The sequence below is a fragment of the Myxocyprinus asiaticus genome, chromosome 38 (assembly GCF_019703515.2).
Source record: "Myxocyprinus asiaticus isolate MX2 ecotype Aquarium Trade chromosome 38, UBuf_Myxa_2, whole genome shotgun sequence".
Taxonomy (NCBI): Eukaryota; Metazoa; Chordata; class Actinopteri; order Cypriniformes; family Catostomidae; genus Myxocyprinus; species Myxocyprinus asiaticus.
In genome coordinates, this window is record NC_059381.1 from 41,336,065 (window position 1) to 41,457,960 (window position 121,896).

General features: G+C 40.4%; 4 protein-coding genes across 9 annotated transcripts; 2 read left to right on the forward strand and 2 right to left on the reverse strand.

The window, feature by feature from the left end:
* The first annotated feature begins 1,159 nt into the window (after positions 1 to 1,159).
* On the forward strand, positions 1,160 to 9,718 carry LOC127429166 (ubiquitin-conjugating enzyme E2 B). Its single transcript, XM_051678039.1, has 6 exons — positions 1,160 to 1,297; positions 3,580 to 3,660; positions 6,542 to 6,567; positions 6,835 to 6,924; positions 7,017 to 7,105; positions 9,512 to 9,718. Exons 1-6 carry the CDS (start codon positions 1,254 to 1,256, stop codon positions 9,638 to 9,640), a joined length of 459 nt encoding a protein of 152 aa, XP_051533999.1. The 5' UTR covers positions 1,160 to 1,253; the 3' UTR covers positions 9,641 to 9,718.
* A 146-nt stretch (positions 9,719 to 9,864) lies between these two features.
* On the reverse strand, positions 9,865 to 15,776 carry LOC127429171 (CDKN2AIP N-terminal-like protein). The gene is made up of 3 exons (XM_051678044.1): positions 15,518 to 15,776; positions 13,196 to 13,304; positions 9,865 to 10,498 (listed from the first exon to the last, which is right to left on the reverse strand). The coding sequence occupies exons 1-3, from the start codon at positions 15,727 to 15,729 to the stop codon at positions 10,493 to 10,495; spliced, it is 327 nt and encodes a 108-aa protein (XP_051534004.1). The 5' UTR covers positions 15,730 to 15,776; the 3' UTR covers positions 9,865 to 10,492.
* Positions 15,777 to 19,503: 3,727 nt separating this feature from the next.
* Positions 19,504 to 115,509, forward strand: LOC127429127 (E3 ubiquitin-protein ligase Jade-2-like). 6 transcript variants are annotated; one of them, XM_051677959.1, is made up of 12 exons: positions 19,504 to 20,260; positions 38,400 to 38,463; positions 39,696 to 39,818; positions 41,660 to 41,817; positions 54,606 to 54,778; positions 56,963 to 57,174; positions 57,275 to 57,442; positions 63,966 to 64,082; positions 69,769 to 70,254; positions 79,141 to 79,258; positions 100,962 to 101,090; positions 108,609 to 115,509. In XM_051677959.1, exons 2-12 carry the CDS (start codon positions 38,443 to 38,445, stop codon positions 109,337 to 109,339), a joined length of 2,436 nt encoding a protein of 811 aa, XP_051533919.1. In that variant the 5' UTR covers positions 19,504 to 20,260; positions 38,400 to 38,442; the 3' UTR covers positions 109,340 to 115,509. The 6 variants fall into 6 exon arrangements, with proteins under 6 accessions (XP_051533919.1, XP_051533920.1, XP_051533917.1 ...); XM_051677960.1 differs by having other exon boundaries at positions 39,723 to 39,818; XM_051677957.1 differs by having other exon boundaries at positions 39,733 to 39,818.
* A 1,931-nt stretch (positions 115,510 to 117,440) lies between these two features.
* LOC127429157 (uncharacterized) lies at positions 117,441 to 121,001 on the reverse strand. The gene is made up of 3 exons (XM_051678027.1): positions 118,527 to 121,001; positions 118,128 to 118,243; positions 117,441 to 117,528 (listed from the first exon to the last, which is right to left on the reverse strand). Exons 1-2 carry the CDS (start codon positions 119,206 to 119,208, stop codon positions 118,128 to 118,130), a joined length of 798 nt encoding a protein of 265 aa, XP_051533987.1. The 5' UTR covers positions 119,209 to 121,001; the 3' UTR covers positions 117,441 to 117,528.
* Between the last annotated feature and the right edge of the window lie 895 nt (positions 121,002 to 121,896).

Below are 121,896 nucleotides of genomic sequence, written 5' to 3' on the forward strand. Positions count from 1 at the left end.
CCTGCCACCGGACCCCTAAGCGAAATCTTACTTGGAGGATTAAATATTTAAAAGATTCAAAAGCTAATATTTCTGAAAGTGAACTCCGCATTGGATACCTATTTTTCATAGTCTTATCTAGTCTTTATTATTATAAATAGTCTTTATAACAGGGCATGGTAATAAGTCTTGTTAAAGAAGTGAGTAGAGCATACAGCCACAATTATAATAGGAGGTAACTTAATCAAGAACCTCTGTAAAACAAGGCAACAACACCCCATCATTTTAAATCTTTAGAGAACAAATAAACTTGATTCAGACACATGGATAATTACTGGCAGGTGCTTAGAACACAGTAAAATGTATAGAAAGAACATACCGCCAATAAAAGTGATTTGATTTGATTTGATATTGGAAAAAATAGTTATAAAATAAACACAGCCACACTTCTGCATGTATAAATATCACTGTTAGACCGAATGCTGCTATATCAATAAATATAAGCAATCTTACAAGCTAAGCTATGTAAATTAAATCCTCGTCCACCATGTTTTTTCCTCCAGCTTAGAAACTCCAGTCTGCTATGATTGGTCGAGAGGATCAGTAGTGGTGACTGTTGGGTAATAGTCCGCTGTGGAGCCAGCCAAGGGGCGCATTGAGGCTGCAAAAGGGGCGTTCCCGAGCACCACTTCGAGTGCTAAAATGTTAAATGAGACAACCTACGGTCTCGTGGCCCTCATTTGCGTGTTCCCGCAAAGTCCACGAGACCGTAGGGTGTCTCATTTAACATTTTTAGGACTTTGCGGGAACGCGCAAATGAGGGCCACGAGACTGCAACTCTACATCAAGTGTGCCATTTAGGACAGGGCCTTACTCTCCCTACAACCTCAAACTACATACTGTATATTTGTATATATCGGAATATTTTGCAGTAAATTTCAACTATATTGTTTCTATACTTATAATCAATGACTTAAAATTAATAGTTTGGTTTTTTTTAGATTACACTATTCAAAATGCTTCATGGGATTGTAGTTCATGCCCTCGTGAAAGAAGGTCCTATATATTTGTATTATTATATTTTGTTATAATTATTTTGATTATTTAATGAATTAATTGCGATTAATATATGCAAATAGTCTATGACGTCACTGGGGCTGTTGCCAGCCAGGTTGATGGTGTCACATGCAATACGTCACTAGCGCATCGCACCTCACGTCCTGAATCTCACGGGTGCTTGCTCGTTTTGTGACACAATAAGACGCCATTAAAGCATGTCTACTCCAGCAAGACGGCGACTCATGAGAGATTTTAAGAGGTTTGTGTCATTTAAACTTCACATGTATATTATATGTTCATTAAATATGTGCTTATACGCACGACTAGCCGTTAGCCGCGTTAGCCAGGCCTTCAGCAGCTCGCGCATGAAAACACTTAAACACTTCATTTCTGTCCATGCACATTCAGTTTGACGTCATTCACTCTGTACGTGTTATGAAGAAAGACATGAATAAGATTAGATGTTTAGTAAATCGAGTGTGCTGATGTCAAACGAGACAAGAAGAATTGTATACAGCAAACTGCCATTCTGGCTGTGTTTCAAATATCCACAGAGCTGCCTACATACATTAACAACACAAGTACACGGGCAGTATCGTGTCTTTTATTTTGAATAGTACCGTGACTAGGGGTGGGCGGTATGACCAAAATCCATTATCACGATATGAGTCATTTTATATCACGTTAACGATATATATCACGATATAGTGACATTTTTCTGAAAAACCAATACAGTTGTATTATATATATTAAGCCATGTCGCAGTGTAATTTTGAGTAATCCAGTCAGTGAATTAAATACTTTATAAATGAAAACTTCATCTGATATAATCTTGACAAACATAGTCAAAGAAAAAAAAAATGCCACATTTCAGTCTTCTTTTTCTTTATTATTATTATTATTGGTGTTATGATTATTGTTATAACTTTTCAAGAAACTTAACATCTCAAAGCAATGCAACAAGTAAAATAACATAAATAAAACCCGTAATTAGGCTCTTAGTGTTTTTAGTAAACTATATAAAGAAAATGTAAAATATCTGAAGGAAAATATGGCTGTTGTGTTTCCTGATATCAAACATCATTGGAACAGAATTTTAGAAAGGGTTTTGATGTGTATTTTAAAAATCCACTTGACATGGAGAGAAACCAGAATGAGTAGCGGGTGTGATCTGCAATTTTTCTGTCACAGGAGCACAAATGAAGGGTCTAGAATGACTCCAAGACTTGCACGCACTTGCGCGTTTCAGACTGTGTGCGCGCAACACTCGCATAAATCACAGCTGCACGTGTTTGGATGGGAGGCATGTTTGCAGCGCGGGATGAATGTCATTGAATTTGCTTTGACGGGAGCGCAAGTGAAATGTCATGCCACAAAAGTGGATTGTGTAAATTTTTTTTCTCGCGTTTTAGACAAGCTTTTCATCTAAAGACACATGCAGCTGTCAGTGAAAAACTGCATTTCAATAATTGTATCAGTCTCACGTGAAGCCCTGACCACTGATATATTCGCGCACATGGATATATCGACATACACAATGTACAAACCTTGCTAATGACTGTTTTCTTCTATGTATCGCGTTTCTAAAGCCAAACCAATTCCACACCACGATGACACTTTTTCCTTCATAATCTCCTCTCATCTTCTCATTCAAATGAGTTTGAGGAACGAGCAGTCCCTCCGCCTTCCTCCATTTATACGACAGTGTGTGTACTGCGTGCGTGTTATGTGCTGTACACATTTCTTGTTTTGCAATTTTGCGTTACCGCGATAGAGACGATAATCCAAATGTATACCGGTTTATCATGTCTACCGGTATATCGCCCACCCCTAACCGTTACAACACCATGTTGTTTTTATTGTTGTTGGTGTTTTTTGTTGTTGTTGTTGTTGTTTTTTTTGTTTTTTTTTTGCATGTTCCATTATATTACCGTGTTTTTGGATATGTACCATGGTAATACAACCGTATTCCTTTTAAGTACCTTGGAGGACATGAATATAGAAATCATGCTGTGCTGACACCATCACTGTCTTATGATACAACTGCAGCATTGTTTGTAAGGGCATAAAGAATGTTTGGACTTACAGTGCCCCAAAATGTTGTCTGTCTTGGTAGGTTTGAGATGCAGCCATTCCTAAACCAACAAAAATGAATATTTCATCCTTATAATACATATGAAAGTCTTCATTATTAATGTCTTTTGATACATTTTTCACTATTATTTATTTTTGTACATATTGTTCAGTCAATGTGCAGATTCACCTTAAGATAACATTATGGTGATGTTCTACATTTAGAGTTGCTATTAATTAACATAATGCAGATTAAATTGGATCTTTGTGATTAAAGTGTTGTTTGCTAGTTATCTTCTGTGTATTCATACTATGAGCTATTCTTTATCTGTTGTGTTATCAGACTAAGATAAATTAGATCGTTCAATGTATAAATGTTATTCTTGAAGCTTTATAATAAATCATGGGTATAATGTGGAGTTGTTTGAGAGTATGACAGATTTAACTCAAGTCTCTTTATCTTGTCAGACTTCAAGAAGACCCTCCAACCGGCGTGAGCGGTGCACCTTCAGAAAATAACATCATGCTGTGGAACGCTGTGATTTTTGGGTCAGTTAATTACAGTGGTGATTGCTTTAAGACTACACAGAAAGACTTCACGGCTTTTCCTAAGATTTAAAAGAAATTCAGCAATGACGAGTTCAAACTAAATTAAATATCACTCTTTGTGCATTTCAATAATTTATATTGATTGGTCAAGCTCTCAAATGCGAGGAACTTAGCAACAAATAGGCAATAACTCAAACAGTGATAAATGTGATTGACAGTGTGTGAAATGTAAAAGCACCTGTCGAGCCCAGAGTGTTCCGTGGCTCAGAGATACATGCACAGTTATTTGCAATCTGATGTAACATTTATTTCAGCTTTCATAATTAGATATTTTGACTATAGCCACTTTTAATTGTAAGTTTTGTGCTTAGTTCATTATTTTCATAAAGAAATTTGACTGTTTGAGCAGCTTTTGGGAGCAACATTGCAAATAACAAAAATGATTATCAGTGTTTCCCCAATTTTGAAAAGCACCGGCCACCAGTAGGGCTGTCAACAGGGCAGAGAAACTAAATTTGAATTTTTCACTTAAATATTACAAAAATCGAATTATATTTGAATTTTAAATACATTATTTCAGTTAGGGGAAGATCGCTACAATACATCAGTGATCACCAGACTTATAAGTTGATGTTGTCTTCTAAGTGCACTAGAGGGCGCAGCGAATACATTTACAACCAAACAGCACGTGTTATATTGCTTGTAATTACAAAAAACACACCTGGCTGTTAACAAAAGTGGATACAATAAAAAAAGAAATCAAAAGATTTTGCCTGTTCATTTTCTCAAGCCTTAAGGGGAAAAAAAAGAAAAAATGTTCTATGTTAGTGTTGCATAGTATGCTGGTTCCATGGTGCCACCCCAGACTCAAGCTGTATGTACGGTAGTAATATTCCCAGATAGTAATGGTATTCCGTTGAACTCTGTTTTGAAGCTGCATTTGCGGCTGTACCTCATCGTGGTAACACGTGTATCTGAGCCCAGTGCTGCAACAGGAGCTGTTCAAACAGGATGCTAGACGGAGTGCAACAGAATGCCAGGATCGAGATGCGCTTTTTAAAAATTAAACTCCTTTCAACTTGACAGTGTTTTAAAAGGCATTGTTTATGCTGCGAGACGCTGATAAGAGAGCAAGACACCATGACCAAAGACCGCCACCTAAGGGGCAGTGGTGTAGCTAGAAACAAGGCTCTGGGTGTGCCAAGGGAAAACAGGGTGTGCGAGAACTGTTCCACAATAACTGACATGTAGCCTGCCGTTACGACCATTGCATTAATTTGTTGTTAGCTCTGTGTTACCTTATAATGACTTCACTAAACAAATGAATGACACATTTATCAGTGGAGTAGGTGGGACTGTTAATTTATCCAAATATTAGACTTAAATTATATCAGAAATGTTATTAGGATTTGATTATTTTAGAACAATTTATAATTATTTTCCAAAATATGTGAAAGACAAATGTAAATGGAGGGACAGTTTACACTATAAAGGAATATTGACACAAACAGCATACCAGGTTTTACATTCTCTGGCTCAAAAACGTAATTTTGGATAAGAAATAAATATGTGATGAATCGTGTAACAGAAAAATCTTTTGCATTTAGGAAGTACAGGGAGGTTGTAATGTGACAATAAATGTAAACAAAATGAATACTAATGTTAAATTATTGAGCCAATATTTGCCTAATGAAGGATAACATCGTGTCTGGCTTCATGCAAACTAACACAAACAGATGGTAAGACAGTTGTTATATTTTCATATCATCTAATGGGAACATATACTCAACCAATATTTGAAATGAAATCTGTCATGTATACAGGCAGATACGTCTCATCTTAAAACCAAGCAGGGTCACGGAATTAACAATGTGGTACAGTACCTTTCCAAGTCCAAATATTCCATAATATGCATAGGCTAATAGGCCTATATAACGGGGGAGGAAAAGAAAACAACAAACATATTTATGAATAATGATGCAGAAAAGCCGAACTCGGTAGTATGAACTTTCTTAAAGTGCGCGCTTGTGTCCTTAGAATCTGTTGCAAGACTGCACATGTAATCTGAGACGACCTCTGTAAAATGTAAGTATATTATAGTCTTTATAATCGACTACATTTTGTTACAGATGTATTGAATTTCCATAACCGCATTATTTGACCTCATAATGCATTTTTACAGACCTCTTATTAAGTGGAAAAAAAGCGTAATTATTAAGCTTAAAAAAAGGACACCCTGGCACACCCGTGGCTATGCCACTGTTAAGGGGCTGTTCACATAGAATGCATTTTTCCATCCATCCACACTGTTTATCAACTGATTTTCATTGTAAACATGTGCTAGAAGCAGTGCCGGTCCTAGCTTTTTTGGGGGGCCTTAAGCAGAACTTTATGTGGGGACCCCCCCATCAGTGTGTTCGTAATCCCCAAAATGGTCCCCCCACATCTTATGCCTTTCTCACAGAGCAGTTTTGCTGTAAACAAACAACATACAGTGAGTTAATTTATTACTTTTTATACTGACAATAGGCTAGCAGTATATAAGGTGGCAAATTTCATTACTGGGGTCTGCACTCATGTCTGCTTTAGCTAGCTGTATATGGAAATGAAATAATTGTAATGAGTAGTCCCCCCGACCCTACAATTGATATTACATCTATATTTGCATGTTATATATTTTTATACCATTATGGCTGTTTGCATGATAATACAGTTGCCAAAATGACAGGAATTGAAAATAATTAAACTGCAATATAATAAAACTCTTAAAGATGTGAGTGTTGCAGTCTTTGCTGTACATATCATGAGCCGTGTATCATGCATCACTTCCATATTGAGTCAGTAGTTTTTCTCATGACCGATCCTGTGTGTTACATTACAGGCCTGTAGGAACTCCATTTGAAGATGGTGAGTCAGCCATTCTTTCATTTCATATATAAATAACCAGAAAGACGTTAATTCAAGCTATGTATATCCTTTAGTGTGGCTCAGATATAACACTGATGATAACGCACCTAATTTCTCTTCATTTCAGTTTGTTAAAAGCAATTTTGACTGCAGCAGCAGCATCAGTGATGTTGACTCATCAGTCTGTTAACAATGTGCTGTTGGTTGCTTCATGTTCAGTTTTGTCTGAAGATGTTATTTTTATGTCAATTGTGTCTCTTCCTGCAGGAACTTTTAAGCTAGTTATTGAATTTTCAGAAGAATATCCCAACAAACCTCCTACAGTTCGCTTCATCTCCAAAATGTTTCACCCAAACGGTGGGCTGCTAACAGTTCAATATTAAATGATCATGAATTTTGCAGTGTTCCTTGATCACATTGAATATTAATGATTTTGTGTCATATATTAGTGTATGCAGATGGCAGTATTTGTTTAGACATTCTGCAGAATCGCTGGAGTCCCACATATGACGTTTCCTCCATACTGACGTCCATACAGGTCTGTAACGGATTCATATGCTTCTGTTTACACCTGCATTTGCAGTTACCGCATTCACCTCTTATTATTCATTTAGTTCATTGTATTAACTACAGGTTAAAATGTCACTTTGTTTTCTGGGATGGGTTGTTTGGTTTACATATTTAATCTATTTTTAATATATTATTTGTCCAATATATTTCTGATACGTTCTTGCCATAATTTAGAATTAAGTGCACAAATCATGTTCATTGGAAAGTGTGTGATTCAGGAAAATTGACTGATTAAAGAAAAAAAGCAGCATAAATTCACATTACTAGTGCCCGACCGATATAATCGGTCAGCTGATATTAGCCTTTCACCGATATATTAGCATCGGCATATATTTTACCGATATGCGCAGATATGAAAACTTTTTTTTCAGAACATATAATGCAGAAAACAATACTTTAGAATTGGTGTCATAGCATAGTTTGTCCAGCAGAGGGTGCTCTGACATTGTTTACAGAGCTGACTCTGAGCCGACGGTGGCTCTGCAGACAGGGCGGAGTTCAACGGTGTGGATTTGAGCGATCTCTTCTCATTAAATTGCTAACTAGTTTGTGAAATACATACTGGAAAGTTAATAAACAATGACCCCATCATTTTCCCTTTTCAATATAACTAATATAATGTTAACCTTGTCCCTGACAACCATGTCACTCATGTCTGTTTGCTGTTAGCCAGCTATAGTTTGTCAGTGCAGTCAGTAATGTAGCAGATTGAAAGGTAAACATCAGAGCATCTTTTTGCAGCTCAGTAGACAACGGTGCGGTGGTGGATTGTGTCTGTTGAGTGTTGATTTCACGCTACATTGTTACCTATTTGGTGAGACGCAATGCTAGAAAGGTAATAAACAACATCCATCTTTTACTTTCCGTGACAATGAGCTTATAGCTAACCACGCAGCTACTTTCATTGCTTGTCTGCTGAATGGAAGCTAATGTGTAAACATGTAACTGTTTTGTTCAGGATTCACAGTTTGGTACCCCCTTCAATCGAACAATTCCAGTCATTGCATTTATAAAATGTAATATTTAAAAGTCTGGTTTTCCAGACATTAAAATAGGATATGTAATAAAAGTAGATTTAATAAATAGTATATTTGCCCTGTGTAAATAATAATATATTATTTCTGTATCTAAAATAAATGAGGGGTGATACATACTAATAGAACAGGCTGGAAAAATAGACATTCATTTTAATATCTTATATTTATATATTTTGTATGTGTTGAAACTTGACACTGGGCGACGCACCCTAAAAATGGCACCGTTAGAACGGTTTCATGCTGAAGAGCTGCTTAAGTTTTTTTTTCTCTCTCTCTCGTAAATGTAAATGAGTGTAAATGTCAACGCCATCATATGTCGAAAGGACTGATGCCTGTCAACCAAAACATGAGCTCATTGATGTCATTAAATATCAGTCTGATTTTTTTATTCCATCAGTTACTCCTGGTCGGAGGCTGCCGTATATATTAAGTTTATATGTAAGGTTACGTCCTACATAAATTTAATGGTGCAACGCTCAAATATTTAGTAAAGCGTAAATTGTGACTTAGTGCCCATTTAAGCCACAACTAGGCTAAGTTGTAACTTACATATAGCTGATGCAGCCGGCCCCTGATGTTTATTTAGCTATTTATTTTATTTTAATTTATTATTTATTAAAATGGTCAGCATTTGACTGATACTAAACATACAGTACTGATGTTTATTTAGCTATTTATTGTATTTGTATTTATTTTCTCAGTGTCCATTTCTAGAATTGGTTGACAATGAATAATAATAATGTCAAATATTCTTTGATAAAAATATTTAAGAAAGCAGCTTTCTGAGTACCTTTGCATAGTTATATCAGTGCAAAATCTGTGAAAAATCCACATAGAAAAAGGTCTGTTTTCATTCCATTCATCAGTGAATTTTCCCTCTCTAAAATCTGTATCAGTCTCAAATCCTGTATCGGTCGGGCTCTACACATTACTGTAAATTCAGTTCCCCCCAAATTCACATTACTGTAATGTCTAGAAATTTTCACTTTTGAGGTTTGTGATTTCCATTATTCTCAATAATGATTCGCAATACCGTAATACAATGATTTTTTAAATTTATATCAGAATAAATTAAGCGTTCAGCATACAATACTACCATAATGTATAAATATTTTACAATTGAAAGACCCTGTGAAATCAAAAGGTTTGCTGCTTTTAGTCCATATCTATTAGCTTTAAAGTTGCATTGAATGAAAAAAAAAAAAAAACAGCTGAGATATTATTCAAAATATCTTTAATTTAAAGAAAGTTTGAAATGGCATAAGGGTGAATAAATGATATGTATAATTTTGGGGTGAACTGTTCCATTAATCAGTAATTGTTGTGATTATTTTTAGTCTCTTTTGGACGAGCCAAACCCGAACAGCCCAGCAAACAGTCAGGCCGCACAGCTCTATCAGGAGAACAAACGCGAGTACGAGAAGAGAGTGTCTGCTATCGTAGAGCAGAGCTGGGTCGACTCGTAATGTCACATCAGCAAACATATCTAAGTGCCACCCGTTAAGACAACACTCAATTCATATGAATAAAACCAACAATATTTGTGTGCTTATTTATTGTTTTTAACTGCATGATAAGTTATTGCTAACAGAATTTGACTATAGTTGATGTACTATAGTTGGATTGATGCAGTTGATGTTTTAAAGGAATGCTGAATGTTGGCAAAAATGTTGTCAATAAGCATCCTCTGAATATTTCCAGTTTCATGTTCTTCTATAAACCACCTGAAGATGCTTCAACTTATCAAGGGTTGACACTGAAAGATTATACACCCGTTTGGCTCTTTACATGTGTTTGTGCTTCAGATATAATAAGAGGGCATGTACATTTAACACTGAAGTTGGACACAAAGTAGTTACGGTAATTTTTCAAAGAATGTGTGGATATCTGGATGACAATGTTAAGGATTGCAAAGTTAGTGTTTTGAAAGTTAGTTTTTGTGAATTTGTCTTATAAGAACATTTATACTTCTAATATGCTGTATAGAAAAAATAAAACATTTTTCATTAAAGAATGATATCATTTTAATATAGAAAAGTACATGCACAGCCTGGCCACTACAACTGATAAACCAGACTAAAAACAATTATGCTAAAAGGCTACAAAAATAGAAACATTTGAAAAGTATTTAAAAAATGGGTAATCTTGCATACACCAAGGAAAAAAAACGGCACAAGTCGAGGCTTGCCATTCCAAGGTTGTCGATTAAAAGTGTGTGCATGGAAATTGTGATGTGCAGCAGTTCTCTAATTTTCTTCCCATGTTCCTCATTCATGTGGTTTAATGATGCTGCCTAAAAATGTCGAGACCTCCAGGCATCACCTCTGCAGGAAAATAAATACATAGAAATGTATATATATTATATATATCTCCATTGCAATCATACTTTTTTGTTATGCTCCGTTTCATTTATAGTTCTAATGTTAGAACACAGTGTCTACTTTAAATAAATCAGGGCAAATACTTTTTCCCACACCTGATGATTGCATAATCCAACACCAATGAAATGAAAGATGCACCAAACTTTACCACCAGAATCTGACCATATACAATGTTCACAAAATCACAATTCACACAAGAGGCAAAGACTTTAACACAGCACTAATACAATACCTAATGCAACTGTCATTTAATGTCTAATGATCTAAAACGAATTCAAGTTAACTTTAGAAAAAGCAAATATTTAGGAACTACAATGCTTTTTCCTTAGTAACGAAAAGACATAAATTAATGCTTTCAAACACTCTGTGTTAAAGGGGTCATGAAATGGTCTTATTTTTATAGTTTTATTTTTTTCCCTTTAGGTCCACTAATAATGTTAAAGTTTTTTGCATTAAAAGTAAATTTAGTAATATATTATAATTTTGCACCGTCTCTGGCCTTCTGTCTGAAAACGCTTGTTTTGGCCTAAGCGCCTCCTTAAAACTTCAACATAAACGTACAGTGTTATGATTGGCTAACACAGTGCAGCCCCTCGAATAGAGCCATTTTTGAAACTCTATTGGAAGAGAATGAACAAGCCCCTCAACATTATAAAACAACATTTCAGGGTTTACACAACGCACATCCAACACATTGCATCCAAATATATTAAACTGTTCATCTCAAGCACAACTGATAAAGAGCCCATATTATGCTCATTAACAGGTTCATAATTGTATTTTGTGGGTCTACTAGAATAGGTTTACATAATTTAATGTGCAAAAAACACATTATTTTTCTCATACTGTACATTGCGGCAGCACCTCTTTTCACCCTCTGTCTGAAACGCTCTGTTGTAGCTCCTGTCTCTTTAAAGCCCCCCTTTCCGAAAAGCCCAGTCTGCTCTGATTGGTCAGCTGGCCCAGTCTGTTGTGATTGGTCAACCGCTTAAGAGCATGTGTCGGAAATGTAACGCCCCTTACCATAACCAAGTTTCAGCTCCCGAAGCTTCCTGAGCAGCGCATTCCTGAGGCGGGCATTATGCAAATGTGTTACATAATGACCTAGCTATGTCACGGAAGTAATGGCTAGACTGCAAGCCAGGCATTTCAGGCAGTTCAGGAGCAGTGTTTTCTGTGGGAGAGAGTAACTCCCTTTGGCATGGGCTTTGTAACTTTGCACACCTTTTACATGCACAAATAGCTATATTACACACTAAAGGAGAGGTAAAATCCCTATATAGCATAATAGGCACTCTTTAACACTCACACCCCGTCTACACCGGATGCGAGAGAAAAGCAATAGAACCCATTATAATCGATGATGTCTAATGGGGGCCTGGGTAGCTCAGCGAGTAAAGACGCTGGAGTCACGAGTTTGAATCCAGGGCGTGCTGAGTGACTCCAGCCAGGTCTCCTAAGCAACCGAATTGGCCCGTTTGCTAGGGAGGGTAGAGTCACATGGGGTAACCTCCTCGTGGTCACTATAATGTGATTCTTGCTCTCGGTGGGGCACGTGGCGAGCTGTGCGTGGATGCCGCGGAGAATAGCGTGAAGCCTCCACACGTGCTATGTCTCCGCAGTAACACGCTCAACAAGCCACGTGATAAGATGCGCGGATTGATGGTCTCAGACGCGGAGGCAACTGAGATTCGTCCTCCACCACCCGGATTGAGGCGAGTCACTACGCCACCACGAGGACTTAGAGCGCATTGGGAATTGGGCATTCCAAATTGGGGAGAGAGGAGAGAGAAAAAAAAAAGAAAAAAAGAGATGTGTTTTAATTCTGTGAATTAAATTGTTTACTCACGGTTTTTGTGATCGCGTCCAAGTGTTCTAACTGCCCCATCCTTCACTAACAGTTCCTTTTCAAAGCCTGAATCATATTATGACTGGTATGATATGAGCTGAACATACAAAAATCCACTCTAAAATATGCTTAAGACACATCCAGTTTCCAGTATCATTTTATCATACACCAACAACTAAAAATAACGCAGATGGGCGAAAGAATGTGAGGCAGCAGCTGAATAACAGAGAGCTTCTCTTCAGAGTTGTAACTTGACACTGCATCTTTTAAAAGGGGCCCGAGATATGTATCAAGTGGTCAAAGATGTCTGTGCATGTTTATGTAGAAAAACATTTAAATCCAGACAGGCACATAAAGGTGTCCTGTGTAAGTCCATTTAGGATGAATTTCCTATGACAGGCCCATCTCTCTCCTCTTCACCTGTGTGACTGACTGAGCACCCATGGCCATGGGTGCAATGACGGAAAAAAGGCTTGCCATATGCAGATGTATTTCGTCCTTGTGACGTCACAAGTTCCACAAATTCCAAACAAGTTGTTTTTGCAGCTTGGTTTAAATAAATGCTCTTTTTCTATTAAGGAGGAAGTTTTCAGTTCTGAAACTTACAGTCTGTTTTTAATAGTACAATGACCTCTTATATGTTAAAAGATCAAGGAACATTTTATTCCTCATGTCATGACCCCTTTAAGCTGAGAGCTGTTTGCAAGAACATTACCACTACCACTGATTACAACCACAGCCAAACATTAAAAGCAAACTTGCCACTCATTACACACGCTAACCAAGTTTACCTTCTGCTGCTGTTTAATGATTTCATCTCTGGTTTTAAAAACAGGAGCATCTTCAACAATAATCCCCCCGGCCATCTCCTTCACTTTCTCCAGCAGCACTGGATTATACCTGCACATTCACAAATCAACAGTTTGAGGACCAAAGTCTTTTTAAAAGTACACTATGGGGGTGTCCTCGTTGAAAATGAACCAGTAAATAAAAAATGTTATTTGTTCAAAACCATGTTCCTGCTTTCCCCTGAGTCACTACAAGTGTAGCTAGTCAGATCCACACTGATATGGTGATCAACCACCTATACCATCAGATACATCTGTGCTAAAGAGCAGTGCCGAAAAAAAAATTCCTCTGCTAGTAACTTGCAATTTTATGTTTACCAAACATGTTGAAACATATCTCAGAATGCGATTGTGTGCCTTTAATATTTTAACAGTCCCTGTAACTCTATAGCCATTTTACCATATAATTTTGTACCTGAACAAGAACCTCCTCCTGAGACCTCAAACAAGGTAAACAGGGTTGCCATTTTCAATTAACAGGATGAATCTCATGAAGAGTCATATTTCACCCCAAATTCAAAAGTAAATTCAATTTCAAGCAAATCAGGCTTTTTTGAGGACCATTAAAATATTTTTGCAATTTGCATTGTGACAGTCATTTTTATTCATTAATCATGCTTATTTAATACTATAAAATAAGTGTATCATCATATGACATTTGTTATGTCATAACAGCCCAGGGTGTCTTTAAGATACATCAGGACATGAAAGTGTGACATGTATTATAAGTAGGGTGACCAGAAGTCCCGTTTTTCCCATGTCCCGACTTATTCTGAAAAAATCTTGTTTTGTTCTGTATTTCCCTATCGCCTATGCGGCTTTCTCAGTCACATGAGTATTCTAATCAAAGGTAGCCAAGGATACAGCTTGTAAAACCAATAAAATCACACCGTGTTATTTAAAGTACATGATTGGATTAAACTATCCAATCACAATCCCCCATCAGTAGACGTCCTGTTAGTGAACTGATTGAAGAGTCAGTTTGAAAGAGCACACAGATGAAATTGCGGCTGGAAAATGTCAAGGAAGCATGCATGCACATTTAATGAGGATCTTCAAAAAGAGTTTACATTTCTAAAAAAAGGAGTCACAGTCAGAGCCTTGTAAAGTGAGGTGTGAGATTTGTGGAGCTCACTTTTCCATCGCCCATGGAGGCCACACCGACATCGCGAAGCATGTTCATACAAAAAAAGCATGCAGATGCTGTTAAAAGTGTGCCACACCAAGTGTTAGCAATTTTATTGTGAAGCAAAGTTCCGAATCTGACAATGTGCATGTAAGTGAAGGACTTTTTGCTTATTATTCTGTTTTCGGTCGGCTGACTGCACTGCGAAATTGATCAAGAAATTGTATGATCCGAAATTTTCTTCTGCCTGCACCAAATATGAAGCTGTCATATGCAACGAACTCGCTTTTGTGCAGCTGGACTATCAGAAATTACTGCAGCATGGCAACACACATTTCCTCTCTCTTGGTCCAGCTCTTGAAAGAATACTACACATTTTCAAAGATCTGCGTGCAGACTTTTTCAGTTTGATTGATGAAACCATGCTCTTTGATGAGTGGTCTTGCGTGAAAAACACTGTCACTGGTCGCATCACTGAGTGGAACATGAACAAGATGGCTGTGTCTGAGAGATGGACAGACGTTTTTCGTGAGCTGGAGAGCAAGACCATCAATTTTGGAGTCTTAGCCAAGGTCTTGGAGTTTGTTTTATGCCTGCCTGGGACATCTGCATCTGTGGAGCGTGTGTTTTCATTAATGAACGCAGCATGGACACCGGATAAATCTTGACTCAGTTTAACAGTCATTAAGACAATGTTTTTCACATTTTGGACTGGACTGCTCTGCATTTTATGATAAACTCTTAAGCGTACACTGAGAAAAACTGCTGTCAGCGAAAAGTACCAGGTGACAACAGTTCCAGATGCAGATGCACCCTCTACTTCGCATTGATCTGCACCTAGGTAAGGATAGTCAATTTCATTTTTGCTGGGAGGGGGCTGTCCCATTTTCCACAAGCAGAAATCTGGTCACCCTAATTATAAGGCATTAACACACACAAAACATTTACGCCACAGATGGAAAAAAATGAATTGTGGACTCTAATGAGGCTTAAAGAGCCCCATGTCTAAAAACAAACTGTATAGATCTACCGCTAGATATTAATATGATATCGTACACACAAGTAAATGTTTCAAGAGTAACGGCAGTAAAACGTTGTACTTATCGAAATGAGATAACCAGAGGTGTGTTGTTATTGACCTGCAGCCCAGGAACACGTGATTCGCCCACACCATGGAGAGCGCGAGCAGATGATCTAGATGAGAACCTTCATAGTCATTGAAGTTTCTGAAGATAAACTCTCTCCTGCTCTTCCAGTGTTTGTGGCTCTCAGAGATGCTGCGAAACGTCTCGACGAGGTCCGACAGCTGCCGGTTCTGCCCAATGAAGTCTTCAACGTCTGCACTCGCCATGTGTGCACTGGACGCGACATATGACGTCACCCGCTAGCTTCCGCTAATGACGCATTTACAGACACGCGACACACTGCCACCTATCGTCAGGAGATTTGTGAACACATTTATCGTGGATATGTTGATGTTTATATATATATATATATATATATATATATATATATATATATATATATATATATATATATATATATATATATATATATATAAACAGCAAGCTTGTATTGCTCTTCTTTATTTGGAAGTATATCTTGTTACAGCGCATGGAAAATACAGAAAAAATTTTGTATCATTAACAAAGTTAAAAAGTAACACAAAATATCGCATAGGATTTATCCACCCAAACGTGTCTTGGAAAGATTTAAACTGAGCATTTCATATGCTTGTGGATTCTGTGGATTGAAGAAAGAAACAATTCTTAATTTCTAGAATTATTGCAAGATTGTTTTGGAAAGATTTGGAAACTTATATTGAGAGAAAATTGGGATGTATGATATGATTTGGTGTATTTGATGTAATATTTTATTTTAAAGATAATATTTAGAAACGTAAAGAAGTATTTATTGTACAGCTACACAAGAAAAAAAAGGGCTCTTTGTTTACAACTGTTTTTTAAATGACATCGAATCATGTAGACCTTTTAGGGGGGGAAAAGCACTGAAAACATGTAAGGTCATAAATGAACTGCAATTTGCGTATTGTCATATTTTTACAAAAATAGTTTGAGCTCAAACAATAAATGGCAGACCCACTGTTGAAGACCCTTGCTATAAAACAATAACTGTGATCAAAGATATTTCTTCTGGGCTTGTTTATTTAATGAGTATAATGGCCTATAATGCGGCAGAGAAAAGACAGTGATGTCCTTGTTATGGATAAGAATATATTTGACATCAGACAAGTGTTTATGACAGAAAGTAAATAACCCCCCTAAAAGGGAAATCTGATTGGAATTCCATTCTTATTCGTCCTGGATGCTGCCCTACAAATTTTTGCATTTATAGATTTTATACAACATCTACCCCACACATATTTTGCCTTCTTAGTTTACAGATGCTGGAAAAGAAGGTTATTTTTGTAAAAAATAAATAAATAAATAAATAATATATATATATATATATATATATATTATCGTGTCATTTGTTTTATAAATTGTCAATTGTCACATTTTTTTAAAAGAATGCATCTTTTTGGTCTGATAAAAATAATTTAAGTATAAAGTTAACTGTTAAAGACATTATAATGTGTATAAGATTTGTTAACACATTAAACTTCATAATTTGACAAATTCTATATTCGCAAAGGTAGAATATTTTAATCTGTTCCATTTTAAAGGCTTTTTATAATGAACTTAACTTCAAATGAATGAAGAATGGGAAAAGTATGTCTAATTAAAATATTTCTTTTTTCTTTTTCTAATGATTGTTCTCTTATATCTTTGGAGATGCTACCATTGCCTGTTATTGTATTGTTATTATGGTTAATCTGTAAATTAATCTGGGGTGAATTTACTGGGGTAAATTCACCGCCTGTCTATTTATCATGTTCAGAATTGAACCAGGACTCCTGGCAAAAATGCCACCGAAAGTGATAACAAAAACACACTGTAGTGACCTGTGGCCAGATATCTGTACTCACTGTCTCTTGAGGTGAATGTTGATAAATGTGCAGCTAATATGAAGTGGTTTTTAACACACACACACACAAAACACTGAATGTGAAGAAAACACTTTCAATAATCTAACACATTGCTCATCAAGATAAAATTCCTGAGGTTTATAAGCACCCTGCTTCTTTCTCTTAATCCCTTTGAGACATTGAAACTGATGACTGTGGTGAAATAATTGCAGGTTTTATGTGGTTTACAGGGGAAAACATCTGATGAGTCGTCTGCTTAGTGAGAAGAACACTATAATTCGGGAAGTAAATGTGCTTCTGTTGCTAAATTTATTGTGGTCCTGGGTCAAAAGAAAACGTTTATTTACAATATGCCTCATAAATGAACATCATACTATATTCAATTAAACGTTATGGTCAGAATGGAGTGCTCCCTTTCTTCAGCTCTCAAAGAACTTTCAGACTTTCAAACTGTCCAATTATTGGTAAAAACGAAGCATTTCAGCAACTATATACATATACACACAGGTTTGGGGAGTAACGGAATACATGTAACGGGAATACGTATTTAAAATACAAAATATTCGTAAGTGTATTCCATTACTACAATTTAAATCATTGGTAATCAGAATACAGTTCCATTCAAAAAGAATTTTGATTACTGAAGAGATTACTTTGCATTTTATTCTCATTTGTTTCATTAAATGTTTTGTCTGCTTTTTTGGAATATAAATTATGCGATCCGAGGAGTGTTTGAACAGCCATGAAACACTTTGTGATGCGTTACATTGAAATGAGGAGAAAAAGGGCGCTTTCACACTGTTATGAGTGAAAAGGTGGATATGATGTTATACAATCAGAAGATGATGTCATTGTGTTTACTCTGTGGGGTTTTGAAGAAAGTTAATGCAGAAATTGTTAACCTTGGATAAATTTATATTTGAACACAGCTTTATGCTAAGCTAAAATGCTTCTTTTATAGTCAAAACACGTGAAAAAATCTGCCAAAGTGCTGAAGAAGTAATCCAAAGTATTTCGATTGCATTATTGACTTTGAGTAATCTAAAGGAATATGTTACAAATGACATTTTACAGCATGTATTCTGTAATCTGTAGTGGAATACATCTTAAAAGTAACCCTGTATATACAGTATATACAGTATATATATATATATATATTAATTCCATAACAAGCAGTGAAATGTAGTTCATGCTGATATGTACTGAATAGAGACTATAGACATTTCAGCATCAGTCATCAGTCTTATTGACTTGAAGATATCAAGACTTTGGCTACAGTCTCTAAAGACTTCCTGGATCTTATAAACACTGATAGAGTTTACAAAAATAGCAAAGTTTAATATGAATCATGATATTTTATATAAGATGAGGAAGCTGTCCTAACCTGTGCTGTTTAAATGATTGATCAATTGACTGTTACGTTAAATTTTTTAAAGGTATTTACTGTGAAATTTTATACTGCTATTATTAGTTATCACTATTAATTTAGATTCATATTCAATTATCACAAAAGTCTGCACATAACAATAATATACTGTATATGTTATCATTTTTGTGCCAACAGAGGTGGGAATGAATGGGAATGAAACAGGGGAAATGCCTCTTCAGATGATAATTCTAGCAAGCATAAGCGTCCAGTGAGTTAACTGGTTATTAAGTAATCTTTTGTAAACCTAGAAAACTGTCTGTTAACTAGCCCATTTCTTTTCATTGATCTATCTGTCACACCATTGTGGCCTTTTTATTGTAATTCGCCATTTAGGTGAATTAACTCAATAAAAAATTGAAAATATTGGTTGAAAAACTGTAGGAAAAAATGGTTACACCACTAAAAATCTTGATGTTGCAGAAAGTTAATGGACATGTTATTTGTCAACTCCCCATTTATATTAGTTATAACAACTCATATTCCTATACCTTTGACTGTGAAATACAGGAGGACACTTCAGACAGTGATGTAGGCTTCAGTATTGTGATTATCTGGTCAAAGAGTTGATGTGCAGTATTCCCGAACAGAGTGTGTTTGTATTAGGAATCATTCACTGTGAAAGTGAAGTTGCCATATATTTGCTGTATCAATTTCAAACAGTATTTCCTCTTTCGTGTTTGTTCTTGGCTCCCCCCATCGGACTCACTGTAAAACGGTCGATTATTTTTGTGAACCGCCCCGTTCCCTCATTTGAGGAAAGAAGCCGCTCACATTTTGCTCCTCGCTCGCTTCTTGATGGACATTTGAAAACTTGACAGGTATTGTGAAAGGATTTGCTGCTTGTTTTTTCCGCCGTGTGTGATGCTCGAGAGCAGAAATAAGCTTTTCACCCTTCGCTGGGAACGGAAAATTTTTGGTACGTCATTAATATGGCGCCAAAAGAGTTATAAGTGTTGCTTATGTAGAGACAATCTAGCCAGTTAGATCGAGATCTCCTTCACCTCTCCCTGTCCGGTGTACGCAGGGGGAAAAATCACCTTTGGACAAACACAACATGTAAAACGCCTCACTTGACGGATATTCAACTGGATTTAGACGCTCGTCACATTTCAGAATGGTTTTGGAAATTCAAACCGTTGTGTCGTCACGACAGTCGATCATTTAGAGCGCTTCACTTTGCAAGATCGTGAGGAAAATACTCAACAATTTTTCGGATGACGAACCGATAACCGTTGTCACAAGTGTGGAAACAACAATTTAAGGAAGACTGCGTAGGAGGCCATCGGCCGTCAGGAAGTTTTATTCGGGCTGCGGAGGGGAAATCATCCACCGTGCCGTGCTGCTGTCACATGCATCCAGTGAGCTGAAGTGAGGTACATGTGCTTGGCCTCAAATGATCTCCTGATTTCGGTCCATCTGTGTGCACCGAGGACATCACGCCCTCTTGAGCAAACCGCAAACAAGGTAAAGCGAAAATGTGCCATCTTTCTTGCACACTGTTTGAGATTGGCTGCTTGCGTTTCATGTAGGTCAGATGCGTGTTTTACACTCATGGAGCGTGTGGTGTGCATGTTGTCAAGTGCAGATTCATTTCGACGATTCAGCGGGATTACATCTTCACAAAATATGCTAGTAACTCGTATATTCATTTTAGCAATTAATTTTACATTTGTATATTTCACAGTCTGATCTAGATGCATCCGTCATGTTATTATTGTTAAACTCTTGTGTGCAACTGTGGTTTCCGTCGTGGCTACAGCTCTTTGCTCAAACTATACATAAAACTGGTCATGATAAAGTTGCATGAAAGTGTAATGGATTGAAGTCCACTACATTCAGTGCATTTCGCAACTTTAATTCACATGATTTGTTTAGGTTTAAGTCGATGTGGATTTTCGAAGTGCATTTTAGTGACGTGTGAAGTTATGAACATTGAATCATTGGTTTAGCGTGCATCACTGGACGGATTTATAAACCAGCACGAGCCCTGCGGGTCGTCACTCGTCAGCCACGCCTCCTACAGCCACTGCACACAGCGGCGTGACGTTACACAGGAGGGGGCGTGGCTGTTGTTTACTTTCATATACTGCCTGTGACAGAGCAGAGGAGCATCATGTACATTCACTAAATAAACGTCATTCAGTTACACTTCACTTTATACATATGTATATATATGTTAATCACATTGTTAAACATACTGTATGTATCTGTTGTTGGGAAAAAAATGTTCATACAATTTGTCAGCTTCCCATGCTCAGTCGTCGTGATCAAAAACATGGGAAATATTTCAGATTCTAGAGAAGTTGTAACTTTCTACATGGAAACTACCCTGCAAACACAATTACCTTAATGCTTTTCACGTTGTTAAAAGGTCGTATCCGACGTACTTAATGTAACAGATGTCAGTTTTTTTTTTTTTTTTTCACGTTATGGGTATTTTACAATTTTGCAGAAACGTAGTTACGTCCGTACATCTCCTTGTGACGTTTAAGGAATCTTCTTACTACGTTCAACCTGGTACTTCACGTGCTGTTGTTGTCAAACATGTTTATTTTACCACGTTATCTTCCAAAGTAAAGAGTTTGCAAACAACATAAACAGTAAGGGAGAGAAAAAGATCAAATATGGGACTTTTTAAATTCCTTCATAATAATTTATAGAATTCAGTTGGTCATAGGCTACATTAGCATACGCAATTACGTTAAACACTAGAGGTCGTCCGATAGTGGATTTTACCAGTACCGATAACTAAGTTGGGCAGTACCTGCTGATAACCGATTAATCAACCATTAGTTTTTAAAATTGATACTGAATGAAAAAATAACACTAATAAAGTTCATGTATTGAACTTTTTAAAATGAAACAAATGTGTAAATATTGATATATACATATATATATATATATATATATATATATATATATATATATATATATATAATATGAACTAATATTCGAATTTTAAAGTCAGCTGATTTTTAAATTGATGTTTCGTTAGTCCACAAGAGGGCGCAATAAATACATAAACCATTCAGCACCATTATATTATTGCATAAAACATTCCTATCCTGGCTGTTAAAAAAAGAGCATTTCATTTTCAACTAATGTGCATAAAATAAATACATTTTTAAAATATTCTCAAATGTTAAGTCAAAAGTAAAATGAGGGGGGAAAACGCTTCAATAGACAGTTCACATGGTGTTACACTTGCACTGATTCCTACTACTCCAGACTCGAGCTTTATAATAACAGTGAAATACCACATTGTTTTTTATGCAGTACAGTTGTATGCAGATATTCAATAATCAATAATAGATGTGCAATATTCACAGATAGCAGTGGTATTCGGCTGAACTCGGTGGTGAAGCGGCTCAGATTATGAGCACTGTTGGAACACAACAGACTGGAACCGAACGCGAGGATCTCGAGACACACATTTCCAAGTTGAACATCTTTCCTGACAATTGACTCTTTTTGAACCGGGTCTTTTTCATGATTCACCCAAAAAGAACTGAGGGTTTGAACTGAGGAGCTCAGGTCAGCAGTTTGAATCAGATTCACTTTCTCAGCGAATCAGCCGTTAGTGAGCTCACAACTGGGAGCGGAGACATTTCAAAATAAGAGTCCCATGTGTATTTCGGGCTTCTTTATAATTAAAAGTCCCGTATTGTGTACCACTTTTTTTCATTCTGGAAATTATTGATTGGGATTGGAGTAGCACAATAAACTGCATCTGGGATTTCATTCAGTTTGCACTCTTGTTGTCTCTGTGTCTGGAGCCATCCGGTAAGACTAAGGCAAAGTTTAAAACAATTTAAATACACACACACACACACATATATATATATATATATATATTACACACTGATCAGCAACAACATTAAAAGCACCTGCCTAATATTGTGTAGGTCCCCATCGTGCCGGCAAAACAGCGGCAACCCACATCTCAGAATAGCATTCTAAAATGATGTTCTTCTCACCACAATTGTACAGAGCGGTTATCTGAGTTACCGTAGACTTTGTAAGTTCGAACCAGGCTGGCCATTCTCTGTTGACCTCTCTCATCAACAAGGAATTTCCATCTGCAGAACTGTCCCTCACTGGATGTTTTTTGTTTTTGGCACCATTCGGAGTAAATTCTAGAGACTGATCATGCCACGGTCCAAATCATTGAGATCACATTTTCCCCCCAATCTGATGGTTGATATGAACATTAACTGAAGCTCCTGACCCGTACCTGCATGATTATGCACTGCACTGCTGTCACATGATTGGCTGATTAGATAATTGCATGGATGATTGTTGGTGCCAGATGGGCTGGTTTGAGTATTTCTGTAACTGCTGATCTCCTGGGATTTTCACACACAACAGACTAGAATCTAGCAAACTTTTTTATATGATAGTTTTTGTGAAAATAATATTTGCTGTGGTCTCCCATTCACCACTGTCGAAGTTTACTCTGCAAATGTTTCTTCTGCGTTCAAAAACCATGTGTGAAAACGGTCTATTCAGGGACTTGCACACAACTATTACACAAGGTGCAAACATTCATTGATGCTCAAGAAAACAACACACAACTACACGCATACTGTGCTTTATGTAAATATCTGTAATGTAGATTCTGAAGAGCAGTGCTAAAAAAGTACTTAAGGGGTGTGAACATTAATGAGATAAATGGGGAATGCAAACTTACGTATTTTCTCAACTAAACTCTGCAAAAAAAGAAATGTCCCTTTTTCAGGACACTGTATTTTAAAGATCTTTATTGTAAAGGGTTTAAACAATGTTTTCCATGCTTGTTCAATGAACCATAAACAATTAATGAACATGCACCTGTGGAACGGTCATTAAGACACTAACAGCTTACAGACGGTAGGCAATTAGGGTCACAGTTATAAAAACTTAGGACACTAAAGAGACCTTTCTACTGACTCTGAAAAACACCAAAAGAAAGATGCCCAGGGTCCCTGCTCATCTGCATGAACGTGCCTTAAGCATGCTGCATGGAGGCATGAGGACTGCAGATGTGGCCAGGGCAATAAATTGCAATGTCCGTACTGTGAGACGCCTAAGAGAGGCTACAGGGAGAAAGGAAGGGCAGCTGATCATCCTCGCAGTGGCAGACCATGTGTAACAACACCTGCACAGGATCGGTACATCCGAATATCACACCTGCGGGACAGGTACAGGATGGCAGTAACAACTGCATGAGTTACACCAGGAATGCTCAATCCCTCCATCAGTGCTCAGACTGTCCGCAGTAGGCTGAGAGAGGCTGGACTGAGGGCTTGTAGGCCTGTTGTAAGGCAGGTCCTTACTAGACATCACTGGCAACAACGTCGCCTATGGGCACAAACCCACCTTCGCTAGACCAGACACGACTGACAAAAAGTGCTCTTCACTGATGAGTCATGGTTTTGTCTCACCAGGGGTGATGGTCAGACTTCCGTTTATCGTCGAAGGAATGAGTGTCACACCGAGACCTGTGCTCTGGAGCGGGATCGATTTGGAGGTGGAGGGTCCGTCATGATCTGGGGTGGTGTGTCACAGCATCATCGGACTGAGCTTGTCGTCGTCATTGCAGGCAATCTCAACGCTGTGCGTTACAGGGAAGACATCCTCCTCCCTCATGTGGTACCCTTCCTGCAGGCTCATCCTGACATGACCCTCCAGCATGACAATGCCACCAGCCATACTGCTCGTTCTGTGCATGATTTCCTGCAAGACAGGAATGTCAGTGTTCTGCCATGGCCAGCGAAGAGCCCGGATCTCAATCCCATTGAGCACGTCTGGGACCTGTTGGATCGGAGGGTGAGGGCTAGGGCCATTCCTCCCAGAAATGTCCTAGGAACTTGTAAGTGCCTTGGTGGAAGAGTGGGGTAACATCTCACAGCAAGAACTGGCAAATCTGGTGCAGTCCATGAGGAGGAGATGCACTGCAGTACTTAATGCAGCTGGTGGCCACACCAGATACTGACTGTTACTTTTGATTTTGACCCCCCCTTTGTTCAGGGACACGTTATTCCATTTCTGTTAGTCACATGTCTGTGAAACATGTTCAGTTTATGTCTTAGTTGTTGAATCTTTTTATGTTCATACAAATATTTACACGTTAAGTTTGCTGAAAATAAAAGCAGTTGAAAGTGAGAGGACGTTTGTTTTTTTTGTTGTTTATATATACTGTCAGTGTTGGGGAAGCTACTTTGAAACTGTAGTTTGACAAGCTACAAGCTACTCAATTTTAAGTAGTTAAGCTACAGTCAAGCTACTCTTTTGAAAAAGTAGTTAGCTACGCTACAAGTTACTATCAAAAAGTAGCTAGCAACATTGAAGCTACTTAATGAGGCAATATTTTTTTTATGTTATCAAACCAATAATATTAATAACAAAATTTACACTAATGACATTTATTAATGTATCAATTAAATACATTTAATGTGTTTAAATATATTAAATGTATTTAATACATTTAATGAATAGTAACATTAATACAGTTAATAATGGCCACAAAATAAAATACAACAGTATAAAATAAAAACAAAAAAGTTCAGACGCCATTTAAAAAATCATTTTTATACTATACTTCACACTTTTCAGTCCTGCTATGGCCAGGTGTAGCCTACTTCCCTAAAGATCACATTTTTATGACAAACTCTCCTTGTGCTGGCATTTTTTTGTTCTTGTCACATAATATTTAGTGTGGATAATATGTGAATAAGGACTCGGGGCTTGTTTCTCCCCTCACCTGGGTTCATGCTCATTGTATTTTCTGACTTTTTTTTGCCATTAACATGCAAGTGCCAGCTTTACAGGTCACATACAGAGGTTGCTCTACAAATATTTTTTCGCTTTGTTCAGGTCCAAAAAAAGTGGACGGATGGTCATCAGGGGTCGGGAACCTATGGGTCGCGAGCCACAAGTGGCTCTTTGTTAAAAATCAAGTGGCTCGCCGGGTGTCTCACCATTCACCAACACATGATCATTTAAACTTTCCAGCAGAAAGTGTGGGTGCGATTGCAAAGCTCAGTGACACTGTTCTGATTTCCTTTCTCCCGAATTTGTCGTAAAGCCTACTGCTGGTGGTGAACAAGTTTTGAAATGAACACCCGCCAAATGTGGATTTTTCATGGAGTATCTTGCTGATGTACCAGGCACTGTGGCAACCTGTAAGAATTCTCGGACTAATATATTACAAGAAATTAGACACAAAGACGTGCAACAGACGAAAGAAAAGCCGCCGATGTGCGTCTGATTTGATATGTGAGCAGTGAGCTCCTCTGTTCATGAGTGCAATGAAAGCGCTTCTCCAAAACACGCACATGCATAGAGTTCTGGGCCTCGTTTCCCGATAACTGTTGATCTTAGTTGTTGAGCATTTTCTACAAGCGATTTTATGAACGTTTGTTATTTTTATGTGCACCCGGGGTGTGATATAGCACCCGCAAAATGCGATAAGACTCAATCCAGTTCGCGAACTCCTTGTCCAAATGTATTTCATGCGCGAGTAATTTTGCTCATCTACCCGCAACAGGTGGGTGACCTGTAAGACATCTCAGAGTGACACATGACAAGAAATGCTGTTAGTCAAAAAGACGCGCTTGAAGAAACGCACTATATTTTTAAGAACAGACAAGAGAAAAGCAGTCAATGCTCCTGTCTGATTCGCTGTTTGTTCAGTGGCATGCAACGGGACCCTGTCTCATGGAACAAGCGCATGTAAAGAGTTATCACTCCTTTTTCTCTGTTTCATTTGACTGAAAACTGTTTGGAAGAATAATGTAATCCATGAGAATGCTGCAAATGATCTCCGATCATCTCGTTAGTTTTGCTTTATTTCCACGGAGCAGTTCGCTCTTACACATTGTGAATGCAACTATGCAGGTTCAGTAATATATACAGGTATCTTTGTATCAAAGAAACAAAGACGAAAGAGATAAAATCATAAAGAAATACAAGACACGTTCACTTTGAACCTAAAATATTATTTTCTTTAGGCAGCATTAACTGTATTACCAAAACGCAATACAAACACATTCGATAAGAACACACATTTGGCAGCATTTTTTGGGAACACAAGGGAATTTTTTAGGCTTATTTATTATGATGATTATTATAATTATCTTTACATTTATAATTGTCTTAATCCTTAATTTGCACCTGTTGCTGCATACTGATAATTGCTTGATGGCAAATGGAGCCGTTGGAGACGGTAAATGTTTGGATTTGGGGAGGTGGTTATGTATAAGATTTTTTAATCACTTTTAAGAAATTTTTCGTGTTTCAATAAATTAATGTAATTTTTAAAGCAAAAATATTCTCCGACCTTGGGGGTTGACCATATAATCGGATATCGCGATATTTTAAATGCGATTATTATTAAAATATTTTTTACATATCACTCAGCCCAAAAGCGAAGTTACATTTTTCATTAACAATTGTAAAATGAAGTAATTTTATGGAGACCCTCTCAAACGCATGTACTCAATTCCATATTGCAACGTTACCTATTAATTTTTGCATATTTGTTTGTTTTTGTGTAGTCTATGTGCAATATAAACATTTTATTTTATTGAAAAACTTTTTTGAAAATAGTAAATTATTCATTTGTGCTATGGCTCTTTCGAAAAAATGCATCAACCAAAAATTAAAAAATTGGCTCCTTAGTGAAAAAAGTTGAAAAATTGTTGCATAATAATTCATAACATAAATGATTTCTTTTACCAATCATTTTATTTATTTTACATGAAAATAATAGTTAATTAAATGCTAAGAAATTAAGAAATCAAAAAGTTCTGCATGTTAGTAACTGTACGGGATTATAAGCAAGCAGGAAACCGCGCACCCTGAGGCCATGTTCATTGTGACCGGGGACTTTGACAAAGCCAACTTCAAGTCAGTCGCACCGAAATACTTCCAACACATCAGTTTCAACACACGAGGGGACCAGGTTTTGGACCATTGCTACTCTCCCTTCTGGGATGGCTACAAATCCCTCCCCCACCCACCATTTGGCAAATCGGACCACTCTTACATTCTGCTTCTGCCCTCTTATAGGCAGAAACTGAAACAGTAAGCACCCACCCTCAGAACGATCCAGTGCTGGTCGGACCAATCAGACTCTACGCTACAGGACTGTTTTGATCACACGGACTGGGAGATGTTCCGATCCGCCTCTGATGACGACATCGAGCTTTACACTGATAGCATAATGTGTTTCATCAGAAAGTGCGTAGAGGACGTCGTTCCGACCAAAATGGATCTATCCGAACCAGAAGCCATGGATTAATAGCGATGTTTGCGCGGCACTTAATGTGCGGACCACCGCTTTTAATTCCGGGAACGCGGAGGAAATTCAGAACAGCAAAACGCCAGTACAGGGACAAGATTGAAGGACAGTTTAACACCACCAATTCTAGAAGCATGTGGCAGGGAATTAACATCATCACGGACTTTAAAGGGAATAAAAACTCTGCCGTGAACACCGCTGCATCTCTCCCGGATGAGCTAAATAATTGTTATTCTCGTTTTGAGGGAAATAACACCGCCCTCGCGGAGAGAGCTCTAGCGGCCGAAGCTACAGAGGTTAGTTCGCTCTCCGTCTCTGTAGCGGATGTAACCCGATCCTTCTGATGGGTGAATATCTGCAAAGCCGCAGGTCCAGACGACATTCCGGGCCGTGTCATCGGAGCGTGCGCGAACCAACTGGCTGGTGTTTTTATGGACATTTTCAACCTTTCCCTTTCCTTGTCTGTAGTCCACCATTGTGCCTGTTCCAAAGCAATCCAAAATCACCTGCTTAAATGACTGGCGTCCTGTTGCTCTGACCCCCATCATCAGCAAATGCTTTGAGAGACTAATCAGAGATTACATCTGCTCTGTGCTGCCTCTCTCTCTAGACCCATTGCAGTTTGCTCACCGCAACAACCGCTCCACTGATGATGCCATTGCATCTAAAATACACACTGCTCTCTCCCACCTGGAAAAAAAGAACACTTATTTGAGAATGTTGTTTGTAGACTACAGCTTAGCATTCAACACCATAGTGCCCTCCAAGCTTGATGAGAAACTCTGGGCTCTGGGCTTAAACAGCTCACTGTGCAGCTGGATCCTGGACTTCCTGTCAAGCAGACGCCAGGTGGTTAGAATGGGCAGTAACATCTCCTCATCACTGACCCTCAACACTGGAGCCCCACAGGACTGTGTTCTCAGCCCACTCTTGTATTCTCTGTACACACATGACTGTGTGGCAACACATAGCTCCAATGCCATCATTAAGTTTGCTGATGACATGACGGTGGTAGGTCTGATCACTGACAATGATGAAACAGCCTACAGAGAGGAGGTACACACTCTGACACACTGGTGTCAGGAGCACAGCCTCTCCCTCAACGTCAATAAGACAAAGGAGCTTGTGGTGGACTTCAGAAGAAAAGACAGAGAACACAGTCCCATCACCATCAATGGAGCACCAGTGGAGAGAGTCAGCAGCTTCAAGTTCCTGGGTGTCCACATCACTGAAGGACTCGCATGGTCCAAGTCATTGTGAAGAAGGCTCATCAGTACCTCTTCTTCCTGAGGCGGCTGAAGAAGTTTGGAATGAACCGCCACATCCTCACATGGTTCTACACCTGCACTGTAGAGAGCATCCTGACTGGCTGCATCTCCGCCTGGTACGGCAATAGCACAGCCCACAACCGCAAAGCACAGCAAAGGGTGGTGCGAACTGCCAGACACATCATCGGAGGTGAGCTTCCCTCCCTCCAGGACATATATACCAGGCGGTGTGTGAAAAAAGCTCGGAGGATCATCGGAGACTCCAGCCACCCGAGCCATGGGCTGTTCTCACTGCTGACTCCATCACTCTGGATTTTGTGTCACTGTACAGAATAGGTATAGCAGTGTCTGTGAAAAAACTTAGGGAAGGGATTCTGTATCTTGGCTCCAGGGTATGGAGGAGGATGCGAAAGCCGGTGTTTTCCACGACCGAGTAAGGGCGGAGATCCTTTGCAATAAATGTGGCAGTGGACTGTGTGATCTTCTGTGCCCTTTCAGAGTTCTGATGTAAATTTGATACCATCGCTTGTTGTATTGTTGGCTGATTAGCTGCGTGTAAGGGGGTTCAGTGGAAAGGAGGAGGCAAGAACCGGCTTGACAACTTAAATAATAGTTTAATAATAAACTTAACCAAAAACACACAACCAAAAACCACACATTACAGCTGCCTGTAATTCTCTCTCTCAAACTGTCGTCCCCGTCCACCTTTATCCCTCGCGCACCCCATCAGGCTGATTGGGGTCCGGGCGTGCGTCATTCCAGCCCGGCCCCACCCTCCTCGGCTCTACACTCCTCCCGGCGTTGCCTCAGGCCGGGAAGCCCCTGGCATGACGTACATCCCCCCCCCCCCCCTCCGGGAGGCGTGCCTTGCACCCCGACTGCCGGTGGGTCATCCCCGCCTTCCTCGACCTGGGAGGAGACAGGAGGGGAAAAACAACAAAACAAAATAGGCGAGGGAATAGCCAACGTGGAGCGAGAGAGAGAGGAGAGAGAGAAAAAGAAACTCACCGGTTCTCTGATGCGCCGTCACGTGGTCCTCGATCACTCCTCCACCTTCTCAGGCGGACGGCAGCCTCTCCTCCCTGGGCGGACCGGAGTCAGACCTCTGACCCCCAGCAGCCAGAACGCCCCTCCGCGTTCCTGGCGTCCCGTGGAGACACTCCTCCGCCCCTGGCAGCGGCCCTACCACTCCAGGCGGTTGGGGAGTTGCTTCCCTCCTCCTCCCCCCCCCCCCCCACGAACGGCGGTCTTCTCTCGACCCCTCCGCGTTCCCGGGGGAAGGCAGGGCACTCCTCCGCCCCCGGCAGCGGCTCCCTCGCTCCAGGTGGTCGGGGAGTCCCGTCCCCACTCGCCTCGTGGGTTGCTGCTAACTTTAGCTCTGGGTGAAAAAGGGAGATGTGATTCCTCATATTTGTTGTGTTGCTGAAGTATTTAATCTTGGCTTGACATGTCTTGCACACAGCATATTTTTATCAAGCTCATTTTTCTACTTATCCTAGTAAAAACCGAAATGTGCCCAAATATTTGCTTTCAAGAAGTTAGATGCATTTTTAAGCACCGGCTGCTGCTCTCCCTCCACCATGTCTCCTATCTACGAACATAAGACGCAAGTGCTTTGCTTCCGGAGGACATATTCAACTTTTTTTATTAATATTTAATAAGACTGCTTACTTTATTTAAAAACAGTACAACATATACTGTATATGATATTTAATTACATTTTTAAAAAATCGATTCTTTTGTTTTTATGCATCGATGCAGAATCGTTCACGTCAGCATCACGATGCATCATAAAAATGATTATATTTTGATAAGTATCAAGTTTTTTTCCTTGTATTTCAGTGAATGTCATTTTGAGGTATTTCTAAAATATGTTTTTGTCCTCTTTATTGGTAGTAAGCATGTTTAATACTACCTTTTGTGTCAAGGCACAAGCTGAATAGTCGGCTAAGAGCTAATGATGAATCGTTGCAATAATCGACCAAATAGTCGATTAATCATTCTAATAATCGTTAGTTGCAGCCCTACTTTAAAGTCCCTGACGTGGACATAATGTGTAACATGGGAAGGACATTAGTGAAGCTCAGTTAACACAGGCACTCCACTAAAATAACAGGCAATTCTGCTCTAAATGTGATCTTTGTGCTTATAATAAGTGTATGCATAATTGGCTGAAATGATGCACTGCTTTATTGTGTTTTCTATTTATTATGCAGTTTGCACATAATTATCATGCATTAACACACTGAAGTAATGATTGATGTATGCAGTCATGAAATCAAAATCCAAACACAAAAGAGATGTATTACCAGGTGTAAATTGTGTTGCCTGTTAATACGCTTCTTAACGCATATTAATACCAGGGAATAAACGGCACATGCACAGCGGGAATGTGAGAGACAGAGAGTGAAGTAAAAACTGATGCACTAGGTTAAAATGTTTTTCTTGTTGATTTTTTTATCTGTCAAATGATGGACAGAATTTGGAATTATCTGTCAATGTTTCAAAGATTGGTCAAATAATTGATTGTTAAGAGATTGTTTGTGTCCCACACTAAATAAGGACCCCGAGACGCCACTGCACAGTATGTCAGGATATTGAACATATAAATGTCTCACTGCTTCTAACATAGTCACACTCCATCGGGCCTCTAAATTCAACTTCACTAACACTCACTCTTTATGGTCAAACATGGTTTAAAATATAACACTGCCACACTACGTTGAGTTGATTCAGTTACTTTAGAATCTTTCACGTAATTAAAACAACTCAACAGCAAGTTTCAGTTCAATAACATGATGAAAAAGTAGAGCTCATTCCGTAGAACTATGAGTATCCCTGCTGTAAATTATGGCGATAGAGGCTTTCCTTTATTTGACTACCATACGTGACATAAAATAATTACCATATGACAATAGCCCCCTACCCTACCCAGTGCAGTTTACATTTCTGTTGCAGAGAATTGAGTTAATTGCATAGGTACACTATTAGGTTGGCCATCGGTCGTAATTTTAGAAAAATAAACAACGTAAACTTTGACATGTGAATAACCAATTTACTTGTCTGGAGGACAAGTACATGACAATGCTATATGTCGAGCCCTGGCTCAAATGCATGCTCTAGTCGATTTTGTGTTTTGACCATTTGTGAACTGTTAAACTCCATCTCGTTTACCATGCTTTGTGGGTGTGACTTTTTTGTAGGGTTGTCCCCGACCAAAGATTTTCCTAGTTGACTAATAGTCATTAGTTTAAGCCATTAGTCGACTAGTTGCACGTTTATGATATTAATTCAATTACTTAAATATATATATTTTGGGGGGCATCAGAAAATGGTTTGAGTTCCAGGGCTGAGAAAGAATGTTATAAGTAACGTTGCTAACACTGTTCTACATTACAGAGAAATACTAAACCGTAAAATGTACAGGTGCATCTCAATAAATTAGAATGTCGTGGAAAAGTTCATTTATTTCAGTAATTCAACTCAAATTGTGAAACTCTTGTATTAAATAAATTCAATGAACACAGACTGAAGTAGTTTAAGTCTTTGGTTCTTTTAATTGTGATGATTTTGGCTCACATTTAACAAAAACCCACCAATTCACTATCTCAAAAAATTAGAATACATCATAAGACCAATAAAAAAAAAACATTTTTAGTGAATTGTTGTCCTTCTGGAAAGTATGTTCATTTACTGTATATGTACTCAATACTTGGTAGGGGCTCCTTTTGCTTTAATTACTGCCTCAATTCGGCGTGGCATGGAGGTGATCAGTTTGTGGCACTGCTGAGGTGGTATGGAAGCCCAGGTTTCTTTGACAGTGGCCTTCAGCTCATCTGCATTTTTTGCTCTCTTGTTTCTCATTTTCCTCTTGACAATACCCCATAGATTCTCTATGGGGTTCAGGTCTGGTGAGTTTGCTGGCCAGTCAAGCACACCAACACCATGGTCATTTAACCAACTTTTGGTGCTTTTGGCAGTGTGGGCAGGTGCCAAATCCTGCTGGAAAATGAAATCAGCATCTTTAAAAAGCTGGTCAGCAGAAGGAAGCATGAAGTGCTCCAAAATTTCTTGGTAAACGGGTGCAGTGACTTTGGTTTTCAAAAAACACAATGGACCAACACTAGCAGATGACATTGCACCCCAAATCATCACAGACTGTGGAAACTTAACACTGGACTTCAAGCAACTTGGGCTATGAGCTTCTCCACCCTTCCTCCAGACTCTAGGACCTTGGTTTCCAAATGAAATACAAAATTTGCTCTCATCTGAAAAGAGGACTTTGGACAAACAGTCCAGTTCTTCTTCTCCTTAGCCCAGGTAAGACGCCTCTGACGTTGTCTGTGGTTCAGGAGTGGCTTAACAAGAGGAATACAACAACTGTAGCCAAATTCCTTGACATGTCTGTGTGTGGTGGCTCTTGATGCCTTGACCCCAGCCTCAGTCCATTCCTTGTGAAGTTCACCCAAATTCTTGAATCGATTTTGCTTGACAATCCTCATAAGGCTGCGGTTCTCTCGGTTGGTTGTGCATCTTTTTCTTCAACACTTTTTCCTTCCACTCAACTTTCTGTTAACATGCTTGGATACAGCACTCTGTGAACAGCCAGCTTCTTTGGCAATGAATGTTTGTGGCTTACCCTCCTTGTGAAGGGTGTCAATGATTGTCTTCTGGACAACTGTCAGATCAGCAGTCTTCCCCATGATTGTGTAGCCTAGTGAACCAAACTGAGAGACCATTTTGAAGGCTCAGGAAACCTTTGCAGGTGTTTTGAGTTGATTAGCTGATTGGCATGTCACCATATTCTAATTTTTTGAGATAGTGAATTGGTGGGTTTTTGTTAAATGTGAGCCAAAATCATCACAATTAAAAGAACCAAAGACTTAAACTACTTCAGTCTGTGTGCACTGAATTTATTTAATACACGAGTTTCACAATTTGAGTTGAATTACTGAAATAAATGAACTTTTCCACGACATTCTAATTTATTGAGATGCACCTGTATATTTTAAAGGCTCATTATTACAAGCGCACACATGAAGCGAGCCGCAGCGACACCGGCAAAAGCGGTAATGATTCTGAATGTGTTGGAAAATCCAGCAAGGAGACTGTCTGAACATTTTGTTAATTTTTAGAGAGAAATGCACATTGGGGTTGTGCTGACAGACGATGATCGGGGATCGATGATGGTCAGAGTGATCAATAGCTGATGCCTTTGACAATGTCAAGATGATATTTGGCTCGATATTATTATTATTATTATTATTATTATTATCAAATTAATATTACAAATAATTTGCCTGTAGAGAGACAGACACACGCTTGAAGAAACACACTCTATTATATTTATAAGAACAGATGACAGAAAAGCCGTCTAAATCATGTATGACACGCTGTTTGTACGGAGGCGTGCAGTCTTGTGGAACATGCGCATGTAAAGGGTTCTCTTTCTTTGTTTCTGTCTTTTGAAGGGTTTTTTTTTTTTTTTGCAAGAACAGTATCGTCTATGAGTGCTGCAAATAACCTCAGACATCTCAGCTCAGGAGGTGCTTTGAGTTCAGCTCACTTTATTTCCACAGATCATTTCATTGTGAACGCAACTCTCCAGCCTATACATCTGTGATTAAAAAATAAAATAATACAAAAACACGTTCACCTCGAACCATGATTTATATTTCAGTGATTATTATCATTATAATTATTATTTTTACATTTATAATTGTTTTTGTCTTCATTTATGTAAGTAATTTTCCGCCTGCATGTTTAAATGGATACTTGCCTGACGGTAAATGGAAAGGTGGGTACTTATATATTATTTTTATGATCACTTCGTAATTTTAATTGCTTTTTTCATTTCATTTGGAGTGCAATTTGAATTTAGAAATGTATTTGATTTAAGTTTTTCGTTTTTAAAATAAATTAATTTAATTTTCAAAGCAAAATCACTAAAGCAATAATATTCACTGATCCCTCAGAATGTGGGGGATTGCTGATGTAATTGGATATTGCGGTGTGTGTGTGTGTGTGTGTGTGTGTGTGTGTGTAATAATAATATATATATATATCATGAAGGAGGGAATGAAACAAATTTAGTTTTGACCAGTAGAGAATGCACAGATGAAGTAGGTTCTTTGCCAGAGAGATGTTACAACAGAACTGTTGTAAAGCCATCTTTCAAAAAGTTGAACAACACACATTTTTTTTCCAGTTTCATTTGAATTTTTTGTTAAAATAAATTAAAAATAAAGTTCAAAGTTTGAAATCAGGGTGTCTTGCTTAACCCTAACCCTGCTTAATGAAAATTACCCCAGAGTACCACCTAGCATCCAACCAGAAGTAATACTTGTGTTCGTCGGTTTCCTATGGAGTTTTTTTTTTTTTTTTTTTTTTTTTTTCTGTGACCAACCAACCAATCAAAACTTGGTCGACCAAGACTCTTCTCATCAACTAACTTTTGGTCGACTATTAGGTAGGGATCCACCGATCCGATACCTGGATCGTTATTGGCTCCAATACTGACATTTTTAAACAGATCGGGTATCGGTCCAACAAGCCCGATCCAAATCCGATACTGTGTGTTAGTCATGTTCGGTACTGTCAAGCTCCAAAAATGACATAAAAGAACCATAAAACACCATTAAAGCAGTTCAAGACTCGTACATTTTATTCAAAGCCACTTGAAGACGTGCAATAGCTTTGTGAATCACAAAAGGCTGTGTTTAATAAGTAAATATACAGTATGTGCAGTGCCAGCGCGGTAGTGAATGCTGCTGCTCTGTTGACACAAACTCACACATGGGCTGGTGATGCACTCGCAGCTATTTTTAGCCTTCACGCAGTGCGCAATATTTGAGCACTACTCAAGAACAGCATCTCAGATGTAGATGCTCAATAGTTCGGTTCACTTATAATATGCATTTAGAACAGCACTGGAGGTGCTTTTTTACCAGAATTTGAATAAGTGAATTAAACTACTGTGAACTTGCCTGCAAACAGACACACGCAGGACTTCCTGGAGAGTTTAGAATGTCAAAATAAAAGCGTGAGGGTTTAAAAAGTGCACGATTTAAATATATTACTGTTGTATTTCAAATTAAAAGTCAATAATAATATCGATAACAATTTATTATTATTATTATTATTATTGTCATCATTAGTATTTGTTTACAATTTATAACAATATTTAAGTTGAATGGGTTCCAAAAAATAACTGTGTGAATGAAAAGTGGACTGTTGTCTTACAACTAAATTGAACAAAAAAGAGATCTGAATCCTTTAAAGTCCAGATACAAGTTGAAACATTTTTGAGAAAAAAAAATAAAAATAATAAAACACTGGTTTCTTTTCTACTGATGACTTGAAGACTGGAATTACTGTTAATTTTGCTGCTACATTATCCAGTGTACTTGTTAATAATAAAGTGTTTCTTAATAAGCTATACATTTATATTGAAATAATGTGTAGTTAGAGGTTTGTGTTTCTTTACATATTAAAGAGCACAACCAATTAGTTCCACACAATAATGTAAAGATATTCTAAACTGATTATGCAAAAAAACAACACTGGTATCGGATTGGGATCAGTATCGGCCGATACTGAGATTTCTGATATCGGAATCAGATCAGAAGAGAAAAAGCGCTATCGGTGCATCCCTACTATTAGGGGGCAGCCCTACAGGCCTAGACTACACAATGATCTCTGAACTGTTTTATGCGACCTGTCTCAGACTGACTTATACACGCATTATTTTTCATCCTCTGAAATAAGACATAGGCTATTTTAGGGCCACTTAGTTATTCAGTTGCTAACAATTTCATGCCACAAAAGCGGATTGTGTAATTTTTTTTTCTCGCGTTCTAGACAAGCTTTTCATCTAAAGACACGTGCAGCTGTCAGTGAAAAACTGCATTTCAATAATTGTATCAGTCTCACGTGAAGCCCTGACCACTGATATATTCGCGCACATGGATATATCGACATACACAATGTACAAACCTTGCTAATGACCGTTTTCTTCTATGTATCGCGTTTCTAAAGCCAAACCAATTCCACACCACGATGACACTTTTTCCTTCATAATCTCCTCTCATCTTCTCATTCAAATGAGTTTGAGGAACGAGCAGTCCCTCCGCCTTCCTCCATTTATACGACAGTGTGTGTACTGCGTGCGTGTTATGTGCTGTACACATTTCTTGTTTTGCAATTTTGCGTTACCGCGATAGAGACGATAATCCAAATGTATACCGGTTTATCATGTCTACAGGTATATCGCCCACCCCTACCGGTGGGTATGAATTTCCTCTCCCTTTTAGATTCGTAACCTGCACAGTTCAATTCAGTGGTTCTCTTTCATGATTTTGCCGTTTTACCAAGCGCTTGGCCTGGCTGCGGAGGCTTAAGAAACATTGCTGCCTATTACTAGATCGCTAGCTAATTCGAAAATGTTAAATATGTGGCTCACTGCCGCTGCCTGAGGTAATGTCGAATTGAATTCTGATTGGTCAAGCAAGGCATTGTTGTTTCTAAGCGACTGCTAGTTCTAACCTGCATGTTCAAAAGACACCTCTGGCTTCTGCTCTATGCTGCAGCCTACATGCTCTTGCTTATTTTCAACAGCAGTATAAGAATATTAACTTTGTAATAAGTGACACAGGCCTAGGTTATTTCACAGATGTTATTTGAGTTATTTTTTCGTTATTAACATTTTAATCAGGCTACTTGTCTGCTCGGGTAAGTAAAATTCTCCTTCAATTGCCCCTTCAAATATCCACTTGTCTTGGACAAGCAGACACACGTTAATGTCGAGCCCTGAATAATATATATATATATATATATATATATATATATATATATATATATATATATATATATATATATATATATATATAAACATCTTGGCTTAACATATTGCATGTTTAATGGCCACAGGGAGTTTGAGATTTTTGTGCATGTGTGGTTTGAGTTGGTTCTACATTTTTTTTCTTTAACTTAAGCTGCATTTTCACACGAGTTGTTCAGTGTGTGATACGCTTCATGTCTTCTGTTCTGACAGATGGAGACTGAGCTGAAGAGGAGAAAATACTCCACCAGCAGCAATGACTCTGACACCACTGATGGTGAGTAATGCACACACACACACACTTAAAGGAGAAGCTCTTCAAAAATTACAATTCTGTCATCATTTACTCACCCTCATGTTGTTCCAAACCCATGTGACTTTCTCTCTTCTGTTCTCAAAATCATTCTTTTGAGTTGCATCTTTTCAGTGGATTGGTTGATCTGGGTTATCAATGATTCATTCAAGCTTCTGAGTGATCCAACTCACTAAATCAATGATCTGGTCGCAACTTAAATTTTAGTCGCTTCCGCACACATAGCTATCGATTGACTTTGGATTATACACTCACTGGCCACTATATTTGGTACACCTGTACATCTACTTATTTATGCAATTATCTAATTAGCCAATCGTGTGGCAGCAGTGCAGTGTATAAAATCATGCAGATATGGGTCAGGAGCTTCAGTTATTGTTCACATCAACCATCAGAATGGAAAAAAAATTTGATCTCAGTAATTTTGACCATGGCATGATTGTTGGTGCCAGACTGGCTGGTTTGAGTATTTCTGTAACTACTGATATCCTGGGATTTTCATGTACAACTGTCTCTAGAATTTACTCAGAATGGTGCCAAAAACAAAAAAACTTCCAGTGAGCAGCAGTTCTGCGGATGGAAACGCCTTGTTGATGAGGGAGGTCAACAGAGAATGGCCAGACTGGTTCAAAATGACAAATTCTATGGTCTACGGTAGATATATAAAAAAACACGGATTAGAAATTCTTGCGGTTAAATTAACTATGCCAATTTTAATTGCTGTTAATAGTTAAACCATATAATTGCCACATCCCAACTTTAAACAACAGTACAACACATAGTAGAGACTGGAAGTCTATCCCTCTCAGCCTTATTGTCATTCCAAAAATTAAAGATGGCGCTGATGTGAATAAGTTCCATTATAATTAAAAACAGTAGATAGGTTTGCATCTGAGGAACAGTTACAATGTAAAACCATCTTATTTGTTACAATTATATTTACTCCTAATTCTTCACCTGTTGCTATGAGAAGTGCAACAAATCCGAGAAGCGCTATAACAATCCAGGATTGGGTCAAATCATGTGAATCCTCCTCTGATGTAATGCATGATTCTAATTTAAAGCCAATATAGCAATATATCAAATGAAATGTTGCCCATCACAGTTATGCAGTGCAGTTATATTAAATTATTAAAATTTCATTTTTTAGGAACTAGTGCCATAAAATAAAACCTAAATTGTATTGTGTTTAACAGGATGGAATTTCAGATATGACACTTCAGTTTCTTGCAGGTCATGTGACAACCTGGTCACGGTCATCAAAGAACATGGGGACCAACAGCACATGGATTCGCAATGAGCAGAATAAACCGTCAGAGGTGAGAAATACTGTTTCATTCATAAAGTTCACTCAGACAAAAAGAAACAGCATCACTTTTTTTAATGATTAACTAGGCAAAACACAAGCTTTACAAGAGGATTTTAATGGCTCCACCACCAGAGTCTTGTCCTCTCCACTAACATCTTATGTAGTTTTTTCCTTCACATTCACCTTTAGCATGCTAACTGGGGGTGTAAAGACATTAAGGCATGATTTTCTATAAAACTGTTCACTTTGGGCTTTTAGACATTTAAAGGAATAGTTCACCCAAAAACTATAATTCTCTCATCACTTACTAACCCTTATGTTGTGACTTTCTTTCTTCCACGGAACACAAATGAAGATGGACATGAATTTTTAGGAAAACTATTTGCTCTAGAAAAAAAAAAAATAATATATATATATTATTATATATATATTTTTTTGCTTGTTTATTAGGTGCTACTTGTTACAAATCAAAAAGGGAAATGGAAAATGCACACAGCTGTCACACTCGGGTCTTAGGAGGTTATACTGAAGCCTTGAGTGAAACTACTTACCCGTAAATGAAGACTCTGTCATCATTTACTCTTTCTTCCGTGGAACACAAAGGGATGTTTAGCAGTTTTTCCAAGCAAGTATGGTAGACAGTGACGCCGTTTACATGCACTTAAAGCGGGTTATTCCAGGGTTTTGGCGATTTTCCTTATGCCGTTTAAGGGATTAAGAGAAAGCGGTTTAATACATTCAGGTTTCTCCCGGAGAAAGCTGCTTATGTAGCCATGTAAACACACAAGTGGCGTTCTAACGGGTTTTTGAAGAGTGCGCATATGCGTGGAACAGACCAAGTAACAAACATCATTTGATGGAGCCCAACAAGTCAACAAAATATTTCTGGGAGTACAGTGGGAAAAGCACATATACACTATAAACTATACCCATTAATAAACACCACTGTAAAATATCGACAGTCCCTTACGTTCACTTATATGCGCTTGTACATTGAGGGAATCCCAGAGTTTTACATAAAGGGAAACCCCACTATTGAAGCACAATTCTGCTGCAGGTCGCGATAGAAAGGTAAGGAAACAAACACAGCAACAACTCTGGAATATCTGGAAATAAAGCAGAGCAACAGAATAAAATAGTCAAGTCTTCCTCATATACAATGTTTATTATTTACACGAGCATCGCAGGAAAATGACGTTGCTGTGGAGAAAGCTGCTTACTGACCAAGCCGCATGTATATGGGAGTAAAGAGCACACCACTTATACAGTGCATGTAAACCAGAACACTACTTTCTCACAATAACTCTTTCTGATGTCCATGTAAACATAGTAAGTGACATAAAAGTTGTCCATACAATGTCTGAAATGAACTTACAATATGAACTTGAATCTCAAAATAAATATTTCTTACTGGTCATGAAACTGTATTTTGCATTATTTTGTCCCAATGATAATGGTATTATTTAGCTATTTTTTTCCTTGAATATGAGTGTCAAACAATGCGATTGTGTCACTTGCAAAATCATACGTATATTAGATAAGTCAGTCTCCGTCTCTGTGACACATTGGGATTTTGCTACCAATAATTTTGTTTTGCTGGATTAATGTGAGGATTATTCCACATGTGTTGCCACATGGAGTCCTGGAGAAAAAAGTAAAAGTCATTAGATGACGCATGAGTCTTGTCAGTTCTCTTTAGCACTATGTTTGTATTCTTTTTGTACACTTACGTCAGCGAGGGCCAGACGATCATTCTTACTATTCAATTTAAGCAATTTAAATGCATTATGTTGAACATCTTAAGTTACAGGCCCACTGGTGTACAAATAAATATGTCTTATGTTCTTTCAGGTGTTTCGGACGGACTTTATAACAGCCATGAAGTTGCCTGATTCAGCACAGTTGAGTCCAGAAGAGTTTTATTTCCTGTCAGACCCGTGGAGGCAGGAGTGGGAGAAGGGTGTTCAAGTCCCAGCCAATGTGGAAGCCATTCCTGAGCCTGTGGTCAGGTGAGATTCAGCTCTACCAAACGAACAACATCACAGTAGTTCTGCTTACTCCACTGCAGTGTTCAGTAGTGTCACAGTAGTTTAGCTGTTTTCACAACAGTGTAGCTTGTACCATAATATAACATTCCGACAAAATATAACATTGCTGTTTTTTATAAAATGGCGACGATTAAACATTCTTGTAATAATGTCTACTCTCGTTCTTATATGAAGCATTGTGAATTCTGATTCATTTGAATGTTTTTGGACAGTTTATATAAATAAACTATTGATAGCTCAACAATATGCTGATTCATATTAGTCCCTGCATTTGTTTTAGCAATACATAATATAAAAAAAAAAAATGCACAGTAATGTTACAAAAGAATATAATATTAAGCTACATGTTGCTGTTCATCAGTGTTTTAGGTCAGTTGTATCCACCTTAGTTTGCAATGCGGAAGTAAGCAGCAGCTGCATTTCCAGTGAATGTGACAAAGTTCCGCTGTTATTTACCACAGTGTAAATAACTAGAAGGTTATAATAGCTGAATTTAGTGATATGGGCTTTTAAACTATCACACAACCGCAGGATGTACAGCCAGGGCTGGAAATGGGTGGGAACGTGGGGGAACGGAGTTCCCGGAGTGAATTTCTTGGGGGAACGGTGTTCCCGTTCAAATTGGCTACATTTGATAGGGGAATAAGAGAATTTCTATCTTTTCTCCACTAAATAGCCTACGAAAGCTTTGTGAGTTCCGCACATCTTCTGTGTCTGTGGTTGCGCAATGTTGACTATCGTGAGTGGCCAGAACACTTTCATGCAACAGATCGACAGATGCACATGGTAATCTATGGGCAGCAGATCCACACTTGCACGCGACAGTTCCACACATGCTCAATTTACAAATCCACGCACCAGAAAAATGTACAAATATATGGTTTTCTTTGCTTAGAATACCATCCACCCTTACATAAATGTGTGTGTAATTTAATTCACAAATAAATGCTGAGCCATATGTATTGGTATTCTTCTTCGAGAATGACTGTTCTGCAGTCTTGACACACACACACACACACACACACAAACAATGCTGGGGGCGTGGTTAAGCATGGCTGACAGCAAATGCCCATTCATTAAAATGAAGGGAAATATCCAGTAGATTTGGCTTTTATTTTTTTTAAGAAAAAAAAAAGATGTTCAGAATGTTCAGTTTCGACCAAGAATTTTAATTTTAAGTGTAATGTGGTTATAGATTACAGAGATATAATCTCTATAATCTGAAATAAGTTTTATGTTTTTATTTATAATAAAATTCCATTTTTAATCTATGATGGCAAAGCACAATTTTGAGCTGCCATTACTCCAGTCTACTAAGAAAATAATGTCACACAATCCTTAAGAAATCATTTAATATTTTAACTTGGTACTAAATGTACATTTCTTTTTGTTAGAACGGTTAAAATGGTTGTGCTTTTTTTTTTCTTTTTTTTTTTTTTTTAAATCCCAGATGTCATTTATTGTTCTACCAAAATCCTAATAATAATCAGAAAAAATGAAGATTTGGTGCAAAACGTGGGACTTTTAACTTGAAACAAGCCTGAAACATACCACAGACTCTTGTTTTGAAATGACGTAGACTTGGCTTTACAGTGCTCTTTTTTTTTTTTTATTTTTTTTTTATTTGGAATGCCCAATTCCCAATGTGCTTTCAAGTCCTCGTGGTCGCGTAGTGATTCGCCTCAGTCCGGGTGGCGGAGGACGAATTCCAGTTGCTTCAGCGTCTGAGATCGTCAGCCCGCGCATCTTATCACGTGGCTTGTTGAGCGCATTGCCACGGAGACATAGCGTGCGTGGAGGCTTCGCGCCATCCACCGCGGCAACCACGCTCAACTCACCACGCGCCCCACCGAGAACGAACCACATTATAGAGTTTACCCCCATGTGACTCTACCCTCCCTAGCAACCGGGTAAATTTGGTTGCTTTTTTTTTCAAACGCTTTTGGGCATTGGTTCAGCAATTTCACACCGTAAACCGGACTTCAAATTCCTCAATGCCGACCCGCTGTTTACAAACACGCAAACGGAGCCCTTTGTCTGGGCAGTCCGGACGCGGAAACGCAGGAGGAAAAGGGGAAACAGAGCCGGCGTTCTCATCAGAGTAAGACGCCGCGCAAATCGACCCCCGCTACCCACTATTCTACTGGCAAATGTTCAGTCTCTGGATAACAAGCTCTGCGAGCTGAAAGCGTGGATCTCTTTCCAACGAGAGACGAGGGACTGCTGCATTATCTGCCTTACGGAAACTTGGATGTCTGCGGAGATTCCAGACTCAGCCATTGAACCCGCGGGGTTCTCCGTGCACCGAGTGGACAGAGCAAAAGACCTCTCAGGTAAAAGCAGAAGTGGTGGTGTATGTTTTATGATCAACAAATCCTGGTGTGATCAGAGGAACGTACATTCTATCAAGTCTTTCTGCTCTCCTGATCTGGAATTTCTCATGCTTCTGTGTCGACCATCCTGGCTACCAAGGGAATTCACAGCGGTCATTATCACTGCTGTGTACATCCCGCCACAAGCCGACACAGACCGGGCAATCAAGGAACTGTATGGGAGTATAAGTGAGCAGGAAACCATGCACCCTGAGGCCACGTTCATTGTGACCGGGGACTTTAATAAAGCCAGTTTAAAATCAGTCGCACCAAAATACCACCAGCACATTAGTTTCAACACACGAGGGGACCGGGTTTTGGACCATTGCTTCTCTCCCTTCTGGGATGGCTACAAATCCCTCCCCTGCCCACCATTTGGCAAATCGGACCACTCTTACATTCTGCTTCTGCCCTCTTACAGGCAGAAACTGAAACAGGAAGCACCCACCCTCAGAACGATCCAGTGCTGGTCGAACCAGTCAGATTCTACGCTACAGGACTGTTTTGATCACACGAACTGGGAGATGTTCCGGTCCGCCTCTGATGACGACATCGAGCTTTACGCTGATAGCATAATGTGTTTCATCAAAAAGTGCGTGGAGGACGTTGTTCCGACCAGAACAACACAGATCTATCCGAACCAGAAGCCATGGATAAATAGCGATGTTCGCGCTGCACTTAATGTGCGGACCTCCGCTTTCAATTCCGGGAATGCGGAGGAGCATAAACAAGAACAGCAAAACGCCAGTACAGGAACAAGATTGAAGGACAGTTTAACACCACCAACTCTAGAAGCATGTGGCAGGGAATTAACATCATCACGGACTTTAAAGGGAATAAAAACTCCGCCATGAACACCACTGCCTCTCTCCCGGATGAGCTAAATACTTTTTATGCTCGTTTTGAGGGAAATAACACCGCCCTCGCGGAAAGAGCTCTCGCAGCCGAAGCTACAGAGGTTAGTTCACTCTCCGTCTCTGTAGCGGTTGTAACCCGATCCTTCTGACGGGTGAATATCCGCAAAGCCGCGGGCCCAGACGGCATTCCGGGCCGCGTCATCAGAGCGTGCACAAACCAGCTGGCTGGTGTTTTTACAGACATTTTCAACCTTTCCCTCCCTTTGTCTGTGGTCCCCACATGCTTTAAAACGTCCACCATTGTGCCTGTTCCAAAGCAATCAAAAATAACTTGCTTAAATGACTGGCGTCCTGTTGCTCTGACCTCCATCATCAGCAAATGTTTTGAGAGACTAATCAGAGATTACATCTGCTCTGTGCTGCCTCTCTCTCTAGACCCATTGCAGTTTGCTTACCGCAACAACTGCTCCACTGATGATGCCATTGCATCTACACTACACACTGCTCTCTCCCACCTGGAAAAAAAGAACACTTATGTGAGAATGCTGTTTGTAGACTACAGCTCAGCATTCAACACCATAGTGCCCTCCAAGCTTGATGAGAAACTCCAGGCTCTGGGCTTAAACAGCTCGCTGTGCAGCTGGATCCTGGTCTTCCTGTCAAGCAGACGCCAGGTGGTTAGAATGGGCAGTAACATCTCATCACTGACCCTCAACACTGGAGCCCCACAGGGTTGTGTTCTCAGCCCACTCTTGTATTCCTTGTACACATATGACTGTGTGGCAACACATAGCTCCAATGCCATCATTAAGTTTGCTGATGACACGACGGTGGTAAGTCTGATCACTGACAATGATGAAACAGCCTACAGAGAGGAGTTGCACACTCTGACACACTGGTGTCAGGAGCACAACCTCTCCCTTAACGTCAGTAAGACAAAGGAGCTTGTGATGGACTTCAGAAGAAAAGACAGAGAACACAGTCCCATCACCATCAATGGAGCACCAGTGGAGAGAGTCAGCAGCTTCTGGGTGTCCACATCACTGAGGAACTCACATGGTCCATCCTGTAGAGAGGATCCTGACTGGCTGCATCTCCGCCTGGTACGGCAATAGCACAGCCCACAACCGCAAAGCACTGCAAAGGGTGGTGCGAACTTCCAGACACATCATCGGAGGTGAGCTTCCCTCCCTCCAGTAAATATATACAAGGCGGTGTGTGAAAAAAGCTCGGAGGATCATCAGAGACTCCAGCCACCTGAGTCATGGGCTGTTCTCACTGCTACCATCAGGTAGGCGGTATCGCAGCATCAGGACCCGCACCAGCCGACTCCATGATAGCTTCTTCCCAAGCAATCAGACTCTTGATCTCCCACGATCAAAATACATCAGCACTGCACTTTATTACTCCTACTCTTATATCTCACACCGGACTGTCATAAATTATATTATTATTATATATATTCTCTCTTAACAACTTACTCTCAACCGACAGCCTGAATGTCAATACAGTACAATACAACCTACTGTACATACTATATATACTTTTTTATTTTTTATCTTTATTGAATAATGTGTATCTATATTGTGTGTATTGTATACTGTACAGTGTATGTTATTATTTGTATATTGTGTTGTGTGTAATTATGTGTATATTAGACTTTAAATTGCGTTGTGTTAATTTGATGTTATTGTAAATTGGTATATGTCTCATCACTGTCACGACTGCTATGTTGATCGGAACTGCACCCAAGAATTTCACACACCATTGCACTTGTGTATATGTCTGTGTGACAATAAATGTGATTTGATTAGGAGACCTGGCTGGAGTCACTCAGCATGCCCTGGGATTCGAACTAGCGAACTCCAGGGGTGGTAGCCAGCGTCTTTACCACTGAGCTACCAAGGTCCCCTACAGTGCTCTTCATTTAATTATTTTCTGATTAACACTTTTTATTGATTCAACAATTGACAAAGAAAAGCAAAACATATTCACAGAATCAACATTTAACCCCAATTATTCCCTTTCCCCCTCCCAATCCCCAACCCCACCCAGACCCTCAACAAATATCCCTGTGGTCACTCTTGAGTATACACACAAAAGAAAAAAAGAAAACAAAAAAGATATATATGTACAGTTGTGCTCAAAAGTTTGCATACCCTGGCAGAAATTGTGAAATTTTGGCATTGATTTTGAAAATATGTGGTTGTTTCAAGGAGCACAATTCTTGTTGACCCCTCTCCAAACATAGCGCTTATGGTTGTGACCATAAAGCTCTATTTTGGTCTCGTCACTCCAAATTACAGTGAGTCGTGTCAAGGTGTTGTCGGGCATTTTGTAACCAGGCTTTTTTGTGGCATTGGCTTGTTTCTGGCAACTCGACCATGCAGCTCATTTTGTTCAAGTATCATCGTATTGTGCTCCTTCAAACAACCACACCGTCTTTTTCCAGAGCAGCCTGTATTTCTACTGAGGTTAACTGTGGGTTTTTCTTTGTATCCTGAACAATTCTTCTGGCAGTTGTGGCTGAAAGACTTTGGCTTGGTATCAAGAGATCCCTGAATTTTCCACTTCTTAATAAGTGATTGAACAGTACTGACTGGCATTTTCAAGGCTTTGGATATATTTTTATATCCTTTTCCATCTTTATAAAGTTCCATTACCTTGTTTCACAGGTCTTTTGACAGTTGTTTTCCACTCCCCATGGCTCAGTATCTAGCCTGCTCAGTGCATCCACGTGAGAGCTAACAAACTCATTGCCTATTTGTACACAGACACTAATTGCAATTTAGAAAGCCAAAGGTGTGGGAAATTAACCTTTAATTGCCATTTAAACCTGTGTGTGTCACCTTGTGTGTCTGTAACAAGGCCAAACATTCAAGGGTATGTAAACTTTTGATCAGGGCCATTTGGGTGATTTCTGTTACCATTATGATTTAATAAGGAGCCAAACAACTTTGTGATAATAAATGGCTTCATATGATCACTATCCTTAAATAAAAGACAGTTTTTTTGCATGATCAGTCCTATTTTCAAAATCAATGCCAAAATTTCACAATTTCTGCCAGGGTATGCAAATGCATACCCTTGGAGAATTGGTAATATATGTACCATTTTTAAAGAAAACATGAGTGAGCAGGCAAAACACATTTATTTCTTATGGGATTCATATTCAACTGTAGGTTATAACAGAATGGCACAATCATAAAACAAAAAATGGCAACAATGAAAAAATTGAAATGACCCCTGTTCAAAAGTCTGCATACCCTTAGTTCTTAATACTGTGTATTGTCCCCTTTAGCATCAATGACAGTGTGCAGTCTTTTGTAATAGTTGTCTATGAGGCCCCAAATTCTTGCAGGTGGTATAGCTGCCCATTCGTCTTGGCAAAATGCCTCCAGGTCATGCAGAGTTTTTGGTTGTCTTGCATAAACCGCACATTTGAGATCTCCCCAGAGTGGCTCGGTGATATTAAGGTCAGGAGACTGTGATGGCCACTCCAGAACCTTCACCTTTTTCTGCTGTAACCACTGGAGGGTCAACTTGGCCTTGTGCTTGGGGTCATTGTCGTGCTGGAAAGTCCAAGAGCGTCCCATGCGCAGCTTTCGTGCAGAAGAATGCAAATTGTCTGCCAGTATTTTCTGATAACATGCTGCATTCATCTTGCCATCAATTTTCACAAGATTCTCCATGCCTTTAGAGCTCACACCCCCCCAAAACATCAATGAGCCACCACCATGCGTCACAGTGGGGATGGTATTCTTTTCACTATAGGCCTTGTTGACCCCTCTCCAAACATAGCGCTTATGGTTGTGACCATAAAGCTCTATTTTGCTCTCGTCACTCCAAATTACAGTGTGCCAGAAGCTGTGAGGCGTGTCAAGGTGTTGTCGGGCATATTGTAACCGGGCTTTTTTGTGGCATTGGTGCAGTAATGGCTTCTTTCTGGCAATTCGACCATGCAGCTCATTTTTGTTTAAGTATTATAGTATTGTGCTCCTTGAAACAACCACACCATCTTTTTCCAGAGCAGCCTGTATTTCTCCTGAGGTTACTTGTGGGTTTTTATTTGTATCCCGAACAATTCTTCTGGCGGTTGTGGCTGAAAACTTTCTTGGTCTACCTGACCTTGGCATGGTATCAAGAGATCCCCAAATTTTCCACTTCTTAATAAGTGATTGAACAGTACTGACTGGCATTTTCAAGGCTTTGGATATCTTTTTATATCCTTTTCCATCTTTATAAAGTTCCGTTACCTTGTTACGCAGATCTTTTGACAGTTCTTTTCTGCTCCCCATAGCTCAGTATCTAGCCTGCTCAGTGCATCCACGTGAGAGCTAACAAACTCATTGCCTATTTATACACAGGCACTAATTGCAATTTAAAAAGCCACAGGTGTGGGAAATTATCCTTTAATTGTCATTTAAACCTGTGTGCGTCACCATGTGTGTCTGTAACAAGGCCAAACATTTAAGGGTATGTAAACTTTTGATCAGGGCCATTTGGGTGATTTCTGTTATCATTAAGATTTAAAAAGGAGCCAAACAATTAGGTGATGATAAATGGCTTCATATGATTACTATGATTACTATGATATTATCAAAATCAATGCCAAAATTTCTGAATTTCTGCAAGGGTATGCAAACTTTTGAGCACAACTGTGTGTGTGTGTGTGTGTGTGTGTGTGTGTGTGTGTGTGTGTATATGTGTGTGTGCGTGTATATATATATATATATATCACACACATTTAAAACTACACCTCTCTCCAGTGCTCCTCCCCGAGAGCCCTCCAAGAAGGCCAAATAACTGCCCCATTTTTTATTAAATGAATCTAAGTTGCCTTGCCTTCTACATGACATTTCCTCGAATGCCGCCACCCTCCCCATCTCTGTGCACCACTCTTGAAATGAGGGCACTCCAACCGACTTCCATCCCCTAAGAACAATCTGTCTGCCGATCATAACACTGCCTAGGACCCAATTTTTTATGTATTTATCCCCTTTATTAATGACCGCCCCATCGCCTAAAATACAGAGTCTGGGGCAAAATGAAATTTGAGTGCCCAATATGTCACACATAAAACTCTGAACCCTCAATCAAAATTCTTGGATCTTAACACACCACCAAAAAACATGGGTTGTGTCCCCATCTTCTGATTGGCATCGCCAGCAGGTGGGTGTGTCTTTAAGACCAAGCTTATACAATCTAGAGGGGGTCCAATAAAATCGATTTAAAATCTTAAATTGCATAAGTCGCACCCTTGCATCTCTAGATGAAGACTTGATGTTTTTTAGAATCCTAGCCCACACTCCCTCCTCCAATACCAAGTTTAGATCTTTCTCCCATAATCTCTTGAGAGAAGCCGAAGCTCCGTCCCCCAGACTCTGAATTAGCAGGGAGTAATACACTGATGCCTCATGACCTTTTCCAAAAGCAGTAATCACCACTCCCATGGTATCTGCCGCTTTAGGGGGATGTATGCTACTCCAAAAAATAGTACAGAGCAGGTGGCGCAGCTATAAATACCTAAAGAACTGCGATCTGGGAATCCCAAAATGTTGAACCATATTTTCAAAGGATCTCAACACTCCACTCTCATATAGGTCACCAAGCGTATTAATACGAGATAACAGGGTGTGACTTAACTTCTCCGGTTAGTTTGATAGAAAGGCTTTGCAATGGCGAAATAGGGGCAAGAACTTCCTGTTCAATACAAAACCAGGGAGGGGCTCTCTCAGGTGGAAGCGACTAATGAGCCAAATGTCTGAGACCGAATGCATAATAATAAAACAAAATCTTGGGTAGGCCTGGCCCACCTTTGTCAATTGGCCTATGCAACTTACTGAAATGTAATTTGGGACGTTTACCATTCCAAATGAAGGACTTCGCTATGCTACAAATTGCTTGAAATAAGAGAAGGGGACATCTATAGGGAGAGATTGTAGCAGGTAGTTGAATTTTGGAATACAATTCATTTTAATAACATTAACCTTCCCACTCATAGATAAATGTAATGAAGCCCACCTGTCCACATCGCTCGAAAACCTTTTTTATTAAAGGGTCAAAATGAACTCTAACTAAATCACACAAATTTGCTGGGAATAAAATACTCAAATACTTAATACCCTGTTTGGGCCATTGGAAGGCGCCCGGCTGAAAAGCCATTACTGGACAGTATGCTGTCAGAGCCAAAACTTCGTATTTAGACCAATTAACTCTGTTTCCTGAGAAATTAGAAAAGGAATGAATAATTCTGTGGAGGCAAGGCATAGATCAAGTGGGGCCGGAGACGAATAATAAAATATCATCTGCCTAAAGCAAAAGCGTATGCTAAAACAGTAATGACTCTTCTTAATTTATCATTAATCTGTTTGAGACATTTGAATTGTAGATGTTTACTTATCAGCGTAATGACTCCCCTGCTCTTAATCGAGCCAGCACTATAAAAAAAAATGCCCACCCCATATCTTTCCAAATTTTTCAGCTTCCTGTGGTGAAAGATGCGTTTCTTGAAGAAACACTATCATGTTTCTTACGTTTAAGAAAATAAATAACCTTCCTTCTTTTTACGGGGTGCCCCAACCCATTCACATTCCACGTGGAGAGAGACAATCCACTCATATTAATATTTGACATTTTGACATAAAACAAAAAATAGATTGTGTCAAAAACAAGATTATAAAGACTACATTCCAACATGAATGCCACAATCAAAACCCGAACTTCCCCCAGAACAAAACAAACAGAAAAAAGAAAAACGTGCGCATTTAACCCCATGCACGAAAGCGCCAACTGGCGTCCATCCCTCCAAACTCAAACAGTCCATATACACCTACGAGAGCCCCCGCGACAACCTTAATGTCGGATTACTCAAATCCGGTGTTTCTATACAAATTTTGAGAGACAGAATTACACAGGAAAAGACAATCTATAAAACAAAACAAACTCCAGAAAGTAGGTGGAATAAACACAAAGAGCATGTAGCATCATCCATAAAACTGTTCTGAAGTTGTGACATTCTACAAAATAAACTCCAGCAGCTAGGTGGAACCATCACAAAAAGAACGCGCAGATTCTTCGAACAGTCAAGCGAATGTGTTGCCGACATGTTCAGCATCTCTTGCTGCATTTCCCGCACTTCTCCGACTAAATCGACTCCCAGGCTCGCGGTCTGCTCAGGGGCATCAGCTTGAGCATGTAAGTTGACTTTTAATGTCTCCAGAGCCAGAGGATTTTGAATTTTTTGACATTGTCAAGTCAAGTAATTTTTATTTGTATAGCGCCTTTCACAACACACATCGTTTCAAAGCAGCTTTACAGAAGATCATGCATTAACAGAAGATAAAACTGTAATATCAATAATGCTTTAGAGTCATCATTGTGTAGTTTGATAAAATATGATTGTGAATTGTGTTTAAAAATAAGTAATTCAATAATAATTGTATTTATAACCCCAGTGAGCAAGCCGAAGGCGACTATTGGATATTGTCCTCCTAGAACAATTATGGAACAGGGTGTATCGAATCGAAAAGTGTTAAAACTAGCAAAGTGCGCAGAGCTCGCCGTTCACACGTCCGATCCTCGCATGGTGTCACTTGACTCCAAATTGTTGTGATACTTAATGAAGTGTGGAAATCGCAATATAGTGTCTTTTTCCAGCTGAGGTATTGCTTTTTTAGTTACTTTACAGTAAATTTACTTTACACTTGCAAGTCAAATTTTAGTTTTAAAAATAACCAAAAAGAGACACATTTCTCCTCCAATTCATCAATCTATTGTTCATTTGAGAGATGAAGGCTATTCCATGCCCTTCTGTTTTGAAAGAATAAAACAAACTTGATCTAACCGGGACAGAGAGAGAAGTGGACAACCCAGATGCACAACAACAGGAATACAAGTACATCAGAGTCTCTAATTTGACAAAAAGACCCCTCACAGGTACTAAACTAGCAGCTTTAACAGTATATGCCGAATACTTGCATTCTTGGATGAACAAAGTTTGAAGAACACATTTATTTCAAAAGAAATATTCAATTGTAACATTATAAATGCCTTTACTGTAATTTTTCAATTAATTTCAATCAATTTAATGCATCCTCTCTGAACAAGCCCCCCTTCCCATTTCAGGATTTATAGTAAAAGAGTAAGTAAATGATTCTTGTTGCTGTGTGTTCTTGTATTGAAGAGATAGTAATAAAACCTTTCTTCACCGAGATCGTGACGATGCAGTCTTTCTTGCCTCCATGTAAACTTCCGTTCATATGTACCTGCATAACCTCTGATGATGCCTTTATTTATTTATTTATTTATTTATTTATTTATTTCCAAAGGCGATGTTTCATAAGCCATGCTGAATGCGCGATCTGTTTGTCTGTTTACTATACACCGCTAAGAAAGAGAGAATGCTCTCTGACAAGAACAGAGAGTAAAATGCTTTTATTATTTTGTCAAGATGAAACAAGATGCAGTTTTGGTGCAAAGAAAGTTGAAGCTGCATTTTCCTGGCAGCATTCTTCTCTCTGCTAGTTGTGTAAAGTTTGTGGAGGCATGTCAGGTGGACTGTCCGTGTCAGCGCCTGTTTTCATTCATTCTGCCTGTGCAACAGTGTTTGATAAAATGATGGCAATATGTGATAAATGGTAAAATTATATGCACTGAAAAACCAATGAGTTTATGAAAATCGTAATGAATTATAATAATATGTCCACATATACAGTACTGTGCAGACGTTTTAGGCACTTGGGAAAAATGTTGCATAGTGAGGATGTCTTCAAAAATAATGCCAAAAATAGTTTTCATTTATCAGTTAATGTCATACAAAGTCCAGTAAAACATAAAAAAAGCTAAATCAATATTTGGTGTGACCACCTTTACCTTCAAAACAGCCCCAATTTTCCTAGGTACACCTGGATACAGTTTTCTTGGTTGTTGGCAGATTGGATGTTCCAAGCTTCTTGGAGAATTTGCCACAGTTCTTCTATCTATTTCAGTTGTCTCAATTGCTTCCGTCTCTTTTTGTAATCCCAGACTGACTCCATATTCAGCAGGGGAATCTGTGGGGAACATACCATCTGTTGCAGGGCTCCCTGTTCTTCTATTCTTTTCTATTTGCAAAAGTAATGTTTGTGAGTCTAAAATGTATATATCCTATTGACACACTAAAGCTGAAAATATAAATATCCATATTAAGACAAATGTTTTTGTGAAGCATCTTATGTGCCTAAGACTTTTGCACTGTACTGTATTGCCAGCCTGTAATATAAAGCAGCATAATGTAGTATTTTTGTATAGCTAAAATAGCTGGAAGTGGCTTATACCGGAAGTGATCCACATTCAAGGCTGATGTTGGCGGTGCCCTAGTTTTGCTAAAAAATAAGGTAGATAACAACTAAGATCAGTTGTTATTGGAAAACGAGGCCCTGGCATAATAGTTGGCAAAATAAAAGTGGCTTGTATTTGAAGAAACAGCCAGTATTGAGTGTGGTAGTCATTTGAGGATAAATATGGGATTGTTTTTCAGAATGCTTCCAGAGGCAAGTGGGATCCCATTCTTCTCACCCACTTATAACAGAGGACAGGCAGTATTTGGGTTTGGAGAGTCACGTGGGCTCACTGAACAAATTAGTCGATATGATCTGGATGATTTGGACGTGTCCTGGCTTGAACTGGTTAATGCTGAATTCAGACAACTAGGTAAGATTGACTTATGAGGTAATGTTTCTTTCATAATGTAAGGAAGTTGTTTTGTATTGACATGAATTTAGTGATAGGATATTTTCCTTTGGTGTAAGACCCTCCCTTGATCTGTCAGAGCCTGCCGGAAGAAAATGACCTCAAAAGGAAATTAGAATCTAATTGAGTTAACTAAGAACAATACAATAACTCTGAAGAATAATGACCAGGTCTTCAGAAGGCGAAAAAGAAATATAAATTGAATCCTGTGATATGATTAATAGGGCTGGGCGACTGGACGATGTAATCATATATCGACTATGTCTTACAAATACACAAATGGTGATTGCGTCACTCATTGACAGATAATGATCGACAAAATGGCAAAACCATGGATCTGGGAAGTCACCAGGTGTGTGAAATTAGCACCTGCCACCCGCCAAATGCGACGAGGCTGAATCCAGCTCCTTATTTGCAAAATCCTTGTCCAAATATGGGTATTTCATGCACGGGTAATCTACCCACAACAATGGTGGGTGACCTGTAAGACGTCTCTGAGTAACACATGACAAGAAATGCTTGAAGTGCTTGAAGAAACACACTTTATTATACTTTATTATATTTTTAAGAAAAGACCAAAAAAAAGCCGCTGTTTGTTCAAAGGCTTGCAGCGCGAGCCTTTCTCATGGAACACACGCATGTAAAGAGTTCTTTTTCTCTGTTTAACTCGTCTGAAAATTGTTTGCGAGAATAATGTCATCTATGAGAATGCTGCAAATGATCTCCGACCATCTCAGGAGGTGCGGTGAGTTTAGTTTGCTTTATTTCCATGAAGCAGTATGTGCTTACGCATTGTGAATGCAACTCTGCAGGTTCACAAATATATATCTTTGTATTAAAGAAACAGAGATGAAAGTGATTGAATCATAAAATAAGGGTTAGACCAAGTTCACCTTGAATGGAAAATTGTGTTCTATTTTATTATCTTTAGGCAGCATTAAAGGAATATTCCAGGTTCAATACAAGTTAAGCTCAATCGACAGCATATGTGGCATAAAGTTGATTACCATGAAAAAATTATTTATGCATTTGAGTACTTGCAGAAGAGTGAGCATTGTAAGTGCAATATCCTTGCAGAATGATTAACAATCCTTTTGCAATGCATATTAGCTCTTTCAAAAGGGTGAGCATTGTTTGTACGCTTGCAAAGGGCAAAGTGTGCATGGTCTGGAAATATTATAAATACACAAATATACAGATAAAGAAAATAAAATTCCATACCTATCTATATTAGTAGATTACCATTCAGAGAATTTTGCAAGATTGACTTCTAAAAACTGAAACTAATTAACATATAAGTGTGGGGAATGTATAGAAATAAGACACCCGTATTCATTTTTATATATATATATATATATATTTGTGCAGCATTTCTGAGACATTTGTAATTCATTAGTTTTGGTATACAAAACTAAAAATCGCCATCTGTTATCTACCTCTAGGTGTCTTTAGGAAAACAGCTTAAAATGTGATACTTCCCCTTTAAGAAACGGAGAAATGTGATTTTTACCCAAACAAAGCAGATGAATGTAAGCTTTATGATTCTAATTCTAAATGAACTTATTGGAGAAATGACTATCAGAACCACATGCCCTGTAATAATTATTTTGCATAATAATCAATGGGCATGATGAATAACTTTCGAGAATTTAAAAGTATGAATATATTTTAGCATGAAAGAACAGTTACAGATGGAACTATAACTTTTATTTGGCTAGCCCATGCTAACATGCTCTGCTGTTACAGCACTTTTGTGAGTCTGGCGGAACATGCAACCTTTTCTCACATCTCGTATGATGAATTGGTATGAGTGGACTACTCCTGCAAATGAGAAAGAATTGCTGCTTGCAAAGAAAGAATAAACGTTTACAGGATGCAGTATAGCGAGTATAACAGACAGTTACATTATAAACAGTAATAGAAGAAAAGCCTAAATACCCTAAACCGCCATGAGATGCCACTGACAAAATTCCCCCAGAACTGAGCTTGTTTTGCTGCGCTGAGGAGTGGAACAGAACATGGGACAAATGAAATAGGTGAAAACAAATGTGGCACAACGACGCAATGCAAGACAGCTGTACGAAAAGTATAAAGCGGACGGTGCCTTTTGATTGGATGAGAACGTGTACCTTTGTGTGTTGTCAGCACTGCCGGAGCTGGATGAGTTGAGTATGGAGCAGGCGCTGCTGGAGCTGGAAAGCAGGTGTGAGCAGAACATGCAGCAAGCCATTGAGACGGAAAAGGGGCTCGGCATAGAGTACGACGAGGATGTGGTGTGTGACGTGTGCCGCTCACCCGACGGCGAGGATGGCAATGAGATGGTGTTCTGTGACAAGTGTAACATATGTGTGCACCAGGTGTGTGAACCATGAAATTATGAGCAAACCTTTGCTAGTACACATAGTCTGAAACGATTGGCTTTTGTGTTGACACGGGTATTGTTTTTGCATCTTGAAGGCGTGCTATGGCATCTTGAAGGTGCCGCTGGGTAACTGGCTGTGCCGCACGTGTGCCCTCGGAGTGCAGCCTAAATGTTTGCTGTGTCCCAAGAGAGGAGGAGCTCTGAAGTCCACTCGCAGTGGAACAAAGTGGGTCCACGTCAGCTGTGCCTTATGGATTCCAGAGGTACAAACTGATGACTCATTTCAACCTCAGTGAAGATTGAAAATAGTGTTTCATATAAATGAACAATAAAAAGGTATGCAAACTCCTCACTTTTCAGCTAGTCACCTTTTCTGAAGCGAATTTGCCCAAATTGTTTCGTAAAATTTTCCACATTTTCCTTATTAAAATCACTTGAAAGGGTTCCTGTAAGCTTAGAAACTTAAAAAAGCTTTAAATACAATAAAAATGCATATTAATACAACAAACGAATCAACTGAAAATGGGACACCTGCTATGACTTTCTCACCTTTTTCACCCTTCTCGAATTTGCAGCCATGAATAAACATTACCAATTGAATCTCATGATGTTACGGTTATATTTCACCCCACAATCAAAAGAAATACAAAATGATATTTTGCATGAAGAAAATGAAGCACATTTTTAGAACCTTTAGATATTTTGCACGGTAACATTATTTTCATGACTTTTCTCTACCCAAATGTTAAAAAATCTCATTACCATAACTGTTATGCAAACAAAATAAACTAAATATATATATATATATATATATATATATATATATATATATATATATATATATATATATATAATTTGAAAGTAATAAGTATGTGAAAATACTTTAAATGATAAACTATTCATACATCATGGCAATACTTGTTATACTTTATTTTGCTGATTTAAATAAAAATCATTGTATTACAGGATTCTTTTCAATTTTTGTATAACCATAATGAAAATCTAATGAGAAGCACTATTGAAAATAATGTTATTTTATAAACAAATTCAAAAGCGTAATGTCCAGACTCTTTATTAAAGTGCTCAGACAAAAAAATAAATAATAATTATAATAATCTAAAAGGCCCTAAACATGGGCTTTATTTTCTTTTTGCAAATTATAATTTTTAAACAGATATGTTTTCAAAGCATAAGTTTGGAATAATGTACAGATTTTGCTCTTATGGAAAGAAATTGGTACTTTTATTCACCAAAGATTCAACTGATCACAATGTATAGTCAGGACATTAATAACATGAAAAATTACTATTACAATTTGAAAACAAATATTAAACAACTACAAAGAATTCTCATCAAAAAATCCTCCATGTGCAGCAATGACAGCTTTGCAGATCCTTGGCATTCTAGCTGTCAGTTTGTCCAGATACTCAGGTGACATTTCACCCCACGCTTCCTGTAGCACTTGCCATAGATGTGACTGTCTTGTCGGGCACTTCTCACGCACCTTACAGTCTAGCTGATCTCACAAAAGCTCAATAAGGGTGAAGATCCATAACACTCTTTTCCAATTATCTGTTGTTCAATTTCTGTGTTTCCTTGCCCACTCTAACATTTTCTTTTTGTTTATCTGTTTCAAAAGTGGCTTTTTCTTTGCAATTCTTCCCATAAGGCCTGCACCCCTGAGTCTTCTCTTTACTGTTGTACATGAAACTGGTGTTGAGCGGGTAGAATTCAATGAAGCTGTCAGCTGATGACATGTGAGGCGTCTATTTCTCAAACTAGAGACTCTGATGCACTTATCCTCTTGTTAAGTTGTACATCTGACCTTCCACATCTCTTTCTGTCCTTGTTAGAGTCAGTTGTCCTTTGTCTTTGAAGACTGTAGTGTTCACCTTTGTATGAAATCTTCAGTTTTTTGGCAATTTCAAGCATTGTATAGCCTTCATTTCTCAAAACAATGACTGACTGACGAGTTTCGAGAGAAAGCCGTTTCTTTTTTTGCCATTTTTGACCTAATATTGTCCTTAAGACATGCCAGACTATTGCATACTGTGGCAACTCAAAAACAAACACAAAGACAATGTTAAGCTTCATTTAATGAACCAAATAGCTTTCAACTGTGTTTGATATAATGGCAAGTGATTTTCTAGTGCCAAATTAACAATTTAGCATGATTACTCAAGGATAAGGTGTTGGAGTGATTGGGGCCTGTCTAGATTTGATCCAAAATGACTTTTTTCAAATAGTGATGATGCTGTTTTTTACATCAGTAATGTCCTGACTATACTTTGTGATCAGCTGAATGCCACTTTGGTGAATTAAAGTACCAATTTCCTTCCGAAACAGCAAAATCTATACATTATTCCAAACTTTTGGCTGCCAGTGTAGATATGTAACAAACCTTTCACACACATGGTAAATACCACCATTGATACATAATTTCAGGGTTCTCACGCATCCTGGAAAACCTGGAATTTTGCAATGCAGTTTTCCAGTCATGGAAAAGTCATGAAAAATTAGAAGAAATACCTAAATGTCTTGGAAAATTATTATTTGTCCTGGAAAATATTTAAGTATAATAAAACTGTTTGACTGTGTGGCTAGCATGGGTTTTGTTACATGTACAAAAACATGGTAACGATCAAGACTCGGGATAGGTGTCAAATACACATTTGGATTGATTTGTCACTGCTGATGAAAACACATTTTGAAACAACGTGAATGGTTGACTGTCATAAACAAAGCCCTGTCATGTACATTCTCTGCTCATCTGCTGCCATTTCCAAAGTAGTGTATTTATACAGTGAAAAATATGATTTTTTCGTTCTAACATTGCTGTTGTTTTAACTACAAAAACACTTGAGTTGTAAACCTTTGACAACAGTTGATGGTCAAACTAAAATAATAAGTTCACAACCCGATGTGGTAGTGTGGTGATGCGGCCTTTACACCTCGGAATGTGAATTAATTTTCAATAATAAATGAACAATCTGAGTCTGCTTATACCATGGTGACTACATGTAGGGCCTTTTGATTTCTGCGATGTGAAAAAAAAAAAAAGAAATAGGTACAGAATCGCTGAATCCAGTCCTATAAATGGCATTAGCTATAAAATGTGGAATGTCTCAGAATTTGACACATTATGGACGAAAAATAATGATTTAATGAACAAATAATCAGATTACAATTGTGATGTATCCTTGTGTGATTATTAAAATTGGAAGTAGCTGTGTTTATTGCATTCTATTTTACACATTTGACAATTTTTTGGTGGCCTGGAAAAAGATGCATTAAGGTGTTATAAAAAGTTGTTGTGGAAATCACAATTGCACTACTGTGTAAAGTGTGAAATGGAAATCATGAAGCTGTCATAAGGACTCCAAACACATCACTTATCGTCTTTTCATGTTCAATCGTGGATCACTTTTGTAAAGTGCTATAAAATACATTCACATGGAAGACACTGCAAACTAGGGTTGGGCGATACATCGAATATCCACGATATAATCAATAAACTTCTGCTGACGATATAAAATTCAACAATATCATGAATATCGCGATGAATTTAATGAGCCTTTCATTTGGCCATTAGGTTTCACAGAGTGCATCAGAATGAACCGGTGACGCACTGATCTGTGTGCATGCGTGGGGGCGGCGGGGGCTTGTGTTTGTAGCGCAGTTCATCTGCATTGTGAAGTACTGCAGGTTTAAGCATTCACGGAATTCCAAACATTAGTAACCCCTATAAAGTTATTATACAAATCTACAAACGCGGAACAGTAAAGGAGAGCTTGACAGCGGTTCACAAGATGCGAAACTCATAACTGTCCAACAAACACTGCACTTTGCATTTCATAATAAAATCTCCTGGTGAAGGTGAAATAAACATGACTGCGCTTCAGTGACAAAATAAAAACCCCAGTTTAGGGTGAAATAAACAAGACAGAAATATATACATTTATCTTTAACAAATTTTATCCTGAAAATAATAATAATTCAGTATTATAATCATTTAATATGATGCAATATTCATCAGGGGCCGGTTGCACCAGGTATACGTAAGTTACAACTTAGCCTAGTTGTGGCGTAAATGGGCTCTAAGTCACAATTTATGCACTACTAAATATTTGAGCGTTGCACCATTAAACTCAGGTAGGACGTAACCCTACGTATAAACTAAATATTTATGGAAGACTCCCACCAGGAGTAACGGATGGAATAAATAAGCAGACTCATTTAATGATGTCAATGAGCTCATGTTTTAGTTGACAGGTTTCAGTACTTTCAACATACAATTATGATGTTGACATTTACACTCATTTACATTTAAGAGAGAAAACATTATGTAAAAAACGTACTTCTTCAGCATGAAACCAATCTAACGGTGCACTTTCCTGTGTACGCCACCCGGTGTCAAGTTTCAACATATATAAAATATATAAAATATTAAAATGAATAAACGTCTATTTTTCCAGCCTGGTGTATAAGTAATTCTATATTTATTGCCCCTTATACGTTTCAGATACAGCTATTAAATATTGTTATATACATAGGCTAAATATACCATTAATTAAATCTTGTTTTATTACGTATCGTATTTCAGTGGGGATATAATTTATTACAGCTGACATTTACTTGAGCAAACAAGGTTTGAGCATCAACCGTAACAAGATCAAACTGAGATTCACGGCTGTTTAACACTTCTGTGTACAAATGTGAAGGCTGTTTATTAGATCAATACAAGTAAACATGCACTCTGCACTCTGACCCCAGCTTAGCTGGGATATGTGAAAAAAAGAATTTCACTGTATATGTGCAAACGTATAATGTGTGATAAATAAATATAATTAATTCATTAAATTTAAAAAAAACCTGTCATATTATGCAACTACGCATTACTTTATGGAGAGCTTATGACCTACTAGTTAAGTCTTGCCTTAAGAACAGGTGGTGCAACTAAATTAAGCACTGACTTATTAACAAACTAACTAGTAGTTACTAAGCCCATAGTGTGAACTTTATGTCCTAACTTAAGTGAGAACTTACGCATAGCTGGTGCAACCCTGCGCTGGTTTCCAAAAAATAAGTGAAGTAGTTTTGCACACCTTGTTCATCTACAAAGAAAAATGTTTTAGTTAAAATATATTAGAGTAAATTCGATTTTTATTAAGCTTCCATATATAATTGTATGTTATAAGCGTAAATATGCAAATCAATAAAAATGATTACATTTTACTCTCCCTTGTGTTAATTTAGTGAAAAACTGTGGAAAACATGCCTTTTTCATTTTTAAATGGATTTTTATATAATGCCTTTGAAATATTAATTCTACATGGCTGATTAGATGAAATGAATGTTCCTCTGATTTAAAAAAAAAAAAAAATTATGCCATTTCAGAGCAAACACATAATTATTGATATATATATATAGAATATCTTCAATTTGCTGAAAAATATAGAGATATAATTTCATGAGCCATATCGCACTGCCCTACTGCAAACTTGCAATCAGCATGTAATAATGAATTGTAATTGAAATATTTCCAGGGCTTTCTTTGTCTTGTCATGTTTCTGCAAGGACAGCTTTTCAACTGGAAATGTGAAACTTGTTCTGCCAGGTGGAGGGCAACACACACACACACACACACACACACACACACACACACACAGACTGAGCTCTCCATAATTCTGCAGAATATTTAATTGAAAAGAGGACAATATGAGAATTGGCATGAAGAGACCGATTGAATGAGTAAATTGAGCAAAGGCTGCTCAATAACATCTTGACACTGAAGAGTGAGAAGGAATTCTCAACAGCACAGAAATGAGTGAAAGCGCTGTTGAACTGAACAGCACACCAGCTGCAGCTGAACTGGCACATGGTTTTACAGCACCTGTTCCTCATGTATTTAATCTGTAACAGTCATCCAGAGTGTTTTGAACAATTAAGACAATCTCATTCAGTTCTTTAATTCAAAGAGAAAGGACAAATGCACTAAAACTAAAACCAAAGCTGCTGCTGTATAACAGAATATTTAGCAACTCATATCTGATATATTCAAATGTATTTAGGTGAAACACAGAAAGCATGTCAAATATAATATACAGTATACATGTATAGTATACTGTATATGCCATTATGCCATCAATTTAGCAAAAGAGTTCATCAACTTAAAGTATGGGGACAAAAATGGGTCAGATTTGATTGATTACCTAAAAGTGTAATCTAAAATATGACGTAACTGATTACAGTTTTAATTGTGTAAAAGTTGATTAACCATTTAGCCCTACTTCGGTCATTTGACTTTTGAAGTGTTTTGTAATTCTTTCGATATTCTCAGTAATTAGGCTATTTGTATATTATATATTTTTTTTTATCAAAATTAGCATAATCAAGCAGCACAACAAAAACTACCATGATATAAAAATGTATTTATGTCATTACGGTAATGAGAATGAGATTTTTCCTCACATTACAGTAATAAGAATTGATCATGAAAATAGTGACACAATGCAAAAAATTAATAAATAAAAATCTTTAAAATAGGTTTTATAATTTTTTATTTTTTTTTGTGGTGAAAGATGAACCAGACATATTCATGACAATTATGTCTTCAGAAGAATTATTTGTCAGTTCTATGGCTTTATTTTCCTCCCAGTTTAGCTCTCACATTACTCAGCTTTAGAGTTAAATCCTTATATTGAACAGAAGCATCATGTTCTGAACAGTGAACAGTGTGATAAGCCTTTGATTGGTAATTTGTGATGTGTTTATATATTGCTGAAGGTGAGTATCGGCTGCCCTGAGAAGATGGAGCCCATTACAAAAGTATCTCACATCCCAGCTAGCCGATGGGCCCTGTCCTGCAGTCTGTGCAGGGAACACACCGGCACATGTATACAGGTGAGAGACATGCACGCATACATACTTCACAGTTGAAGTAGAAACATTAGAATAACATTTTTGCAACTTATTGTTCTGCAGTCCCACAATGAAGTAAAAATTCTGTTATGTAATTTTTACAAACATTACAGAAATAAAAAATTATGCCATTTACTCATCTTTTTTTACTTCTTTCCACCGTGGGACACTAAAAGACTTTAAATAAGCTCTCATTCAAGCACAACAGTCTCTAGAGTGTATAGAGAATGGTGCAAAAAACAACCAGTGAGCAGCAGTTCTGTGGACGAAAACGCCTTGTTGGTTATGTGAACATTAACTGAAGCTCCTGACCCATATCTGCATGATTTTATATATTACACTGCTGCCACATGATTGGCTGATTAGATAATCACATAAATAAGTAGATGTACAGGTGTCGGTGTGGCCGGTGAGTGTATAATCCAATGTTATGTCTCAGATGTCCAGAACAAAATATGCAGAGACAGCATGATAAACAAATCATCTGCAAAATCTGTTCTCGACTATTTATGATGATTATGATGATATACACTGGCGGAATAATGTACAGATTTTGCTGTTTTCGGAAGGAAATTGGTACTTTAATTCACCAAAGTGGCATTCAGCTGATCACAAAGTATAGTCAGGACATTACTGATGTAAAAAACAGCATCATCACTATTTGAAAAAAGCCATTTTGGATCAAATCTAGACAGGCCCCAATCACTCCAACACCTTATCCTTGAGTAATCATGCTAAATTGTTAATTTGGCACTAGAAAATCACTTGCCATTATATCAAACACAGTTGAAAGCTATTTGGTTCATTAAATGAAGCTTAACATTGTCTTTGTGTTTGTTTTTGAGTTGCCACAGTATGCAATAGACTGGCATGTCTTAAGGTCAATATTAGGTCAAAAATGGCAAAAAAAGAAACGGCTTTCTCTCGAAACTCGTCAGTCAGTCATTGTTTTGAGGAATGAAGGCTATACAATGCTTGAAATTGCCAAAAAACTGCAGATTTCATACAAAGGTGAACACTACAGTCTTCAAAGACAAAGGACAACTGACTCTAACAAGGACAGAAAGAGATGTGGAAGGCCAGATGTATAACTATACAAGAGGACAAGTACATCAGAGTCTCTAGTTTGAGAAATAGACGCCTCACATGTCATCAGCTGACAGCTTCATTGAATTCTACCCGCTCAACACCAGTTTCATGTACAACAGTAAAGAGAAGACTCAGGGGTGCAGGCTTTATGGGAAGAATTGCAAAGAAAAAGCCACTTTTGGAATAGAAAAACATTCGCCACTCTTTCCATAAGAGCAAAATCTGTACATTATTCCAAACTTTTGGCTGCTAGTGTTTATATGTATGTGTTATATATACACCGATCAGCCACAACATTAAAACCACCTGCCTAATATTGTGTAGGTCCCCCTCATGCCGCCAAAACAACGCTAACCTGCATCTCAGAATAGCATTCTGAGATGCTATTCTTCTCACCACAATTGTACAGAGTGGTTATCTGAGTTACCGTAGTCTTTGTCAATTCAAACCAGACTGGCCATTCTATGTTGACCTCTCTCATCAATAAGGCATTTCTGTCCACAGAACTGTCCATCACTGGATGTTTTTTGTTTTTGGCATCATTCTGAGTAAATTCGAGAGACTGTTGTGCGTGAAAATCCCAGGAGATTATCAGTTACTACTGATACTCAAACCAACCTGTCTGGCACCAACAATCATACCACAGTCCAAATCATTGAGATAACATTTTTTTCTCCATTCTGATGGTTGATATGAACATTAACTGAAGCTCCTGACCCATATCTGCATGATTTTATGCACTGCACTGCTGCCACACGATTGGCTGATTAGGTAATCACATAGATGATGATTTGTGCCAGATGGGCTGGTTTGAGTATCTCTGTAACTACTGATCTCCTGGGATTTTCACGCACAACAGTCTCTAGAATTTACTCAGAATGGTGCCAAAAACAAAAAAACATCCAGTGAGAGGCAGTTCTGCGGATGGAAACGCCTTGTTGATGAGAGAGGTCAACAGAGAATGGCCAGACTGGTTCAAACTGACAAAGACTACGGTAACTCAGATAACCGCTCCGTACAATTGTGGTGAGAAGAACATCATTTTAGAATGCTATTCTGAGATGTGGGTTGGTGCTGTTTTTGCGGCACGAGGGGGACCTACACAATATTAGGCAGGTGGTTTTAATGTTGTGGCTGATCGTGATATATATATATATATATATATATATATATATATATATATATATATATATATATATATATATATATATATATATACAGCTTTGGAAAAAATTAAGAGATCACTACAATATTAGGCAGGTGGTTTTAATGTTGTGGCTGATCGTGTATATATATATATATATATACAGCTTTGGAAAAAAATTAAGAGATCACTGCAAAATTTGCAGTTTCTAATGGATTTACTATTTATAGGTATGTGTTTGAGTAAAATGAATTTTTGTTTTGTTTTATTCTATAAAGTACTGACAACATTTCTCCCAAATTCCAAATAAAAATATTGTCATTTAGAGCATTTATTTGCAGAAAATGACAACTGGTCAAAATAACAAAAAGATGCCGTGTTTTCAGACCTCGAATAATGCAAAGAAAACAAGTTCATATTCATTTTTACTAATACTAATGTTTTAACTTGGGAAGAGTTCAGAATTCAATATTTGGTATAATAACCCTGATTTTCAATCACAGCTTTCATGCTCTCTACCAGTCTTTCACATTGCTGTTTGTTGACTTTATGCCCATCCTTGCACAAAAATTCAAGCAGCTTGGCTTTGTTTGATGGCTTGTGGCCATCCATTTTCCTCTAGATCACATTCCAGAGGTTTTCAATGGGGTTCAGGTCTGGAAATTGGGCAGGCCATGACAGGGTCTTGATCAGGTGGTCCACCATCCACAACTTGATTGACCTGGCTGTGTGGCATGGAGCATTGTCCTGCTGGAAAAAACAATCCTCAGAGTTGGGGAACATTGTCAGAGCAGAAGGAAGCAAGTTTTCTTCCAGGATAACTTTGTATGTGGCTTGATTCATGTGTCTTTCACAAAGACGAATCTGCCCGATTCCAGCCTTGCTTAAGCACCCCCAGATCATCACCGATCCTCCACCAAATTTCACAGTGGGTATGAGACACTGTGGCTTGAAGGCCTCTCCAGGTCTCCGTCTAGCCATTAGATGACCATGTGGAAGATCGGTGATGATCTGGGGGTGCTTCATATATACACACACACACACACACACACACACACACACACACACATATATATATATATGAATATATAAATGTCAGCTTTCTAACAGCACCTAGATCAAGCTTGTAGTCCACTCAAAGGTCAAAATATTAGATGAAACAATGGGGAAGGTGCGTGTGATCACAAAATAGACAGAATGTCTATGGCAGTGGTTCCCAAACGTTTTTAAACTACGGCACCCCTTTATGTTGTTTTTTTTCCCCCCCATGGCACCCCAACCACTGAAAAATAAATAAATTGAGATGTTTTTTTTTTTTAAAAACTGCATTATATAAAAAGTTAAATGTAAATATTAACAAATTAAATGTAGCCTTCAAGTGTTTCTAAAGTAAACATTGCTTCAAGCATTTAAAATAACTATTCAAGAGCCATTAATAAAATAGTTATAAAATAGAGTAAACAATGCTTTAAATTTTTCAGTAACGGCAGCAATTAAACATTAAAAAAATCATAATATAAATACATTTATAAAGTAATCTAATGCAAAATACTTAAATTGTTGACAAACTTTCCTGTGATTATTAGATATCGTTATTCTAATAGATAGGTAAGATAGGTATGTTCAAGTTAAAGCTACACTATGTAACTTTTGGCCCTTTAGTGGTTGAAGATTAAAACTGCAGGTTAATTGTGGTGGAACATTGTTTAGGTAAACACGTGAGTTGGGCTTCGACTCTGCTCTTCTGCGCGGAAGAATCTGATGGTTTGAGTACCGGTGTAACCATGGTTACAGGTGATCATCTTATTAGAGCGAATGTCACTAACAATGTCAAAACTCGCCCTCTCCCCTCAAAAAAAAAAAAAAATAACGAAAGGAAGAGAAAGACGGATATCCGAAAATACGTCTAATGAGCAGGTAAGTAGCATACGATGACATTAGACATAACGATTGCTAGCCATATCAGATAAAATCAAATGTTGGAAACTGTTAGCTAGCAGGCAAATAGACCAAGGTAGTTAATGGTTTAGAGATTGGCTTTGATACCAGCATAAAAGTAAATTTTTTTCTTCCTCGAAAATGAAATTGAAAGCACTGCAGTATCACAATCCATAATAAAGTGCCCCATTAGAGTGGCTAACGCTATCTAATACACTACCACGCTAAGAGAGCTACATGGCTAACTATCGGTCCAATAAAATATCTTACCTGTCCAGCAAGAAAAACTCCATCTCTGGGTTGGTTTTAAATCCTTTTAAGATTTCGGAGTTGTCGCCACCTCTGAAAAGCCAATCCGATGCTGTTTCATGTTTTATTATGGGCTCTGTCACTTTCCCTTTTTGCTTGCAGACTCTCCTCCATTTGAGGTTTCTTTATTTTTTAAAAAGAGTGATTCCCCAGAGGGTTACTTTTTTGAATGATCCATGGTCAGTGTTGCTCATTTGTTGTGGCTACAAGCTTTTAGCTTCAAACTACCACCACACCTATCACCGCACATATACATGCGCTGTTGTAGCATGGACCTTCTTTTCTTTACGGACATGACGTAAACACGCACAGACGAATGACGGAAGTATGCAGTTTCTCACCAAAGCATCCCGACAGCTCTAAAATATAAATCATTATTATAATGATTGTATTTTAATAATAATGATATGATAACATAATGATAACATTATTCTATTAGGCTGCATTTACACATCTCACAGATCGGATATTTTTAAATAAAAAATGTTTGTCCTGTCTGCTTACACAATGTATAATGTTGCATCGATAGCAGATTTTGTCCCAGCTGTTTACACTCTCATAATATATTAATGGCTGTGCTTACGTTAATATCACGTCAAGAGGGGTGTTTTGACTAAGAAGCGCTTTTGACTGTTCATGCGTGAAGCTGCATTAACAGTGAAACTTTTATCATTGGTGGCTATTAAAATATTGAGCTGAGCAGAGATTCTGCAGCACCCCTGGCCAGTCGTAGGCACCCAGTTTGGGAACCACTGGTCTATGGACGAGTGTTCAGCTGCGTTAGAGCACCACATGCATTTCAGATCTATCTATATATTGTGCACTTTTAGCAGGGACAGAGAGCAAACAGCCTGAATCACAGGCTTTCAAAGACAGGATAAAAAACAAAACAATGTATGTTCATCATAAGATTGGGAACATACACAATATTATTTAACATTTTTAGGACTTTTCTGTAAAATAAGACAAATATTTTGCAATAAGTCCACTTTATGTGGAGCCAAAATACGAAGCAAAACTGAAGAGGTTAATGATAATTTTATGGTACTTTTTTGTCCCAGTCCTCATTTACTTTCAATACAAGGAAAAGAGCAGCATTAACGTTCTTTGGAATGACATGAGGGTAATTTTTCTGTGAACCATCCATTTAGGGAAGTGCTGTCCTAAATGTTGTTGTTCATTGCACAGTGCTCCATGCCATCCTGCATCGTCGCCTTCCACGTTACCTGTGCGTTTGAGCGTGGACTAGAGATGCGCACTACTCTGGCAGAGAACGACGAAGTGCGCTTCAAATCATACTGTTTGGAGCATAGTAGTGTGTCTCACTCCAGCAGCTGTGGCGGAGCTGTAGACAGAGTCGAATCCCGTCACGCGGGGGCCAATCCGTCTGAGACAGAGCTGCAGAAGAGCAGTGAGCGCAAGCAGAAGCTACAGGAGCTTCAAGATGACTTCTACAGATTAGTGGACCCCAAGGATGTGGCCGAGAGTCTTTGTCTTCCAGATGTGCACCTGGACTTCCTCTATCAATACTGGAAACTGCGGCGGAAGGCCAACTTCAACCAGCCGCTGGTGACCCTGAAAAGAGATGAGGTGGACAATCTGGCCCAACAGGAGCAGGATGTCTTGTATCGCCGACTGAAGCTCTTCACTCATTTACGACAGGATCTAGAGCGGGTGAGTACCCAAAATGTAATTATTGTATTGTTTATAGGTTTCTCTTTCATTGCTCAGGAGACTCAGGAATAGTTGATTTTTGGGTGAACTATTCCTTTTAATGGAGGTATTTCACTGAAATATCAACTTTGTCTCAGATGTTACTCCTGAAATACATTAGGAGAAATAAAAATAGATAAAGACAAATAGATGAGACAGTTTCCGAGTAAGACTGGAGCTACAAAATTAATCTGGACAGTATAGCTCAGATGATTTGGTCTTGGAAGAATTTGATGAGAAATTTTTGAGTTCATATTGGGATCTCTTGACTTCTTGACAAATCTGAGCACAGTTTGAGACATTGTTGAAATCTCACAATGAGGACATAGATTACTGGAGTCTTTCTCCTGGGAAAAATGTATCTTTATTATATCTTATTGCGGTCTAGGAGAAACAGTTGAGATATTAAAGGTCTCATTTATGATTTTTCTTTCCTATGGGTATGGGTATTTTCTACTTCATTCAAATAAAGCAATAAAACAATGTTGTTATTATTATTAACGAAAACTTAAACAAAAACAAATGAAAACAAGTGTAAACTGAAATAAAGCTAACATAATTTTGATGTTTAAAATTAAATTAAATTTGTAAGACTCCAAATTGAACTAAACCAGAGAGTATTTAGATGGACCACTTCTATTAAAATGAATGGGAGAAATTAGAATGGCTTAAGGATATGGAAAAAGAAGTCCCATCTTACAGTTAAATGAGCCAATCACCTTTAAGATACAGACATCTCCTGCCAATCAACTCAAGAATGTCCATGCGCATTAGCAGGTATCCATAGAAATAGCTGCCCAGCCTGCCCGGGAGCATTCCAGTGATGGCCGCTGAGTGTACTGAATTGCCTTGAAAGAAACTTTGACTAAAATAAAACAACAAAATTGAAGTTTAGTTTTAGTTTTTATTACACAGTGTATAATAAAATTTAAAACCTTTACAACCCTCCTTTCACTTAAAAATTTCTGATAGACAGCAATAACACTAGACAGCCCTGAGAAAGTGAAACATGTTTAGAAGACATATCACATTGACTTTGGCAGCCCTAAAATACAAAAAAATTATAATAATATACTGAAAAACTACATTGAAACTAAAAAACAATGGTCAAAACTAATTGAAAGGTCAAATTTTAAAAATGAATAAATAAAAACTAAATATAAATTAAAAACTATAATGTCGGTGGAAAGTACCGCAGGTACATTACCAATTAAAAGTAAAATAAAATAATAATTAATAAATAAATAATAATTTTATATATATATATATATATATATATAGCTGCAAGCAACAATTAACAGGGTTCAAGCCTTTAAAGTCCTTTAAGTACATATGTAACAGATAATAAGTATTAATTAGACAGTCTGTTAGCAACTAAAACAATGTTAAAGTGCCTTAATTTTATGTAGCACAGACATATGGTATTTTTTTACGTTACTGCGCCACCAAGAGGCAGAGGTGCACAGTTTTTTTAGTATGTCCTCAGATTGACCTCCTACCTAAGTGTTTTAAATTTGGTGATTGTAACAGTATAAGGACGGGCAAGGAGGAGGTGGGAACCGGCTGAACAGTCAATGTAAGTTTAATGTCAAAACTCAAACTTAAAACAATTTAAAACATAAGATGAACACAGACACACATGTAGAGCGGCCGCATGCGTCTCTCTCTCTCGAACTGGAGCCTCCGGCTCGCCTTTATCTCGCTTTCCCGCTGATCAGCTGATTCAGCGCCGGCCGTGCACCATCACGGCCACGCCCTCCTCCTTGTCACACTCCTCCCCTGCCCGATTCAGGCTGTGGTGCCACTGGACTGACTTACTTCCCCCACCTCGAGAATGGAGACGCTGCCCTTCTGGCCGTTCCGTCAGCCCGGTGGTCCACTCCGCCTCCTGTGAACCTGGGGGAGAGACGAGGGGAGACACGGGGAGAGAGAGAAGAACTTGCTGTCTGGCTCCCGGACGCGCTGTCGCCCGGTCCTCAACCGCTCCTCTGCCCTCTGGCGGATGCCAGCTTGCTTCTTTCACGGCAGATGGCAGAGAGTCCTCCGGCCCCTGGAGGACGGAACCACTCCTCCCCTTCTTCAGTGGACGGCAGCAGTTCCTCCGGCTCTCAGCGGCCTGCAGCGACCCCTTTGTCCTCAGGCAGATGGCCACGGCTGCTCCCCAGGACTCCGCGATAGCGCATCCCTCCTCCCTCCTGGGTTTTGTAACAGTATAAGGGCGGGCAAGGAGGAGGCGGGAACCGGTTTACATGAGTTTAATGTCAAAACTCAAACTTAAAACAACATAAAACATAAGACAAACACAGATACACATGCAGTGCGGCCACATGCGTCTCTCTCTCTCTCTCGAACTGGTGCCTCGGGATCCTCTTTATCTCGCTCTCCTGCTGATCATCTGATTCAGCGCTGGCTGTGCACCATCACAGCCCGGCCATGCCCTCCTCCTCATCACAGTGATAATGTCTTATTCCATTCAAGAGATTTAAGCATTTAATAAAAACTGGCCACGCCCACTTAGTACGTTTTGATGTACTGTTGCAATGGTGCATGGAAAGTTCCAACTTTTTTTGGATAATTATTGATACTGGGACTCCAGAGAATTTCTCTGCACTGGTTTGGTTCTGATCAGGGAAACGGCCTAGGACTAGTTTGTAAAAGTATGTTTTTAAATTAATCTCAAATATTTAATTAACGATTTGATTCACACCACTGGTTCTTGAGGCAAAGTTGTTCAGAATGAGGAGATCTATCATAAGATATGAATAACGTGTTTCTTTGAGAAACACAGTGGTAGTATATACTAGGGGTGTAACAGTTCAAATTTCCCACGGTTCGGTTTGTAACAGGGTTTTAGGTCACGGTTTCCTAACACTTTCTCCAAGCACGTAGGGGCTTGTGAATGTTTTCAGCTGTTGCAGAGCAGTTCACAATCACTAAGCCATATTGGAAATTTATGACAAGCTATCACCAAAGATCAACTGTTGATGGTGATGATTGTTGATGAAATATTACAATGTTTACTTTTTTTGTCATTAACAATTTTTATTGATTCCATACTCAAATTAACACAAACAGCACATGAAAACACAGAATCAACATTTATCAAGGTAATCAATACATTACATATATTTAATCACATTTAAAACTATAAGTCCCTCTCCACTGCCCCTCCCCAAGAGCCCTCCAAAAAGGCCAAATAGCTGCCACACTTTTTATCAAACATCTCCCGGTTGCCTAGCCTTCTATATGACACCTCCTCAAATGCCGCCACCCTGCCCATCTCTGTGCACCACTCCTGAAATTAGGGCGCTCCAGCTGACATCCATCCCCTAAGGATGACCTGCCTGCCGATCATAACACTGGCTAGGACCCAATTTTTTATGTACTTATCCCCTATATTACTGACCGCCCCATCGCCTAAAATACAGAGTCTGGGACAAAATGAAATTTAAGTGCCCAATAGGTCACACATAAAACTCTGAACCCTCAACCAAAATTCTTGGATCTTAACACACCCCCAAAAAATATGGGTTGTGTCCCCATCTTCTGATTGGCATCACCAGCAGGTGGGTGTGTCTTTAAGACCAAGCCTATATAATCTAGACTGGGTCCAATAAAATCAATGTAAAATCTTAAATTGCATAAGGCGCACCCTTGCATCTCTAGATGTAGACTTGTTTTTTAGAATCCTAGCCCACACTCCCTCCTCTAATACCAAGTTTAAATCTTTCTCCCATAATCTCTTGAGAGAAGTTGAAGCTCCGTCCCCCAGACTCTGAATTAGCATTATCATGACCTTTTCCAAAAGCAGTAATCACCACTCCCAGAGTATCTGCCGCTTTAGGGGGGTGTATGCTACTCCCAAAAACAGAACAGGTGGCACAGCTGTAAATACCTAAAGAATTCAGACGTGAGAATCCCAAAATGTTGAACCATATTTTCAAAGGATCTCAACACTCCACTCTCATATAGGTCACAGAGCTTATTAACCTCCATCACAATCCACTCTGTCCAGCAGAAAGGGGATTTATTAATACGTAACTTTGGGTTCAGCCATATGCTCGAAGAAACATTTAAATAAATGCCCGAATTAAACACTCTGGACACTTTTGTCCATACCACGTGCAAATGCGAGATAACTTCTCCGGTTAGTTTGATAGAAAGGCTTTGCAATGGCGAAATAGGGACAAGAACTTCCTGTTCAATACAAAAACAGGGAGGAGCTCTCTCAGGTGGAAGCGACCAATGAGCCAATTGTCTGAGACCTAATGCATAATAATAAAACAAAATCTTGGGTAGGCCTAGCCCACCTTTGTCAATCGGCCCATGCAACTTTCTGAAATGTAGTCTGGGATGTTTACCATTCCAAATGAAGGACTTCGCTATGCTATCAAATTGCTTGAAATAAGAGAGGGGGGATATCTATAGGGAGAGATTGTAGCAGGTAGTTGAATTTTGGAATACAATTAATTTTAATAACATTAACCTTCCCAATCATAGATAAATGTAATGAAGCCCACCTGCCCACATTGCTTGAAAACCTTTTTATTAAAGGGTTAAAATGAACTTTAAATCACACAAATTTGCTGGGAATAAAATACCCAAATACTTAATGCCCTGTTTGGAGTCTGATCATTCACCACTGACCACATGATATTGATGAAACGCCTAATGTTATCAGAAGAGCTACGGCCCTGAATAAACCCCACCTGATATAGATCACACCACCTCATATACTGTATGTATAAGAGATGTCATAACTGAATCCGTTAGCCAAAAATTTTGACAATATTTTAACGTCTAGCTGGATCAGGGATATTGGACAGTAATTCTTACACTCGCTTGGATCTTTGTCCTTTTTAAGAATCAAACTGATCCGGGCTTGTGTCATGGTTGGCGGAAGCTTTCCATTCTTTAATGATTCCGTATAAACTTCTAGGAAAAGTGGAGCCAGTTCTGTAGCATAAGATCTAAATAATTCAGCGGCAAATCCCCGGAGCTTCCTGCGGCGAAAGAATGTGTTTCTTGAAGAAACACTGTATCATATTTCTTACGTTTAAGAAAAGAAATAACCTTCCTTCTTTTTATGGGGTGCCCCAACCCATTCACATTCCACGTGGAGAGAGATAATCCACTCATATTAACATTTGACATTTTGACATGTAAGAAAAAATAGATTGTGTGTCAAAAAAAATTTATAAAGACCACATTCCCCATTAGTGCAACAATCAAACCCCGAACTTCCCCCTGAACCAAACAAACAGAAAAAAGAAAAAGGTGCGCATGACAGCGCCAACCGGTGTCCATTCCTCTAAACTCAAACAGTCCATGTATGCATACGAGAGCCCCCGTGACAACTTTGGATTGCTCAAGTCCGGTGCTTCTATAGAAATTTTGTGAGACAGAATTACATAACAAAAAATAATCTATAAAACAAACTCCAGCCAATAGGTGGAATAAACACAAAGAACATGTAGATTCATTCACAAAACTGTATCGAAGGTGTGTTTCTCCACAAAACAAACTTGTCGCTAGCGGAACCAGCACAAAAAAAAAAAAAAAAATACTTTGTTTCCTTGGACTGTCAAACGAATGTTCAGTGAGCCGGCTGTTCATGAGTGCAGCAGATTACCTAATCCTTCCAATGTCCTGCATAGAATACCCCACAAAACAAACTCCCACCAATAGGAGGCATAAGCACAAAGAACGAGCAGGTTCATCCACAGCTGTCCCGAAAGAGTGTTACTACACAAAACAAACTCTAGCCGTTAGGCGGAACCAGCACAAAAAGAAACATGATAGGCGCCCAGCTTCCTCGGATGGTCAAATGTATGTTCAGCGAGACAAGCTCACTTGGGAGCAACGGTAGAAACACATCATGACTTCCTCAGTCCATTGATTTTATGAAAGACATCGCTTGTTGTGGGCATGTAAATATTTTGCGGCCATCCTTATTATCTGTTCTCAATTTGGCCGGAAACATCAGTGCAAAAGCGATCTTCCGCTGATGTAAGAGTTTCTTGCATTCCTTGAATCGATCACGTTTCTCTCTTGTCAAATTCGCAAGGTCTTCGGAACAAGAAAATGCTGTGGTTTTTCCAAAAATGCCTTCCTTTACTTCTTGCCTCACGTTACACGAGATATTTATCGGATGATCTCAGAAATTTGGCTAGAATTGATTGGGGCCTTTCTCCCTCAACGGATCTGCGAGCCGGGACTCTGTGAGCTCGCTCGCTTGCCAGCTTATGGCCTGTTATGTCGAGCAGACTCGGGAAGAGCTCATCTAGGAATTTCACCATATCTCGGCCTTCCTCGTTCTAAGGAATTCCAATAATTCGGACATTGTTCTCGACGTCCCTGTTTCTTGTAACCAATTCAGAGAATTTCACCTCCATCGCCGTAATCGATTGACGTATTACAGCAAGATCCTCCAAGTCTGCTACAACCTTCGCCAGCATTACAGACATGCTGGACAGTTGACGTTGAATTTCTCCTGCCACACCATCCAAACTGAGTCCCTGGTCTGCTGCCCTGCTTGAGCACGTAAGTGTCTTTTAATATCTCTAGAGCCCGAGGATTTTGAATTCTTTGACATATTGACTTCTTAGAATATTTATGTAGCAGGGTGTATCGAATCTCACTGGTTTATAACATAAAAATAATTAAAAACTAGCAAAGTGTGCAGAGCTGGCCATTCACACGTCCGACCCCCGCATAGCGCCACGTGACTCCCCCTATCAAAAACAATTTTAATCTTTCCTTTACCATGACATTCTGTATTGTTAGATAATTGTGGTTTATTTTACGCTAAGCAGTAATCTAATAAATGTAATAACTGTCTTTAGAAATAACGTGAAAGGTAGACAGTCTCCAAAGATTATTGATATGTGGGACAATAATAATTTGTCCATAACTGTATAAGTTTGTTTGCTTGAATTCTGACATTTGTTTTTAGGCAAAGCAATTATATTATAGTAATAATAAATAACTAGAAATGACCTCAAACTCCGACATTTTCCAGATGCAAATGATATTCCAAAGCTGACGGGGGCAGCAGAGACTATCATTCTGATCCACGGCGATCGATTGCAGTTCAGCGTCTAACACCACTGTATTATCGGTATTTAAAGTACACAAAGAAGAGCAATGCTAATGCTAGCTAGAGAACTACTGAATTTCCCTTTAAGAAGAGGTTCTGAGATGACAGGAAACACCTCTTTTAAGATCTTAGTCGGTATTGGATCTAACATGTTGTTGCTTTGAGTTTTGTTAGCTCTTCCTGACCTATGACAGCAAAGGACTGAAGTTGCTCATAGGGAGTAATACGAGACACTCGCTGCATCCAAATATCCATACTTCTCTACTATATATGTCCGAATCCACAGTATTCATGAAGCAGTAAGCAAGAAATACCTGGATGACCTACTATTTCCGAGATTTAGAAGTGTGGATAAACTGGACACTTAATGATCCCATAATCCCTCAGGAGCTGAGGCGACGTCATGTTCAAAACACTGGATTTAAAGGAACGCCGGTGAATCATGAGGCGGATGCCTCTTCTCAACTGTTATATATACACCAAGATAATTATTCCTTGTGCTTGAAAGGGGCTCGTTTAACAAAACCAAAGCAGATAGTTTTTGCGGTTGTTGTTATTACGTCATATATTTGGGTTATGAGATGATACCAACATCCCTGGATGAAGTATGTCCAAATTTTATTCATACTACTCCATGCATACCTAAAAGAACGTACTGTTTTGCCGGCAGATAAGTGTGTCCTTCATCAAATACAGTACATACTGTGACAGTACACGGTTTTGGATGCTGCAACTGTCTTCCGAGTTGCTGTGGCAGAGGGTTGCATAATTCCAAATTTGTTTCTGATGATTTCAGTTTTATCAGTATAGAAATTTATAAAGTCATTACATTACTACTGTGTTTTGATGGAATATCTGGTTCAATCGAAGCATTATTCCAAGCATATTTGGAATTACACAAAGGTGCAGTTAGTGGATCTAGAGCACTGTAAATATAACTCACTCAGCTCATTAACCTCACATGTGCTTTGAGTTTGTAACACTACAGAGAACAGAGCTGCGCACATACAGCGTGCAGCACGTGCAGGCTATTTATTAATTATTTAATTAATTTAATCTCAGCCTTTGCATTTTCATAATCGTGATTTAGATTTTATTTTGATTAATCATTCAACCCTACTCAAGCCACTCCACCAGTTACAGGTAGCATACTGCATCTTTTGCGGGTGCATGATACAGTATCCCATACACATTTAAGTTAAAACCTTGTAAGAAAGATATTAAAAAATATTAAATATTAGGGCTAGGAATTGTCAGATTAGACCTTACAACAATATTTAATTGCCAATTCGATTTGTATTGCGATTCTGTGTGTATTGTGTTTTGATTGGTTATATTTAGCTGTGTTAACCCCTTTTTCTCAGAAAGAAATGTTTATTGAAGAACAGTTGTGCCTGACATGACATTTGTTTCACTCTGTAATACAGAATTTGGCGGTTAAAGGCAGGGATGTGCAAACCCTCCAGTTTACATAATCAACTAGTCGGTGCGTTGTCTGTGCTTTTGACCTGTTTCATGTGAAGTCTGACTGTATGACCGCACTGTCAAAAACTCCACTTACTTTCAGTGTGCTGCACTTTGGCCCAAAAGCCAGCAAATTTTTTGTTTCTATTTCTAAATCTTGAAAAAGTGAAATTGCTGTTCAATTACCAGAGCCAAATTGTTATTTTCCTTTCAGTAAATTTCTTTCTTTCAAGTGACACGGTTTCAAGTCAAAGCTTTTCTCTGAAAATGCTGTTTTCTTTCAGGTCAGGAACTTGTGCTACATGGTGACACGACGAGAGAAGATCAAACACTCCCTATGCAACCTGCAGGAGAAGATATTTAACCTGCAGATCCAGCTGTTAGAGGAAGACCTGAACGGAGGTACACACACACACACACACACACACACACACACACACACACACACACACATACACACACACAAACACATTTGTTTGGACACTGACTATATTTACATGGACACCAGAAAGCGGCTTATTGCGAGAAATTAGCGTTCCTGTTTACACACACTGTTTAAGCGGCGTACTCTTTACTCCCGTATGCATGCGGCTCAGTCAGTAAGCAGCTTTCTCCACAGCAATGTAAATTCCTCGTGACTCTTAAGTAAATAACCAACATGGTTGTAAAGAGGTTAAAGCAGGCAGGACACAGGAGGCGGTTCAAAGTCTACGTGAGTCAACCTTTAATGTAAGTGTCTTCAGCTCTCAACAAAATATCTGCTTTCAGCTTCACTTTAACACATCAGCTTTTCAGCTTCTCGGCTTCACAATAACACATCAGCTTCACAACATCAAGCACCCAGGTAGCAACTCTAGACTCTCTCCCCATCTTGCCGCTGGCGTGGTCCCTTTTATATCGTTCTCCCCAAGCTTACTGCAATTAAAAACAGGTGTTAGTCATTATCGCTGCCACATATCCCCACCGCCTGACTCAGACCAGGGAGGCATCCGGCCTGTCTACCACTCCCCACACCCATTTCTGGAAAGGAAGTCGGCGACAGCCATCTGTGCTCCCGGTCTGTGGACCACCTTCAACTTAAACGGATGAAGAGCCAGATAGCAACGGGTGATCCACGTGTTGGTATCTTTCATGCGGTGGAACCATTGGAGTGGGGCGTGATCTGAGCAGAGAGTGAAGGCCCGCCCCAACAGGTAGTATCGGAGAGTGAGGACCACCCACTTGATGGCAAGACACTCCTTTTCAACAGTGCTGTACTTAGTCTCCCTCAGTGAGAGCTTGCGACTAATGTACAGCACCGGGCGCTCCTCCCCCTTCACCGCCTGCGAGAGCACTGCCCCCAGCCCTCTGTCTGAAGCGTCCGTCTGTAACACAAAAGGGAGAGAGAAATTGGGTGAGTGTAAAAGCGGCCCCCCACAAAGTGGGGCTTTAACTTGCGTAAACGCCTGTTGACACTGCTCTGTCCACTGAACCTGGTCTGGAGCTCCCTTTTTAGTGAGATCAGTCAGCGGGCTGGTGATGTCCAAATAATTAGGCACAAACCTTCTATAATAGCCAGCCAACCCCAGGAACTGTCTCGCCCCCTTTTTCGTCTTGGGTCTTGGGCAGGTCGCAATCGCCGCAGTTTTGTCAATTTAGGGACACACTTGCCCGTGGCCCAAGTGGAACCCCAGATACCGTACCTCCACCCATCCAATTGCACATTTCTTGGGTTTGCTGTGAGTCCCGCCCATTGCAGCGATCTCAGAACCGCCTTCAGATGCTGCATGTGCCACTGCCAATCATTACTGTAAATGATGATGTCATCTAGATAGGCAGCAGTGTAAGCCGAATACGGTCTGAGGATTCAGTCCATGAGGCGCTGAAACGTAGCCGGGGACCCAAACAAACCGAACGGAAGCGTCACAAATTGGTGTAATCCAAACGGTGTGGAGAAGGCCGTTTTTTCACGGGATATTGGTGTCAAGGGAATCTGTCAAATCCAGTGTCAAATAAAATCGAGCAGTGCCCAACCGATCGAGCAACTCATCAATACGAGGCATTGGGTACACGTCAAATTTAGAATTTGTGTTTACTTTTCTAGAATCCACACAGAACCATACTGAACCGTCGCTCTTAAGAACCAGAACAACTGGGCTGGACCAATCGCTGTGGGATTCCTCTATTACTCCCATCTCGAGCATTATGTCTAATTCTTCCCGGACTACTTTTTTCTTGTGTTCGGGTGGTCGGTAGGGACGGCTACGTAGTACTACCGCCGGCTCAGTCTTGATATGGTGGTGTATGAGGTTTGTACGATCCGGCAGAGGAGAAAACACGTCTGCAAATTCTTCCTGCAACTTAGCCGCCTCTGTGACTTTATACGATGAGAGGTTTGACCCCACCGGGGCGATATGATTGGTTTTGTGATCACCTCTGGCCCGAGCTCCACCCTCTCCGGAACTACCGTAGCCAATGTCACAGAGACCGCCTCCCTCCATAATTTCAGGAGGTTGAGGTGGTATATTTGAACTCTATTGGTTTGTTTCACCTCATAATCAAGATCTCCCACTTGTTGTGTGACCTCAAATGGTCCTTGCCACTTGGCAAGTAATTTGGAGCTCGATGTGAGAATACGAGCACTTTGTCTCCCGGTGCAAATTCCCATTGCCGAGTTCCCCTGTTATACAGTCAGCTTTGACGTTCCTGAGCTTGGAGCAAATTCTCCTGTTAGTTGCCCCAAAGTGTGGAGTTTTGCTCTAAGATCAAGAACATATTGAATTTCATTCTTACTGTTTGAAGGCCCCTCCTCCCAAGCTTCCCATATGACATCGAGCACGCCGTGCGGGTGCTGCCCATACAGCAGCTCGAATGAGGAAAACCTTGTGGAGGCTTGCAGGACCTCTTGCACTGCGAATAACAGGGGATCGAGCCATTTATCCCAATTTCTAGCATCCTCATGCACAAACTTACGAATTATATTTTTTTAGGGTTTTATTAAATCGCTCCATCAACCCATCTGTTTGCGGATGGTAAACACTGGTGCGAATCGACTTAATTCGTAAAGCTTGTGGAGTGTCCGTGACATAAATGTAGTGCATTGATCAGTGAGGATTTCTTTCAGAATCTCCACCCAGGAGATTATTTTGAAGAGTGCCTCAGCAACACTGCATGCTGAGATGTTGCGCAGAGGCACTGCTTCCGGATGTCGCATTGCATAGTCCACCAGGACTAATACAAAGCGATGTCTGCATGCTGAACGCTCTAATGGCCCGATGAGGTCCATGCTAATAATTTTGAAAGGGACCTCGATCAGTGGAAGAGGGCACTCTTGGGGTGGCCGGTGGATTCACCAGCTGACATTCAACCGTTCTTTTATTATGGCAAAATAAGGATATGAGAGTGCGACGTTTGGCTGGAGACGCTGACCAAAAGGTGCCATTTCCGGTAAAAGTCAAAGAACTCTGCGAGAATCAACGTCATAGAACTCTCTCACAAAAGCTGAAATCTACACCTGAATATCACCACAGTGTGATAAATTGCAAATCACCTTGCTGCCCCCACTTCTCTCTCCCCCTTCTCCCCTTCATCAGCTCTGGACCAACACAAAATACACAAGATTTATATGTAAAAATATAACAAATACCATGAAAACAAAGAATGCAACTGTGTGTGTTTGATATCATTTAAGAGGTCTCTGTGCGACTGGTATAGTGGTCTCTTTCCCATGTTGATAAAACTAATGGTAACAAAGTTATAAGGTCTTTGCCAAATACTGCATAATTCTGGAGGTCTATCCCCCTCCTTGACCTACAATTGAAATTATCTCCTATATGTTAACAAGGTTAAACCCCAGGAAGTCAAGAACCCATTCATCCCCAAATTCTCACTGTTCAAAGGGTAATACCATTTGGTACACAATGTTTATTCTGTCTGGATATTTAAGGAAAGTTGGCATGAAGCTCTGGGGATCTGTAAGCAGATCTCCCATGCTGTACCTCTGCATGTAGTTTTGTCAGCTATGTTTCTTTGACTTGTCTTTTATTTTTAGTAATGCTTGTTTATTCTGATCATGTGAAATTGGCTTTGATTTGAATTTCTGCAACAATGTTTTATATCCTACCTGACAAATAAATTGTTATTATTTGATTTATTCTGAATTCCTCTGAAATCATTACTGGAGCTTTAATATAGGAGGAAGCCATTTAAAGACTCTCAGTTTGAATTTAAACCATTCAGGACAACCAGGTAGGACAACCACCTAGGACAGCTGGGTAGGATTTGAATTTCATTAGACCAGGGTAGACCATACTGGAGCTTTAATATAGGAGAAACCACTCAGGACAACCGGGTAGGAGAAAGCCATTTAAAGACTCTCAGTCACTGCTCACCGCCTGTCTTAGCAAGTTGTATGTAGGTGACTAAGCGGCAATATCGTCTGGTTATGAGACAAGCCAAACCAGACGATATTAGTTAACCCTACAACCGCTGACTAAGAACAGAACTGGCTATCCATTTTCGGGAGGTTTACGTAATTTAATAACGGCCGGCGTAAGTCTCCAAAGATCGAGAAGGACAATGAATAGAAAAGGATTTAGAGTAATCAGTAACCTAAAAATGTTAAATTAAAAGAATGATCAGTAATTAATTAGAGCTTAAATATAAATTAGAGGTCAACTTAAAATTGGAGTCAGATTAATATAAAATTGGAGTCAGATAAAGTGAGTAACGGAATCAAAAGTGTGAATTAACAATAATTGCTTTACTTCAGCGCTCAGAAAAGACAGAACAACGCAGAGACCTTCATGGGCAATTTATTGAAGTTCCACTCCGGAACGGATAGAAAATTATCTTCTTTTTTACAAGGGAAATCCCTTTCAGGAAACCCCCGAATGGCTGGAGGGGTTGAAGCCTCCCCTTCCCTCAGGAGGTTAGTTCCTGCCTCGCCCATCCGCTGATTTTGGGGACGGATTGGCCTGATTATAGAAATTTATTGAAGGGAATTTGTGCGGATGGGTCCTGCACTAAATTAGGGAGATGTGAAATATGCGATGCTCTGGCAGGGGAGGCGGAGCCGGGGCCGTCCTCAACAGCTCCACGTCATGATGACAAGAGAGGGGGAGAGGCTGTAGCCCCTCCCTTTCTCAGGGAACTCCCTGAGGGGGATTTCCCTTTGGAGCAGTCGCGAGACGAAACCCTCAAACACGCCTTCAACCAAGTGAGAGTGATCGATGGTCAACAACTCCAGCCGGACATCGCCCTTTCATCGCCCTTTCATATCCCTATTTTGCAATTATAAATGAGCGGTTGTATAGAGTGACGCAGGATGCTCAGACAAAATAAGATACAACCCAGCTTTTGATACCATGGAGCCGTCGGGAAGTGGTATTCCAGGCGGCTCATTATAATCCCATGGCGGGTCACTTAGGAGAAAGGAAAACACTGAACCATCTAATAGCCCGTTTTTATTGGCCGGACATTGGTGGCGATGTCCGCAGGTGGTGTGTGGCATGCCGCGAATGTCAGCTGCTTAACCCACCAGCCACCCCAAAAGCGCCATTGCACCCCCTTCCGTTGGTCGAGGTCCCCTTTGAAAGAATTGAAATGGACCTCGTCGGGCCATTAGAGCGGTCAGCACGTGGACATTGCTTTGCATTGGTCCTAGTGGACTATGCAACACGATATCCGGAAGCAGTACCTCTTCGCAACATCTCGGCACGCAGTGTTGCAGAGGCACTTTTCAAAATAATCTCCCAGGTGGGGATTCCGAAAGAAATCCTCACCGATCAAGGCACAACGTTTATGTCACAGACACTACGCGAGTTGTACAAATTATTGGGCATTATATCAATTCGCACCAGTGTGTACCATCCACAAACAGATGGCCTGGTGGAACGATTTAATAAAACCCTTAAAAACATGATTCGTAAGTTCGTGCACGACGATGCTAGAAATTGGGATAAATGGCTCGACCCCCTGTTATTCGCAGTACGAGAGGTCCCGCAAGCCTCCACTGGCTTCTCCCCATTTGAACTGCTGTATGGGTGGCACCCACGCGGTGTGCTTGATGTCTTGTGAGAAGCCTGGGAGGAGGGACCTTCAAATAATAAGAATGAAATTCAATGCGTTCTTGATCTTAGAGCAAAACTCCGCACTTTGGGGCAGCTAACACAGGAGAATTTGCTCCAAGCTCAAGAACGACAGCGCCGACTGTATGACGGGAACTCAGCTAAGGGAATTTGCACCAGGAGATAAAGTGCTTGTATTGCTTCCCACATCGAGCTCTAAATTACTCGACAAGTGGCAAGGACCCTTTGAGGTCACCCGACAAGTGGGGGATCTCGATTATGAGGTTAAACTAACTGATAGAGGGGGCGCACGTCAAATATACCACCTCAACCTCCTGAAATTGTGGAGGGAGGCGGTCCCTGTGACGTTGGCTATGGTAGTTCCGGAGAGGGCGGAGCGCGGGCCTGAGGTGAATTCAAAACATAAACAGTTCACCCCAGTCACTTGCGGAGGTTGCCAGGTTGCAACAGGAGTTTGCGGATGTGTTCTCCCCTCTACTGGATCGTACGAACCTCATTCGAGCTGGGGGTGGTGGTACGTAGCCGCCCCTACCGATTATCCAAGCACAAAATGTAAATTGTTCAGGAAGAATTGGATGCAATGCTCGATATAGGGGTAATAGAAGAATCCCACAGCGACTGGTCCAGCCCAGTTGTTCTAGTGCCTAAGAGTGACGGGTCTGTACGGTTCTGTGTGGATTATAGAAAAGTCAACGCGGTGTCTAAATTTGACGCGTACCCAATACCTTGCGTTGATGAGTTGCTCGATCGGTTGGACACTGCTCGATTTTATTCGACATTGGATTTGACGAAGGGTTATTGGCAGATCCCCTTGACACCAATTTCCTGTGAAAAAACAACCTTCTCCACACCGTTTGGATTACACCAGTTTGTGACACTTCCGTTTGGTTTGTTTGGGGCCCCGGCTACGTTTCCGCATCTCATGGACCGAATCCTCAGACCGCATTCAGCTTACGCCGCTGCCTATTTAGATGACATCATCATTTATAGCAATGATTGGCAGCGGCACATGCAGCATCTGAGGGCGGTTCTGAGATCACTGCGTCGAGCGTGATTCACAGCAAACCCAAAGAAGTGTGCGATTGGGCGGGTGGAGGTACGGTATCTGGCGTTCCACTTGGGCCACGGGCAGGGGCGTTCCCAAATTGATCAGACGGCGGCGATTGCGACCTGCCCGAGGCCCAAGACCAAAAAGGGGGTGAGACAGTTCCTGGGGTTGGCTGGCTATTATAGAAGATTCGTGCCTAACTATTTGGACGTCACCAGCCCGCTGACTGATCTCACTAAAAAGGGAGCTCCAGACCCGGTCCAGTGGACGGAGCAGTGTCAGCAGGCGTTCACGCAAGTTAAAGCTACACTTTGCGGGGGGCCGCTTTTACATTCAACCGATTTCTCTCTCCCTTTTGCTTTACAGACGGACGCTTCAGACAGAGGGCTGGGGCCGTACTCTCACAGGTGGTGGAGGAGCGCCCGGTGCAGTACATTAGTTGCAAGCTCTCGTTGAGGGAAACTAAGTACAGCACCGTAGAAAAAGAATGTCTTGCCATCAAGTGGGTGGTCCTCACCCTCCGATACTACCTGTTGGGGCGGGCCTTCACCCTCTGTTTGGATCACACCCCACTCCAATGGCTCCGGATCACCCGTTGGTATCTGGCTCTTCAGCCATTTAAATTCAAGGTGGTCCACAGACCGGGAGCGCAGATGGCTGCCGCCGATTTCCTTTTCAGAAACGGGGAGGGAGTGGTAGGCAGGCCGGATGAAGAGAATAGTGTGTGAAGTGTGGTCATTAAAATCCTTACCTGTGAGTGGAGCAACCTGCCTCCCGTGTCCTTCTTATCGACTGCCATTACAGGTAGTTGTGAATATCCCCATACACACACTTCACTTGCACCCTTTTGTTTGTGCCCAAAGGCTCGTGTTGAACCAAACATTGGTGGAAAGTGGTCTGGTTGCAACCCGTATCCACCAAGGCTTGATGAGTACTCCCCTTGACACTTACCGGTGTCCTGTATGCTCCGGCCCAATCAGGGGCAGCCCAAGGAGTGTCGGGGATCCGGACCACAGTTCCCAGCTCCATCACAGGGCATTGATCCCGGAAGTGATCAAGAGCTTCACATTAACACATCAGCTTTTCAGCTTCTCAGCTTCACAGCATCAAGCACCCAGGTAGACTCTAGACTCTCTCCCCAAGCTTACTGCAATTGGAAACAGGTATTAATCATTATCTGGCTCAGATGTATGCACACTTACCACTTTCTCTCTCTCCAGACGAATGCTCGACCACGCCCCTGCTGCCACAATGGTATCCAAGGAAGACTTCACTATTTTTATTTCCCATTGTTTCGCTTTATTTCCAGATATTCCAGAGTTGTTGCTGTGCTTGTTTACTTTCTATCATGGCCTGCAGCGGAATTGCACTTCAATAGTGGGGTTTCACTCTTACATAAAACTCAAATGTATGAGCGCATATTTGCGAACGTGAGTGTAACAGAGATCGTATTTTCAGGGCAAATGGAGGAGTCAGGAGGCAGCGGACACAGTCAGCGTGAGTATTTTATTACTCTTCAGCTTCGTTCACAAAACTCAAACAAAAAGGGCACTCAGTAGCCAAATAATCACACACAAACGAGTCAATCAGTCTTATTGCACACACAGGAAGAGTTTCTCTCTGGTCCCTCTCTTTCTGTCGACTGATGCTCTTTGTCTGCCTTTTCAGGTCTCCCTCTGCCCTCACTATAACATGAGACAGGTGTTAATGATAATAACAGCCCAGGTGATGAGCCTTTCCGTTCTCCCTATCCCGCAGACAGACACAAGACCATGCCCCCATCCCCACATACCCCCACCACCCGACTCAGGCCGGGGCAACATCCAGCCTGCCAACACCCCCCTCCCCTCCCCAATTTCTGAAGAGAAAATCAGCCACAGCCATCTGCGCACCCGGTCTGTGGATCACCTTGAATTTAAACAGCTGAATTGCCAGGTACCAATGGGTGATCCGTGCGTTGGTATCTTTCATGCAGTGGAGCCATTGGTGTGGGGTTTGATCTGAGCAGAGGGTGAAGGCCCACCCCAGCAGATAATAGCGGAGGGTGAGGACAGCCCACTTGATCGCAAGACACTCCTTCTCAGTGGTACTGTACTCTGTCTCCCTCAAGGAGAGCTTGTGATTTATGAACAGTACCGACCGTTCCTCCCTTCCCACCTCCTGTGAGAGCACCACCCTCAGCCCCTTGTCAGATGCATCCATCTGCAAAATAAAGGGGAGAGAGAAGTTAGGAGCATGTAAAACGGCCCCCCACAAAGCACTGACTTTACTTTTAGGAAAGCCTGTTGGCACGACTTCGTCCGCTGGACCGGATCGGGGGACCCCTTTCTAGTAAGATCAGTCAATGGGCTGGTGATGTCAGCCACAAACCTTCGGTAGTAGCCAGCCAGCCCCAGAAACTGTCTTACCTCCCTTTTGGTCTTGGGCCTCGGGCAGGCCGCGATCACTGCGGGTTTGTTAACCTGGGGTTGCACCTACCCGTGACTCAATTGGAACTCCAGATACTGAACTTCCACCCGCCCAATTGTGCACTTCTTCGGGTTTTCCGTGAGTCCCGCCCGTCGCAGCGACCTTAGGACAACTCTCAGATGTTGCATGTGCCACCGCCAGTCATTACTATAAATAATAAAATCATTTAAATACGCAGCAGCATATGCTGTATGCGGTCTGATAATTTTGTCCATGAGATGCTGAAACGTGGCCATGGCCTCGAACAAACCGAACGGAAGAGTCACGAATTGGTGTAAACTGAACGGAAAAACTATTTTTTCTCGAGTTATAGAGATCTGAAAGTAACCCTTTGTTAAATCCAGTGTCGAATAAAATTTGAGCCGCGCCCAACTGATCGAGCAACTCGTCAATCCAAGGCATTGGGTACGCGTCAAATTTGGACACCTCGTTCACTTTGCGATAGTCTACACAGAACCGGACCATCCCGTCGCTCTTAGCGACGAGCTGGCCCAGTCACTGTGCGACTCTTCTATTACGGCCATCTTGAGCATTGCCTCTAATTCTTCCTGAACAACCGTTTTCTTGTGTTCAGGAAGGGGATAGGGGTGGCTACGAACCACCATCCCAGGGGTGGTCTCGATATGGTGTTCTATGAGGTTTGTGAGACCGGGGAGAGGCAAGAACACATCCGCAAATTCCACTTGCAGCTTGGCCACGTCTGTGAGCTGCGACGGTGAGAGGTGGTCTCCACACGGGACCGGGGTGAATGAATTTGGTTTGAGAGTCACTTCCGGCCCGAGCGCCGCCCTCTCCGGAACTGCTGTCACCAAGGCCACAGGGACAACCTCCCTCCATGATTTTAGGAGGTCGAGGTGGTAAATTTGACGTGCCCCACCCCTGTCCATTCCCCTAACCTTATAATCAAGATCTCGGACTCGCCGTGTGACCTCAAAGGGCCCTTTCCACTTGGCGAGTAATTTAGAGCTTGAAGTGGGCAGTAATACAAGCACTTTATCTCCCGGTGTGAATTCCCGTAGTCAGGAGCCCCTGTCATACAGTCGGCTTTGACGTTCCTGAGCTTGGAGCAAATTCTCCTGTGTTAATTGACCCAAAGTGTGGAGTTTTGCTCTAAGATCAAGAACGTACTGAATTTCATTTTACTGTTTGAAGGTCCCTCCTCCCAAGCTTCCCGCATCATGTTGACCACACTGCACGGTCGACACCCATACAGCAGCTTGAATGAGGAAAACCCTGTGGAGGCTTGTGTGACCTCTCGCAGTGCAAATAACAGGGGTTCGAGCCACTTATCCCAATTTCTAGCGTCCTCATGTATGAACTTTCGAATCATATTTTTTAAGGTTTTATTAAATCGTTCCACCAACCCATCTGTTTGTGGGTGGTAAACACTGGTGCGAATCAATTTAATACTTTAAAATTCTTACAGTTTGCGTAGTGTTTGTGGCAAATGTAGTGCCTTGATCAGTGAGGATTTCTTTTGAAATCCCCACGCGGGAGATTATTCTGAAGAGTGCCTCTGCAACACTAAGTACTTAGATGTTGCGCAGGGGCACTGCTTCCGGATATCACGTTGCATAGTCCACCAGAACTAAAACAAAGTGATGCCCGTGTGTGGACCATTCTAATGGCCCAACGAGGTCCATGCCAATTCTTTTGAAGGGGACCTCGATTAGCGGAAGAGGGCACAATGACGCTTTTGTGGTGGCCTGTGGATTCACCAGCTGACATTCATGGCACGCCGCACACCACTTGCAAACATCCCCGTGAATGCCCGGCCAGAAAAAATGGGCCATTATTCGGTTAAGCGTTTTCTCCTGACCTAGATGGCCACCTGTAAGAGGGTTTCCCGATGGTTCTTCGGTACTAATAATTGGGTTGTATTTTCTTTTGTTTGAGTATCCTGCGTCACTCAATACAACCAATCTTTAATAATTGAAAAATATGGGTATGTGAGTGCGACGTCATGCTGGAGCTGTTGACCATCAATGACTCTCACTTGGTCAAACGCGTGTTTGAGGGACTCATCACGTGACTACTCTAGAGGGAAATCCCCCTCAGGGAACCTCCTGAGGACAGGTATTCCCCCTCTTGCGTCATCTTGACGCAGAGCAGACGTAGATGGCCCTGGCACTGTCTCCCCAGTCATAGCATTGCATGTCACACACCGAGACAACATTTTACAGGACCCATCCACACATATTTCCTTTAATAAATTCCTAAAATCGGGCTAATTCCTTCCCAAAATCAGTGGATTGGTGAGGTGGGAATTAACCGCAGCCTCTACTCTATGCTTTTCCCCCTAAATAGTATCTCAATGGTAACCACCGGATACCTGTGAATATCCCCATGCACACACCGCACGCTCACCCGTTTATTCGTACCCAATGCCCCGCATGCACCAAGCATTGGTGTATAGAGGTTTTGGTACAACCCAAATCCACCAAAACTTGATATGCACCCCCTTTTATACTCACCGGTATCTGATACGTCCCTGCCCAATCGGGGGTGGCCTGCGGAGCGTCAGGGATCCAGATCATTGTCCCAACCTCCATAACTGTACACGATCCTGGCAGTGCCCGGCTTCCTCACAGCTCACACAGACCGGCCCAGGCTTCCCTATCATGCCCATGGGGGTGGTCTCGACAACCTGGGGGGGAGCGGAGGGAGACAGGGGAAGGGTGAGGCACAGACAAGGGGAAGGATTTGGGCAGGGCTCCTCCCCACTTCCTGGGAGCTGGAACAGGACGGAAATGGGAGGGGGGGTTTGAGAGGTAGGAGAGAGAAGAAAGAGCCTCTGGTTTGCTGCCTCCTGGAAATGCTGCCATGTAGTCTTCTGCCAGCTGGACAGCCTTTTCCAGCGATGCCGGGCAGTGGCACTGCACCCACTCGGTCATCCCCCGAGGGAGTTGAGAGATGAACTGCTCTAGTGTCACCAGGTCAACAACATCCTCAGCCGGCAGCCATCTTCGACAGGCATCCCGGAGCAGTTGCACAAAAGCAAACGGGCAGCCATGCTTCACAAACTTATGGGTACAGAAGTGCTGATGGTTCTGCTCAGGACTTTGGCCAACCCATTGCACGATCGCCTTGTTCAAGTCTCCATAATTGAGGTGGCTGGCAGCAGGAAATTGCAGGGCCGCTAGCTGCGCTTCTCCGGAGAGCAAAGGTAACAGGCGGGCTGCCCATTGGTCGGATGGCCATCTCCACTCCTCGGCTGTCTTTTCAAATAAGGCGAGGTAGGCGCTCAGCCCCATCTTGATGAGGGTAACAGGGGTTGTGGGCTCCGGGGTCACATCTGCAGCCCCCTCTCTGGCTATCAGGCTCCGGAACGCCCGCCGATCCTCCGCTTGGGCCTGGAGCAGGAGTTGTTAATGCTGTTCCTGCTCCAGGCATAAATACATGAGGACCTGATGTTGGTTCTGCTGGATGCTGGCGAGGAACTTGATTACTTCACCCAGTGGTGAAGGGTCTATAACCACATTATCCTCCAAATTTCGGGTTTCGGCACCAGTGAAACAGATCGTATTCTCAGGGTAAATGGAGGAGTCAGGAGGCATTGGAAACAGTCATCGTGAGTATTTTATTACTCTTCAGCTTCGTTCACAAAAAGGGCACTCAGTGGCCAAATAACCACACACAAACGAGTCAAATCAAATCAAATCACTTTTATTGTCACACAACCATATTCACAAGTGCAATAGTGTGAGAAATTCTTGGGTGCAGTTCTGAGCAACATAGTAGTCGTGACAGTGATGAGACGTATACCAATTTACAATAAACATCAGATTTACACAACACAATTTATAATCTTAATATACACATAATTACACACAACACAATATAAAAATAATAACATACAATGTACAGTATACAATACACACAATAAAGAATACACAAATATATATATATATATATATAGTATATATAAAATATACAGTAAGTTGTATTGTACTGTATTGACATTCAGGCTGTCGGTTGATAGTAAATTGCCAATGTGTTGTTAAGAGAGAATATAATTTATGACAGTCCGGTGTGAGATAATAAGATTAATAAAGTGCAGTGCTGATGTATTTTGATCGTGAGAGATCAAGAGTTCAAAAGTCTGATTGCTTGGGGGAAGAAGCTGTCATGTAGTCGGCTGGTACAGGTCCTGATGCTGCGATGCCACCTGCCTGATGGTAGCAGTGAGAACAGCCCATGGCTCGGGTGGCTGGAGTCTCTGATGATCCTCCAGGCTTTTTTCACACACCGCCTGGTATATATGTCCTGGAGGGAGGGAAGCTCACCTCCGATGATGTGTCTGGCAGTTTGCACCACCCTTTGCAGGGCTTTGCGGTTGTGGGCGGTGCTATTGCCGTACCAGGCGGAGATGCAGCCAGTCAGGATGCTCTACAGTGCTGGTGTAGAACCATGTGAGGATGTGACAGTTCATTCCAAATTTCTTCTGCTGTCTCAGGATGAAGAGGCACTGATGAGCCTTCTTCACAACGGCCTCAGTGTGGACCGACCATGTGAGTTCCTCAGTGATGTGGACACCCAGGAACTTGAAGCTGCTGACTCTCTCCACTGGTGCTCCATTAAAGGTGATGGGTCTGTGTTCTCTTTCTCTTCTCCTGAAGTCCACCACAAGCTCCTTTGTCTTACTGATGTTGAGGGACAGGTTGTGCTCCTGACACCAGCGTGTCAGAGTGTGCACCACCTCTGTAGGCTGTTTCATCATTGTCAGTGATCAGACCTACCACCGTCGTATCATCAGCAAACTTGATGGCATTGGAGCTGTGTGATGCCACAGTCATGTGTGTACAGAGAATACATGAGTGGGCTGAGAACACAGCCCTGCGGGGCTCCAGTGTTGAGTGTCAGTGATGAGATGTTGCTGCCCATTCTAACCACCTGGCGTCTGCTTGACAGGAAGTCTAGGATCCAGCTGCACAGCGAGCTGTTTAAGCCCAGAGCCCGGAGTTTGACATCAAGCTTGGAGGGCACTATGGTGTTGAATGCTGAGCTGTAGTCTACAAACAGCATTCTCATATAAGTGTTCTTTTTTCCAGGTGGGATCAGTGGAGCGGTTGTTGTGGTAAGCAAACTGCAATGGGTCCAGTGATGGAGGCAGCACAGAGCAGATGTAATCTCTGATTACATCTCTCAAAGCATTTGCTGATGATGGGGGTCAGAGCAACATTTAAGCAAGTGATTTTGGATTGCTTTGGAACAGGCACAATGGTGGACATTTTAAAGCATGTGGGGACTACAGACAAAGAGAAGGAAAGGTTGAAAATGTCTGTAAAAACACCAGCCAGTTGGTTCGCACACGCTCTGAAGACGCGGCCCGAAATGCCGTATGGACCCACGGCTTTACGGATATTCACCCGTCGGAAAGGATCGGGTTACATCCACTACAGAGACGGAGAGTGAACTAAACTCTGTAGCTTCGGCCCAGAGCTCTCTCTGCGAGGGCAGTGTTATTTCCCTTGAAACGAGCATAAAATTATTTATCTCATCCGGGAGAGAGGCAGTGGTGTTCACGGTGGAGTTTTTATTCCCTTTAAAGTCCATGATGATGTTAATTCCCTGCCACATGCTTCTAGAGTTGGTGGTGTTGAACTGTCCTTCAGTCTTGTTCCTGTACTGATGTTTTGCTGTTCTGAGGGCATAACTGGCTTGTTTATGCTCCTCCGCCTTCCCGGAATTAAAAGTGGAGGTCCGCGCATCAAGTGCCATGCAAACATCGCTATTAATCCAAGGTTTCTGGTTCGGGTAGATCCGTATTTTTTTTGGTCGGAACAACATCCTCTATGCACTTTCTGATGAAACACATTACGCTATCAGCATAAAGCTCGATGTCGTCATCAGAGGCGGACCAGAACATCTCTCAGTCCGCGTGATCAAAACAGTCTTGTAGCGTAGAGTCTGATTGGTCCGACCAGCACTGGATTGTTCTGAGGGTGGGTGCTTCCTGTTTCAGTTTCTGCCTGTAAGCGGGCTGAAGCAGAATGGAAGAGTGGTCCGATTTGCCAGATGGTGGGCGGGGGAGGGATTTGTAGCCATCCCAGAAGGGAGAGTAGTAATGGTCCAAAACCCGGTCCCCTCGTGTGTTAAAACTGATGTGTTGGTGGTATTTTGGTGCGACTGATTTGAGATTGGCTTTGTTAAAGTCCCCGGTCACAATGAACGTGGCCTCAGGGTGCGCGGTTTCCTGTTTGCTTATAATCCCATACAGTTCCTTGAGTGCCCGGTCTGTGTCAGCTTGTGGCAGTACACCGCAGTGATAATGGCCGCTGAGAATTCCCTCGGTAGCCAGAATGGCCGACACAGAAGCATGAGAAATTCCAGATCAGGAGAGTAGAAAGACTTGATAGAATGTACGTTCTTCTGATCACACCAGGATTTGTTGATCATAAAACATACACCACCACCTCTGCTTTTACCTGAGAGGTCTTTCGCTCTGTCCGCTCGGTGCACGGAGAACCCCGTGGGTTCACTGGCTGAGTCTGGAATCTCCGCAGTCATCCAAGTTTCTGTAAGGCAGATAATGCAGCAGTCCCTCATCTCTCATTAGAAAGAGATCCACGCTCTCAGCTCGCAGAGCTTTTTGTCCAGAGACTGAAAATTTGCCAGTAGAATACTGGGTAGCGAGGGTCGATTTGCGCGACGTCTTACTCTGATGAGAACGCCGGCTCTGTTTCCCCTTTTTCTTTTGCGTTTCTGTGGCCGGGCTGCCCAGACAAAGGGCTCCGCTGGCCTGTTTGTAAACAGCGGGTCAGCATTGAGGAATTTGAAGTCCAGTTTACGGTGTGTAATTGCAGAACCAATGTCCAAAAGTGTTTGTCTGTCATAGACAATAAGGCAGACAACATCCAAGACAAAAACATAAGAATTGTAAACAAAACAAACAAAAAACTACAATGTTGTGTCGGAGCTCGCAACGCAGCAGCCATACTCGACGCCATCTTGAGTCCATTCAGTTTTGTTGCACACACAGGAAGTGTTTCTCTCTGGTCCATACTCTTTGTCGGCCTTTTCAGGTCTCCCTCCGCCATCACTATAACATGAGACAGGTGTTAATGATAATGACAGCCCAGTTGAAGAGACTTACTGCTCTCCCTCTCCCGCAGACAGACACACGACCACGCCCCCATCCCCACAGTGAGGAACCATCGATATTTTACATTTGTGTGTATAAATAGGTACAGTTTATAGTGTGTATGCTTTTCCCACTGAACCCCCAGAAATAAATGTTGAATTCTTTCCGATTGGTTAACTACTTGTTGGGCTCCATCCTATGACGTTTGTTATCTGGTCTGTTCACCCACATGTGCACTCTTCAAAAAAATGTTAGAGAGGCCTGGGTAGCTCAGTGGTAAAAGACGCTGGCCACCACCCCTGGAGTTCGCTAGTTTGAATCCCAAGGCGTGCTGAGTGACTCTAGCCAGGTCTCCTAAGCAACCAAATTGGCCCGGTTGCTAGGGAGGGTAGAGTCACATGGGGTAACCTCCTCGTGATTACTATAATGTGGTTCGCTCTTGGTGGGGCGCGTGGTGAGTTGAGCGTGGTTGCCGCAGTGGATGGCGTGAAGCCTCCACACGCGCTATGTCTCTGTAGAGCCGAGGAGGGCGGGGCCGGGCTGGAATGAGACACACCCGGTCCCCAATCAGCCTGATGGGGCGCGCGAGGGATAAAGGCGGCCGGGGACGACAGTTCGAGAGAGAGAGAATTGCAGGCAGCTGTGCTGTGTTTTTAGTTGTGTGTGTTTTTGGTTAATAAATTATTATTTAAGTTGTCAAGCCGGTTCTCGCCTCCTCCTTTCCTCGAAACCCCTTTACACTGGTACCGAAACCCGGGAGGGAGGAGGGATTCCCGTCGCAGGATCCTCGACACTCCCGTCCACCCAGGGGAGCACCGCTGCCGTCCGACAGGGGACGGAGTAGCCCGACCACCCAGACGCGGGGAGCGGCCGCCGTCCGCGAGGCGAGTGGGGACGGGACTCCCCGACCGCCTGGAGCGAGGGAGCCGCTGCCGGGGGCGGAGGAGTGCCCTGCCATCCCCCGGGAACGTGGAGGGGTCGAGAGAAGACCGCCGTCCGCGGGGGGAGGAGGGAAGCGACTCCCCGACCGCCTGGAGTGGTAGGGCCGCTGCCAGGGGCGGAGGAGAGTCCCCACGGGACGCCGGGAACGCGGAGGGGCGTTCTGTCCGCTGGGGGTCGGAGGTCTGACTCCGGTCCGCCCTGGGAGGAGCGGCTGCAGTCCGCCTGAGAGGGTGGAGTAGTGATCGAGGACCATGCGACGGCGCATCAGAGAACCGGTGAGTTTCTTTTTCTCTCTCTCCTCTCTCTCTCTCTGCCGCTCTGTGTTGGCCTTTCCCTCGCCATTTTGTGTTGTTGTTTTTTCCCCTCCTGTCTCCTCCCAGGTCAAGGAAGGCGGGGAGGACCCGCCGGCAGTCGGGGCATAAGGCACGCCCCCCCCACCCTTCCACTCCGGGGGGGGGGGGGGGGTGTACGTCATGCCGGGGGCTCCCCGGCCTGAGGCAACGCCGGGAGGTGTGTAGAGCCGAGGAGGGCGGGGCCGGGCTGGAATGAGACACACCCGATCCCCAATCAGCCTGATGGGGCGCGCGAGGGATAAAGGCGGCCGGGGACGACAGTTCGAGAGAGAGAGAATTGCAGGCAGCTGTGCTGTGTTTTTAGTTGTGTGTGTTTTTGGTTAATAAATTATTATTTAAGTTGTCAAGCCGGTTCTCGCCTCCTCCTTTCCTCGAAACCCCTTTACAGTCTCCATGGCAACGCGCTCAACAAGCCACGTGATAAGATGCGTGGGTTGACTGTCTTAGACGTGGAGGCAACTGGGATTCGTCCTTCGCCACCCGGACTGAGGCGAATCACTATGCGACCACGAGGACTTAAAAGCACATTGGGAATTGGGCATTCCAAATTGGAAAAAAAAAAAAAAAAAAACCTGTTAGAATGCTGCTTATGTGTTTACATGGTCACATTAAGCCATGTTCTCCGGGAGAAACCTGGATGTGTTAAACCGCTTTCTCTTAATCCCTTAAACGGCGTAAAGGAAATCGCCGTTCTTGTTTACGTGACGTTTCAAAACACCGTATACTGTAAAAACCCTGGAATAAACCATTTTCCTAAGTGCATGTAAATGTGTTCATTATCTTTAGTGGCAGATTTGACTGGTTCCACAGATTTAGCCCACTACACATCTGACTGTATTTCCATGTTAATAAGTGAAAATGCACCAAAGTGTTCACTGTACAGCATAATAGATTACACCAGTGAGGCTATATAGACCCTTTTAAATGAACCAACCTGACTTCTGAGGTTGTAGAAGTCACATGTCATTCATATTTAAAATAAAAGGTCAAGTTGAAAAGCTGAATTCCTGAACAGAACACAGGGGTGTGACAGTATGTTTTTAATGTTGAAATGTTGTCAGTCTGCATGTGTACCTAGACAACATAAAACATTTAGCATTTGAAATAAAAACCCATATTGCTTATCCATGTATTTATCCACTTATAAAATTCCAGGACTGACCGGTGCAAATGTAAGGATGATGTTATCTAATAGGTTCATTATGTCATAAGTTCATTTGAGCTCATAAATTGGTCCGCAAGAATGACATTCTATTAAAAAAAAAAAAGAAAAAACATTTTTACATTTTCTAAATAGTAATGTAATAACTATTTAACGTCTATAATGTAAATAGATCAGATATCCAGGTCAATACATCACAAAAGCTATTTATGAAAATGTTAAAAAATCAATTTAAATTACTTTTGCATAATATAATTAATATAATTAATGGCTTTGCCATTTAGTGACATCACAACTACCCCACCACCACTCTTTAAACAGTGGTGCCCATGTATGGATTCTTTGAATTATCTGAGAATATTGATTATATCTGATTAATTTGATTAATTGTAATTAATTAGAATATCATGTAATTATTAGATTACATTTTTAAATGAGTGACAGCTTCAGTTTACATACCTGCAAACTAGTCACCTTTCTGCAGAATTAGCTGTTTTGAATCCAGAATAGGTCATTTGTGCAGATCCGATGAGTTATTTTTTTCCGGGGGGGGTAAACAAGCATTAGGTGCAGCACAAGCAGGGGTGGACGCATGCACATCACCGCCTCAAGCACCGTTCACACCGCCAGCGACTTTGTGGCTTGGTGTCGCTAGAATCTGCGATCTGTGTAGCTAGTGGCCATTCCTACTGTTTGTCGCTGTAACGCTATTGGAAGACTGCACGTCTAGCCATAGCTTTTGAAAATTTTATCACAGATGAGACGCAATACTGGTAAAATTAAGATATCATTACAATTTGACAAGGAATCAGTTCTCTTGTCTCTAAAATTGTACATTCTGCAGTGTAGAGTGTTTTATAAAATGTGCAGCAGTGTTCAGTGCATTAAATCATTAACAAGGCGATCAGTCTATCATGAATGAATGAATCAAATTCACTCGGAATGCAGACCGTTTCTGACACGCTTTTCCACGCATCATTTTATTATCCATGCATGTGGTTACAGACAAGTAAAAATCCCCCATGAAGCTGAAACGTCTCCATCTTGCCTGCACTCATCTCCAGCCTGCCAAGAGACAGATGATGTGAGCTCCACTGTCTCCACTCTCATTGGTAGTCGCTCGTCATTTGCATAAAGCTGAAATTTTCTCAACTTGTCTTGTTGCTCTCCACGGCAATCTCTGTTGCCAACTGCCGCGGCAGCTTGTGTCACCGAAAGACGCTGTGCTCTCATTGAAAATGAATGGGATGGTGTGGCTTCAGTGTTTGACAGACGCGGCACGTTTCTCTGAAGGCCGACACAGGCAACAAGCTCTTCCAAACTAGGGGTAAGGTATCCTTGCTGTTGCAGTGTATGGTACAAAACTAACTGTACTAACTGTATTTGTCCCGTTATATACTCCACAGAATTCGTTAATACAGAACATGACTTTAACATGTTGTAAAATGGCCACAATATTTGGCTTTTAGTAACACATGAACTTGCTTTATGATGTCTGTTTGAATATCTCTTATGTTCTTTACTGTCAGTTGTTGATAAAAAAAAGACATTAATATCAATCACATATGGTGCAGAACCAGCAAAGAAACGGTTCAGCGACTCTCGTCTATGGCTTCTCAGATCTAAAACTGTCACATTTACTTGCATCCTGTCAACTGCCTGTTAGGGTACAATGAAAAGATGCAAGGAAAGGAAACGAGGACGGAGGAATCCAAGTGAAATGTATTTGTAAAATAAAATGCTTATTTAGGCGTCATTTCAGAGCGTCGCCTTTGTGCAGCTGCATTCCCTCAGAGTGCTTGCCGTTATGTTGTTCAAATTTGATTTATTGATATTAAGAATAAATCCTAATAATTCAAGATGAACTCTTGAATATGACAATTACAGGTAAAACATGAATTAGAACTATTGTGTCAAATGTGAATGGGGAGGAGTATTTATGGTGAGTCAGGTGCTTCGACACAAAAGATTTCCACATCGAATCCACCTGTGCATCCTCGCTCATGCCTCCTCATTAAGCTTCCTCTGTCATCATTTCAATAGTTTTTCATATAAACGTGCTAGATTAATGTCTTTTTGCCACATTTTGCTGTGATTTTGGACAGAAAAAAACCTTGCTTTTTTGAGCGCAAGAATGCGTTTGGTCTGAACCAGGGTCAGAAATTAATAAGGGTTTAGGGCAAAAATGCCACTGAAGGTGATAAAAAAGATTTAAAAAAAAAAAATTTGTTCTCACTTTTGATTACTGTTTCTTATTTGTAACATCGGATATGTTTCTTTGTGTATTCTAGACCTAGTATATACATATTACATTAAATTATTTGATGTTCATTTCAATTTATAGGTAACCGCTTATCTGGTTATTCAGGTTGAACATGTATTTTAAGAAATTGATTAATTTGAAGTATTTGAAATAACACAATGACGTCATATTGTCATATTTTGTATGGTTATAAAATATGCCCTAACAATGCCCTCATAATGGTAAAAGAAATGCCCCTAAAATCAACTCCAGGGGTAAATGTTGCCTCTTAATAGAGAAGTTAAATTCTGACACTAGTTACTTAAATGCTATACATACTCAAGAAAATAATGATAATAAAAAATGCTTTTCTCAAAGTCACCAGAATTGAATGCTTTGGTGTTGTTTTGCCAAAAAGAAAAGTCTCTACAATAAGGGTGCACTTCATTACTTGTCCTATTTCTGTATGTACCCTGAGCTGAAATCCTGCAGACACCCATGGATGGGGCTATGCCATTATTATGGAACGAATTTTGGCAAAGAAAAAATTCATCTTTATCAACTATACTTAGTTTGCAGTTATGAGTTTAAATGAGGCTGGTAGAACCTACACACCTCCATAAAAATGTTCAAGTATCAGTCCAGCCTCACAATGAGGAATATTTCATAGTCTCCTTACTCAACATGTTATTAAACATTTAAAGTGTAATGAGTGCTATGTGATCTGTGCTTTGTAGAAAGAATTCTGAGAGGTGAAAGAGGTCATCGTAACTGGGTCAGAGAGCGCGGGAAAGAGCGGAGGAAGAGAAGTCCAGACAAGAAAGACACCTGGAGAGCAGACAGCAACTCCCTCTTCAGACAGCTGGGTAAGTGATTTTTCCTGGCTCAGAAATGTTCTAAATCCACATGTGCAAAGATGCTTCATGACTGCAGTATTTCCTGTGCCACTACTGAATCTACAGTGCAACAGTAAAATAATTCAAATTATTTTATTTAGTTGGGAGTTTGCAGTCTGAATTGAATGATAAAAAGACTGGGATCTGTGAAATAATACCAAGAGAATAAATCCACAACATTTTCTATTGCATAAAAAAACACAGCACGACCTGAGTAGTCCAATTCCAAAATTGTTCAAAAAAACTCATGAGTTATCAGTTTGAATCAATCTAACACTGAATCCATCCAAGCGGTTACTGAATTAACATCTTAATCACTGACTTGCTGTTTATATGACAATGACATTCACAGACTGTATTTTATTAAAAAAAAACAAAAAAAAGTGAACTATGTTACAAAAATAAAAACATTATTTATCACGTAGTTAGGACCCATTTTGTGTGTGTGTGTGTGTGTGTGTGATCTTGTCCCCCGCTGTTAAAACAGAATTGCGTAGAAAACGTAATTGCATGACTGCAATTAACTAACAATTTTATAATTGCAATGTATATTTTAATGCCTTAAATTGTATGTAATTCATCATCCTGAATAACTGACAGTTAACTGTTTGACTGACAGACTTTGACTATAGACAACCTTTCAGTGCTTGCAGCCAAAAAGTGAAAACAGTCTGCATCATTGTTAATACAACTGTTTGCAGGGTTCCCTCAGGTCCTTAATGTCTTAAATTCAGTTTTCAAAATTTTAAGCCATAAAAAGTCTAAAAAATAGTTCACCCAAAAATAATAATTATCTTATTATTTACCCACCCTCATGCCATCTCAAACTTGCATGACTAAATATGACTCATATTGTTAAGCAAGATCAGTTTAAGCACAAGAAACAACTTTCTTGGTATCAAATCAAATCAAATCACTTTATTGTCACACAGCCATATACACAAGTGCAATGGTGTGTGAAATTCTTGGGTGCAGTTCCGATCAACATAGCAGTCGTGACAGTGATGAGACATATACCAATTTACAATAACATCAAATTAACACAGCACAATTTAAACATCTGTTATACACATAATTACACTCAACAATATACAAATAATAACATACACTGTACAGTATACAATACGCTGTTTTTTTTTTTGTTTTTTTTTTTTATATATAGATACACATTATTCAATAAAAATTAAAAATAAAAATATATAAAAAAAAGTATATATATATATATATATATATATATATAATATATAGAATGTACAGTATTGTACTGTATTGACATTCAGGCTGTCGGTTGATAGTCAGTTGTTAAGAGAGAACATAATATAATAATAATAATATAATTTATGACAGTCCGGTGTGAGATATAAGAGTAAGAGTAATAAAGTGCAGTGCTGATGTATTTTGATCGTGGGAGATCAAGAGTTCAGAAGTCTGATTGCTTGGGGGAAGAAGCTATCATGGAGTCGGCTGGTGCGGGTCCTGATGCTGCAATACCGCCTACCTGATGGTAGCAGTGAGAACAGCCCATGGCTCGAGTGGCTGGGGTCTCTGATCCTCCGAGCATTTTTCACACACCGCCTTGTGTATATTTCCTGGAGGGAGGGAAGCTCACCTCCGATGATGTGTCTGGCAGTTCGCACCACCCTTTGCAGTGCTTTGCGGTTGTGGGCGGTGCTATTGCCGTACCAGGTGGAGATACAGCCAGTCAGGATGCTCTCTACAGTGCAGGTGTAGCACCATGTGAGGATGTGGCGGTTCATTCCAAACTTCCTCAGCCGTCTCAGGAAGAACGACTTCAGTGTGGACAGACCATGTGAGTTAGTCAGTGATGTGGACACCCAGGAACTTGAAGCTGCTGACTCTCTCCACTGGTGCTCCTTTGATGGTGATGGGACTGTGTTCTCTGTCTTTTCTTCTGAAGTCCACCACAAGCTCCTTTGTCTTACTGACGTTGAGGGAGAGGTTGTGCTCCTGACACCAGTGTGTCAGAGTGTGCACCTCCTCTCTGTAGGCCGTTTCATCATTGTCAGTGATCAGACCTACCACCGTCGTGTCATCAGCAAACTTAATGATGGCATTGGAGCTATGTGTTGCCACACAGTCATGTGTGTACAAGGAATACAGTAGTGGGCTGAGAACACAGCCCTGCGGGGCTCCAGTGTTGAGGGTTAGAGATGAGGAGATGTTGCTGCCTATTCTAACCACCTGGCGTCTGCTTGACAGGAAGTCCAGGATCCAGCTGCACAGCGAGCTGTTTAAGCCCAGAGCCCGGAGTTTCTCATCTAGCTTGGAGGGCACTATGGTGTTGAATGCTGAGCTGTAGTCTACAAACAGCATTCTCACATAAGTGTTCTTTTTGTTCCAGGTGGGAGAGAGCAGTGTGTATTGTAGATGCAATGGCATCATCAGTGGAGCGGTTGTTGCGGTAAGCAAACTGCAGCGGGTCAAGATTGAGTGGCAATACAGAGCAGATGTAATCTCTGATTAGTCTCTCAAAACATTTGCTGATGATGGGGGTCAGAGCAACAGGACGCCAGTCATTTAAACAAGTTATTTTTGATTGTTTTAGAACAGGCACAATGGTGGATGTTTTAAAGCATGTGGGGACTACAGACAAAGGGAGGGAAAGGTTGAAAATGTCCGTAAAAACACCAGCCAGCTGGTTCGCGCACGCTCTGACGACGCGGCCCGGAATGCCGTCTGGGCCCGCGGCTTTGCGGATATTCACCCGTCGGAAGGATCGGGTTACATCTGCTACAGAGACGGAGAGTGAACTAACCTCTGTAGCTTCAGCCGCGAGAGCTCTCTCCGCGAGGGCGGTGTTATTTCCCTCGAAACGAGCATAAAAAGTATTTAGCTCATCCGGTAGAGAGGCAGCGGTGTTCATGGCGGAGTTTTTATTCCCTTTAAAGTCCGTGATGATGTTAATTCTCTGCCACATGCTTCTAGAGTTGGTGGTGTTAAACTGATATACAATATACTGCACTTGCATTTAAAAAGAGCTGCTCAACTCGTGGTTCTGAAACGTTTTTTTAAGTTCAGGGTTTTGAATATGATGTCTCAATTACAATCTCCATTGGATGCGCACTTCAGAATCTCGCCAGAAATAGTAAGTCATCCAGGTATTTCTCTCTACTCTTTTATGGATAATGAAGATTCTGACATATTAATTTCTTTGGCATACTGTTTTTGGCATACTATATAGTAGAGAAGTATGCATATTCAGACTAGCGATGTGCAAAACTACCATTTTTCATAATCGACTAGTCGGTGGGCTGTCTAAACTACTAGTCATCAATAGAGCCCGACCGATAGGGGATTTTTCAAATAAAATAAATAGCTAAATAAACATCAGTACTGTATGTTGAGAATCAGTCAAATGCTGACCATTAAAATAAAGAATAAATAAAAATAAAATAAATAGCTAAATAAACATCAGTAGTACTGTTTAGTATCAGTCAAATGCTGATTATTTTACACACGTGAACTGCCCAAATACACACAGCATATCACATGCCCCACCAGAGACAGGAACATACTGGATCATTGTTACACAACAATAAAGGATGCATATCGCTCTCTCCCTAGAGCAGCTTTGGGACTCCCTGATCACTGTCTGGTTCATCTTCTTCCAACCTACAGGCAGAAATGAAAATCAACCAAGCCAGTAGTAAGGACTGTAAAGATTTGGACCAATGAAGCAGAGCGGGAACTACAGCCTGCTTCGATTGCACGGATTGGAGTGTTTTTGAGGCTGCAGCCACAGACCTGGACGAGCTCACAGATACTGTTACATCATATATCAGTTTCTGTGAGGATATGTGCATTCCTACTAGGACTTATTTAAAGTTCAACAATGACAAACCGTGATTTACAGCAGAGCTCAGGCGGCTTCGTCAGGCCAAAGAGGATGCTTACAGGGGTGGGGATAAAGTCTTGTACAATCAGGCCAGGAACACACTGAACAGGGAAATCAGAATGGCTAAAAGAAGATACTCTGAGAAGCTGAAAAACAAGTTTTCAGCTAACGACCCTGCATCAGTGTGGAGTGGCATGAAACAACTCACAAATTACAGGACTCCTACCCCCAACCCTGTGGAGAACCAACAACTGGCTGACAACCTGAATGTGGGCCTTTCAAATCTGCAGTAGAACAATCTCACACCCCACACCCACTCTGACCTTCACTTCACACAAACACCAACACCTCCTGCAACCCCCCTCTTCCCCCCTCCTGCTACTCAACCTGCACTTAAGATCTGTGAAGATGATGTGAGCCGTGTCTTTCGGAAACAATAGACGAGGAAGGCTTCAGGCCCAGATGGCGTCTCACCAGCGTGTCTTCGATCTTGTGCTAACCAGCTGGCCCCCATCTTCACACAGATCTTCAATAGATCACTGGAGCAGTGTGAAGTCCCATGCTGCTTCAAACGCTCAATCATTATTCCTGTCCCTGTTTTAAATCACAGGACTTAAAGACTACAGACCTGTCACCCTGACGCCTGTGGTCATGAAATCATTTGAGAGACTGGTGTTGGCCCACCTGAAGAACATCACTGGACCCTTTCTAGATCCCCTTCAATTTGCTTATCGAGCAAACAGGTCTGTGGATGATGCAGTCAACATAGGATTGCATCATATCCTGCAACATCTGGACAGACCAGGGACATATGCAAGGATCCTTTTTGTGGACTTCAGTTCGGCTTTCAACACCATCATCCCAGCTATACTCCAGAATAAATTACACCAACTCTCTGTTCCCATGTCTATCTGTCAGTGGATTACCAGCTTTCTGACGGACAGACAGCAGCTTGTGAGACAGGGAAAACTCACTTCTAGCACCTGTACAATCAGCACTGGTGCCCCCCAGGGATGTGTGCAACTACTCTTCTCCCTCTACACCAATGATTGCATCGCCAAGGACCCCTCTGTCAAGCTCCTGAAGTTTGCAGATGACACCACTGTCATCAGCCTCATCCGAGATGACGATGAGTCTGCATACAGAAGGGAAGTTAAACAGCTGGCTGTCTGGTGCAGTCAAAACAACCTTGAGCTGAACATGCTCAAAACGGTGGAGATGATTGTGGACTTTAGGAGGAACACCCCAACATTGACCCCCCTCACCATTCTAAACAGCACTGTGGCAGCAGTGGAGTCATTCAGGTTCCTGGGCACTACCATCTCACAGGACCTGAAGTGGGAGACCCACATTGACTCCATTGTGAAAAAGGCCCAGCAGAGGTTGTACTTCCTTTGCCAGTTGAAGAAATTCAACCTGCCACAGGCGCTGCTGATACAGTTCTACTCAGCGGTCATTGAGTCTGTCCTCTGCACTTCAATAACTGTCTGATTTGGTTCAGCTACGAAATCAGACATCAGAAGACTACAAAGGACAGATCGGACTGCTGAGAGGATTATTGGTTGCCCCCTGCCCCCCCTTCAAGAACTATACACTTCCAGAGTGAGGAAAAAGGCTGGAAAAATCACTCTGGACCCCACTCACCCTGCCCACTACCTTTTTGAACTGTTGCCTTCTGGCCGATGCTTCAGAGCTCTGAGCACCAGAACCGTCAGGCACAGGAACAGTTTTTTTCCCTCAGGCTATCCATCTCATGAACAGTTAAATTGCCCCATTGAGCAATAACTATGTGCAATACACAGTTTAGTCTTTCTTATATTTATCCAACACATCCAACCTCTTCTGCCATTTCATTCCTCTGGGGAAAAAAACAAAAAAGGAAAAAAAAAAACATTTGCACTGTACATAACAGATTTGTATTTGCGCTGTACATAACAGATTGTATTAGATTTGCACTACCCATTTGTATGTGTGTGTCTGTACGTATGTGTATAATTCGTTTTTATTTTGTATTATTATCTATGTCTTGCTTCGATTTTTGTATTATTTTTGTATTGTTGTACACTGGAAGCTCCTGTCACCAAGACAAATTCCTTGTATATGTAAGCATACTTGGCAATAAAGCTGATTCTGATGCTGATCAAACGAATTTCAGAGGGAAATACAGACGCTAAGCGCAGCACTTCAATGTGGTAACTAAAGGATATTTAACAAATAAATAGGCTAATGCACAAAACTATTAAAGAAAAGTAAGCAATAATAAAGGCATCAAAACAGAGCCACACAAAACCGCTTATGCGCATTCTAAATGTAGAATGATGCGCAGAATGACGTGCTTATTAATTTTAGTAGTTGACCCTACTAATCGACAGGTAGGTGGTTGGACGAGTAGTCGATTTGTCAATCATTTCTTTCAAATGTGTAGCCAGGTTTACTTTGCAAATGTCCCTGCAATAATCCAAATAAATAGGTGGTTTATGATAAGAGATGCTCCAGCATAGGGCTTATGCACTAAAGGTGAAGGAAATAGGACAGAAATATATTACTTTTGCATAATACAAATCTAATCTACATAAAAATATTGAAAATTCTAATACTCATTGATAATTATTATATTCTAATAATAATGAGTTTTTTTATTATGCAGTATTCAACTGGATTCTAAAAAACAAAAGCTTTGGACACCTTTTTAATTAACCTTAACCTTTTGAAAATTATATGAAGGTAAATAATGCTTTTATCAAGCTACTATTTATCATTGTAAATTGAAATGTAAATATAAAAGTACATATCAACGAAAATGAAAATGTCTCATTTTCCCTTGTAGTGAAAAACTGTGGGAAACATGCCTTTTTTAAATAGATTTTTATTTAATGCCTTCAAAAATATTGATGAATTGATGGTTCCTCTGATTGAAAAAAAAAAATCACTTTTGAGCTATTTCAGAGCAATACATAATTACGAGATAAATATCGAATATCATAAATAGGCTGAAAAATATCGAGATTTTTGAAGCCATGTTGCCTAGCCCTAACCCTCAGTCATTCAAATGGTCCCAGATAGCCAATTTAATTAGCTCTTTTGGTGGATATGAGTCTGGTAGATCAAATTCCTCTGTGATATTTTGGAGTTCATGTTATAATTAAAATATAACATTATAAAAAACTGTTGCAAAATGTGTATTTTGAGCTGCAAGTTGACATTTAAACAACAAGAGTAAGGACTGATTTATGTACACAAAGCAGTTGTATTAAGTCAGATATATCTGAAAGTCAAGATTTCAGTTGAGTCAGATATTCATTCAGTGAAGGATTCATTATTCATTAAAAGAACTGGCTCATACGAGTAATTTGTTTGTAAATCGGACTATACTAGTCACACTGTATGTTTGCTTTTGAGTACAGCCAGCAAACACATTGCAACAGAAAGATATGTTGTTTTGGTGTTTTTATCCCATCACATTCAATCCAGACTGCAAGCTCACAACTCAGGTAAAATATCCTTTGTTTTGCTGTGCAGGAAAAACTGGTATAAGAAAAGTTTGAAGTAGACATGGTTCAGTTAGGTATTGAACATGGACATAACTTCCTGAATGTACAGTATATCCACATTGTCTGCTGTCTCTTTTGCAGGTTTTTCCAAATCATTCCCTCTGGACGGTTCACTGTTTGACAGCTGGCTGGCTCAGTCTGTCCACATCAGTGCTGACAACATGTTAAGCCGCTGGTCAGGAGAGACTACAGACCCATCGGCCAGATTGCTGTCAGACCAGCTGCTGCAAGGTGAGGAGAACCTCCTCAGCCTCATGATGGACCACTCCATCAAATCCACCTGGAAAACACCACAGCTGGGCCGCAGGACAAGGGGCCGCAGGAAGACTGGCTCACTTCCACGTACCGGATCCATCGTTAAAGGCAAGATTTCAGCTGAGGGCCAGCAAGGAGAGGGATCGCATCACCGCCACCGTCGCGCATGCAGCAGTGAGGACAAACACGACTCTCTGCAGCCTCCCTGCTCCAAAATGGATTCTTGCCACATTTCTGAGGATCGCAGCTCTGGTGATGCCACTGTGAGCACTGGGGCTGCTTCCTCACGCCCTGACGCAGATATTGGCAAGAGACCACAGGCGGCCTTGCGTCTGCCGAGACAGGGCAAGTCACGCTTTAAAAGTCACATGACGGTGGTCTTGCCACAGAACGGCACTGGGAACAACTTGTCGGTACTGGACACTGAAACTGACGGATATTTCTCCGACGTAGAACACAGTGACTCAGATTTGCGCTCCAACAGCCAAAAGTTGCGCTTGCCCCAACTGCATGCAGGGAATGAGGAAGTAGTGTGGCAAAGCGTACTCGCCTCCTAAAACTCCATCAAAACACACAATGCTGACATTGTTTTTGGATGCCATGGTACCATTACTATAGTATATACAGTACTTCATCAATAAGACATGCCGTTTTCTAGATACATAAACTGTAATAGCTTGTGAAATCTTTTTTCTCTTTGTTTTTAAGTCAGTTGCCTACATTTATGCAAACGTGACCATTTGCGCTTGACAAAACAAAACGGAAAACAATACTCGGTTTGTGGAAATGAACACACTGTAGGATGTGTCATCTCGTGAAGCAATGGGGTCTGTCCTGGATTAGGGCTGATGACGTGGGCATTATGACAGTCTGCTTTTCAATGAATATGTTGTTTGTCTGCAGAGGATGTGGCTTATACAGCCACTCATTTTATAATGATATACAGAGAAAATATGATGCATTTTTTAAAGCACAAATAGTGTTGGGAGAATATAGCACACATGTACCTGTCATACCTAGTGCTTCATTTGTAATGACGGAGACAAGACTAGACATACCAGTACCAAGTGTACACTCCAGCCCAGTACACACTAGACCACTGCCAGTGCATGCCTTTAAGGCTTCATTCACACCGCAATCCAAGGTGTCCAATTCTGATTTAAATGCACCCCTAAAATGACCCGTTTGCTACTCTGACATGTTCATCAGAGGTAAACAAATGGAGCCAATGCTAAAGAAGCTTTTGCTAAAGACTGCCGACAAATTGCATGTGGATTAATTATGAGACCTTCATCATCTTTATAGATGCATTTACTGTTTACAAACAAACACTCCATGGTTCATATAGTCTTCTGGTATAGAGTGGTTTTAGATGATCACTTCATTCAAAATGACCAAAAAAGTGCTGTTTGTGGGTTTGAAACACCCTGTTTCCCAAAGATTATTGGAGATTTGGGCTTCTTTAGATTTCATTTAGGACCAGTGGACCAGGACAAACTCAGGATTTGGCATCAATTATGAAATGTTGCAGATCATTATCATTGTGACTGCCTCCGCACTATTAAGACCTGATTGTCCTGCAGCTGCTGCTGGTAAATTTGAATAAAATATTGATCTTTTTTTAATTTCTAAAGCACAATCACTGTGACAGATATGAGGCCAAATAAGATCTAATGGTGATCTTATATAAACACGACCTCCATGTAGAATCTAATGCGATGAACATGACCCATTCTTGCCACCACCGCCGCACATATTGGCTGTTTTTGAAAGGATAAATAACTTAATACTACTAAAATATGACTTTTATTACATTTGAATATTGAATAAGTCAAATATTATTCACTATTATTATACTGTGTAATACTGTTATTTTATAATTCACTATTTGAGGAAAAAATAAGCAAAAATTTGTGCAGTTAGACAGCTCCAGACATTCTTGCGCACTTCACATGCAACGTTTCATAGGCGTCATTTCCCGAAAGACAAAAAAACTACTTGAAATCCGATCTGACCATTCAGACTGAGACATTCGAAAAATCTGATTTTAATTGGATTTCAAACCACATACGGATGGAGTTTTGTAAAAACAGGATTCTCTGAGTTTGCTGTCCAGACTAAAAATAACAAGTTGAATGTATGCTAAAAAAAACAGATTTTTATGCCTGTGGAAAAAGTATTCTTCATGCCAAGGGTAAATGAAGTGCACAATTATGACGAATGTCACGTTAGATTGATGTAAAAATCACATGAATTGCAACTGGACTGTTTGCACTCAAGTCACAGTGCAAAAAATTAGATACATATCACATTTATTTCTGCATATGAAAGTGACCAGATCTGAATTGAAAATGTCAGATGTGATTTTTTTATTTTTTATTTATTTTTTTATATATCTATATACACAGCTCACACTGTCATCCAAAACCAGATCTGTGTAACACATGAGGGAGAGAAATGTGATTTGGGCCACTTTCATCTGCGGTGTGAACAGAACCGATTTGGTTCCACTGGCTTTGGTTCGGAAAGAATCATTCACATCTCCAGTAAAATAAGTGTGCCTTCTGTAGCTCCCCAAAACAAGGTCACAGTCAGCTTGTTTAACCTATTCAACACATTGATGGCAATCAGAAATGAGCATCTTCATTTGAAGTGTAGAGGTTTAATGCAGTGCCTAGAAAATCATAGAAATACAAATACCAAGAGACCGTTAACCAGCTTCAATTAATACTTTATTGAATTTTACAATTCCAAAGTAATGTCAGTCTTTGCTAATTCATATACGGCTGGTGTAATGAATCAACCCATTGTGTTATCTCAGGGTTACAAAGTAGAAGTGATGGGAATCATATTCATGTCAAAGGTGTACAGTGTTTCTTTGGCAAATGTTTCTTATCATGCCTAGTGAGCACCTTTGTTTCAGTACAATGACCCAGGTAGATGGATGAATATGGAATGCAATGGATGTAAACACTCCTGGATGCATCATCAATCGTTTGTTTTTCATCAGAGGCTCAGTGATGTCTTTAATTTTCAAATATGTTCTGTTTATTAGAAACAAGCAACTGATGTAGCTGATATGATGTTGTCAACCCTTAAACACACGGAAAGGTTAGTTCACCAAAACATGATGATACATTTTTCACCCTCATGTCATTCCAAACCGTATGTCTTTCTACAGTGGAAGACAACAGGAGATGTTTAGCTGAATGTTCATGCTGCTTTTGTTTTTTTCATATAATGAAATTAAACGGTAACTAGGGGATGTCAAGTTCCAAAACAGACAAAAAGCACCATACAGGGATCATAGAAGTAGTCCATAAGATTTGTGTCTTCTGAAGACATACAATTGCTTTTTGTGTGAAACAGACAAAAATGTAAGTAATTTTCCCAGCCACAGCAGCTCTCAAAATTAATTTGTGCATGTTTATATTTAAACTTGACATGTCATGGTAAGTTTGATGTCAATAGCTGGGTTTCCATTCACATATTTTAATCAGAATTTTGGGATATCGTACAAAATGCTGGATTGAAACACCAAGATGCTAATACAATCTGCAAAAAAAGAATATGCTCGCTTGAGGTGGAAAAAAAATGTATTCGATAAGAAGACAAACTACGATGGAAACACATTTATCGAATAAATTCCAATATGTTATGGCATTTATAATCTAAAATCTTTGGCATCTTATAAGGCATCTGTTGCAAGCAAACATGAGGTTTGTGAGAGCGTTTTGTCTGCACGTTCTAAACCGCAAGTAAGTTATTACATTGCCTGGCCAAAAAAAAAGTTGCCATTTGGATTTAAACAAGCTGATATTTAAGTGCCTATGACTGAATGATTATCCAAGGCTCAGCAACGTTATGCAGCAATAAAATGAAGTCATCTGACTACCTAAATGTGCTGAATGACCAGGTTATCCCATCAATGGATTTTTTCTTCCCTGACGGCACGGGCATATTCCAGGATGACAATGCCAAGATTCATCAGGCTCAAATTGTGAAAGAGTGGTACAGGGAGCATGAGGATTCATTTTCACACATGAATTGGCCACCACAGAGTCCTGACCTTAACCCCATTGAAAGTCTTTGGGATGTGCTGGAGAAGACTTTACGGAGTGGTTCGACTCTCCCGTCATCAATACAAGATCTCGGCTGAAAATTAAAGCAACTCTGGATGGAAATAAATGTTGTGACATTGAATAAGGTTGTCGAAACAATGCCAAGAGGAATGCATGCTGTAATGAAAGCTAAAGGAGGTCCAATGAAATATTAGAGTATGCAACTTTTTTTGGTCTGACAGTGTATATTAAACAAAAGAGCCACTGTGGAAGCCACTTGGAAAACAAGTTCCATTTTGTGCCAATTTCACCAGGAGTGACAATTTTGTCCTCTTGAACACATGGGAAGGAAACGCTGCTTTATTCGCAAATTGTTTTGTGATATTCCGATTTTGCCTTATATTAAAATCTTAACTTGGATGGAAACATTGCCCATGTGTCATAACAAAATGCAATGTGCCAAGTTGAGAATGAGATTTAAGAGCGGTGGGGGAGGGCAAGATTTTTATTTAATAATGACTTCAGATGTCAAATATTAGACTCTTTTATCGCACAGAGCTATTGCGTGACTTGAGAGGACTTGAAATACCGGGCTCAAGTCTTATGGACCTTAGTTAGGGTAGCTACATTTACTTCAACGTGAATGAAAATGAGACGGTGAGGGATAAATGTACAGTTTGTTCAATGAGTTGTACTGTTGTGTTCCTTGGTGTCGATTGTTGCTGGTACAACATTGAAAATGTATCTTTCCAAAGAAATTCTGAAAACAAAATTAAACGTTACATAAAACCTTAAGACAGTATCTTAACCCAGTGAACAGCCTTGTTTTAATTTGCATCAAATAAATATTTCATCTACCCAGACTGTATGGAAAAGAGCAGCGTGAACATTCTGCTAAACATCATCTTTTGTGTATTGCATATGAAAGAAAGTCATACAGGTTTGGAACAACATGATGGCGAGTAAATGATGACAGAATTGTCATTTTTGGCTGAACTATCCCTTTAAACTGCTTTACTCATCCAGCCGAATCAAGCGGCTCTCTGACTCTTCATTCAGTTTGTCATACAGTCGTTAGACAAACACTCTGTACATATCTCATGTATGGTAGCTGCTTCAGTAGGGACTCATCATAGATGCTTCAGTATGCACCAAACACAGACATGGATACTGTGCCTTTAGTGATCTAGTTTAAACCCATTTGTAAGGGTTCATGCTGCTTTTTTCATGCCTAGTTGCCGTTTGTGTACCAAAACTGAAACATATACTCGGATTACTGCTTGACCACTGTACATGCTCAGCTTTTGTCAATTAATGTTTTTCTACCCACAAACCCTCAAACCCCTGCTGTACCGGAATAGAGTAACATGAAAAATCCCATCATTACACGTGTATTTGTGTAGAGCGCTGACGGCTGCAAACACAAAGGCTAACTACTGCACTTGTTAGTCTTTAGATCACCACTTTTAGTTTTTCCTGCAATGTAGAAAGGCAGAATATCAAGAAAATCTTTTCTGTGGGTTTGAGCACTTCGTTATAACCACAGCATGGGTTTAAGCTTGCTTAGAGACGTTTATTTATACCCTCTTTGGTGAAATGAGGTCAGTGACGGCAATTCATTCCTCTGCTGGAATTTATTATTCATTTCATATTTGAAATGTCTGGGTCATATTTCACCCCACAATCAAAAGAAGAATTTTGTAACACTGGTATAATCCTTATGCGTGCAGCTTTCACATTAATTGACAGACTACATGAAATGTTCTTATTTTATAAATTCATTTTTCAGACTGCAGGACCATTTAAATGAAGTGAAGGCAAAAAGGCCAAAAAAATGGTCAAAAATAATATTTACATTTTTTGTATTATGAAAATGTAACCTGTGTTTAAAAAATATTTTTTGCATTAATACATTATTTTTGTGACAAACACATTGTCCCTAAATATCATTAGAGTAATGCTTGTAATCCAGTAATTAACAAAGTGGGGTTAACTATGACCTGTATGTTTTTTTTTTGTTTTTTTCTTCGTGGGATTTAATCCAGTCTCTCAATAAACCTCCATGAACCTGAGGTTCATCCGCTGTAGAAGCTTGTCAGGAAAGATATTTACCTGCTCCAACATGCTTTTGTTGTCATATGAAAGTGGGCTCTAGGTCCATTTTCTCTCCTGCCTGTTTAATATTCAATACCAGGTCCCTGTCAGGAGCGTTCAAGTGTTTTTTTTTTTTTTTTCTTGAAGGAGTAGATCAGGGTCAGGAGAGGATTTAGAATAATCACGATATGATCATTTGAATGTTGCAGGAGTTTCTCCTTGTCCTTTGTTTCAAAGATTCTTGTGCCATTTGTTAATAGCAGAGAAAATGATTGAACACAGAACAAAGAAGAGCTATTTTAAATTATTTTAGGCTTTTTTTTTTTTTTTTTTTTTTTTTTTGCTATATTTATTTTCTTGTATTGGAAATCTTTTACTTGTATTGGAAGTATTTTTCTTCAGTGCAAAAAAAAAACAACTCTTTTTGTACATTTGTCCATGTTAAGCAGTCGTTTAGAGCAATATAATGTTCATGTGACTGTATTTGCATGCTGTTTGTGATGCCTTAATCATCGCCAGTGCTCGGCTGTGTTCGACCAGTGCAGTCAATAAAGCTGTGCTTCAAATCCTAACCATACCTGTGCTACTGCTGTCACTGCACAACATGCTCATCATGCACTTAACACATAACTGCAGTTTACACTAAAGCATAACTTGTTAAACTTTAGACCCTAGAAATATAAATTGCAGCAGTAATCTATATTTTTAAATGGGATGCATGCTTGTATCAGAAATAAAGTATAAATATATCTGCAAGCAGCAATTATCGGGTGCCCCAGTGGCAATAATATTTGATTGCATATACACCATGTTCCAAATTATTATGCACGTCATTTTTGTTTGTTTTTCCGAAACAGTCAGTATGATTAAGGATTTTATTTTATCCTCAATTATTTTACAATGTGGATGTTATTACATGTGAAAGAACTGATAATATCAACAGCTTTATTGATATTTTGGAGAAAAAAAAAAACATTATGTTGTTCCAAATAATTATGCAGAATGCACTTTGAAAACATTCAATGGGTTATAACAAACTCAAAACAGAAATCTGTCATATGTGCTGCATGGACAGATAATTTTTCAAAAAATAAACAATTTAAAACAAAAAACCTATTTACAGTTCAAGTTTCATATTAATATATGAGCCCTTCTTTGAGATTTACATTACATTTACATTTATTCATTTGGCAGACGCTTTTATCCAAAGCGACTTACAAGAGAGGAAAACATAAGTGAATCATCTTAAGGAGACAGTGGTATGAAAAGTGCTGTATTACAAAGTATCACTAGCATCATAATAGTATTCAAAATAGAATAAAGTGCAACAAAATTATTATTATTATTATTTTTTAATGACTGGTTAAGTGCTCATGGAAAAGATGTGTTTTTAGTCGTTTTTTGAAGACAGAGAGTGAGTCAGCTTCACGGATGGAGTTGGGAAGGTCGTTCCACCAACGTAGTATGATGAAGCTGAAAGTTCAGGAAAGTGTTTTGGTGCCTCTTTGTGTTGGTACAACATGGCGACGTTCCTTAGCTGACCGCAGACTTCTAGTGGGCGCGTAGCTCTGCATAAATGATTTTAGGTATGCTGGAGCAGACCCAGTGACTGTTCTGTATGCCAGCATCAGTGCCTTGAATTTGATACATGCATCAACCGGTAGCCAGTGGAGAGAGACAAGGAGTGGTGTAACGTGCTCTCTTTGGTTCATTAAAGACCAGACGTGCTGCTGCATTCTGGATCATTTGGAGGGGTCTAGTTGCACATGCGGGGAGGCCTGCAATGAGAGCATTACAGTAGTCCAGTCTAGTTATGACAAGTGACTGGACAAGCAGTTGTGTGGCATGTTCAGAGAGGAAGGGTCTTATCCTCCTGATATTGTAGAGTGTAAATCTAGATGATCTTGCGGTCTTTGAGATGTGGTCTGTAAAATTTAGTCTGTTGTCGATGGTTACTCCTAGATTTCTGACCGATTTGGAAGGCGTTACTGTAGTTGCACCCAGCTGCGCGGTGATGATGTGTTCAACATCAGGGTTGGCTGGAAAGACAAGGAGTTCAGTCTTGGCTGGGCTGGGTTGAGTTGCAGGTGGTGCTCCATCTAGGCCGAGATGTCCGCCAGGCAGGCAGAAATTCGAGCACTCACTGTGGTGTCATTGGGCTGGAAAGACAAGTAGAGTTGCATGTCATCAGCGTAACAGTGTTAAGAGAAATTATGTGCTTGAATGATGGGTCCCAGTGATGTTGTGTATATAGAGAAGAGAAGTGGCCCAAGCACTTATCCCTGAGGTACCCCAGTAAGTAGCTGATGTGGCTTGGATACCTCACCTCTCCAGGCTACCTTGAAGGACCTACCTGAGAGATAGGAATTAAACCAGTCAAGTACAGTTCCTGTGATGCCCAGCGAGGAAAGGGTAGAGAGTAATATCTGATGGTTGACTGTGCCAAAGGCTGCAGAAAGGTCCAGCAGAATCAGGACTGATGATTTGGATTCAGCTTTTGCCCGTCTCTGCGACTCTGTGACAGACAGCAGGGCGGTCTCGGTGGAGTGTCCACTTTTAAAGTCTGACTGATTGTCATCCAGCAGCTTGTTCTGTGAGAGAGAGGCAGAGATTTGATTGAAAACTGCCCTTTCAAGTGTTTTTGCCATGAATGGTATGAGAGAGACTGGTCTGTAGTGTTCTATTTGTGTGGGATTAAGTGTGGGTTTCTTCAGCAGCGGGGTTACTCGAGCCTGCTTAAATGTAGTGGGAAAAGTGCCTGTAAGTAGAGATGTGTTAATTATGTGTATGAGTGCAGGTAGGATGGACGGAGATATGGCCTGGAGAAGGTGGGAAGGAATGGGGTCAAAGGAACAGGTGGTGGGGTGGTTGGAGAGGAGGAGTTTAGAGACCTCAGTGTCAGTCAGAGGAGAGAACATGGAGACAGAAGAGTTGCACACAGGAGACAGGTGTTTGACAAGGTGTGGTGTTGAGAATGTATTGCTGATGGCTGCAACCTTATTAAAAAATGTGGCGAAGACATCTGCTGTTAGTGATGTGTCAGGCGGTGGAGGGGGAGGGCAGAGAAGTGTGTTGAATGTTCTAAACAAGCTGCGAGTGTCTGTGGTGCTGTTGATCTTGTTCTGGTAATAGGAGGTTTTTGCAGATTTGACATTATCTGAAAAAGTTGCAAGCAGGGACTGATATTTACCTAGATCTGCTGGATCTTTAGATTTCCGCCATCTCCTCTCAGCTGCCCTGAGGTCAGTCCGATGTTCACGAAAGACGTCAGACAGCCAGGGGCTGGGTGGTGTAGCACGTGCTGGCCTAGTGGAGATAGGACAGATGTTGTCTAGACAGGTTGTTAAAGTAGAGCTTAGTATGTCTGTGGCAGTGTTTACATTAAGCGTGGTAAATATATTTTGTGTAGGAAGAGATGTAGAGACAGCAGTGGAAAGGCGAGAGGGTGAGAGGGAACGGAGGTTACGGCGAAAGGAAACCAATGGTGGAGTCTGTTTTAATGTAGATGGAAGTGTCATGTTGAATTGAACAAAGTAGTGATCAGAGACATGTAAAGGAGTAACAAGAATATTTTAGTTGGTACAGTTACGTGTAAAGATGAGGTCCAGCTGGTTGCCCGATCTGTGAGTTGCTGTGGTGTGTAGTTTTTCCAAGTCAAATGAGGCCAGGAGAGTATTCAATTCAGTGGCCTGGGGCTTGTCTTGGTGTATGTTGAAATCACCAAGAACCACAAGTGGCCTACCATCCTCCGGCAAGGAGGACAGCAGGACATCCAACTCCTCAAAGTTTGTCAGCTGACCTGGAGGGCGATAGATGACAACATGGATTTTTGTGGGTTGCATTGTAGTAATAGCATGGAATTCAAAACTAGTATTGTTACATAGTGAAGAGTGTGGTGAAAAAGTCCAGTTGTTATGAATGAGCAAACCTGTTCCCCCACCCCTACCAGTGTGTCGAGGAGTGTGAGAGAAGGAGAAGTTGTTGGAGAGAGTAGCAGGTGTTGCTGTATCCTCTGGATGTATCCATGTTTCTGTCAGTGCCAGGATGCTGAGGGTGGACTGCGTGGCAAAAGCTGGAATGAAGTCAGCTTTGTTCACAGCTGACTGGCAGTTCCAGAGTCCCACTGAGAAAGAGAGCGGAGCAGGTGCTGAAGTGCAAAGTGGCCGTAGGTTGTGTGGGTTGCATTTGGTCTTGCATCGATATCGTGTAAACGGTCTGTAACAGATAACAGGGATGTGCCTGAAGGCATGTGTTATTAGTGAAGTAGACATGTTAGTATATAGAAGGAAAAGAGATACAATAACAAGATACTTAAGTGCTATGGTGAGTGGCGCCTTGTCGGTGTCCTTGCTCGGTGGACTCGCACAGGTAGACTCGCTGGTCTTTACACAAGTAGGGCTTTACACGAGGGCTACCACTTCCGCTGCTGCTTCCGCGTCAGCATTCGAGTCAAATATATACGCGATGATAATGAGCCGTTCAATGAAAAAGGCAGGACACGCCTTAATGCTACTTAGCACAACAAAGCTAGTCACGTGGTCAGCCGAAACTAAGGGTAACGCGAGGTGACAATTGCGACTTCCGTGCACCGCAAATAAATTATGCTGCACTTTAGCAATAAATAATACCCTAAAACAAGTGAAGCACTGTTTATAAACACTAAAAACCACGATAGTTTTACACACACACTGGCCAATCAATGCTAAATCTAGCAGTGAGTAACCTGGGACAAGTCAAAATCAATATAGCACACACACACACACCAACCTTCATATAAACGACGCGGGTTCAAGACAGTAAACAAACAGCACAAGTCTAGCAATGAATACCACTCTTCAACAAAGTAAAACAATGAAATAAACACACTTACACGCAGCTGCAGACTCCTGTTGATAGATTGCTTATCCTGACTCTCTCATCCATTGAACTTGTAAGTGCATGTATAGTTTCTGCCAGTATTTCATTTGAGGATGCCAGTATTGTTTCCCAGAGCTGTTGTTTGGAGGTATACTGCCGCCCACCCTCATAGATCTTCCTTTTAAGGATGCTCAACAGGTTCTCAATAGGATTGAGGTCAGGGGATGATGGTGGCCACACCATCATCTCTTTTTATGCCCATAGCAATCAAGGAGTCAATGGTGTTTTTTGCAGCATGGGATGGTGCGTTGTCCTGCATGAAAATCATTTTATTTCAGAAGGCACGATTCTTCTTTTTATACCATAGCAGAAAATGGTCTGTTAGAAACTCCACATATCTTGCAGAGGTCATTTTGACACTGTCAGAGACCCTAAAGGGACCTACCATCTCACTTCCCAATATTCCAGCCCAAATAATCACTCCACCACCTCCTTGTTGACGTCTCAGTCTTGTTGGAACAGGGTGGCCATTCACCAGCCATCCAGAACTCCATCCATCTGGACCATCCAGTGTAGCACGGCATTCGTCAGAGAATAAAACTGTTTGAAAATTAGTCTTCATGTAATTCTGAGCCCACTGCAAACGTTTCTCTTTGTGAGCTTTGGTTAGGGGTGGCCGAAATGCAGCTTTATGCACAACTGCCAGCCTCTGAAGGATCCTGCATCGAGAGGTTCTTGGGACTTCAGAGACACCAGCAGCTTCAAATACCTGTTTGCTGCTCAACAGTGGCTTTTTTATAGCTGCACTTTTAATAACATTAATTTGTCTGACAGAAACCTTTCTTAATAAGCCTTTATCTGATCAAATTCTTCTGTGCTATGAATCATTCACAAATCTTTTGACAGTTCGATGATCTCTATTCAGTTTTCGCGATATATCAGTTGTTTTCATGCCTTTTGCAAGACATTGCACTATTTCATGCTTTTCATCTTCAGAAAGATCTTTCTTCCCATATTGCATGAGAACTGTGACTTGCTTAATAATATGGAACAACCTCTTTAAGTAGGGTTCTCTTTAACTAAGATCACCTGGCAAACTAATTAACTAACCTGTCTGAGATTGATACAGTTATCTTAAAACAAATGAGAAATAAAACAAACGAACACTTTCTTTGAAAAACTAAAACCTGAATGTTTATTTTAATTAAATCCTACTGATATGTTACTTGCATAATAATTTGGAACATGGTGTATGTAGAATTACTTAAAACGTAAATAAAACTGCTTAAAAATTTTAATCAATAGTTGGCGCTTAATGTCAATACCTTAAGCAGTGCAAAGATACAGCCTCAGATCCTTTGGCAACTTGCCATCAAATTCAATAATGTATTACACAAGAACTATATGGTCTATTAAAATGCTTTTAATAACGTTTTTGCCAGCATGTCTGAAGATTATCTGACCGAAATACTGTAGGAGTTTGAAAACATTCAGACATGGATATTTAACTGATAATATTTCAATAAAATTAAAAATGGCAGACAGGTAGTATGGCTGACCATGGCAAAATGGGTATTATTTTACTTGGCATGACCCAAGGAATGTAAAGAGACCAGTCTCAGGCTAATTCAAATGGTATCTTACAGCACCTTTAAGTTAGTACAGTATTTTTAATAGAATTGTTAGTCTTTCCATTTATCCATCCATTTTCTGTCAGTTATCCAGGTCTGGGTCACATTGGCAGCACGCTAAGCAGAGTGGCCCAGCATCCTCTTTGCCAGTCACATCCTTCAGCTCATCCAGGGAGATAAAATCCATACAGCATGTTCTGGGTCTCCTCCCAATTGGACTAAGAACACCTTCACAGGGAGATATCCAGGAGGCATCCTGTCCAGATGCCCGAACAACCTCAACTGGCTCCTTTAAACGTGGAGGAGCAGCGGCTCTACTCCGAGCCTCTGCCAGATGTCTGAGATTTGCACCCTATCAGTTAAGGTGTGCTTAGCCACCCTGTGAAGAAAGCTCATTCCAGCTGCTTGTATTTGTGATCTTATTCTTTTGGTCACTACCCAAATCTAATGACCATAGGTGAGGGTTGGGAC

Excerpts from the sequence above, each read along its gene's own strand:
- LOC127429171 (XM_051678044.1), bottom strand. The coding sequence starts at position 15,729 with ATGGCGAGTGCAGACGTTGAAGACTTCATTGGGCAGAACCGGCAGCTG. Across the intron at positions 13,305-15,517 it reads CACGTGTTCCTGGGCTGCAG|GTATAATCCAGTGCTGCTGG; the intron begins GTCAATAACAAC and ends GTGAATGTGCAG.
- LOC127429166 (XM_051678039.1), top strand. The coding sequence starts at position 1,254 with ATGTCTACTCCAGCAAGACGGCGACTCATGAGAGATTTTAAGAG. Across the intron at positions 6,568-6,834 it reads AGGAACTCCATTTGAAGATG|GAACTTTTAAGCTAGTTATT; the intron begins GTGAGTCAGCCA and ends CTCTTCCTGCAG. Across the intron at positions 6,925-7,016 it reads CAAAATGTTTCACCCAAACG|TGTATGCAGATGGCAGTATT; the intron begins GTGGGCTGCTAA and ends GTCATATATTAG.
- LOC127429157 (XM_051678027.1), bottom strand. The coding sequence starts at position 119,208 with ATGTCTACTTCACTAATAACACATGCCTTCAGGCACATCCCTGTTATC. Across the intron at positions 118,244-118,526 it reads GCTGGACCTCATCTTTACAC|GCCAGCACGTGCTACACCAC; the intron begins GTAACTGTACCA and ends TATCTCCACTAG.
- LOC127429127 (XM_051677957.1), top strand. The coding sequence starts at position 20,174 with ATGTGCTTGGCCTCAAATGATCTCCTGATTTCGGTCCATCTGTGTGCA. Across the intron at positions 20,261-38,399 it reads TTGAGCAAACCGCAAACAAG|ATGGAGACTGAGCTGAAGAG; the intron begins GTAAAGCGAAAA and ends CTGTTCTGACAG. Across the intron at positions 70,255-79,140 it reads TACGACAGGATCTAGAGCGG|GTCAGGAACTTGTGCTACAT; the intron begins GTGAGTACCCAA and ends GTTTTCTTTCAG.